At 32.7% G+C, this 144,179-nt stretch overlaps 3 protein-coding genes across 3 annotated transcripts in view; all 3 read left to right on the forward strand.

Moving 5' to 3' along the window:
* Nucleotides 1-15,711: 15,711 nt before the first annotated feature.
* On the forward strand, nt 15,712-46,199 carry LOC129217522 (short-chain dehydrogenase/reductase family 9C member 7-like). Its single transcript, XM_054851838.1, has 5 exons — nt 15,712-15,937; nt 36,314-36,526; nt 41,322-41,504; nt 42,076-42,208; nt 45,737-46,199. Exons 1-5 carry the CDS (start codon nt 15,727-15,729, stop codon nt 46,110-46,112), a joined length of 1,116 nt encoding a protein of 371 aa, XP_054707813.1. The 5' UTR covers nt 15,712-15,726; the 3' UTR covers nt 46,113-46,199.
* A 7,586-nt stretch (nt 46,200-53,785) lies between these two features.
* Nucleotides 53,786-79,890, forward strand: LOC129216681 (retinol dehydrogenase 16-like). Its single transcript, XM_054850897.1, has 5 exons — nt 53,786-53,992; nt 61,136-61,348; nt 64,180-64,362; nt 78,365-78,497; nt 79,479-79,890. Exons 1-5 carry the CDS (start codon nt 53,902-53,904, stop codon nt 79,888-79,890), a joined length of 1,032 nt encoding a protein of 343 aa, XP_054706872.1. The 5' UTR covers nt 53,786-53,901.
* A 52,483-nt stretch (nt 79,891-132,373) lies between these two features.
* LOC129216682 (poly(A) RNA polymerase, mitochondrial-like) overlaps nt 132,374-144,179 on the forward strand; it is a 48,968-nt gene continuing 37,162 nt past the window's right edge. Inside the window, exons 1-2 of the mRNA XM_054850898.1 lie at nt 132,374-132,704; nt 143,731-143,927. Coding sequence (XP_054706873.1) covers nt 132,467-132,704; nt 143,731-143,927 — 435 coding nt within the window. The 5' untranslated portion in view covers nt 132,374-132,466. The remainder of the gene's footprint in view (nt 132,705-143,730; nt 143,928-144,179) is intronic.

A 144,179-nucleotide genomic window follows, 5' to 3' on the forward strand; every position in this document is an offset into this window, starting at 1 on the left:
GTATCATAATCTACAGCAGGGGTACCCCAACCTTCAACCCACAAAAAACTTACAAACTGGGGGGGGGGGACTTGATAATACCTTTTATTTTTCATTTGAAGTTTTTTTTTACAAAAACCACCACTCACTGAGTACTTAATTGAAAACATTACATAGGTGTATATCATACACTATATGATAAAAAGTATTAGGATGCTTTCAAAAATTCACATTTTTACGGATTTCTCGAGAAATAAGTGACCAATTGCTCTGTAATTTTTTTCACATAGTACGTATACTTCAGCTGTGATTATCCAATAAGAATCGAGTCTACTGTTTTAGGGGACCAGCAGCAAATTGATAAAACACAAAAAGGTTTTTGATCATCCTTCATTGTAAATAGCTGGAAAAAAAGCTATAAACTTCAGAAATAAGTTATCAAATCATGTAGAATTTATTTGTATACTTTTGTGAAAGTATCTCTTATACACACGGAGATATAAGCATCTTTTTCAAAAATAAAAATTTTATTTGAAGGTTTTCGGCTCATAACATGTAACGTTTTCCGTCAAACGTTTCTAAATTTGCAGAATATTTGACAGCATACAAGAGAAACATAATAACAAAGTTTAAAGTTAAAATATTGAAAATTTAATGAAATATGGACGTTTAATGCAATTGAATTTTCACTGCGCATGCACGAAAGAAAGCACTTTATAACCTTCATAATCCAAAGCCCGGATAGATCCTGCAACTCGGACTAAAATTCCATCTGGATATCTTTAAAATTTATAAAGTTATCAGCGATCTAATGAGCTGAATTTCAATAGTTCTTGGATAGGCGACTAATCGTAAGGAGTCTTTCGCAAACTTGCAACACTTTCATGTTATCGTGCAGAGTAATTCATAATAAAAACGGATTATTTGCGAACAATCCAAGAATTATTGAAATTCGGCTCATTAGATACCTCACTTTTTACATTTTAAAGATATCCTGCAAGAATTTTACTATGAGTTGAAGGATCTATCTGGGCCTTGATTATGAAGGTTTTAAATTGCTATCTTTCGCCCATGCGTAGTGAAAATTTAATTGCTTTAAACGTTCATATTTCATTATATTTTCAATTTTTAAATCAAATTTCATTATTATGTTTCTCTTGTACGCTGTCAAAAATTGTAAAAATTTAGTTACATTTTACGGAAAACTCTGCCTTTTTTTGAGCCGAAAACTGCCAAATAAAATTTGTATTTTTGAAACAAATATTTATGGGTCATTCTCCAGAAAACGTAATTTTTGAACGCAAATATTTTTCAATTTCGAAACCTTTTGTTTTTTTTTTTTAAATTCTTACATGAAAGTGTTACTTACTAGAAGTAGCCGTAAACAATGGCTCAACTAAGTTTCAATTACTTTACTTATAAACAAAAAAGAAAAAAAAAACTTTTCACAACAAACAGCAAGCGTAAGCATTCAACGTGCCAGCGGAGCAGCGCCAAAGTACATCACTTGTGACATTATAAAGACTACGCCTTGTTTGAAAAATCGGATATTAAAAAATAAAAAAATTAAAAAAAATAATAATAATAAATATTAAACGTTTTGAAAATAAAAGATTTTCCTCACTCCATTTTATTATTATTATTATTATTATTATTATTTTTTTTTTTTTTTTGTTTATTTTATCAACTTCAGTGACTAAAAGCAGTACATTTGACCGATGGAAACAACCCCATTACAAGTGCCGAATGAAGAGAATCGATTGTTTTGAAAGCTCACAAAATATGGTTTTCGAATCGTAATATTGAATATAATAACGGGCCACATTTGTCAGCTTCGCGAGCCTTGTGTGGTCTGCAGATCATGGTTTAGTAACCACGGAATAAACGGATTATTGTAAAATCCCTATTTTCGCGAGCCGAAATTTTCACGAAAATGAAGATATCGGTGATTTTGCAAGCTGAAAATTTCGCTGATTTTATATGAACAGAACCGAAAGTTGAAAAATACGCCCGTGAAAATAAACGCTTTTACTGTACCTGTTATTTAGAAATACTTGTGTGCAATATATTTCACACACACATGCGATTTGTGTTGTAAATACGTCAGTTTGCACATTAACTGTTTCCATATAACGCAGACGCTTTTTACTTTTAACAATTAACATTTTTCCTTTAAAAGACCATTATGTATTCTTTTATATTCTTTTGATGTTTTCTGAAACTGCACTTGTCTTTTCAGAGTTCTTGAACACGTTTTTATCAAGCACATTAACTGATGGTTAATAAGTTTTTCCTTTAGCTCCTGTTGATAGCCCTGTCAATTTTGTTTAGTTGTCCAAAAACTATGTTTGCAGTGAAAACTTCCTTTGAAAATTATCAAGTAATACACGGTAGAAGTACCGATACTTTATCGGTACTTCGTATAATATAAACTCATTTTTAGTCAATATTTACAGAGCATTTGCTCCTGTTTATTCAGGATTTCAGCTAATTTGTTTCCTATTATTGGCTTGGGAAATTAAATAAGTAGATTAGTTCTTAAATCAGTTTCTATAAGCATAAGAAAAGGACATTCTGAATGTTTGTCATTACATGACGCATGTATTTGCGTAGATACAGTTAAAAATTCCAAGTATTTTTTAATTCTCTTTATGGGCCGGATTTGATGCAGGTAAATCATGAGAATAGTTTGCATTATAATTTTCCATTAAACATTTCGCTCAAATACGTTAGCTCGGTCGCAGACTTGATTTCATGAAATTCTGAGAAGCATTCCACTTGTAAGATGCTAAAAAAGATACTTATAACTAAATGATTGCGAAACTTTTCAAACCTGTAACTATTTATGCATTTAAAAAAAGTTTTGAAGTACAAGCCGGAATTCAAACGTTTGCGATCAACAAATTGAATAAAAAATTTTTTTCTTAAATTATGCGTCACAAGCATGATCTTATAAAACTGAAAAAGAGCAAACCTTTCTACTTGGAATCATTAAATAAGATACTTGAACGTAATAAAGTAATTGAGAAAATTTTCAGACGCGAAGTCCAGAAAATAAACTTTGACACAAATGCTCGTGATCATGTAACGGGTTATTAATTTAAAAACAACTACAAAATATAGTTAATTAAGTTTCAAAGTTGTAGTTTCCATTGCCAAGCGATTGATCAAGAAAGTCTTCGATTAGACTACCATTCACTTTCAATTGGATGTATTACATTTTTCTACACTTAAAAAAAATATAATAGTGTTTTATAATGAATCTTTTGTTACCTTTCAAAAACCTAAAAATCATGCTGTTCTTTTAGTGTTTTTTCAAAAATTAAACTTTCTAATCATTTTTTCAAATAAAAAAATGAAATAATGTTTACATTTTTGAATCATCTTAAGTGAAACTCTGCTAGCATCTAATGCATTAATAACTGTACATGAACTAATTATAATTGTACTAGCTGCATTGCCCGGCTTTGCCCGGTCTATTTTGAAAACAAAAATTGTGTCAAGTGACGTATATTCAACAATCAGGGATAAATAAAAGAAAAAAAAAATCATCATGCAAAATTTCCCCTCAAAACAATGACGACAGATATTAAAATACTTTTAAGAAATTAAAATAAAATGAGAAGGATTTAAAAAGCATAACCATGGAAACACAAAATAAAATAAGTTTCAGAATTGAAAATGAGAAAGATGTAAATGATGGATTCAAAAAGCATTACCGTGGAAACGCAAAATAAAATGGTTAAAAACTTGAATAGAGAACAGATTTTTGAACTTCATTTAATTCGCTTGTAACTTTTTTCTAATGGAGATAGAGGGTTAAACTTCCGATCATAGGTCGAGTTAGATCTGGAGTAAAAAAGGTAGCTTTTTTCAATGGTGTCAAAAAGAAAACTGTAGGACAATTCCTTTACTTTTTATTGATAAATTTAATGAAGAAAGTAGTGCCTAAATTTCAGCTAAGTCTAAACAAATTCGAGCTAAAAACGTAAATAACTCCCGCCGCAATTAAGTTAGAGCGTTGGAACAAATTGCGTAGAACGCGGAAAATTCTTCCCTTTCCAACGATATATAATATTACTAATTGCGAGTAATTTTTCACCCCCATATTCGGGCATTTATGTGAAAATTGGGCCTAAATTGGAATAAAAAAAGAACTATTCATCGAATTGTTTTCGAACTGGTCTGCAAACCTTCTCAGGACTTAAAGGAACAAATTGTGAAAATTTCAGCGAAATTGGCCGGGTAGTTCTCGAGTTTTGCGAGTTCAAACACACAGACGCTTTTTGGACACTTCATTTTATACTATGTAGAGATATACCTCTAACACATACTACTTTTTTTTCTCTCTCTCTGTATTACGAAAATCGCAAGGAAGATTTATTGTCCTTCTCGTGCTGTTTTAGCTGTGTCTATTTAAATGCGATTTTAAGTAGATCCATATAAAAACTATTAAAACTCGCACTTTATATGAGTCATTCTTCAAAAAGTGTAATTTTTCTGTCACACACCTTTTACAGTAAAGATTTTAAGGAACAATTCATTTAACAATGCATTTTAATTTAATTAAAAATATATCTATTTAAACCTGCCAACAATGTTTAAATGATAATTTTTAGTTTAGTATATTTTCGGTTCACAACATGTGAATTCTCACCTCCGTGGCTTGTCACACACCTTGTGTGACTGTTTATGTTGCTTTATAACCTGTTTAATTAAAATTATACATTTATTTATTTATTATTCCTTTCACAAGTCACTCAAATACTAATTGTTTAAGTATATTTAATTTTTTAATATTGTGTTTTAGTTCGTTTTAGAAGTACAAGGAGTCATGTCACACAATAAATTCTCACCTCCGTTACCTAAACACAAAATGCTATTCCTCATTAACATGTGGCAGTAATGACATCAATTTTATTTTCCATGATACAAGAGAGCCCCCTTGTTTATTTTCAGCCATAGTTGAAGTTATGAGATTTTTGTCGAAGAACAAGAAAATAGATTTTGCTTTAAAAACTTAGTGTGGTTATTCTGACTTCTCACCTCCGTGAACTTGAATTTCACGGATGTAAATTAATGTAAGAAAAGAAGTGAACATGTTTTCATATGCTTAACATGCGCAGATTGTAGAACAAAGAAAAAACATATTTCCCTGAAAAATGTATCCATTAGGCTATATTAATGGAAAATTCCTCACATCCGTGAATCTCATCTCCGGTGACAGACCTTATCAATGTCATTATTTCTGAGGTGAAAATAAATGATGGAGGGAAATACATCAATCTTAGGCGCTCTAATCAAAACATAAATTGCCAGTATATTCTCAAATTTATTAAGTACTATTTTTTAACACGCATTTGAACTAAAAGGACTACTACTTATTTAACCGTACTTCAATTACGAGAGCTTAATACTAGAGTTCCACTAATAACTAAATGAACTCATTGTTTGCATAATTAACAAAATTACCACTTTAATTCTAAATTGGCCTCGATTTTTAAACAGTTTTTTTTTCTTTTTATTTATTTCCGTAAACAAGGCATTTTTAAATTTTTTTATTTATGAGTAAAATAATTGGAACTTAACTGGGCCATTGTTTATGGTTATTTCTAGTAGGTAACACCTTCATGTAAGAATGAAAAAAAAAAAAAAAGAACTTAAGGTTTCGAAATTGAAAAATATTTGCGTTCAAAAATCCTAGAGAATGACCTATATCTCAAACGATTTTATAAAGATCTGTAAGAAAAGACATAAAAGTACATAGTTGAAGAAGTATATGAATATAATAAAAAATTTCCTTACTTTTTTTTAAAGAGAAGGTACTAAAAGTACATTCTGATGAATAGGATGAGTGCTTTTAAATTTTACACAAATCGGGAACTCAAAAAATCGAAATAAATTCCTTTTTGAAAAACAGTTTGAAAATGAAATTTAATTTTGAAATAACAAATGAAGACGTTTTATTAACTCAAAATAAACACGCGGAATCGTATTCAAAAATAACTAGGTATTGATCAATGCATTATTTGAAAAAAAAAAAAATCATTCTGGGACAGAGAGAGAAAAAAGTTGGAATTCACAATTTTAATATTACTACTTTCACTTTTACTAACTCACTATAATATATAATGTTCGAAATTTTAATTTCAAAGCTAAAAAAGAAAAGTATTCACATGACAGTCATCCAAGAATAAAATCAGTTTGTTTTTCTAACGTTAAAAATATCAACAAACAACAAACAACAAAAGCTTCCTATATCACAAGCGCGACAGTTCTTACACGCGTCAAAAATGGACCTAAAGGAAGAAAACAATCCCCCATCCCACTTTCAGGTCAGTGGCCTAAAAAATAAGCCTGCCATGATCAAGGAAAATATAAAATGAAAATGTCTCAACAGGTTTGCTGCAGAAGAATTGAAAAACCACCAACGGAGCCAAAATAATACCGCCAAAGACAGCGATTTTGATGAAGGCTCATAGTTTCTCTCTAATTACATTAATAATATTTAGAATACGTTTGAAAATTACTGTGCGTCAGAAAGGAAAAAGAAAAAAAGAGTTGAAACTGTTAATGGAATAGATAAATAGATTTTTGCACAGTAATGTGGGGCAAAGTAAAATAGTTAAGGTGATTGCGCGATTTAAGGTGATTAAAATGAGCAAATTCGTAATTTATTTTGAAAATTGAAATACATAAAGGAAGAATTGTGTTTTGTATCTTTTAAAACGTGTCTTACAACAGTATTCTCTATTTTTGGCAATAAATTTGTGTCTTAAAAAAGTGGAAAATATTCACTTTTTTTTTCACTAAGCAAAGTGAAAAATAAAATATTTTCTAATGCAATATTTTCTATTCAATGATAAAAAATATTTTTGATCAAATGAACCAGTAAATAAAAGGTTGAATGAATAAATGAAAAGATAATGAAACAATAAACGAGTAATTAACTAAATTAATTGATTAATTTATGAAAAAATAAATGAATGAATAAAAGAGTTAACGACTAATAAAATAAGTGAATTAATGAATAAATAAGTTAATTACTAAATGAAGAAATAAAAATGAGTTAATAAATGAATATATAAGTGATTTAGTAAATGATTGAGTGAGTAAACGAAACGAACCATTTTGCTTTGCTCCAGTCACTTTGCCTCACATGTACTTGATTAACAGTACAAAATATTTAACATACAAATAAATTTAACAGTAAAAAAAAAAAAATTGCGCCGAATCTTCAAAGCTCTCAATATTGAAAATGTAAAAAAAAAAAAACTTTTTATTTACTTACAAATATATCAACAAAAATAATTTTTGACTTACAACAAAATAGTAGTGCAATATGAGTATCAATTTTTGAAAATTGCCTGTGTTATCATATGCTTTTATTTTGGGTAGTATTGTTTTCCTGATAGGAATAGACTGCATGTGCTACTACATAGTTAAAATATTACCATACAGGTGGCGCTAAAAGCAGAGTAAATATTTCACTATTTCACTTTGCCCCGCTATTTCACTTTGCCTCACATTCGCCTACTTTCTGTAATTTCATACCAAAAAAAAAAAAAAAAAAAAATCACTTTTATGCAAATTTATGTGTATCTATACAGACTTTCTTTTGTTAATGTAATAACCTTAGATAATGCAGCGTAAAGTAAAATGTTTTGCTTTCAAATATATTTTGAAAAGACAGATTAACATATATTTGAGCATAAGATAATTTTAGATAATTATTAAAATAAGTAAATAGCAGAAAGTTTGTTGGAATGAAAAGGGAAAGCAATCAACTGATTATGTACAAATGAATGTAGCGCTACATGCAAGATGAAAATTGAATGTGCAACTTGTATGGAAAGGAAAATAATAATTCTTATTTTTATGAAATGAACGATGTTATCCTGATTTACACCTTTGTTAATATTTTTGAATAAATATATATTAAAATATTATAGTAAGTCGTTAATACAGAAGTGCACTATGAAAATTAAATTCTTTTGACTGAGAAAAAATTGCTGCATTAATTTTTTTACTCTAGAAAAAAATCAAGTAAATAAATAAATAAATGAGTAAAAATAAATAGAGAGAGAAAGACCGAGGCAGAGAGGAAAAATACGTTCAGGCACTATACTTCTCGTGTAGGAAAACCGAATATAAATATATGCTAATTAGTTTCATTGAGTAATGTATATAAAATATCACAATGCATTGTATTTTTGATTATCTCAATACACTTCCTGCGAAAAGAAAGTTAAATGCAGATTGAGTTAAGAGTTTTATTGGTATCTTTCGATTTATTATTTTTCATAAAGAAAATTGAAAGCAGCAAATAATCTTCCATAAAACCGTGTCTATTCATCGCTGATTTTAGAGCGCTTTCACATTCACATTTCTTATTATAACATATTGTAACGGATTCGGTGCGAACTTCCAACTTTCTTGAAAGGACGACACAGTTCTTGAGAAAAAGACAGGAAATTTATTTACACTATGTACAGGAAAGATCGTCAACAACTGCTAAATTAATCATCAGCAATTAAGCAAATATCACACAACACCGTAAACTCAACGGTTACACACGTATTTACTTCCAAATACGAAAAACAACACAGCGAAATGCCTCGCAATAAACAGAGCTAATACACTCTCAGTACAAATTCTCAATCGAAACTCAACTCTTTATCATGCGTAATGGCTTTTTATACACACCGAAAGAGAACTCTCAAATATTCCACAAGATTCTCGAAAATCGTAGACCGTTATTTTATTTCTTTTAAATTCACAAATTTTATCATTCAGAAATGAGGGGACGTATACTTTAGCCGAATGTACGGGGGCTGTATATTCATTACAAGAAACTATTTACAGGTTACGTTACTACAATTATTTTAGATGAAAGATAATTTAATAAACGCCAAATTTATACAAATTAATCACAAAAATAATTACTATCTACAGAATTTGTAACAATATACTTTTTGTGGTAAAATAGTCATTGAAGTGATGTTTCATTTCGGATGCATTAATTCTTAATCAATCAGCAAGTAACTTTTCAACAAAAGTGTATAAACGAGTGAATTTTCATTACAGAAAATACCGTTTCATGCAAGCAATTTATTAAAATATATATTCATGTTGCAAGTTTAATAAATAATCAGTATGGACCTTATTCCGATGACATTTGTATTATCGCATTTTTTACTCATTTTATAATTTGAAGAACTTTTATGTGAATTTTTTGGGCAATAACTTTTGCAATTTATATGATTTTTTAAAAACTTTTTGGTCAATCTTTTTACGAAATGTAAAAATCGTCTAATAAATTTGCGATTTATATTGTTACTAATCAAACGTTAAAATCGCGTTTTACTTAGAAAAACTGCAAGTTTTGACACTAAACAAAGTTGCCAGTTGAAAGCAAATCATTTTTTTTTTTCAAATGTGCAACCATCTACATCTACACACATGACAGATGTTAAAAAAAGCTTCCCCAAGCACGATATTTTTCTTTCCGACCAGAAATGATGTTTAACGTTTGAAAATAATAAAAATCATTTAGTTTTCCATTGTGATTATGACCCCTTTTGGTTTCATGAAAGAGACTTTTAAAATTTGTGAGAAAGATGTCAGCGTAACAATATATTTTCCTTTTCTTCTTCAGTTGCTTAAAATTTTAGAACCCCCCCCCCCCTTAACAATTATTTAAAAACTAGAAAGTCACCAGTCAAGATATGACGGGTGAAAATTGCTTCTGCATTTGAACGAAGCAATTGCCTGTTCGAAGATATTTTGATAGTTGAAATTTTAACTCCCAGTGGATTAACCCTCAACTCCAGTTGAAAGTGTTAATTCTTAACTACTTTTTCGTTTCTTCACTCTCCTAAAATGACCGTCTTACCAGTAAAACAGTTACATGACCGGATCCAGTTCAGCCTTGTCACAATAGAGCCTTTCAGTGCATGTCAAACATTACCAAAAAATATTATCACATTATCATGTCGGGGTGCGAGTTTCATTTTTGATGATGTCAGGCGCGTTACTCGATCATTGTCTATTATATATATGAGGATGTCAGGATTTAATGAAAATATCTTGTATCAATTTATTTAACTGTAAATACATTTCAATACAATTGCACCTTTAAGAAAGAGCTATTTTTTTCTATTGGTATCCTTATTTAATTAGAAGAACATTTCTTTAATTTTAAGGGTATGTTTTGCTGTTTATAAGACATTTGAAATAATTTTGGGGCATATTTGGGGACATTTTAGATCAACAAAATACGAACTCTTTTAGTACATATAGCCTTTATTTCGGTAAGTTGACAGCATTACCTTTCCGAAATTAGGAAAGAATTGCTTCAACAAGCCGATATATATATTTTTTAAAGACTTTTTGATAAATCATACAAGTTGAACAAAAATATATAATGTTCTCAGAACTTTTGATGAGATTTTTCAAACGGAACGTTACATTTTACACAGTAAATTTGCTTTCGTAATACTTATCCTTCTAAGAGTTGTTTCCAGGCTACTTTTCTGTAGAAAAGCACAGATAAATGGAAGAAATTAGAGCTAAAATTAATTTTCATCAATAAAAAACAAAATTAAAAAAAAAACACTTTTCAGTTAAATATCAGATAAAGCGAAACTAAAATAACGGATGAAATTGAAATAAGGATTTCAGTAAAACTAAACGAACGTACTTTCTCACAAGCAGTAACAGAATTCAAATTGTTTAAAATTTGCTTAATTGTTTAAAACTTGTCAATGGGAGATAAACTATAGTGAAACATATTAAAGTAAATAGATTCGTCGCTCAGGCACATTTCTTCAATACTAAATTAAGTTTTAAGTTCGGTCCTTGCAATCCTTCGACCTCATTTTTTTTATTTTTAACACGTACTTTTATTTTCTTTGTTTTTATTCAAAATAGTAAGCAATAATGAACCCCAAAATAATTTTTCAGAGAGAGAGAGAATAAACTAAAGATATACAAAAATACGAAAAAAAAATGTTTTTTCATTGCGCTCTGGATTGTGAGAATTTCTTGATATTACTAAAATTTTAAACACACTTTTTTTTGTGTATGTGTGTGTGTGGTCTCATATATCTTGCCGCTATTTCAGAGCCGTAACCAGACTTTGTTTTGGAGGGGGTTTTACCAAACACATTCTTTGAAACATTAATGCGTTCTATCAAATTTGGTTTCATGTGTATTTTCTACTGATTTTTTTACAATAGATTATCTAAATGGAAGGAGGGGATGTTCTTACAAAAAGCCATATTGTTACATAATAAATGAATTTCTCAATAACTACCATAAACACAAAATGAGTTTGTACAATTTTTCTGTCACACTAATTCCATTTCACAAATAAAGTTGAAATAATAATAACAACAATATTATTTTTGTCACAAAAAAATAATAAATAAAATAAATAAATAAGGGAAAGCATTCTTTTGGATGAAAAATTTCGGAGGGGGTTTGAACCCTATAAACCACCCCCTTGCATACGGCTCTGCGCTATTTCATATGATTTTTTTGATTTGATTAAGAGGCTCCATTTCAAACTAGTTCAGTCAGCTTATAAGAACTAAACAAGTTTTTTTTTTTTTTGTTCCCACGAATAATAAACAGTCGCTTTTTTTTTTGAGCAATCACGATTGCGTATTGTTCTCACTTGACTGTTTTGATGTGCTATCATTTTATTTTCCCCCCGCCATCGCCATCCTCTGCATCATCACCGTCGACCGTATACTCACGATGCTGCTCCTCTAGCGAAAATCGTCTCCAGGTTGCGTCCATATATTACGCACACACACATACGCATACATGCACACACCTACACACACACACATATATACATACATATACCTACACACATATATACATACATACACCTACACACATACACAAACACATACACACACGCGCATACAGACACCTACATAAACACACACACACACACACACACCTACACACAACTACCCACACACTCATGCCTGCACACAGACACAAACACATATGCCTACACACAAGCACCCCACACACAACACACACACGCCTACATACACACAAACACACACACACACACACTCGTGATTGCGAAAAACATAATTTGAATTCAAGATGACAAAATTCAAATTAATTTATTATTATTATTATTATTATTATTATTATTATTATTTTGTATTTTTCTCAGAGAATATTTAAGGATTTAAGGTAAACACACAAGTAGTGGCTAGTGCTTCAGTAGAGGCCACTTCAAGGTTTATATTTGAATCCAGGTTTCCCAACGGATTCAAACGTGCAGGAACTATAGTACCTCCTGCACGTTTGATGCACTTTTGAATCCATTGGGAGACCTTGAATCCTATGTTTTTAAATGTAAACCTTGAAATGTCACTACTTAAGCACTGGTCACTACTGGTGTTTTGCCTTATAAGTTTCAGAAACGATAACAGTTCATTCAATTGCATTTTCAAATATTCTTCTCTACATAGTATAAAATGAAGTCCCCAAAAAGCGTCTGTTTATGTGATTGCACAAAACTCGAGAACTACCCAGACGATTTTGCTGAAATTTTCACAGTATCTTTCTTTTAGCCCCGGAAAGGTTTGCAGACAAGTTCGGAAAAAGTGCGACGAGTAGTTCTTTTTTTATTCCAATTTAGGTCCAATTTTCACACTAAGTCCCGAATATGGGGATGAAAAATTACTTGCATACAATTATATTATATATCGTTGGAAAGGGTAGAATTTTCCACGTAGTACGCAATTTGTTTCAATGCTCTAACTTAATTACGGAGGGAATTATTTGCGTTTTTAGCTCGAATTTTTTTAGGCTTAGCCGAAATTTAGGCACTTCTTCCTTCATTAAACATATCAATAAAAAGTGAATGAATTGTCCCACAGTTTCCTTTTTGACATCATTGGATAGCGCGACATTTTTTACTCCAGATCTGACTCGACCTTTGGTCGAAGAACCAAGCTTTTACACATCTAGAAAAAAAGTTACAAACCTTTTTAATTGTAGTTTCAAAATCTCATCTCCATTCAAATTATTTGATGTATTATTTGGCGTTGTTAGAGTTATGTCTTTTAGATTCGTTATCTTCTTTTCCTCTTTCTCATTTTAAATTCTTAAACTTATTTTACTTTTTGTTTCATGGTTACGCTTTTTAAATCCACCTTTCCCATTTAAGTATTCTAATATCTGTAGTATTTGTTTGGAGGGGAAATTTTCCATGATGTTTTTTTTTCTTTCATTTAAGCGTGATTGTTGAATACATCACTTGACACAATGGTTATTTTCAAGGTAGACTGGGCAAAGCCGGGCAACGCAACTAGTCTACCATATTATAAAAGTAATTTTTGTAAAATGTAGAGGCAACTTAATTGCTCATTTAACTTTAAAATGAGTAAATGAATATATGTTTTCAATTTTTAGAGACACAAAACGTATGCAAATAAATTAATTCCTTTTTTTTGAATTTAATGACTAAGAACACGCGATGCTATCAAAACGAAGTATTCATAGAACAAAGTTGAGTGTAAATAGAAGAATGATAAGAGTATTTCTATAGAATTAAATAAGGTGATTAAAATTTCTGTCATAGATTTTTAATGATTAACAAATCCAGCGTTGATTTTGGTCAGCTCGAATTTGTTTGAGAATCGCATAAACATTCATTTCGGAGTGAAAGTTTTCGCAGCAAAACGATGGAACTATTCAAGAAAAATAGCAAAACTGTTTGGGAAATATGAATAGAAACTATCTGTTAACACCCATAGTAAAACTGCCAAACGTACAAGTGTTCAGTAAACCATATAAAAAATCCGGTCCTGGATTTACGTCCGGATGAACTTACCTCAGGTTTTATGGTTCATCATCGAGAACTAATTATTAAAACACTCCATGCTGTTACAACCGTTTTCCCCCGCATATATTTTGTGTATCTATACCTATCTATCTTCCACACACACACACACACATAAATGGCGGCTACGAACGAACTAAATCCCTGGGACACCACAAGAGGTGTTTTGCGGGAACCTTTGGCTTTAATTCTTTATTAATAATAAAGGTGAAAGTCTCTCTGTCTTGATCTCTCTCGTCCTGATCTCTGTCTGTCTGTCTGTCAGGATCTCTGTGACGCGCATAGCGCCCAGACCGTTCGGCCGATTTTCATGAAATTTAGCACAGAACTAGTTTATAGCATGGGGGTGTGCACCTCGAAGCGATTTTTCGAAAATTCGATTTTGTTCTTTTTCTATTCCAAATTTAAGAAATTTTTACCGAGCAAATTATCACAACGGGAACGTGTAAATTACCAAATCATCATAACGTGAAACCGTAACATGGGCAAGCAAATGAACATAGGAAATTGGCGAGTTATTTGTCTTCTATTATTTGTAAATATACAAGCGAACCAAATGACCTTTTAATTTTCACCTATGGGCAAAGCTGTGTGGGTACCACTTGTAAGAAATACTGCTGATTCTAACATGACATTTTACATCCATATAAAGAACTTATACCACCAAACACACACTCCGTGGTTGCTCTAGTAAGTGTCACTCTATATTTTGGCTGTGCTAGTGCCTGGCGCGAGATTAAAAGCCATCTAAATTTTATCAGAACTAAGGAAGGTGCACGTGTAGGGGCTGAACGTGTACTAATGTTGTGGGATTTTAACTTCCTTTTACAAAAAGAAAGTATTGTATTCGCAAAAAAATTTTCACTCAAAAATCGGCCTTAATTTCCATTTTTCTCACCCCCGAATGAATGTTGAGTTTTTTTTTTTTCGACCTGACCACACGTGGATATATGCCTAAGAACCTACAGATACCCAAAATATCCATTTTGACGACCCCCGAGTTAATTACAACGAATTTTCTCTTGACGTCCGTATGTACGCATGTATGTGCGTATGTGTGTATGTGTGTATGTATCTCGCATAACTCAAAAACAGTATGTCCTAGAAAGTTGAAATTTTGTACTTAGACTCCTGGTGGGGCCTAGTTGTGCACCTTCTCTTTTGGTTGCATTCGGATGTTCCTAAGGGGGTCTTTTGCCCCTTTTGGGGGGGGGGGGGGAATCATTGTTAATTTCGATGTAAACTCAAGTGGTGTTATAATTTGTCGGACGCTTGGTGATATATCGCCAGTATTTTGGTCGCCAAGTTTTGTCGCCAACTTGGCGACAAATTTGACGATTTTTTTTTTTAAATTTTAAATTTGGTTCCAATTTGGCCACTGCTGGTGGTATTTAGAGAGTAAACAATTGAATTACATTAAAATTGCCAATCATGAGGAAATGACATTAAATTTGAGTAAAAGGAAGTCATGTGATGCACACATCAGCTCGTTTTTTTTTGAGATAACTATCAAAATAAAAGAATTATGTAGAAATTTGAATTAGTTTTTTTAATGAATATTTGTTATCATTTCAAGGCTTAATAAACTCTCTGTATATGCTTAAAAAAATTGTTAGCTCACCTACCAACAAAGCTATCTGAGCGTTGTGAAGTAATCTCATTACGTATCTGTACTAATTAGCTTCCCCCCCCCCCAAAGTATAATTTCTCACTATTCTCCAAGACGTTCGCCAATAATATCTCTAAACAGCCAAATGCTGCAACCTGCGCACCTGACAAGAATGGCTGATTAGTTGTCTGGTCTTCACATCCCGAACCATGCTGGAGCGCTCATCCAACGGTGACGCTTCGGATTATTTGTTTCTAAAATGTTCAACACAATAGTAACACATGTGGTGAGTTTGACGTGTCTGACGGGCTTTGGATACTTCACTTATTACAGCTGTCTCGGATGTGTGTTTAAAATCCTTGCATCTATTTGCTGTTTTGTGTATATTTCTTATTTGTTGGCCAGTATCACGGACAATGCTTTGCCGAGGTTCAGGGTCAAATCAAAAAACAAAGCTGTCTTCATCACAGGTCAGTCAGTTCTTTGAAAGTAGTTCGGTAACTTTTCGTGTGATTTTTGTCTTGATCGTTCTTTATTTGTTATTTTTTTATATTACTTTAATTGAAAAGGTTGGATGTAATACTAAGTGAAATAATTAAAACGTTCAGTTTAATATGAATATACCAAAGTAAAATCTCGTTACAGCGAATGCCAATACAACGAAATATTCATTTTAACGAAATAAATTTTCAGTCTCATTTTAATTGCTTTTCATTGCTTCAATTTCATCACAATGAAATTCATGTTACAATGAACAAGATTTGCGGACCTTTTCAGTTCGTTGTAATTGGATTTCACTACATTTAATATATACTAAAGCACTCTTTAATGTGCGCGCATTAAACACATATAAAAATCAATAGCATATAAATACCTTTGTGCTAAAAAATAAAATTATGTAAGGAAAGTTATAAATGCACAAATTTATGAAACAAAATGTAAACATATATTTTGTGGTATGCACTAATTAGAGAGTACATAACCCGACTTTGCCTAGAGGTTCTTTTGGCTTAGAGGTAAAGCACTGGGTGACCGTCATAAAGGTCCGTGGATCAAATCCCGCCACGGGCACATCGCCCGCATTGTCATCCGCATCCGTAAGCAGCATGTTTCAATGTTTTTTTTCTTTCTCTTACAAAAAATGAAGTATTGTATTCGCGAAAAAAATTTCTCTCAAAAATCGACCTTAATTTCCATTTTGCTCACCCCTGAATGAATGTTGAGTTTTTTTTCGACTCGACCACACGTGAATAAGTGCCTAAGAACGTATAGACACGCGAAATATCCATTTTGAGATTCCTGAGTTAGTTACAACGAGTTTTCTCGTGACGTCTGTATGTACGTATGTATGTATGTGCGGATGTGCGGATGTATGTCGCATAACTCAAGAACGGTATGTCCTAGAAAGTTGAAATTTGGTACGTAGACTCCTAGTGGGGTCTCCTTGTGCACCTCCCCTTTTGGTTGCATTCGGTTGTTTCTAAGGAGATCTTTTGCTCCTTTTTTTGGGGAGGGGGGGAATCATTGTTAATTTCGATGTAAGCTCAAGTGGTGTTACAATTTGGCGGACACGGCGATATATCGCCAGTCTTTTGGTCGCCAAGTTTTGTCGCCAACTTGGCGACAAATTTGGCGTTTTTTTTAAAAAATCTGGTTACAATTTGGCCACTGTTGGTGATATTTAAAAAGTAAATTATTGAATCACATTAAAATTACCAATAATGGGAAAATGACATTAAATTGGAGTAAAAGGAAGTCATGTGAAGCACACATCAGCTCGTTTTTTTTTTTCGGATACTTTTTTAAGCATAAGTTCACATCTTTTGATTTGGAAAAGGAGTTCTTTTAACACGAAAAACGTGTCTGTGTTTTTTGAAAGGTGAGGTGGTGTGGTAGGATTTTTCACTCTTTAATGTTGAAGAAACAAACTACAATTTTTGACCATATTAGATGAACTATAATATTTATATTTTTCTTTGGAATTCGATGAATATTATACCATTGAATGATTAAGAAAGCATTCTGAAATAACTTTATAAGAAAGATTTCCCCTCCCCCATCAAGACCGGTCAAAAAATCAAATTACGTTACAGGATGTAAGTCATCCAATGGTCAAGTGAAAACAATAAGCAGTTCGTGATTGCTTACAAAATAGTAATAATAAAAATAATAATAAAAGTCCCTGCAGTATTACTAGAAAACTTATATAAAACTGGGATTCCATAAACTTTTCTAGTGACGATACAGCTTCTTTTTTAAGTAAAGATGACATTAAGAAGGTGTACTGTCACTAGTCAACTTTATTAAACCCGACTTTAGCTGTAGCTCCGCACTATGAATGCTGGAAATGCAAGGCAGATACACGAATTGTATTTTTGTGTATTAGTTATGACTGGTCATATTTTTACTTAAGGACGGACGCCGTGAGAAAATCATTTCTAAAAAGTTGCTTTTATTCAAAAAAATTTTGATCGCTGACTTTTCTTATGTTTACTCTTTTTGGTATGAGTTCCCGAAGTTTTCAAACGTTTGTAGTAACCGGCACAGTTTCTTCTTTAGTTATGTTATAACGGAACTTAAGAAAGAAGCTGTATGGGTTTTTAGAAGAGTTTGTGGAATCCTGGTTTCCTAGTAATTTTCTGGTATGTAGTAGTGCTCCCCCCCTTTTTTTTATAGTGTAGGTAACGATGGTTGTAATGTATTTACAAAACCTATAGCATATTTACAAAAATATTAGAATTAGTTAAATAAGAACAAATAATAGAAACGCATATTGCTCGGATTAAAAAAAAGTAATAATTAAGGGGAAGAAACACTTTTAAAGATACTTGAAAAAGAAAAAGAATGTGTTGTAGATAGAAAGAAAACACTGCGAGTGGTTTTTCTTAAATAAGAACAGAGGGAAAATACTTCACAATTTCCTATTTTCTGTGCATAGAAGCAGAAAGCAGTAAAAGTTTATTTTTAACTAAAAGTAATAATAGACAAGAAAGCACAGCACTAAATTTACCTAAAAATGAAAATAGATAGAAATTCTTCAAATAATATACTTTTAAGTTCAAAAACTTAAAATGGCTGGTTTCGGTGATCTTCTGTTATGAGATATACATTTTTCTGAATTCCGAAATGAAGAAAAATGAAATAAAATAAATAAAATCAACAATCGAGACGTTGATACAAGAAAAAAGGTTGCGTAAGTCTAGAGGAAAATTTATGTAGCTCAGGGGTTCTCAAACAGGGTGCCGTAGGAAGAGGCAAGGGGTGCCGCGAAATGTCCATGATAGGGTAGACCGACCAGTGAATGAAGAGTTAAGCACAATTTCATTTTTTAAAAATAATAGTAATTTTAAATTCTATACTCTACTGACCGCAATAGTTAAAACATTTTAATTGATTTATGTAAATATCCCTAAAAAATCGCGGAAACTTAAATGGTACCGCTTCCGACTTTTTTAGGTGTTTAAAGAAAAAATGGCACAACGACCCAGTGAATGAACACCTCCAACCAGTAAATGAACACAAATTGGTCCTGTAAATGAACATGATAAATTTTGATTCAAAAAGAAACTAAGTTTCTTTGAGATCTATCTATCTATATCTATTTATCTATCTATCTATTTATATAACTATCTATATCTATCTATCTATATCTATCTTTTTATATCTCTATCCATCTATCAATATACCTTTTTATCTATTTTTCTATCTACACATCGATCGGTCTATCTGTATGTCTATTTACCCATTTATTAATGTACTTATTTTTTTTTTCTATCTATCTATCTACTTATCTGTATCTAGCTATCCATATATTTTTCTGTCTATCTATATATCAGCCTTTCTATCTATCTATCTATCTATGTATATATGTACTTATCTATATATCAATCTATCTACTTATCTATCTATCGATCTATCTATCTACTTATCTATCTATCTATCTATATATATATATCTATCTACTTATCTATCCATCTATATATCAATCTATCTATCCATCTATCTACTTATCTATCTAGTTATCTATCTACTAATCTATATACTTATTTATCTATCTATCTATCTATATCTATCTACTTATCTATCTATCTATCTATCTATCTGTCTATGTACCTAACTATCTACCTATTTATCTGTCTGTACATCTAAATATCTGCCAATCTATTATCCTAATCAATCTATTTATCTATCTACTAGTGATGGGCATAATCGAGTTCTCATAATCGAATCACTCGATTATTCAAGATCATTCGAGAACTCGATTACCACGAGTTCTCGATTATCGTATCTCAAGTTCTCGAGCGATGAACTTCTCGAGTACTCGATTATCACTTTTCGAGTTCTCGAGCGATGAACTTCTCGAGTTCTCGAATATCACTTTTCGAGTTCTCGAGCGATGAACTTCTCGAGTTCTCGATTATAACTTTCTGAGAACTCGAGCGATCAACTGCTCGAGTTCTCGATTGTCACTTTCCGAGTGCTCGAGCGATCAACTGCTCGAGTTCTCGCTTTGAACTTCTCGAGATGTTGAGTTCTCGAGATATTGAGTTCTCGAGATCTTGAGTTTTCGAGATGTCAATCACTCGAGCAGTGTATTCTTCGATCGATTTCATAATCGAATGAAGCTCTCAATATAGTTGACTTCTGACAAGGGTGCCCACCTATGGAGGGGGGGGGGGGTCATGGCGCAGACATTGACATTTTTAGGGGAGTGTTTTAAGGGGTATTTTTCTCATTTGTTGGGGGGAGGTCTCTGCGATATTGAGGGTGGGGGGGGGGGGAGGCTTGACCTCAGGGCGGGTGGGCACCCTTGCTTCTGAAGTGTTTTAGTTGCAGGGGCGGATCCGTCATTTAGGCGGTCGAAGGGCTGGCTTTGAAAAGTTAATGATTTTACTTATGAATGAGCATGGTTTTTTTCTGTCTTCCGAAAAAATTTGCATTGAAACCTTTTAACCCTTCCCCCAGAAAGACGGGCTGCGCTGAGGAGCCCACAGGGGAGGTGGGTCATTGCGAAGACTGCGCCATTGAAATTCCTAATGGACGTTAGACTTTTTTAGGGAGTGTCCTTCTTGAGGGGGAGAGAGGATCCCTAATTTTAAAAAGTGTGCCAGCACACTTGAGGAATAGGTACCCTTGCGATCTAAATGGTATTACAATCAAATAATTGCCTTTCGAATGTTTCATTCGAATAGTGTTATAATTGAATGCATACTGTTGAATGCTTGATTATCAAATGATTCTTTGGGAATGCTTGGTAGTCTAATGATATGTTTTGAGCGAAAGGTGTTAATGAATGAACACATGGACGGGTCTGTGGGAGACATGTGTTGTGTGTCCCGGTGGTGGAAGTAAAGGTTGGAGGCGCTTATAAGGTTCTAACTTGAGAGACCTTAAAGTAAAGTCAAAGGCCTTAAAAGTAAAGTTCGGGTAAAAAGGGGGAATACTTAAGTTGAAAACCTGAGGGGATGTCTTCCCCCTTACGTTCACCTTCGACTATACGATTGGGTAATGATACAAGTGTCATTGGCAATAACAAACGTTTTAGAGCCCAAATATACACTGTAAAAAAATTCCGAAACGTTACTGGGTATTTCCGTGTCACGTTTCGGGATTTTAATGGTTTTTATGTACTTCCTGGAAAAATTAAGTATTCTTGACAAAAAGTTTCCTGAATTGCTACAAATCGCAAGAATGCAGACTTTTCACTGTTGTGAAAAATATTTTTAGCTCCCAGTTTAGAGATTAATTGAGCGTATTTATAAAGTGTATCGGCTTTGCTTCAAATACGGCCCGTCCCTGCTAATTAAACTCCCAAAGGGAGCGAAAAAGTGTGGACTGCATTGCTTTGCAAGATTTGCAGGCAAGTAAAATTCTCGTTACTTACTTGCAATTCTGGCATAGCTTTGTCCATGTTTGCAATAATGCTCTTTTAATTTTCTTGATAAATCAGAATGATGCCAAGATATTATTTTCACGGACACGACTGGCTTAAACGGGACGATTTCTGAATTTTTCAGTAGGCTTCCAGGATAATATTAGGAAGGTTACTAAATTTTAGCGGAAAAAGTTCATGGAATTTGCAAGATATGTTACTGGCAGATATTGGGCACATCAGCTGCCCATTATTTTCCAGGAACGTTTCTGAATCGTTTTTACAGTGTACAGATCACTGCAGACACATGTTTCGGGGTTTCAAGGAACCCTTTTTTCAACGCAAAATAGTGAGATTGTGGATGTAAGGACATTACTGGATGTCTTTACGGACCATTCATTAATTACGTAAGGGTCCCGAGGGGGTGGGGTTGGAAAAATGTCTACATACTTGGGGGGGGGGGGGGGGGAGAGGAGTTCAAACGCATTCTTACGCAGTATTTTCCAAGCCGATGTTTCTTTTGCGTCTGGAAAATAAAAACGTATTAGGATGACTGTTTTTTATTTGTTTTACGAAGAATTAATAATGTAAAACATAATAAAAGAATTGCACTATGTATGGCATGTTTTATTTTAACTACTATCGCATCATATACAAAAAAAAATGTCGGAAACACATTCAGTCTAGATTCCAACTTTTTAGTAAATATTTCTTCACACAAAAAGGTTTAATTTAATAATAGTGAATTAAATTTCGATTCCAGTGATATTAGATTAGTTATTTCATTATTTCGAAAAACGAAATGGAATCTTACGTAAGAATAGGGGGAGGGGTTTGAAAAACCTTACGTACCCTTACATGGGGGGAAGGGGTCAAAATGGCCAAATCATCTATATGTAACAAAGGAATGGCCCGTTATATGTAAAAGCTTACTATTTTGTTGAAAAAAGGGTACCTTAAAACTCCAAAACACGTTTCTGCAGTACTCCGTATATTTGGGATACAAAACGTTTGTTATTTCATGTTACTTCTCGGCACAAAGGTACTTAATTATTTCTTAATAAAACAAGTGGTTAACTTCTCGTGTAATTCATTCCTATGGGTGCAAATAAGAGGGGGTGAGGGGGGGGGGAGTTTTGACGTAAAATGCGGGATTGTAATTTTCAGGGGATTTTGTCTCTTTTGGGGGTTGTGCACTTGGGAGAAGAGCTTCATAGGTGGTGCCCTTTGCTCTTGGAATGGATAGATTTGGAATGATTTTTAAAATCGAATGATTGCTTTTCTCTTGCTTTATTCGAATGGGGTAATAGTTGAATGTTTGGCTTCAAATTTTCGATAATTGAGAGATTCCTTAATAATCGAACGAATTTTTAGAACGAAAATTGTTAATTATCATATGAGCGGATTAATGGAGGGGCATGTGTTGTGTGAGTGGCGGATACAATGGAGGGTCGTGGGGGTCATGACCCCCCCCCCTGAACTCTCGAGAATAGTATCCGTACACATTGTGTTCAAATAATTTATGCATAAAATGCAAACGATGAGAGTATCTTATCTTTTCAATACATCAATTATTTTTCAAAGAAAATATTTGAACTACTATTTTGTTTTATTGCTTATGAAATTAATTTGCAACGTTTATCCCCAATTATGTGCCTTATTCCTGACCGATTTGGGCCTTTTTATTGACCCCCAAAAAAGTTTCAGAATTTTTTCGTACTTAAAACGGGAATTTCGTTCATGGGGGAGGGCTTTCTTCAGCATGACCCCCACCCCCTTCAAGTGGTTTTCTGTATCCGCCCCTGGTGTGATCCGGTGGTGAAATCTTGAAACAAAGGATAGAGAAACGCTTTCCACACAGTTTTGAACTTGACAGTTATTAAGATTAAATACGTACGTATGTACAATTTTTATTGAAAAGTGAGGGATAATGTTAATATGGGCAAGTCGTTGGGCGACACTAGCAGGTTTAAACTTGAGAGTTGTTAAACTTAAAAATATATTAAACCGGTATCAAGGGCTTCCATATAGGGGGGAGCAAGTGGGGGCTCAAGCCCCCTCCCTCTTCTTTGAAATTAGGACATCCTTGCATTTAGTACTTTTTTTTTTTTTGCAAAAATGTAAAATCATTTCTTCTCCGGCAATTAATCAATAAGTTATTAAAAATGTCAAATTTTAATAACTCTAATCTGTACTGAAATCGGTTTCTATGGGGAAAATATCTGAGAACCTCCCCCCTTAAAATTTTGCATATGGGCGCCCTTGACCGGTATGGTACAAACCGTGTAATTAAAAATTTAATGTAGTCTTAGCCCTTTTTCGGATTATCGTTTCTTGGGGGAGGGGGGGGATTGTCATAGAAAGCTCGCCATTGCTCACAGGGACGGACGGACACCCCTGTCATTCTATAAGGTTTTAGAATCAAATCATTGCTTCTCAAATGTGTCACCCCTGTCATTCTATAAGGTTATTGAATAAAATAATTGCTTCTGCTTTTTTTCGAATGGGGTTACTCAGAGAGCACACTTCGTTGAGTAAACGTTTTAAAGCGATTGTTAACGCTGTGGCAGCCATGTTAAAACGTTTATGAAATGTTTAAACGCAAGGTGTTTATAATGCAATGGTGCCCCCCCCCCCATGGCGATGACACTCATCCCTCAAATGCGACGTTGAACCCCCTAAAATAAATTAAAGCCCGCTTAAGTTACCCTCTCCTCTTCAAAACTTCAATGGCGCGATCTGCGCCATTTACCCCCCTCCCCCGTGCTCTCTCTTGTATAATATATTGTTTGTTGTGGAATGCTCGGTTATCGAGCATCTCGGATGATTTGAAAACCGAATATGTAATCTGCTTTTCAGGGAAACTTGACAATCAATTTTAACCTTTTTGAGGACCAGCGCACGGAAAATGAAACGTAGCTACGGAACCTCAAGTTCCGAAATGGATCGTTGCGAGCCTAAGCATTTTCAGCAGTTTTGCCTCAACTTTACAAAAAAAAAAAAAAAAAACCCCATAAAATCAGCACATTAATTGACTGAAAATTTTTAAGTTGAGTAAATATACTAATCAACATTTACGAAACTATAAGGAATATGACATAAACAGAAGCGAGTAAAACAAGCAAAATACTTAAATTTAACTACCCACGCGAAAATAAATGCTACGCACACAAGAAGTCACAAATATCTTGCGTATGGAATTTCACACACAAAAAAAAAAAAATCTGTATAAAATGTAATTTTTATTTAAAAATTGGGCCGAAGAGTGGAAGCTAAAATTAATCCCACGCGACAAACTTCAATATTTCTTTTTAATGCACTCAGAAACATTTCAACTTCACTTCCAACACTTTTACTGTTATTGCATATTCCTAAAGTCGACGAATGAAAAAGAAAAATAAAAAAGAGCGGATCAAGAAAGAAAAAAAATAATCATGAACTTCAATGCACTTCAAGCCACACTTGTACACTTTTCAATGCGTCGGGAATCCCAATCCTCTGGAAAACGCAATCAGAAATATTTTACCCTCCCTCCTCATGTATTAGTCAGATAAATATACTTAACTACTCTTAACAAAAACAGCAAAAAAAAAAAAAAGCAAAGCTATAAACTAGGAAAGAATGAGTACTTTTGCGCAGAGCAACTATTCCCCTACTTGTTTACATTATTAACTTCGTGTTTGAGAGCCTGAAACCATTCGAAATAATCACGTGATAACTGAAAATCATTAGTTCAAATGCATAACCGATCGAATAAATCACTCAGTCGTCCAAATGCCGAGCTCCTAGTTTTTGACAAGCTAACAGGGAATTTAGTCGAACCTGCATCCCCCAAGGATTGCGACCCCAAAATGAAGACTAAAATCTAGCGAATCGACCCCCTAAAACAAGCTTGCATTTCGAACTTTACCGGAGGGTAAGGGGACAAAAGGTGTATCTGCTCATTTTATCGGAAAACAACAAAAAACTAGACCCACTTAAATGTAAAAACTAGAATTTTTCATGGAATTTGGGGGCAGTGGTACTGATCTCTCTTCTAAAAGGGGGGTGTCAATACCCCCCAATGTAGCCTAAAACTTCTAAAAGCCAGGAGGGTTCACCCCTTATTATACCCCTAAATGGTAGGCTAAATGTCACATTCCTATTTCGAGCGCACCCCTGCCAAAACAACTCGGGAATTCAACTGAAGTCAAGGGAGTCCACTCCCCCCTTTCGCAGGGCGATGGCGCACCCTCTCAAATGTTACGGAGCATCCGTCTAGAAAAAGCTCTCCCCCCCCTCCCGAAATGAGATTAAAAAAACAAATCTCAAAAAACCGCTTCTAAAAATTTCGGTTTCGCAGGCTGCGCCATGGACCCCCTCCCCCACTTCCGAAAATGAGATTTAAAAAACCCTCTCAAAAAACCGGCTCTAAAAATTTTAGTTGCACAGGCTGCGCCATGCCCCACCCCCTTTTAGTGGGCACCCCCGTAGCAGTCAACTCAATTTTGGAAAGGCTCAGAAAATGAACTACTCGAGTACTCGATTCAAACGTCTCGAGATTTCGATTAGAAGCATCTCGAGATCTCGATTTAAAACATCTCGAGATCTCGATTCAAAAGATCTCGAGAAGTCAATCGCTCGAGTACTCGATTCAAAAGATCTCGAAAAGTCAGTCGCTCGAGTACTCGATTCAAAAGATCTCGAGAAGTCAATCGCTCGAGAACTCGATTTCAAAGATCTCGAGAAGTCAATCGCTCGAGTACTCGATTCGGAAGATCTCGAGAAGTCAATCGCTCGAGTGATCGACTTAAGAAGATCTCGATTATCAATCACTCGATTATCAGAAGTACTCGATTCCCGAGATCTCGATTATCAAAAGATCTCGATTATGCCCATCACTACTATCTACCTGCTTTTTTACCTGTCTATCTATCTAACTATCTCCTTATCAATATATCTACCTATCTATATCTATCCACCTATGTATATCTATCGGTCTATCTACCTGTCTATATATCTACTATCTATCTCTATATCAGTCTCCCTACCTAGCTATCTATCTCGATATTAGTCTCTCTATCTACCTATCTATCTATTAACCCCTACCTATCTATTTATCTATCAATAAATATATCGATCTATCTATCTACCTATCTATTCTATCTCTATATTTATCTACCTATATATCTATTTACCTCTTATTTTTTATATATCTATATCTTCCTCTATTTATCTATCTATCTATATACAAACATACATACATACATACGTATCTACCTACCTATTCTCTCTCTTTGTATATATATTTCTATTTCTCTATTTCTCTATCTATCTATCAAGAGAGATAACGATATAGAAAGATAGATGTAGGTAGGTAGGTTAATATACAGATAGAGATATAGATAGATAAAAGATAAAACTCAGTATAAAGTGCATTGTTTGCAAAGACAAAAATAAAAAAATTATGAAGCATAATGAAATACATAAATAAATAAGCATATAAAACTCTGCATTACAAAAAAGTACGAAAATGAAAATATCTCAAAGAAGCTTCAAATTTCTTTTTAAATCAAAAGAAATTTTGCCATTGTTCATTCACTTGGTTTTTGCAATTTTTTGTACCCAGTGACTGAACACCCCTCTACCTGAAAATCTACGCATTCTGCATTGACTGAAACAATTTAAATCCATAGCCTAAATATGTATACTTAATTTTTCTTTCGTAGAGTTAAAAAATAAAATTTATCGATAAAAATAATATGTATCAAAATAATTGCTAGCATGAAACCAGCCTTATTATTTTGAAAGAGAGAAAGAACGATTCACGGCAGTGAAAATTTGAAGTTTTTTCCAGAAAAAAAATACGAATCCAAAGTAACCAATAAGGTGTCAGATAGCTTAGAATATCAATAAAGAACGCTTTTGTAGTGAATTTATTCAGAAAAAAATTTTGGAAGCTTAAAAAAAAAAAAAAATGACGCGCTGTTCATTCACTGGGTGGTGTTCACTAACTGGTCGGTGTACCCTATTCATTTATATGTTAGGTTGGTGTGCCAAATAAGGCCATGTAAATCAATAACGCCATCCCGCAATATTTTGGCGTAGCATAATAAAAGTTCGCTAAATCGTGTTTTCATTGTCATCATAAAGCCTGACTGATGATTAAGCCTTTTCAAGAAGCAATTTTTGATTACCAGGCAGCAACGTAGCAGAATTTATTACAGAAGAGAAGTGTTAAAAAAATTTTTGAAAAAAAAAATAAAAAAAAAAAATAGAACCGACTTCAAAATTGCTCTAAAAAGTGAAAAATAATTTTATTCTTTAAACACTATCGATAATACTTTTAAACATAATTTTTGAAGTTGGCGCAAAAACAAAAAGCAAAATCCAGTGTAACCATGCTCCGTTCATATTTTTTTCAGAAAATCATCCAAAGTTAGAAACGAAACATTTATATCGTTGCTCAAATATGCTGTCATCAATGCATAATGTATGTGGTAGTGAAGAAAAGGCATGGTTAAATTTATAGTTGTAGTTCAGTTATGACTGTGAATGATCTTATCTATCGTTTTTTCGCCAACTTCAAAAATTATGTTTAAAAGTATTATCGATAGTGTTTAAAGAATAAAATTATTTTTCACTTTTTAGAGCAATTTTGAAGTCGGTTCTATTTTTTTATTTGGGTCATTCCATGTGAAATGAGCAAATCAGCTGTGGCTGACATGTCACAGATTTCAATGAAAATTTTTATTTAGGTAAACCATGCATATCTATGTGAAAATGCAAAGTATGAAAGTTTAAAAACTGTTTGTTGCTTCGTTATTGAAATTAGAAATTGATGCTTACGCTAAGCCTAAATTTTCAGAGTTCATTGCTGCCAGTTTGTGACTCAATAACTAAAAAAGTTATAAACCTACACTTAAAAAATAAATATTTCCGCATTCTATAAACAAATCTCTATTGAGAAAGAGCAAATTAAAACTTACTCGGATCTTTTTTTGAATCTGAGATATTAACAAAGATTGAAATTTTGCCAATTTACTTCAGATTTTAAATCACTCTTCTAGCTCTTTTAATGAAAAAATAACAGTAAAAATGATTCAGATTGAAAAACTATCTATAAGTAAATGTCTGCTCTAATTTAGTAACTGTTTATGAATTTCTTAATGACGAAATTGTACTTAAAAAAATCGAAAATTTCCAAAAATTTCATTTTTTCCTCTATTTCAGATGTTTTTTTTGAAGATGAGGGAATGCTCTAAATTTACTCAATTTTTTTACATAATATATTGAAGTGTCTTTTAGATGCTACTAAATTTTAATCATTGGTATCAGCGTATTTTTGTTACTAGAGAAACTTGAACTGAGGTAAAATTTCATTAGTTACTTCTTTTTATTTTGTAAGTTTAGCAAAACTAACCATTTCTTTCGTGTTTCATTTTCTCAAAAGCATGTTTATGAAGTACATGCTGAAATGTACATTTTTTTTAAATTGAAATAAACGTCAGTTTTACTTGCTTTTGTATCATTTAGTCGTTTATCTAGTTCTTTGAATTCTCGTAATTTCACATTTTGGTCAATCCAATTCAGGTTCCATACAGTATAAACTACTCGTTCATGTCCAAATATTTCTAAGTTATCAAATTAAAATAATTATTTTGAAAATTACAATATGTTTCTTCAGTATAAAGTATTATATAGGGCACAATATACGTAATTTAAAAAGGTGCCTTGAAGTTTTCACACTTTTTATTTTTGTTTTAGTGTGTGAATTGATTAGCAAAATTGCTTAATTTCAAAGACCTGTATCTTTTTTATAAACCAAATACAAAAAAACAATATATATAACATGTATAGTACTTGAATGGAATATTCATTGGCCAAGAAATTTTATTTTTAATTCAATCCTCTTTTGGTTTATAGGGGTCTAAAAATGTCATTTTTGTCTTTGTTTCGATTTTCGAGGGACTGTAATCTATAAAGGGTACACAAACACACAGCAACAGTTACATATTCTTTTTAGCATGGTTCCATTGATTAGATATTTGCCGTATTTCATTTTGTGTTTCCGTCCCCTACGTGAGTTATCCCCCTTTGAAATGAGTAAAATTTTTACATTTGGCCTTGAATTTTAACCTGTTGCCATTATTTTAATTATTAACTTACAGCTACGTAACTCAGCATGTAAGACTATCAACTTATGCACTTTAACATCAAAGCGTTAAATTAACTGTCATAAATGTAATTCAAATAGATTTTGGCCAAAATGCAAAGGTCTAAAAGTGACATTTTTGACTACGAAGATCACTTTTGATGACTTCTAAAAAATCAAAGGTCCAGTTGAGAGAAAAAATAAAAGTGGTTTTAAACAACTTTCATATGCAGCTTTTAGGGATATGAATTTCAAAAAAATAAAAAATGGACCAGGGCAACCATCAGTCGAACCTGTATGGATTGACCTATAAAACAGAAGGAAAATGCCATTTTTCTGAATTTTATTTTACGTTTGGAAATCAAAAACCAATTTCTAGTTTCTTCAAGCAAATAGTAGAAACACAGCTCTATATTCTTGAAAAATTTTAAAGTTGTCTGAATTTTCTCTCATTTGAATTTTTGTATGTAAGTGAAGGGGAAAATCATCATTTTACAAAATGTCACTAAGTTTAAAACTGATTTTGAAGACAAAGGAGTTAAAATACAACTTCAAAAGTAAGGTATTTCTTTTATAATACTTAGCACATTATTGGGTATTAGTTTCATCAAAGCTAATGCATTCCTTAAAGATTGAAATTAAAAAATAAAATGCTTAATTATGAGAAAATTGAAATATTTTCAGTTTTTGAAACTCGGTTAAAACTTAACTATAATAACTTTGAAAATTTTACTGATATCAGATTGATTACCTTACTCCATAGATTGCAAAAACATATAACTTTTATGTTTTCATTAGATAGTTAATAAGATACAAGCCTTCAAAAGTGCAACATTTAGCATTTATGAGAAGGCTGTTCAATTTGACCAATTTTCAGCCGCATGTAACTATTTAAATAAAAATTTTTAAGCTAAAATATTTTAGATATTTTTATATAGGCATAAAAGGAACCTGTATACCAAATTTCATAAAAATCTGTTACCATGCGGCCATTAATTTTTTGCGAATTTTGCTCATTTCGCATGGAATGACCCATTTTCTAGTGTAAATGTAGGTATTTCAGTAAAAGTAAGAAATTACCATCACGAAACTTCACCGTATTTTTCATAAAAATGCTCCATACTAAAAAGAAGTAAGAAAACTATAAGCACACCTTAAACTTTAAGCGATTGGGTACTAAAAATTTATCTTTGTTACTCTCTGGAATTCATATTCTGTGTGCTAATTTAATGATAACCATTTAAATATTCCGTTTTCCCTAATTAATTTGCATTTCACAGCATACAAGTTGCTTGTGATACAATTCTGTACAGTTGAGGTAAAACTAATCTAGTAGTATAGTGGTGGTCCTGATTATTGCATCCCCTCGCTTCCAGGTTAGGTTTACCCCCACTATGGAGCAATGACACTGAAGAAACTTGATGCTTGCTTCAGAGAAGCCTTTATTCAAAATTATCATTACAATTACTATTAATGTTACTGTTATATGGCAACAAACTTTTATAACAATGAGTTTCATCTTACTAATATTATATATGCGAAAGTTTGTCTGTATGGATGTATGGATGTATGGATGGATGTTTGTTACTCTTTCACGCAAAAACTACTGAACGGATTTTGATGAAACTTTACAATAATATAGCTTATGCATCAGAATAACACATAGGGTAGTTTTCGTCCCGTTATGGGGGGCAAAACCCCCTTAGGGGGGCAATAAAACACAATTTTTGTATAAATTCTCTAATATTGGGATGAAAAAATTCTTGCACATATTTACATTATATGTCCATCGAAAGCTCTGATTTTTCTGCTGAAGATGGCACCTGTTCGAAATTTCTAAGTAGAATAAAAAACGAGTTATGAGCTTTTTAGATCCATGTTCGAAGGCTTTCCTCATTTCAATACAGTATTTAGTGTATCATCTCAACTCCCTGTTGATAGCGACAATTGTTGTATTGTTGACTTTCTATGCTTTTCGTGATTGTTCAAGGCTTTTCTCAAGTCAAATCTTGAAGTAAGATTTTTGCACAAAATTGGCAAATAATACATGATTTGGCTGATGATTTTCCATTTAAACGGAACTTTAATGTAATTAATGGTTTTTATTATTATTTATGCTGACTGAACACTTACTCATTATCCAAACAACCAGCAGATCGCCAAAATTTTTGCAGAAAGATTTCCGTAGCTGATGCATTTGGCAGTTTTTTCAACGTTGCTGTTTTTGATGCCGAAGACTACGTCATAATGTTTCTTAGCTTTCACCATGTAAACAAAATATCGCCAATCAAAGAATTTTCAAAAGACTTTTTTTACTGTGTCAAATAATCCAGCAACTAAATTAGGCAAATCCGTAAACAGCACAAAAACTTCCATTAATTTTCCTTTTTGCACAATTTCAAACAATCACCAAATTTTATTACTTATTTTGGTAACATTTCGGATGAAACTGTTTAGCGCCATTTCAGTGGCGTAGCTAGACCCGACTTTCGGGGGAGGGGGTTACTTCTTTTATATATATATATATATATATATATATATATATATATATATATATATATATATATATATATATATATATATATATATATATATATATATGTATAATCGCTTGGAATTTTTTCCTTTTCTTCTTTTTTTTTTCTTTCACTTCTCTCTTCTTTTTCTCTTTCTTTTGAGACTAACTTTTCGGGGGGGGGGGGGGGGGTTGTCCCCAACCCCCCCCCCCTTAGCTACGCCCCTGCGCCATTTTATGGTGACCAAAAATATTTCAGCATCTGGCGACGATATCTCTGTAACGAAAATTAATATCATATCGTTTTACAAAGTAAGGAAAGAATGGGGGAGCATCATCGAAGGTACCCCCGAAACGACTTTCGCAAATTCGGTAAAATCGCACCAAGAGCCACAATGATTGAAATTTCCCGAAATCACTAAAGCAAGTATAAGGGGATTACGAGCGCAGCTACTTTTTTTTTAATCACTTCGTACTTCATTAGCCATACAGAGAAAGTTTTAGACTCCATGTTAAAAAAAAAGTATCAACAGATTAATCTTTTTAACCATGAGAAGATTAATTTCATGTTTTGGAAATTTGTATATGCTTAAATATGGTGCTTTCGTTTCTAAATCAATACTACTTTGTTCTTTATACTTATTGCTGTTTTAGTTTTATGGGTAAGGAAGAAACTCGATTTTTAATCACGTCAAAAAGATGTGTTTTAAATTCTTTTACTTAAAACAGAAAACAAAAGCAAGTAACGATTTTTTTCTAATAATTATTACTGACCCAGGCAACGCCGGGTATTTTTGCTAGTATTTAATCATTTAATAGGGAAATTGCATGAAATTTACTGTTTTTTGCCCATAACTTTTTGTATAAGGAACAAATATGGTCAAACAAAGTAATGGGACCTAAGTTGAACCATCCCCTATCCATTAAAAAAATAATCATCAAAATCGGTTTACTAGGTGAGACACTGTGAGTGGGGGAAAAAAAAACATACGGTATGAACTGATAACCGCCTCCTTTTCGAAGTCGGTTAAAAACTATCTTACCGCATTTTACGGTATGTTTTGCTTCGACATAGTTAACTGTAATTTACTAGCAAAAATTTTTTTTATTGCTCTTGAAGCTTAATTTATGTAGTTGACTAATTAAAAGAGAAAAATGTGTTTGTGCACAGTTATTTTTTCCTATGATTTGATGTCCTGGCAAAGTAAATTTTAGCCCAATAAGTCCATCTGATGAATATGCAAAAGCTGGTGCCAATCCACTCATAAATGAGAGTGATATTTGGTTATGAACTTTAGGATGGCCTTATTTACCGCATTTACCTTATATAACAGATGGACTAGGGTGCCACGAGAAAAATCTATTTTGTCAAAGGGTGCCGTGAGTCGAAAAAGTTTGAAAACCCCTGATGTAGCTTATTAAATACACTAAAAATTGTTTTTACGAATGCGTTGTTACTGAAACGATTTTTTTTGTGTGTGTGCGGTACATGAAAATTTCAATCAGATTGGGACTCAATCACTCAATTGACGAAATTATTTATGAACGAGTACGAGGTAATATCTTCTAGTGACGTCAAGGGCACCCTGATGGGAGATCACTGTGACCTCCCAAAAATGTCCTTATTCAGGAAATTTTGTCCGATGATTCGGCAAAATTATCGTAATTTGTTTATTTTGATTATGTTTGAAGAAGCAATTCCTAGTCATTTCGTAACTTTTTGGGTATTTCTCTAAGTGAGACCTTTTTTATGCGATCCCTATCCATTGCATTAAAAAATTATTTTTTAGCTGTGTTGCGAAAACAACTTTTTATAGCTGCTCGTGAAGTTTCGAACGATTTTTTGCATGCAGTCCTTATCCACCGCATATAAACAGGTTTGGGTGCAGTTTAAATAAAATGGCATGGTCATTGAAGAATATACTTAAATCTAACTACGAGTAAGTTCATTAATGCTAGAATGTTTACTACCGATTGAAGGTAAAGCGCAGTTTCTGTAGAAATGAGTTTTTTTAAAGAAACAGTTTTCGACTCTTATCAGCATTAGGAAAATGTTGGAATTTCGCTTTTTTTTTTTAAATTTATTCGTGCTTTATTTTCAGCGAAAACCAAACATTGAAGCTTGTACAATAAAGGTAAAGTGCAGAAAAGAGGCGATGACAAAAATGCAAAAGAATGAAAAATTTTCAGATACTGCGTTTTATCCTATTATGTAAAAAGATGAAGATAAAATAAAGATGCATCTGCAATTCTGCTGCCTTCAATTCCTTTTATCATGGTTTATCTAAAATGCTTATGTTCGAGGGATACCTTAGTGATAATTTGAATATTTAATGAGAACGATCTTCTAGCGTCTCTCTAAACATCGAGTTCACTATCGACAATACAAACATAGCTCAAAAATAAATAAATAGAATAATAATAAACGAGAGCATCTAGGTTTTAAGTATTAATAGTTGATTTACACTTAATTATCGCAATACAGGTCTGCCAACCCCGTACTTTGTAAAATGCATAAGATGAAATTAAAAATTGCGGAAGAAATACCACAAAATACAGATTTCACGTAGCATCAAATTATATATTTTTTAAGCAATTAGAATTAAAAGTAATTAATTTTAAATTAGTAATTTTGAAGCATCTCATCAGAATGTCATACTACTTACAGCTTACAGTACTTTATTCTGACATTTTCATTACCAAACATATGGTTATAAATTTAGGGTTTACAAAAAAAAAAAAAAAAAGACATAATAATTAAAATCCCTATAGTTTTATGTAACACAAGTTAACAAAAAATAAATATTTCTTTATAAAGTAATTCTCATATATATATTTCTTGTTCAAAGATGCGGCAGTTGCACTCTTTGCTTTCTTCAAAAAAGCTTTTGAAAAATATACTGCATAACATGTTTCTTTCTGTATACTTTTATTTTACCCAAGTTTTATTTTATTTTACTATTTTTTCCAAAAGTTCGTCAGGCATAGGAGGAACAGAAAAGTGTTCGGTTCTTTTTGACGAGTTCACTCTCTCACACTCTATGTTTATATACGGAATAGAAGGAACAGTCGTAATATTTTTTTTAAACAAATTCTGAATTTTAATTTTTCTGTCGGCATCACGAATTAATGTCTGAGACATAAATCGTTTGATGATAAGAAAATGTGAAATCAATCGATTATCAGTCAGAAAAAGTGGTAAATAGGGATTAAAAAACGGAAAGTTTCCTCAAAATGCGGTAAGGTTGGTAGGTCTGCAATACATTCAAAATATTTACGTTATGTTGTGATTACTAATTGGTTTTCAATTCTGAATTAATAGTAGGAGGAGCTGGGCCAAAGTAAAATGGTAAAATATTTTACCAACTTGCCCCACACTCCCCTACGTAATATAGTTCAACGTTTTTTTCCTTCTAAATTGAGGAATCTTAAAGAATGCCACCATTGATTATTGTATCAGGTATTCTCAACCACTGATCTGCAAAAATTAGCAATGGTCCGCGGAAAATTTTGATTGGTCCTTGGAGATTTATACCTGTTCACATAAAAATATTTCTTCAGGCAAAAAACAGTAATAGTACCATCTTATACGATTAATAGTACCATCCATTTTTTTAAGTCAATTTTATGATATTTTTTGCAATATTCTGGGAGTTTCCTCAAAGGTTTATGTACTTTTGTACGATAATTATGTACCATAAATACTAAATTTAAAATTTTGTTTTAGTAGTTAAAGATTCACCGCTCTAGGAGGTGAGGAGATTTAGCTATTTACAAATTCTTTAATCTTAAAGTTCACGAATTTTTGAGAAACTGACTATATTGTTTTTATTACAGTGCGAAAGGTCTACAAATTACTTATTTTGAGAGTTTGAATCTGGATAAAAATCTATTGCAGTTAGGTTATCTAAAATTTTCAATTCAATTCAAGAAATAACTCTCAAGAGCGCCACGAAGGGGGATTTCGAGGGTAACCCCTCCCCCCGCCAGAGCTTTTTGTTTTTACACGTATTGCCAATCCTAAAAAGGCAATGAATACCCATATGAAGAATGTTATGACCAAACCCACACCTCCCAGAAAGAAAACTCTGGCTGTACAAGTGCCTGGCACGAAGTAGAATAGTGTCTGAATCTTCCAGGAACTGCAAAAAGTGCACCATTAAGGTTGGGATAAAACTTTTTGAAAAAAAGATCAAAATTGAAAAAAAAAAAAAAAAATGTTTTGATATCTAAATGAGGTTTTATTCAAGTTCTGAATTTTCTTTATCAGCGAAAGACTTCATAAAAACCCTGTATAATTGAACTATATATTTGATTCTTTATAGGTTGTGACACCGGTTTCGGTCAAATGCTGGCCCGTCGGCTGGATAGCATCGGTTTTAAAGTGTTCGCCGGATGTCTAGACCCTGATGGAGCAGGAGCACGGGCCCTGAAGGACACCACGACTCACCACCTGCGGATAGTTCGCTTGAATGTGACACAGGATGACAGCGTTCGGGAAGCACTCGAAACTGTGAAGAAGGAAATGGGCGATTGTTGTAAATATTTTTTCAATGGTTTCTCCAAATAATATTTCTGCGAATATCAATGAAGGTTGGGAAGAATAGTTATAGTGTGGGACTCATAAGTTGAGCTCCGATATTGACAATATCGGCACTGATTTCAGTTGGGTTATTTTCATGGTAGTGTTTCGAAAGTTATTCAAACTCAAATCAGGGCCAATAACGCGTTTTTTTTTTTTTTTTTTTTTTTTGCACTAAACTCCACAAAATGACATAAACATTGTTAAGGTCATAGCTTAATTAACCAAAGCCGCACTATACTATGTAGTATAATCCCGTTGCAACGAATATCAATATAACGAAACGTACTTTTCAACGAAATCAAGTTCCAGTCCCTATTTAGTTTCCAATACATTGCTTGAATGCAGTTAATCAAAATTTTTAAGAAAACGAACTAAATTTGCTGTTACATTGACGCTTGGTGATTTGCTTGCTTTATTCCTTGGAGAAAAAAATAAAAATATCATTTACTTCGTCATCATGCTTGTTCCTCATTTTCCATTTTAATGGAGCCTTTAATGTTTTTTAATGACTTAATATCTTTATTTAAGGGAATTTTTTACGTTTTGATTGAGTTGGTAATGTTTTCTAACTTGATTGGCGAATCATTTTGCATTTAAATTGAACATTTAATGCTTCTTAATCGTGTTTTTTAAAGATTATTTTTCAGTTCACTTTTTCTGTCATAATTCCTGCGTTTTGCTTCAGGTTTTTAATTGTTACCCAAAACTGCAAAAATAATAGCAATTATAAGTTATAATGCTTCCACTTTGTAATTGTTGCCAAAGAAACAATGAATAAATGAATTATTAATAAATTTAACAAATTAATTTCAAGGCTTAACTTAAGCAAGCATATACTTGTGGGCGTTTTTAAAAGCTTTTTTTTTTTTCACTATAAGGTAAACACACAAGTAGTGGCCACTTCAACGTTTATATATGAAAAAATAGGATTCTAGGTCTGCCAATGGATTTAAGCGTGCAGGAGATAATGCTTCATGTACGTTTGATGCACTCTTGAATTTATTGGCAGACCTGGAGTCCTATTTTTTCAAATATAAACCTTGAAACAGGCCACTACTGAAGCACTGGCCACTACTGGTGTGCTTACCTTATAGTGAAAAAAAAAAGGGAAGGGGCTTTTAAAAACGCCACAATATACCGGGCGAAATCGGCTGAGAGCACTCTATCAAGTCTCCTTTACAAAAAAAAAAAAAAAAAAAAAAAAAAAAAGAAGAGAAAATGAAGGAGAATTTATGAGCTACGATGTCACAGATACACACGTATGACACATAATACACATTAAAATTACTACTTCTTTTTTACGTCGGTAGTTTTGAAAGGCCTACTGGGATGGTGTAAAGTCAAGGGTCTCCAACCTTTTTTACTCAAGGGCCTTAAGAGTCATTATTTTGAAGTTCAGACAAGGTGTGGCAGTGACCATTTTTGATTTTTATAATTTTTTTATATGTCAAAGTAGGCCATGAGAAGTGAACATTCTGAAATTTTTACCCTTCCAAAAAAATTTTTTCGCTCGTTAAAAATTCCCAAAGTTTGACGTTTTGCAGCGCTTTTTAGAAAAATTCTAAAAGTCGCGTTTCAGTGCGCTTTAGCTCTTTACAGAAACACCACCCCACGGTTATGTTTATATTTATTGGTTGTACTGTATCTAGTGATGATGACTCTATAGTTATTTTGGTTGGGGGTTGTTGCTTTCTTCAGATAAGTGGTCGCAAAGTATGGATTTTATCTGTTTTCGCGCAAGTTGAACCTGCGTTATTTCCCCCAAAAAGCCACCCCCCGAAAAAAATGTAACATATACTGAAAGTTTATACTATGAAGAGAGTAAATAGCACAAAATTTGTTTGAGGTTTAATTTTTTTTTAGGAGAAAAATACTCTGATATTTTTCAAATTATCAAAAATTGTGCTTTTTTGATCGCAATTAACTCAAAACAGCATCACTAGGAAAAAAAATCTTTTATACATTATGGTACCTGGCTATGTGTAAAACATCATGAAAAAGAAAGCAGCATGGGATCTCTTCTTGTTTTCCAGAAAATAATTTTTTTTGTAGCTCATTTTATGCGTTTTCTCGTACGTAAAACATGTGTCCAGTATGCAGATTAGATCTTCTAAAACTTTAAGGATGTAGTAAGAATGTATATATGTGTGTATAGAGAAAGAAAAAGACTAGTAATAATTTATTTTTCTGATTTTTACAAATTGATGTATTTTAATTGCAGGTAATTCAGAAAACGATAAATCCATATCATATATATATATATATATATATATATATATATATATATATATATATTATATATATATATATATATATATATATATGTATTGATTTATCGTATCAATCCCAAAATAATTATTTTTTATTTATGTCCATAGCAGTGGAAGAAATTTCATGAATAATATCTGCTTCACTTTCCTCTAAATGTCTATTTTCTATGTCATCTTCAAATACCTCTAAAAGGCTGTCAGTTCTTGATAAATCAGTATTATTCGCTTTTTCTTGCTTGGGATATCAGCTAAAAACAGTTTGAATTTGACTTTTTGTCAGATATTCGTTCGGTTGGGATATTTTTATGTCTTCAATCATCTCTGTTCTCATTGCATGTTCTACTTGGTCGGACGTCTGTTTTCTGCCGGTTTTTTACCATAAAGGAACTTTTCATAAAGAAATTCTATTTGTTTCAATGAAAATTGTGTACTTTTACGAGTTGGGAGAGCCCACCCCTCACATGAGATTTCCAAAATGTTTTCTTCTTTGTTTTCTCTTTTGTTGCAGAACATGCAATGAGAATAGAGATGATTGAAGACATAAAAATATTCCAACCGAACGAATATCCGACAAAAAGTCAAATTGAAGCTGCTTTTAACCGATGTACAAAGGAAAAAAAAAGCAGATAATACTGATTTATCAAGAACCAACAGCCTTTTAGAGGTATTTGAAGATGACATAGAAAAAAGGCATTTAGAGGAAAGTGAAACAGATATTGTTCATGATATTTCTTCCATTGCTACGGACATAAATAAGAAAGAATTTTGGGATTGATATGATAAATCTATATATATATGTATATATATATATATGCATATATAAATATATATATATATATATATATATATATATATAAATATATATATATATATATATATATATATATATATATATATATATATATATATATATAAATATATATATATATATATATATATATATATATATATATATATATATATATATATATATATATATATATATATATATATATATATGATATGATATGGATTTATCGTTTTCTGAATTACCTGCAATTAAAATACATCAATTTGTAAAAATCAGAAAAAATAAATTATTCTAGTCTTTTTCTTTCTCTATACACACATATATACATTCTTACTACATCCTTAAAGTTTTAGAAGATCTAATCTGCATACTGGACACGCGTTTTACGTACAAGAGAACGCATAAAATGAGCTACAAAAAAAATTATTTTCTGGAAAACAAGAAGAGATCCCATGCTGCTTTCTTTTTCATGATGTTTTAAACATAGCCAGGTACCATAATATATAAAAGGTTTTTTTTCCCTAGTGATGCTGTTTTGAGTTAATTGTGATCAAAAAAGCACAATTTTTGATAATTTGAAAAATATCAGGGCATTTTTCTCCTAAAAAAAATTAAACCTCAAACAAATTTTGTGTCATTTACTCTCTTCATAGTATAAACTTTCAGTATATGTTACTACTTTTTGGGGGAAATAACGCAGGTTCAACTTGCGCGAAAACGGATAAAATCCATGCTTTGCGACCCCTTATCTGAAGAAAGCAACAACCCCCAACCAAAATAACTATGAAGTCGTCATCACTAGATACAGTACATCCAATAAATATAAACATAACCGTGGAGTGGTGTTTCTGTAAAGAGCTAAAGCGCACTGAAATGCGACTTTTAGAATTTTTCTAAAAAGCGCTGCAAAACGTCAAACTTTGGGAATTTTTAACGAGCGAAAAAAAATTTTTGGAAAGCTAAAAATTTCAGAATATATACTTCTTATGGCCTACTTTGAGACATAAAAAAATTAGGAAAATCAAAAATGGTCACTGCCAAAATTTCCGTTTTTTGTCTGAATTTCAAAATAATGGCTCTTAATGTACATTTTAGATGCAAGGCGGAGTAACAATCCAACAATATTTCAGCTCAAAGGTCTAGTTACCGAAAACCCATCCTCCCCCCATAACTCACAAATATTTTTTTTTACTTAATCGCTCAGTTGTGGAGTTTTGAGATTTTCTGGGCTTAGCTTCTTTAAAAAGAGCTTAAAAGTAAACATATTCACTTATTAAAAATATTTTTTAAATTTCTAACCTTCCCGCGGGCCATAGGTTGGAGACCACTGGTTTTAAGGTTTAGGGAATGTAGTTGCTAGCAGAGCTTTGTATTCTCTCTTGTGCAAATAAACCTATTAGTTGTGTAATGATAAGTTGAGGGAAAATTGGGAGTTTTCTAAAACTTCGAGAAAATAAATGACTTAGGAATGGGAAGCTCTCGCCTTGCTATTCTCCAACTAGGTCAAGACGGCTTTTAGCTCTTAAGCATTCAGAACTAGAACAGCCCTCCTCCCCTTTTTAACACGAAAGATATTGAATACGAAATAGTATTATTAAGCGGTACTACCCCTATCACAAACATACAATTATATAACCATTTCAGAAAAACAATAATTTTGAACTAACTTTTGCTATTCATTTTACTAGCATTGTGGGCACTGGTCAACAACGCTGGGATTATTGAACGAGGAGAACTGGAATGGACGCCTTTGGAAGTGTACAAAAAGCAATTCGAAGTCAACACATTTGGAGTGGTCAGAGTTACGCAAGCATTCTTACCTCTGTTACGAAGGTCTAAAGGAAGAGTCGTGACAACAACAAGTGTAGGAGGTAAGTGCCTTAAATGAATCCTTCAATGTATGGTTTAACCATCACTTTTCTGGTAAAAAAAAAAAACTATTTGTAAGTAGGGGATGCAGTACGTAAAGAAAGGACATTGTATTTTCAAAAAAACTTTCATTGAAACAGTATTTTTTATTTTTAGCAATAAATTTGAGCCTTCAAAAAAAAAAAAAAAGTGAAAAAATTTCTTTTTTTATTGGGCAAAGTGAAAAATAAAGTACTTTTCTAATATTTTCTATTCGATTAAAAAAAATTGTTTTTAATAAGCATTAATTGAAGAGCTAACGATAATAACTTGAGCAACTGACTAAAAGCTGAAAAAACTATATTGTTGTTATATAAGCAGAATTAAAAAATACTTCCAAAAAGCGTGACTGAAACATAATTTCCTCAAAAGTAATTACTGCACTAAATTATCATTTAAATAATTCTGTTCTTAATAACCTCTAGCTAAAGTGAAATGATGCCAATACATTTTAATTGCTCTTGCCATAAAGTTTCTAGTATGCGAGAGAGAGGGATGAGGAAAAGAAAAATATTTTTTTTTTTATGTTTTCAGGTATCTACAATTTTTCGGGATTCGGTGCTTATTGCATGAGTAAACACGCGACGGCTTCCTTTTGTGATGTTCTCCGGCTGGAGATGGCGAAATTTGGGATTAAAGTTGTCACAATAGAGCCATTCTCTTATCAGTGAGTATGATTCACAATATTTTCAAAAAGCTACTAACTTTCTCAGTGTTAAAAATATTGCTCAACTCCTTGTATTTTTTTTTTTTTTTTTTTGCTTCGCAATCGTACTGTACACCTTTTACGAGCCCCCCCCCCCCCAAAGAAAAAGAAAGTAAGGCAAAAGAAATCAAAAGAGAAAAGAAAAGAGAAGGACACGTACACATACACGCACACAGAACTGAAGAGGGTAAGAAAATCAAACTGCTATCGAAAAGTTGTAAAATGATTTGAGGAATAGAAAATAGTTTATTTTAAAATCTACACAGATGCTACTTTTTACAAAATTTTTGAAATCAACGCGAATTATGATAACTATTGTACTGATTTCAATTTCTTTTTTATTTTTACAATAAATAAATAAACATAAATTCTTTATAGTTTAACTATCTAATTTCTGAATTAGTACATTAAGCCCAATGCAAAATTCTCTTCGTCATTTCCCGACATTGACTCTATTTTTTTTAAAGAAAGTATTAAAGGGCCTCACACTTTCAGCCACAGGCTCTAAAAACTAATCAGTAGTATTATGAGTCCCTTTGCTTGAATCTATGATTTAGTTCTCCAAAATCCAAAAAATGCTGAAAGTTAAGAACTTTTGGTTGCATCGGATCTTTTGGAGTGATTTTCTCTAAAATGTAATGAGCAATTGTTCATACTTATTTGTTCACACATAGATGTCATGCGTACCGAGAATAACGTTTGGCTACGTGCCTTCTATTGGAGTGATCTGTGCCATTTCATTCCCCCTGAGCCCCCCTCCCGGTTACGCAAACTTACTAAGAAAAACATTCGATTAAGCCACTTTCCTTGGAGCATTTAGTGTGAAAACCCAACCAGCGAAATTTTTCATCGGCGCTCATCTGTACTACTTTTTTTTAAAACAGAAACAGAGCTAACTATAAGAGCTCTTAACTCGTTTTTATGACAAAACAATCTAAATTCAAGTCGCTTTTCATATAATTTCCTCCACTTCATCGCTTAACAGACCTCGATAGTTATAGTACAGTTATTAATATTTTGAGCTATTTGGCGAGTGTTCACAATTGTTTTGCACTCTTGGCTTCCTTAAGAGGTTTTCCATCTCCAGCTCAGTCACTTTCCTATGCCGGGCTGATGAGTGCTAATAAGCACGAAACTGCAGTCCTCGGCTGGAAATGACTGAGTTGGCGGTGTATTTCACGTATTTCTGCTTTAGCCCTGGCTAAAAGGCGGTAATTTACTGAATATACCTTGCCTCGCGTTCAATCTTCGAGTTGAACCGAACCATTGCTTCGGTCACTCGTCTGGTCTGCTAATTCTATATTAGCTACCAGTTTGTTTCGCACTCTTGGCTTCCTTAAGAGGTTTTCCATCTCCAGCTCAGTCACTTTCCTATGCCGGGCTGATGAGTGCTAATAAGCACGAAACTGCAGTCCTCGGCTGGAAATGACTGAGCTGGCGGTGTATTTCACGTATAACACAATTGTTCCGGTCGAATCAACGCAAGTCAATTTCACTAATTACGGCTTTTCAGTGATTAAAATAAATCTCAAACAAGAGATAACTCATACAAAACAAGTGTATATTTAATTCTTCATGAATTGTTCACACTTGACGGTTCATCGCTTTTAAGCTGCTCCAATATCCAGCATGGTTTCAGAATCTCTGGTGGAGTTTCTTATTTTCAATTGTAATTCACAAATGATGTACTTTGGCCCATCTGTCTACCCCGTTTCCACGTTATGATAGTTAAGAAGCGAATTAAATATTGTTACCAACCATATCGTTGCCAGTACACGTAAATAAAGAAGAGAGTTAAATATTGTGATCTGAGAATGGCATTTCATCATTTGTGATGTCAACGCAGAAGCGTAAACAATGAAAGTGCACCGATTAAAATATTTATTTAAAAATAAACTCAGTCGAATTATTTAAAAAAGGTCAGACTCTATGTTTTTAAGCGTGCTCTTTCAGAAAAAAATACTTTTAAAATTTCGGAAGCGATCCCATTGCAACAACAGACACCAAATGTTTGAAATTGTACATAATCTATGAGCTCGTTTTAAGGGGAAATAAGACCTTTTATAGTTGTAGAAGTGTGAGAAAAATACTCGTATTCGGCACACTAAAACTCTTAAAGAATAAATTTAAGATGCCTCTAGAAAGGTTTTCTTTTACTGCATTCTTTCTGTCACTGCATGTATTTTTTTAAACTCTAATCTTGGTAAGTACTCATTTAAATGAGTTGAGTAATAAATATGAGCATACATTTTGATATAAAATGATTTAGTCATCCTGGGCGCATGATTACAGAAAAAATATTAGTCAAACAGAAGACTTTTTTTATCTAAATAATCTGAACTGTCAGTTTAAGAAATTAAACTAAGTTTCTTTTTCTTTCTTTTTTTTAAAACATTTGAGTGTAATTTCAATTTTATTTAATAATTTAAATTAAAATGGCGAAAAATGGTTAAATTTTCATCTTTTTTACACTCTACATATTTTTTTTTTTTTTTTTGGTAATTGTATAAGTTGAGGTTTACTATGCAAAACAAGGAATGATACGCGAGCTCACTAAAAATTCGATGTAAAAATATATCTTGGTTTTTGAGATATCAAGCGTGTAATTAATATAAAAAAAAAAGAAGAAGAAGAAAAGAAACATTTTGAAATAAACTGCCTTGGTATTTTTTACGGTAGAGCATAACACAGCTGATGACAAAATTTTCTCTTTTAAACTTCCTAAACTATTGGAATTTTTCAAAGCAGTTTATTTTAAACTGTCGAGGAAAGATTGAAGAACAATATGCATATTTTTTGAAAAATTGCCCCTTAAACAAAACTAAACCAGCCTGGTATTTCTGCATTCTATGAACTTCAGAATCAATTATATAACACTGAGCGAAACAAACTCGTTAGTGATGTTATTGCTGTCCCCCTCCCCCCCCTGCTTAAGAGTGCCCATGGACGCAAAAATTTTTGCGCTATCTGAACGTGTTCAGAAAGAAAATAGGGGGAAGGGGTACATTAGTGTTTGCAAGTTGCATGCTATTATTTATGAGCATCATTGCGTCTTCCGTTTTAAGCGACCACCACGAGAGTGGAAGTCCAACTTTACCTCAGGCAACACACGATAAGTAGAAGCATTATGTTTACGATAATTTTAACTCAGATCTGAAGAAGACCTGACACCCTTGAGGTACTGATATGTGATTGGAACTTGAAGGATTTTGTGATCACTACAGATTAAACATGTACCGGGCACATTAGCGTACACAAAGGTTTTCTTAACGGATCGGGCATCCTCGACCAGCTGACGTGTTAAAGTGGCAAATACATTTTCTGAAACTTTGTAAGTTATGTCAGAAGTTACAAACGACACATCTATATAAAAAAAATCTCTTACTGTATGCTCGAACATCTAATTGTTGAGGTCCATTTTTGATTCTTCTCATAGTTGACTACTGTATGCTAACAATTGTCTGCAATTGTCTTGTTTTCGTTTTACAGAACATCAATGACCGAAATGTCTACAGTGCTTCAAAGTGTCCGGAACACGTGGTCCAGTTCACTAGCAGTCAGAAACGATCCTGAAGTCTACGACTCTGAGTATTTGCGCGCTTTCTCAGACTCGGTTCGAAAGTTCAACGAAAAGACAGCTCTGCCAAACACATCGGAAGTCGTAGATCGGCTTGTAGAAGGGGTGTGCGCTATCAGCCCTCACTACTCCTACGTGGTTGGCGATCTCATGTCTCTACTCAATCTATGGTTGTCCAGAAGAGTGCCCAAGACGGTCGCTGATTTCTTCGTAAGAAAGAATGTTACGTTCGATTGCGATATACAGTTGCATTTACAACAAAAAGAGCTTCAAAAGAAAAGGGCTTAAATACTTTTGTTTCTTTTGAGAAAAAGTATTTGTACACATTGTAAATAAATCTTTCAACCACTTCTTTACTTTTGTACTTCATAAAATGAAAACTGATAAACTTTGTTTTGGAAAAAAATATGTTTGTGTTTCATTGTGTTCTTAAATGTGATATTTTGAAGCAATAAATTAATCTATCTTGACTGCTTGATAACTCTGAATGAATGTATAGTTTGAGCAAACCTAACCTGGCAAGTGTCGTAATGCTATGATTAGGTTCCCAATGCTGCCAGGTTAGGTTTGCCCCTTCTATAGAAGAATCGACGTTATGATATCGCTAAATTATGAATTTTATAGACATGTTTCGAGATTACAAAGAACCCTAAAGTACGGATTTGCAAAGAATGTCTCAATAGGGCGTTTTCAAAACTTAATCTTCCTAAAAAATCATATTTGTGAGCAAATAAAATTGAAATATTTGCATAGTGTACGTTAAAAATTCAAAAACAGTCAGCTGTTGCAATTATTTGCAATTAATCAGCTACCTATTCAAACCTACTCCATTTTTGCTAAATATCTTACTCATCGCTAGTGTAAACGAGCTAGTTTAGTTGAAATTCTTAGGTATTTAATTTTCCTGAATGAAACAGGAGAACTGAAGATTTCGAAAAGAACTTAATGAAACATTTTGGACATTGTACTCGCAACAAAAATATATTACATGAAAATAATTGAACTGTTTTGATATTAGTATAGGATAATGAGTTTTAAATGCGCAATGCATTTTACAGCAATGAATATTTTACTTTACAATACTATTCTTTGTAGAAATATTTAATTCATATTCGCATGTAATGAATTATACGTACAAGTTAATATTAAAAAAATGTTTTAATTTTTCCTAAAACTTCAAGAAAAAAAATTGACGGGGAATCGAAAAAAATGCACTTCTACAACAACTTAACATTATTTTTTTCTTAAATTATAAAGTTTTCAAAAATAATTTCGAACTTAGAATAACTAAATTTACATACTTTCAAAACTTAATAATTTCGAAACTAAATTTATCTTATTTTTTAAAAAATTAGAATTGAGAAATACACTAGATCCGACAAATAACGGAAGGTTAAAAAAATGTCTTGGAGGCTAATTATTTCAGAACAAAAAGGTATGTTACATTTTGTTTTCCAATAAACTCTGAGAAAAAATTTATTCGAGTGCCTAAAAAATATTCCTGGCTCCTAAGCGTTAATGATTTATTTCGGTCTTTGGAAATAAAAATCACTGATGGATATTTTTGCCATTTAAAGATATCTGTATAAATTACTAGCAGCCCGTCCCGACCTTGTTCGGGTTAAAAAAAAACTATCTATCTTTAAAAAAAATATTATGCTGTAACTTTTTAATTTAAAATTTAACAGTCAGCAACGGTTTTATGAGATTTGAAACAAATTGATTTACCTCATTTCTGGATCAAGAGAGACCAACATATAATTACCACTGAACAATACGATCTTCCCGTATGCACTGTAGTAGTACTTTAGATTTTATGATGGTGATGGCATAAGAAATTTTTATTCGAAATTGCAATCACTTAAATTGGAAAAGCAAGTATGCAGGGACCATAGGGACGCAAGGAATATGAGCCAACTGATTTACTGCTGATGCTGTAAGAACAATACTTTAAATCATAATTTTCCTTAGTGATTTTAATTGGGGTTCAATTCCATTGCTTAGACTTGGCAAATTAAAGCTATGCAATAAAATTATAGGGATATCGCCATTAATTTTAAAAGCATGAAGAGAAGTCCTGAGGAAGGAAGGGGATCATCATATAGATGATGCACAGCGTTGTTGAAAAAATCTACTGTCCTCTCGCAAATCCACATGTTTTTTTTTTTTTTTTTGACAAAGAGTCTGGTTTTCAGGATAAACATTGAGGATTAAATCACTTGGAGAGAATTTTCTAACTCGTATATTTTGATGAGATATCCTTTTTCAGGTATTTTCCCGTAAGTTACTTGTAATAAAAAACTCTAGTAATGTAACACCTTAACACCATATCCTAAACAAACTATTATAGTTGTTCTTAAGATACGGAGATTGTAAAACGCTTCTAAAAGGAGACGATTTTAATCAGGATTGAAGTATATCTGCACGCGTTCCTCTAGGGCACCACAGGAAGAGTTTGATGAAAGTCACCGTCAAATACAATGGTGACACCTCTCATAATTTCTCTGAACCTTCTTATCCTTTTAAGGTTCTATCTACGCTTTCTATAAGCAAACGGTGGCTCATCGAATATTTTTCCTACATTATGAGACATTCTATTGAAGAAGTTCCACCAATTGCAAGTTTTTTCTTGTGGAACATACGGAGTCTTTCTGGAGGAGATATTCAAAGTAGTTTAAATGTGGTATAGTCAGTTTTTGAACCACTAAATAAAGTCTTGGAAGTTCCAAAAAAAAAAAAAAAAAATATCGCAAAAGTCAGTCTACCTGTTGATCTATTTTTGGCTGGTGTTGAATTCATTAAGTTTTCCAGTTCCACCGGTCATGCCAAAAAATATTAATTTACGTTCCTGGTTTTCATGAACTTATCTTGTTTTTATAGAACTGTTTTCTTCGATTCTCTGCGGCAGTAGCAAACTCAAGTCCCCTGCCGAGTTTCTTCTTCATTGACAAATTTTGCCTTTTTTTTTTTTTTTAATTAGATTTTGGTTTATATCGTTTGACATTGAACGACAATCTTAGTATTTCTGCTGACGCTCTCCTTGCAATATGTCGCCACAGAGATTTTTTTAAAAAATTTTGCCATAAAGCGATAAGATCTAAAATTTGTTATAAAAGTTTAAAAAGTTATGAACTATTCCTCGTTTTTCCTTTTCGTCAATATCTTTCCTATCGAACGTTCTTTGTTCGTCATTGTTTTAACTCTTAACTTTGAATCTACGGTATTTATGTGCAATTACTCTTTGAGTTGAGAGTTTTCTATACTAAATGTATAAATGTGGTTAAATGAATTCCTTAGCGGATGTTTTTCATTTCGATTTTAGTATAAATAAAAAAACCTTAAAGGATATCCCGAAAAGCTTGCAAAATTACAACTTTTAGAGACATAGATTTATATCGTCTATCTGCATTACTTGAATTTAAAAACTAATTTGCCCGAAGCGAATCTGAGTTATAATTCGTTTAAATAAATTTTGACGCATAAACATTCTGTAACTCTAAGTGGTTTTCAATGCTAATGACTATTATAATGCTACATACTCTATTCTCTTCAATCTCAAACACATGTAAAGCTTTTTGCGGCTCATATGCTGACAACGTGATTTTATTTTCATTCACGCAATTCTATCCCTCAGCATTCGGTTCGAGAACCTTCAAACATGCTGTCATTTCAAATCGGCGTTTCTTTTTAAGTTTATAAGAATAAAACAGTACGAAACATAAACTGGTAGCGTAGAAAAACTATCGGTTTAAAAAATTAGTATAAATACATATATGCATAATTTATAGCCTATATCACTCAGTAAGAGTGCACCTTTTATGTAAAGAAAGAATTTTTCAAATAGTTGCAATGGTTCCAGAGATTACCTCGATCATATAAACATACAAAAATCTGCTCTATCTCTCTTAAGAATATTCGTATAGATATGTATTATAGCATTCATTACGCTGAAAGTTGACTTTTCATTTTACAAACATTGCTTCAAATTAATGAACTGAATGTAAACGTGATAATTAATGAACTATATGAAGAAAAGCTTCAGAACATTTAAACCACAAACGAGTTTCAAATTAAAACTGGATGCTTGAATTCGAAACACTTAGGGATTTTTTCGAGTACGCGCATTATTGTTTTTTTTTTTTAAATTGATAAAAATGACGAAATACTGTGCTTTTTAGTGTACATTGATCACCAAAACTTGCTGTTCAGGAAATAACAGCTCAATTCTGGACAAAAAGTTTCTAAGAGTAGCTAAACTAAAGATTACTAGTCCATCAAAAATTTGTCAAATGACTATAAATTAGAGGTGGGCAATGTCGTTCTTTTTAATGATCCGTTCATCAGAGGACCGTTCATTCTTTTGATCCGTTCATTTAACTCGTTTATTTGAACGACTTCGTTCATTAAAAAAAGTTGCAAGTGATCTCTGCACGACATTCATGTACATTCGATATGTTTCATTGCATCAGCAATATTCTTCGAAGGAAATATAACTAAAATTATCTAAAACTGAGAAAATATACAAATGAAAAATGAATGAAAAAAACTTGATTCAGGTTTAGATGTATAAGGGAAAGATATGTTTTCCATTCCAAAAACCGCAGGCTCCATTTCAGCATGTCAAAAAAATAAGTTATTACATTTTTTCCAGCAAGAGAACTGTCCAAATAGAACATTATATATACATAAAGTATTACCAATAAAACATACATAACGAAAAAATTAACAACAAAGATATCGGTAGGTTAGACGGAGTACGGAATAACTTAATTAAAAAAAAAGACTTGCCTGAATTAAATGAATCAATTAAACAACGTTTTGATGCACAAAAATTACAATTTTTGTGCATCAAAACGTTGGTTAATTATTCATTTAATTTTCAATCACAAAGGTATTTATTCGATACTCGTTTAAATATTAGCGAGCATCAAAATTATTCCACAGACCCGATGAGAACAGAAAAAAAAAACCGCTTCACTTTTTTAAATGAGAGAAAAAAAAAATCATACAGTAATAATTCTTATTACAAATCTCTGGATATTGCAATGTAAAATAAGCGACTTAGAAGTCTCCAAGCAAGTTAAAAATACAGCGAAATCTATATAGATGGTAGTTGATAGGGTTGATAGGGAAAGGTCGAATGTAAAACTATTTCTAATTTTGAAATTAAAAAAAATAGTTAAAACTATTTCTAATTTTGAAATTAAAAAAATAAATTAAACTATTTTTAATTTTGAAATTAAAAAAAATAAAATTATTTCTAATTTTGAAATTTAAAAAAATAGTTAAAACTATTTCTAATTTTGAAAAAAAAAATAATTAAAACTATTTCTAATTTTATTACTTGAAATGAAGGGCCTGCGCACAGAGTTCTTCAATTTTTCGTATGCTTAAATGTCTTTCTTTAGTTTTTTTTGAACGAACACTATTTTATTCTTGATACTTATTGCCACTGTAGTTTCACTTGTAGGGGTAGAGCTCGATTCCTAATAATATCAGCGCAATATGATTTGAGTTTTTTCCATTGAGAAAGAAATCGTTTGTATTTTGTGTTATTGACCCAGGCATCGCCGGGTGTTTTTGCTAGTATAATATAATCTCCCAATAGTTATATTTAAAATATCCTACATTGAATACTTGATAGGGGATTTTATTTGGACTTCATGAAAGTGATGTTAATACATTCATTCACAAATTTCCCAAACTACACATTCTAGGTTCCATGTGATCAACTTACAGAACTTTGGTTGTCCGTCCAAACACACAGCCAAATTTACACTGCCACAACACCAAATATACAGGGTGTCCGAAAAGTTCTTGATATATTTTTAAAATTGAAAGAAAAGCAACAAACTAACGTATCAATCGCGCCATGATGCTTCACAGGTTAAAGATTTTTTTTATGACATCATAAAAAAAAGAGAAAAAAAGTGTAATCTTCATATAAATAATAGCCGATGATCGAGTTATCCGCGTATTTCAACAATGAAACTCACGCCTCGGCATAATAATTTGATGATATGTTTCGGTAATGTTTAACATGCAGGGAAAGGCTTTATTGTGACAAGGCTGAACTCGATCCGGCAACTTTACTGTTTTACTGGTAAGACTGTGTCATTTCAGGGGAATGAAGAACGAAAAAATTGTCAACAATGATTGATACCTACTGGAGTTTAAGGTTCATCACTGGAGTTGGGGTTACAATTTCAACCATCAAAATAGCACCAAACAGGCAATGGCTTCGTTCAAATGTAGAAGCAATTTTCACCCGTCATACCTTGACGGGTGACTTTCTAGTTATAAGAAATCGCTGTATCGTCGCAGTAAGAAAAACAACACGTGATGTGAAGTGTTTAATTATTTTATTAAACAGAAAGCAATACCTTTCACTGCCGGATTTGTTTTTTTTTACTGTGACAGTGCAGCAATTACTTATAGTTACTTCTTTATTTATTTGTTTTTTTTTCTTTTTTATTTTTTACGACGTCATAAAAAATTCTAGAATCTTTTGCGCAAACCGCAAATTCATATGACAACTTGTTGCTTTTTTGTGCGTCCTTGAGATGTGTCGCAAAAATTGTGTTACATAGTTTTGAATGAGAAACCAGTGCAGAAATTAATCTTGTGATAAAACAATCATTAGAAAATACTTAAAACAAAACTGTTTTGTATTTCTGACTGTCATATTTTTAAAAACATTTTCTAAGTTACTTTGAAATGATATTATTTTCAGAAAAACTGCGAATTTTATATTCAATGTTAGAATGAGAATTTGGGCAACTTTTTAGTGTCATAACTGCTTAACTAATAAAATTAATTAATTAACTGATAAAATTAATAATGTAGAAATATTTTATGCAGTTAAGTTGCTTATAATGAAACAAAACAATTACAATGCAAATCGTATTTGTACTAAATCATAATAAAATCGTAATAAAAAAAAAATACTTATCAATTATAAATAATAGATTCAAAAAATACATATCTAAACATACGTTATCAAAGAATAAGATTTCTGAAACTTTAAAAAAAAATGAGTTTCTGTAAAATAATTTTTTATTGTTCTTATGAAATCAAAAGCGCAAGTAGTTGATTTTTCTGGGGGGGAAAAAAACATCAAAATGAGATATTATTCATTTTTAGTTTTATTTTGGTCTTATAGACTAAATAAAATTTTAATTTCTTTATTCAAAAGTTGTACTTAGTATAATAAGGAATACTTTCACATTTATGCATTCAGAAACAAGTGCACAAAAATTTTTCTATTACAAAGATTATAAGTGCGGTTGGAGCTCAAAATTTTCAATATGCCCCATCTTTGAAATTCTCATATTAAAAATAAATTTATCACAATGGTTATAATTGAAATCATAAATTAAGTTTTTTTTTTTTTTTTGAACAAATAGGAAAATAATAGCTTCACTTTATACTCGTGTGTATAAAAATAGAGCAATAAATGAAAATAGAATAATTAAAAACACAGCTTAAATTCATTAAGAGGAACGACAACCTTGAAATGAATTCAATTTAATTAAAACATGTAAGGAAACCTACTAATTCAGTGCAACTTTTAATGACTGGATTTTTTTATGGCGGGATTTTTTCTCTAACTCACTAACCCTTAACATCTTTCTTAGACACTAAAAAAAAAAGAAAAAAAAACCCTTATCTTATAATTACCTGTTTACAGTTCCTCGACATGAAAGTCTCATAAGTTTAATTTCTTGAAATAGCTACTTGGGCATTTCACATCATATTTCTAAATAGGAAAAAACAATTCAAGTGGAAAACTGAGAAACGGGAGATTTCCTTAAAGGAAAACTAGGAATTCAGGTTTTTCGCTCACTCTCTACTAACACATCATTCCTGCATTGTTAATCTTCCGAAGGGAACTGTTTTCATTTGTTCAGTGATGTGCTTCAAGTCGGAATCTAACAGCTAGTTTTGAAAAAAAAAAAAGATGGGTTTTCGTAATTTTTCAAATTTTGTGCTCGCAGTGGCGATTATTTCGAGTTTTTTATTCGCAGCACCCGTTCTTTATCAGATATTTGCGAGTTTCTCAGTTTCCATTATAATAATGAGACTTGCAGAATGGTTGATGACTGTCACCAGGAGGTATTTCCTGTACAAGAAGATTTCTCCTAAAAACAAAGCGATTCTTATTACAGGTAAGGTTTTTGGTAATGTTTCATGTATAGCGATTTTATGTAGTTAAACTTCTTTACAGACCACCCCTAGAAAAAATTGACTTTATAAAAGGTGACCATTTCCAGATTTATGGTAATAATGAGCCCATTTCCTCAAGTCACAATACATTTGGGTCCTTAGCAAATGCGAACTTTGCGACCGCACATGCTCCAGCAATACTTTCTACAGAAGTAATACTCCAGTCATATCATAAAAATGGAGAGCTACGGCCATGCTAAGCACAAAAGTGGTATGTGCAGCTGAGCTTAAAATGAGAAATAACTTTTTAAAGTTTTTAAACTCCATTAGTTAGTTCTAATGCCACCTTTTCAGAGTTTTTTAAAAAAATATTTCCCATTCACAAATGACCGTAAGACAATGTATTTAGTTTTAAAAAAATGTTTCAAAAACTACCTACTGACAATAACTAAATTCTGAAAAAAATAAAATGCATATACGACTTTTGCGTTTAGCACGGCAAAGGAGACGTCAGCCGCAAATTACACTCGCCGGAATCCTTACACAAAATATCAAAAAATATATTAATGGGTCAAACTGAAGGATGAATATTATTTTCAACAAAGTCGTCTAATAATAGGGAAGATGCAAAATGTACGAATTGGAGGACGAAAAACATCGTGTGAAATAAAAACACGCACTAATATAAAGAACTTTAGACAACCGCCGAGCAACGTGAATTCTCGTTAGATGTGAAATCAAAGGATACATAGCGAAATTATGAAGTTGAAATTTCTGACATAGTGTGCGCAAAATGTACAAGTGTACATTTTCCGCACACTATGTCACTCATGCACTATGTAAGCTCAATATAATTTCCAGAAACTCATAACGTCTTTAAATACTGCAGTATTTAGTACAGGCCAATAAAAACATTTTAATTGGTTTGTGTGATTAGTAAGAAAAAAAGTGGGAGAACTTTCATCGTTCTAAAACGGGGGGTTCTTTTTTTTGGGGGGGGGGAGGTCGTTTGAAAGGGAAAAAAGAGGAAATAACTCAGTAAATGAACATGTGGACAAAGTCTTGTTGTTTTCATTTTGAAAATGTGTAGAAAAAATTTACTATTGCAAATTCATGTGAAAGAAAAAAACTGTTGTAACCATATTTTCAGAAAAAAATTGCGATATGTTCGTTCACTGAGAGGGGAAGGAGGAAACAGAAATTCTCATTCTTTGATCGAACTGCCTATGTTTTAGGCATCGTTGGATGATTCTACTCGAAGAAGAATCATCGGAAGCTTAGAAGAAGCTCTCTAAATTTCAGATTTTGCCCTTGAATTCAACATATCATTTTTAAGGTGTCAGCAGCATTCCAAAATAGTGCAGCAGTTTGTATCTTTAATCGAAACTGCTTTTGCTTGTTTTAAATAGGTTGAAATATGGTTTCATAAATTTTATATTTTGCTTGGGTCATTTTTTATTTCTAGAAAAGAAATCCATATATATATATATATATATATATATATATATATATATATATATATATATATATATATATATATATATATATATATATATATATATATATATATATATATATATATATATATATGTTTTGGAAAACTTCAAATAATGAGATGATTGAGTGTTGCATATTATTTTACTTATCTTCTCTTAAACCTAGATGCACAGCTAGAGTGGTTTGGAGGTGAGTCGAATCTAGAACCCGCATATTTAAGCCATATTTATAATCCTATTACAGTAATATATGTACATGTAAAAAATGTTATGACCCCCACTCGAGAAAATTCTGGTTGTGCTAATGATCAAACATATTTGATTCACAGAAACCTGATTTTTTTTTTGCTCAATTTGTTTAAAATATTTTTACAGGGAAAATAAAAACTCAATATTACATGTATTGGTCAGACCCCGGGGAGGGGTCAACTAATCCCCTCCAAATTTTAGAAGCATAATGAAGTTAGGCATTTTTGTACTCATTTCGTTGTTTTTCTAGATAAAAAGCATTGAACAGAGACCATTTATCCCCACCCCTCTGCCCTCGGAAAATTTTGAAATAACGAGCTTGGTATTTAGCCGCCGTAGCGGTTAGGGTGCCCAATGCTCATCCCTTACTTACATAAGGGAGGGATGGACTATGTATTTGGAAATTAAAACATAATTTTCAAAAGCATTATGTATAATGGCAAAAGCAATGTATCACTTACGTAATAAGGTTTATACAATATTGATACAATCTGTTTTATCTAACATTATACTTTAATAATATGTCCCCATCCAATAAGAAATATTGCTCTGCTTCAAACCATTTTTGACGGGGAAACTTTGTAACAATGTCTCTTTTGTCCAAAAATAGCATACAGTGAAACCTGTACATAACAATACTATCTATAACAATTAACCTGCCTATAACGATATTTTCCTTGGTCCCAGCAAAATTTTAGCATAAATAATCAAACTGTCTACAACGATAAACTGTCTATATCAATATTTTTTTCAGGTCCCAACAGTATCGTTGTAGACAGGTTTTACTGTATATATTCCTATATACAAGCATACGTATTCAGTTTCAGTCATTAAAGGGGTGATGGGACCACAATGAGCCATATCTCCCACACTTCCTTATACACAAAATTTCAATAAACTGGCTTAGGTTCCGTCCACAAATGATGTCACGCTTTGAGGGGAGAGAGGGGGGGGGGTCCATGATAGTGTGACAGTTTGCAACAAGGGGGAGAGAGGGGTTAACATGTAGTGTGACAGCACATTTTTTAATGAAAATATGTCAATGAAACATAACGTGACATGTGTAAGGGGGGGATAAGGTAACGAGGGAGGGGAAAGAGGGGGCAAGATAAAGTGTGACATCAAACTTTTTTTAATGAAAACATACTAATGATAAAGAGCATAACATGAGAAAAGTAGAGGGGATGAGAGGATAAGGTGACATTTTACGGCAGGTGGGACATTATTTATGAACAGCCGGTTATTACTAGTAGCTTCCTTTTACAGTAGTTACATTTCAGGTGAAACTTAACTATTTTATTAAAGTTCAATTGAGGAGTTTACTTTTAAAATGGATTGTATCCATTTTTGGGAAAAATGTTTTTTTTTTTCGTTTTCAGAATTTCTAATATAAGCCCTATCGACCCATGAATTTCTTTTTTCTCGAAATGGTTTACATCTCTTGCTAAAAAATGCGTAACATTGGTTTCACCACCTAAACGGTGTATATCCATCCCCTTATTTCTCACCAGGTCTTTTAAAGCAAAGTGGAACTTATCCCTTATTTACCGGTAAACACTTATTCATTTTCATATCAAAAGGGCACATATCCAATTTTGAATTTGCCACTTCTTTCTCAAAAGTAGTTAACAAATAATATAGCGGAGCGAAGCACTGGTTGAGCGTTTCCAATCAAGTGTGATACCCGTCGTGATTACTAAATTAATATTAAATAATTAATATTTCTATCAAGTTTTGATTAATTAATGAATAAATTGTGATTAGTTGTGATAAAAATTGTGATTAATATAAATATATATATATATATAGTTGTGATAAAAATTATGATCGATTAATATTAATTAAAACCTGCAACGTTGCTATTTGAATCGGCTTGGGTGGTTTCATAGTTCATAATTAAATTGGATCGAAAGTCTTTTTTTTTTTTTTTTTTGAAATGTTTAATGAAAGGAATAAAGTAAGTAAGAAAGAATAAAGCAGAGTTAAAAAAAATATATGCTAAAAAATGTTCAACATTTTTTTCCAATCTAATAGAGTTTATTTCTGAAGAAAATGCGAGATTTTTTTGCAAAAGGGATTATATCCACTGTTTTACACCAAAAGGGTATCCCAAAATGGTTTATCCAAAATAAAATTGGCAATTTAGGTCTGGTAAAATTGAGGAAGAATTCCTAGACGTATGCCAATAGTCACTTGTTATTCTACCAAAACATTGTGAGAAATTCGAAATTCTAAAAGTTAGTGTTTGTGAGTAAAACTTTTTTTCGTTTTACCAAAAAAATGTAAAATTGGATATAATCCGTTTTGAATGTAAACACCTCAATTATTAAATGTGTAAAACATTAAAAACAATAATGTTAACGTTAAAGAATGAGATTGAGTACTTACATTGAAAAAGATTTACTTCTGGTGATATGAAAAAATCATATTTCCTAACTCTGTAGCTAAAATTATATACTACAACCTATACTGCCATAGGCAGGTAAAGTTTTTCATCTTTTTTTTTTTTTTGCATTTTTGTCATCTATTGTGTGTTAGTTTTATTGTAGTAGAAGCTTGCTTATTTGGTTTCCACTGAAAAAAAAGTGCATAAGACACGTCTGATTCCAACATTTCCTTATTGTTAGTACTGAATCCAAAACGCGTTCTACAAATACTTCGAAAACTCATTTTTGCAGATACTGCTGTTTACCTCTCCACGGCGGTATTATGCTATGACTCTTCCATTTGTTGAAACAATGGCAGAAATTAAAAACAATGTTTATTTTACGTATTCTTTAGGTGTCCCATCCCTTCCTACTGTCCCCTATTTACCAGAGAGGCTTAGGGTCTCCCCTTGGTCACAAGAAGCAGTCACACTTCTCTTAAAAAAGGGGGGGAAAAAAGATTGAAAGGAAGAGAAAAAAATCAAGAAAAGGATTTTGTAAGTCACACACACACACGGCACGCAGCTTGTCAATAAATAGCCGTAACAAGAAGAGATTTTCCTTGATAGAGCGTGAGATACATATTCAAATGAACAAAAAAGAGACACGAGTTTTTTCGTTTTAATAAATTAGCAAAAGAAAAAAACAAATTTAAGTGCTGTTGCTATGTGTTTATCACTTTGTCAATGGACAATCACTACTTATGTTCAATAAAGAGAACAAATCTTTTTCGAGATTTTTACGAACAATAAAAGCAATTTTCTTCGGTTTTCTTCAACGGTGCATTTTAAATTGAGGGGTATTAAGTTAAGGAAATATTCAAATTCTATATTGAATAATTCTTTCTCTGGAAACTCATGTTAAATACTGTTGTTTTGAACGCTCACGCACACATTTAAATTGAATATTATAATATAATTATAAAAAAGAATCCCTTTGAAAGATAATTCAGGAAAGTTCGGAAAAAGAACGATTTAAATATTCGTGTGTATTGTCTGTTTTCAGTCAGGAAGCGCTTTCCTTCAAATTATGATAAAATATATGCATATGAGGGCAGTTAAAAGTAATTTTTACGAAGCACTATCAGTTTAATTGTAAGCAGTACAGACAAAAAAAAAAGGAAATTTTGAATGTTTGTCATCTTGAATTAAAATTATGTTTTTCGCTATCACGAGTGTGTGTGTGCAGGCATGTGTGTGTGTGTGTGTGTGTGTGTGTGTGTGCAAGCATGTGTGTGCAAGCACGTGTGTGCGCGTGGGCAGACGTGTGCATGGGGCGGGGGGAATATACGCTATCGCCCAAGAGTGATGCCACTGGTGAAGCCCGGTGGACAGTGGAGTTTTCAGAGTAAAGTTTTATGCTTAAGCTAAGCCTTGTATGAACGGAAACGATTTATAACTATCGCGACAAAAAGTTGTCCTCTTAATATATATTGAAAAACGAGCTGGATTTATTCTTGTTGTCATTGTAACTTGAAAAATCAAAGCAATATCAACTTTCATCAAGCGAGAATAATGAGCAGTTCGTGATTACACACACACACACACACAAAAAAAAAAAATTGAATTTTGACATCTGGAATTCTAATTATGTTTTTCGCAATCACGAGTGTGTGCGTGTATGTGTGTGTGTTTGTGTTTGTGCGCAGGCATGAATGTGTGTATATATGTGTGCGTGTGTGTTTGTGTGCAGGCATGAGTGTGTGTGTATGTGTGTGTATGTATGCGTGTGTATGTTGGATATGGGCGCAACCTGGAGACTTTGCTCGCTAGAGGAGCAGCATTGGGAGGGGCCGGTCGACGGTGGTGCTGCAGAGAGAGGCGGTTGGGGGGAAATAAAATCATAGGAATTCAAAACAGTCAAGCGAGAACAATAAGCAATGTGATTGTTCGGAAAAAGAAAGAAAGAAAGAAAGAAAACCAGTTACTAGAAAATTACTTAGTGAAAAGTGCATTCAAAACACTATTGTACAAAAATCCAATAACTGCTGTTTTGAAAAGATGGCACAAATCACATCATAATAAATCTTATATAAATTTGTCAAAAATAATGCAATCCAAAGGGAGAGAGAGTAATGTAAGGTGGCTTTGGCAAGAGGGGCTGTGCATAATGGAGTCGTTTCCAAAATTTTAAAAGTATTTTTCTGAAAGAACATGCTTAAAAACATAGGATCTAACTATTTTTAAATAATTTGTTTGTTTAATATTTAAAAAAAAATTACTTAAATCGGTGCGCTTTCATTGTTTACATTTCTTGCCGATGACATCACAAATGATGAAATGCAATTCTGCGTTGCCATTCATAGAGCAAAATATTTAATTCGCATCTTTACTCACGTGTATTGGCAACAATATGGTTAATAGCAAGCATAGAGCGCACTTTTAATTCGCTTCTTGATTATCATAACGTGGAAACGGGGTACAAAGATGCGCCAAAGAGCATTATTTGTGAAGTCATCAAGATCACGCCTTGTTTGAAAAATCGGACAGTTCAAAAAATTAATTAAAAAATAACTGTTGGAAAAATAAAAGTATTTTCTATGTCTATGTTATTTTTTTTTTGCTTATTCTATCAATTTCAGTGACTAAAAGTTCTACTTTTGACTGAAGGAAACAACCCCATTCTGTAACTCTTGCAAGGTTCAAGGACGAAACTGTAGTATCTGGATGTGACAACCAGGATATTGAATGCAATCATTGTAAATGATTTTGAGAAGCATAATTTCTTAGTTCTTAGCAACCATGCTACTCGAGGAAATTTTCTTTAGCTGTATGTCAACCGATGCAATAACATGATCCAATATGAGTGGAGCTGTTAAAATAGAAAAATAGATAATCAGTGTTAACCTGAATGATTGCAATATCATACGTACAATAAGGTTACATTTTTTTCATAATTTTTATTGATTTTCACATTGGCAGGTCCAATTTTTTAAAACTTATTTTCCTGTCTCCTCTCCACGTCATTTTTGCAGGGTGCGACTCTGGATTTGGACACATGCTTGCACAGCGAATGGACAAATTAGGCTATTTTGTCTTCGCTGGCTGCTTGCTGCCGGAATCTGATGGAGCCAAGAAATTGCTTGACAGCTGTTCGGAAAGATTGAAAGTAGTTCCTTTGAACGTGACGAGCGATGACAGCATCCAGAAAGCAAAAGCATTTGTTGAACAACATTTAAAACAAAATGGTAAACCGCAATTTTTACTTTTGTTTCTATTTTTTTCGCTTCTTATGATGACGAAAGTATTGCAAAAGAAAGAGTTTCATGTCAATTTAAAATTGCCTTGACATTTGCCATTCAGAAACCATTTAGTTCGGTTTTTAAATCTAATGCACCAAACTAGTTATGATAAACAGTTTGCGGTTACATTTGACGTGAAATCTGACGTTTCGATTTTCAAGTTGTGTGAGCAATAAAAAGGCCCTCAAAGTAGATATAACTGAAAGAAAGAGAGAAAAATTAACTGTAATTTGAATTCCGAAACTTTGAATTCAAATTATGTTTTTCGCAATCACGAGTTGCGACAAGATTCTACTGGTTAGAGTTATTGTTTCTAGAAATGGCTCCCCCGCCCAAGCATGTCCCTCCTCCTGGGTGCTTACGTGTATATAGTTGTGTGCGTGTGTGTGTAGGCTTACGAGTGTGCACGTAGGCGTGTGTATGTGTGTAAAGGCGTGCGCGCGTAGGCGAGTGTGTATGAGCATACGTGTGTAGGACATGGACGCCACCGCCCAGCAAAAGTGGATTCCGGGGGACAGTGCTCAGGACCAGCCGCGCCGCCGCCGGTGGACGGTGGTGCTGCAGGCCTGCTCCAAGCTGAAAAAGGAACTGGAACATCAAGGACTGTCAAGTGAGAACAATAAGCAATCGTGATTGCTCAATAAAGATAAAAAAATGTGTTTTACATTATTTTACAAAAATCCTGAACAAAACAATTCTAACAACTATTGAAAACAAGACAACTACTGAAACAAAATTCCACTTTCAATTACTATCAAATTAATGTAGGGCCGGAGCATACTTTGTGACTTGTATCAAGTTCTAGAATTAGTGAAAATGTGTTGCCAGATGAGGCCATATATCATTTTTCGTTCCCATTAGCAAGAACTAAGGATGAGGGTAGTCATGTTAAAGTAAAAAACAGAAAAACAAACACAAAGGTAAGCAACTCTTTGATATAAGACTTTAGAATAACAAGTTTTACCAACAAATTAATACTAATAAAAATAAAGTTAAAAATATATGAAATCATGTTTTGCACTACAATAATAGTTGTGCTTATAATAAAAAAATACTTCTTTTAAAAATGTTCAACGGACATCTTTTTAGACGAGAGCAAAAGTACGTATTTTTATCTTAAACATAGGTCAAAAATCACGAAATTAAGTAAGATAAAACAAAAAAGCACTTACAGAGTTAAAACAGTTTTGCTTTTAAATAGCAAATTTTTTAAATGTTTTTTTTTTTTTCTTAAAATTTGTCTCAGTAACTTATAAAATGTTTGGGATAAAATAAGTCGCATCAGCTTTTGTAGCTAAAATAACACCTAAAATGTGAAACAATTATTCCATAAGAAATTTCTGCAGGAAGTAAAATTAATTCTAACAAATTAAATTTCATAATATTTTTTCACCTGCAGCATTAATAAGTTTTGGTTACACTTAGTGAACAAGCTAAGCAAGTGTATATGAAAATCAGTCACTGGTTTATTTGTAAACAAAAGCTTGTCTAGAATTCATAGTTTGAAAGCCATATGCTCATATATATATATATATATATATATATATATATATATATATATATATATATATATATATATATATATATATATATATATATATATATATATATATATATATATATATATATATATATATATATATATATATATATATATATATATATATAATAGCCAATGATTGAGTAACCCAGGAGTTTCAACACTGAAACTCGCTCCACGGCATGATAATTTGATAATATGTTTTGGTAATATTTAACATGCAGGGAAAAGCTTTATTGTGAAAAGGCCGAACTCGATCCGGTAACTTAACTGTTTTACTGGTGAAACCGTCATTTCAGGGGAATGAAGAAACGAAAAAGGGGTCAACTATGAACGCTACCTACTGGAGTTTAGGGTTAATCCACTGGAGTTAGGGTTACAATTTCAACTATCAAAATATCATCAAACAGGCAATGACTTCGTTCAAATGTACAAGAGTAAAAGCAATTTTCACCCGTCATACCTTGACGGGCGACTTTCTAGTTAGCAATAATAACCTAATTGAAAAAAAGAAAAGAATTATGAATCAAAAATGTATCATACACGTTTGGATTCAAATTAGATAACTATTTTTAAACATTATTTAAAACCATTCTACGGCAAAAAAAAAAAAACTGAAGTTTATTTCATGAAGAGCCTGTAACATTCTTTCAAAATTTACTTTGATTTCTATCATTCTACGCAAAAGTTTATTTCGCATTTCATTTTTACTTTTGCCTCAAAAAAAAAAAAGCTTTATAGCTCAATTAAGTTATTACTTCAAAGTTTATTACAGATTTTGTCAGCTTCATTACATACGTTTTGAGGCTAGTTTAACTTTGTGAAATAGATTTGATTTTTTGTAATTTATGATGGAGCAACATATTTGTTTTGTTTATCGGTTCAAAAATGGGGCTGTTTTTTACGTTGAACAAACGTAATACGTACTTGCATGTAATACTTTCCACAAGTGTACCACTTATATTACTTTATTTATGCTGACATGGAATATTTTCTTCAAATATATAGTGCAGCTGTGATAAGTTGAGCTATGACCTTTTCAATGCTTACCTCTTTTTGCGGAGTTCAGTGAAAAAAGGATGTGTTAGGTTTGAGTAGTGAAAAACTACTACAAAAGCAACCCTTAAACTTCCCTTTTACGCCAAAGAGAGGTAAACACTGTCAAGGTCAAAGCTCAACTTATCAGAGCTACACTATATTATCTGTAATGCTTTATTTATGCTCACATTATTTCTAGATTTATGGGCAATAGTTAACAATGCCGGCATCAGTCAGAGCGGAGAAGTTGACTGGACGCCTGTTGACGAGTTTCGAAAAGTTTTTGAAGTGAACACTTTCGGAATGCTTCAAGTGACCAAGACATTCTTACCTTTTGTGAAGAGATGCAAAGGACGAATAGTCAATAATACCAGCATATGTGGTAATTAGTTTATTATCTTAAAATTTTCTAACATTTGTCGCAGTCATTATATTTTACAATGTATATGTTTCGTAAGCATGCGACATATACATATTATGTACTACGTGAATGTGAAGTAAAAACGAGGGAAGACCCGCACTCCAAGTCATTGACTTCAAAAGGTAGATTAAATTAAAACAAAAGTTTGAGAACAATAAAACAAAACAAAAGCAAATAAATTTAATTATACGCTGAAGCAACATGATGTCTCAGAAAAACAAGGACTTTGAGAAAAAGATTAAAAATTATAAAAATATCATAAATGATAACAAGGACTTTAAAAATATAATGTTCTTTTCTAAAGAGTAGGGTCTGGTGGGGTAAAGTGGTCATAAAATCGTAGGTTTTCCAGCGGCGTAGCGTAGGTTTCTGCCGCCCGGGGCAGGCACCAAATTTGCCGCCCCTCTTACATTGTCCTGCTGTATGCCCCCCCCCCCCACACATACACAACAAAAAAATGACATGATTAATATTTTACAGAATGAAAACAAGATTTTATTATTTGAAACATGTTTTACATTTTAATATAATCTTACTTCAACAGAAAATACTGTTGATCAAAATATTTTAATAAATATTTTTCAAAAATTATTGCATTATGAGAGACAATAATTTAACAAGATAAAAACATTTAAAACATGATCTAAAACTGTGTATACTGGTATAGTATTTCTTAAACCTTTTATTGAAAAGAAGAAGAAGAAAAAATATGATTATAAATTACCTGATTGATAAATTTTGTTTTTATACTTGAAAAAACTTTTTTTTTAACCTAAAATTTTAATTTTCTACTTTTTATCAACGGAAATTCTTTAATCAACACTATCAATATCGATTTTGTATGAGTCATTTCTGTGAAATGTTGCATAAAATGTCGTTTTTTAAAATAACCCCCAGAATCGAAATACGCAGGGACGGATTTGCGTACCCGCATTATCTGCAGTGCAGGGGGGGGTGGCACGGCCTTAAAGGGTCCGATGACCCAAGAAGCTGAAAAAAAAAATAAAATTAACGCTGCAAATATACACTGCTGGCCTCTGGGAAGAGACCCTGCAGATTTAGTTGCATTGGGTTCAAAATTTGCAAATATGACCACTATTTCCCCATATTACCCACCCCCGTTTTGGAGTTCTTTTGATCAACCTCCTCCCCCTCCAAATTTTTTCTAAGCCAAAATTTTATTTCGAGTGGGGGGGGGGGGACATTATATTAATCGTTAACATTCTTCTGGGGGAATAGAGAAAAGAAAAGTTTAAAAAGATGAGCATTTGTAGCAAGGAGGGACCCTCTCAGGGTGGTAAGACCCCCTAAAACATTTAAAAAATCATCATAATTTTTTTTTTCTTTTTTCCACAGTTTGTTTTCGATTGTACTTTTTGATGTACAATCATTTACTTTTCGATGTAAAATCCAAGTATCGGCTTCATTTCTATGAGCCCCATGTCCGGAAAAGGGTTCAGGTTGGAAAAAAAAATAATAACTAAAAATAAATATAAATAAATAAATAACTAAAATGAAATAAATATAAATTTAAAAAATAATTAATCTTAAAGCACCGTATGTTGCATATAAGTCGCATCACAGATCTTCACAAACCTTCACGGATTATATATATTTATTGAAGTTACGATCTTACTGAAGATTACGAATGAAATAAGTGTGCTTATAATTTAGCATCAGTATCTTCTTTACATAAATAAAACACAAAATCCAAATGTATATGTACGGGGTAAATTCAGAAACTGCCGGACCGATTTCGTTAAAATTTTCAGATTTGCTGGGAAGGTTTATAGACATTTTCGGGAAAATTTCGATGAATAGTTCTTTCTTTATTCGAAATTTACGTTTTGGACCCAAAAATGGATCTTTCTACAGGGACGGACTGGGTCCACTAAAAGGGCACCAAAAATGACCCTCAAAGGGCGCAAAAAAAAAAAAAAAGGTACAAAAGCGCACAAGTTCAAAGGGCCAAATGAAAATTTTAAAAAGACGCACAGGTTTGAGAGGGAGCAATAAGAAACATGCGCGCACATATTCGAGGGGAAGGCACAAAGAAAAGAAAACGAAGACACACACGTCCCAGAGCACAAAAAAAAAGAAAGAAAGAAAAAAAAAAGGACGCATAAGTAGTCATTCATCATTTACGTAAGGGTTCCCGAGGGGGAGGGGTTTGGAAAATCTCTGAATACCTTTACTGGGAGTGGGGGTCAGACCTATTCTTACGTAATATTTTCCAAGTCGATATTTTACATTAGAAATCGCGCGGTCAAGTGGTTTTGCAGGGATCATATTTCATTTAATCCTGGAAGGTAAAAAAGTATTAGAATGAGTTGTGTTTTACTTGCTTCTCAAGAATGAATAGTGTATAATATAATAGAAGAATCACACTGTGCATGGCATGTCTTAATTTTAATTAATATCGCACCATAAACAAAAGATATTTGTCGAAAAAACATGCAGTCTAGGTTCCTTTTAGTAAATATTTCTTTGCACAAAGTGGTTTTTAAAAAATAATTAATAATAGTGAATTTAATAACGATTCCAGTGATGTAAGATTAGTTATTTTATTATTTTGAAAAATGAAATGGAATCTTACGTAAGATGGGGGGGGGGGATCTTACTTACCCTCACATGGGGGGAGGGGTGTCAAAAATAGCCAAAATTAACCTTACATAATCAGTAAATGGCCCCTAAGTTTGAGAACGCAAGGAAAAAATAGATTAAAAAAACCGAAGGCACACGTGTTCAAGGACGCAAAAAAAGAGAGACCCCCCCCCCCCGGAAGGCGTACAGGTTTGAGGGCACACAAAGAAATAAGCGCACAGGTTCGAGGAAGGCGTGAAAAAAAAGAGGAAAAAAACCAAAGGTGCACACGTTTGATGGCACGAATACAATAAAATGAAAAAAAAAAAAAAAGTTTGAAGGCGCAAAAAAAAAAAAAAAATTAATGTTTCAGAGCGGAAAAAAAGGGGGGAGGGAGCTCAGGATCAAGGGCGCAAAAAAAAAAAAAACCGAAGGCGCACACGTTCGAAAGCACAAATAAAATTAAAAAAAAATAATAATAATTTGAATTTTGACATCTTGAATTAAAATTATGTTTTTCGCAATCACGAGTGTGTGCATGTAGGCGTGTTTGTGTGTGGGGGTATGTGTTTGTGTGTAGGCATGTGTGTTTGTGTTTGTGTGCTGGCATAAGTGTGTGGGTAGTTGTGTGTATGAATGTGTGTGTAGGCATATGTGTTTGTGTCTGTGTGCAGGTATGAATGTGTGGGTAGTTGTGTGTATGTGTGTGTGTATGTATTTGTGTGTGGATGTCTGTATGTATGCGTGTGTGTATGTGTTTGTATGTGTGTGTGCATGTGTTTGTGTAGGTGTATATATGTATATGTGTGTGTGTGTCTGTGCAGGTGTGTGTATGTATGCGTGTAAGTGTAGAATATTGATGCAACGTGGAGACGGCTTTCGCTAGAGGTGCAGCATTGTGAGGAGCCCGTCGACGGTGATGGTGCGGAGGGTGGCGGTGGGAAAAATCAAAGGAACGCCAAAAACAGTCAAGTAAGAACAATAAGCAATCGTGATTGCTCAACATAAAAACGGTTCGAGGGCGCAAAAAAAAAAAAAAAAAAAAAAAAAAAAACCCCGAGGGCGCATAAAGTTTTTACTTCCTTTTACAAAAAAGGAAGTATTGTATTCGCGAAAAAAATTTCACTCAAAAATCGCCCTTAATTTCCATTTTGCTCACCCCCAAATGAATGTTGAGTTTTTTTTTCGATTCGACCACATGCGGAAAAGTGCCTAAGAATGTATAGACACGCGAAATATCCATTTTGACCATCACCGAGGTAATTACAACGACTTTTCTCGTGACGTCTGTATGTATGTGCGTATGTGTGTATGTGCGTATGTGCGTATGTGCGTATGTGCGTATGTGCGTATGTATCTCGCATAACTCAAAAATGGTATGTCCTAGAAAGTTGAAATTTGGTACATAGACTCGTAGTGGGGTCTAGTTGTGCACCTCCCCTTTTGGTTGCTTTCGGATGTTCCTAAGGGGGTCTTTTGCACCTTTTTGGGGGGAAATCATTGTTAATATCAATGCAAACTTAAGTGGTGTTACAATTTGGCGGACACTTGGCGATATATCGCCAGTCTTTTGGTCGCCAAGTTTTGTCGCCAACTTGGCGGAAAATTTGGCGATTTTTTTTTATCTGGTTTTAATTTGGCCATCGTTTTTAATATTTAGAGATTAAACTATTGAATCACATTAAAATTGCCAATAATGGGAAAATGACATTAAAATGGAGTAAAAGGAAGTCATGTGAGGCACACATCAGCTCGTTTAGTCCCGTCAAGGGAAATACGTGGAGGCGCAGTCACGTTAGTTAAGGCAGTGACTGCTTGCAGAGGCGGACTGGCCTCTGCAAGCCGATGCGCCCTAGAACGTCCTCTGTGTGCCTTCGTTTTTTTTGGCTCCCTCAAAATTGTGCGCCTTCGTTTGCTTTATTTATTTATTTTTGGCGCCCTTGAACCTGTGCGCCTTCGTTTTTTCACGCCCTCAAACCTGTGCGCTTTCGTTTATTTTTGCACCTTTAAAACCTTTGCGCCCTTGAGCCTCAATTCTTTCGTGCCTTTTGGTAGTAAAGGTTGGCCCCCTATTGGGGGATCCAGTTCGTCCCTGCCTGCTTGTCGATCTTTGTGATTTATAATCCTCTCCAACGAGATTGTCCTCTCACTTCTCGTCTCTTTATGTCAGCGCCAGTGAGCCAGTGATAATAGTCCGCATGCATGTCAGCATCCAGTAATTTGTGCTCGTGCCTCAATGAGAAAAATTTCCTGACACAAGTTAGAACTGAAGAGTAAAAAAAACGTTTTTGATGTTAATTTAGTAATACATCCCAAGCAAAGTGCTGTCTTAATTTAAAAAAAAGCCTTTTCGATGTTAATGTAGTGTTACAGAATTTGCCACCCGGGGCTAGTGCCCCCTTTGCCCCCCCCCCTACGCTACGCCACTGAGGTTTTCAAATTAGGTGGATACTAAATGCAACAAATTCTTTAAACAGTTCAACTTTTTTTGTTGTTATTTTACATTGCATTATTAAAGAACACGGTACATTAAATTTTAGGAAGATAAATATTGATTTTACTTGTTTTATAGAACTTTCTTTTCCCTATGTTTTTATGACCACTTTACCCCATGGGGTGGGGGAAAGTGGTCATAGCATGGGGTAAAGTGGTCATAGTTAAAAATAGATGCAAAATCATTATAAAGAACCCTAATACTTGTATATTTCAGTTGTTTTTATAGTTACAAGTATAATCACGAGTACATGCGTGTATACACGAATATATACGTGTCGTGTTATACACGAGTAAACACGTTCCTATATGAGTAGATACATGTATACATCAGATACATGCATGCACGTGCCTACTCAAGTATATACGTGTATATACGAGTATATAAGTATGTATACGTGATTACCTGCAGGAGTGTATACGTGTCTACATGAGTACATACGTTTCACATGTATATACGTGTCACATATATGTACGTGTCACGTGTATATACGAGTATATACGGGTATAAACGAACATCATATGCGCGTATGCACTTGTATCTCGAGAAAATACGTGCATACTTGAGTATATATGTGTATAGTAGACGTATATGCGCATATATATAAGTGTACATATATACATATACGGGTATACACGAGTTAATTCGTGGATACATCCAGTGCGTGTTTGGGTACGTGTCTACTCGCGTATATATAATATGAAAGCACGAGTATATACGCATGTATACGTGTAAACACGATTATATACCTGTATAGATGTATATACGTACATTTACGTGTATAAACAAGTACGTGTATGTATACACGAGAATATACGCTTATATACATGTCGGCCTACAGAGTGAATCTAAGCTCTTGGGCAATAATCAAAGGGGTGTGAGAGGGGAGGATAAGAAGCAAAGAATCATAAGGAAGTTATAATCACTGACGCGCTACATGCGCACAAAGCCAGAAACTGATGGATGCAAAGCAGGGCACAAATTTGCTGCACAAAGATGATTTTACCTAACATTTTAGTTTTTAAGAAATATTTAGAGCAGTTGTTGAAAGTTACGGTCTCTAGTAGTTCTAATACACACATACAATAAAGGCGCAGTGGCTGATGAAAGTTTTTCAAAAGTCTCGTTATTGTAACAGAGAGAGATCTGTGAATGCGACGCATGTATTACAGCTGAAGACCGCAAATTTCATCAATCGCTTTAAAACTTTCTTAAGTCCTAAAATGTTGTATAAAATTGTATTATTACACACACACACACACACACACACACACACACATATATATATATATATATATATATATATATATATATATATATATATATATATATATATATATATATATATATATATATATATATATATATATATATATATATATATATATATATATATAGCATATGTAAATTTGTGACTTTCTTTGCATTCATCAATTTCTCACTTTGCGTGCATGTAGCGCGTCAGCATTGTGTGTGTGACCATATGTTCCTTATTGATTCTTACTTCTTATCCTCTCCTCTAACACCTTTTAATAATTTCCTCAAGAATGTAAACTCACCCTGTATACATTTATATCATATGCTTGTATGTAAGTGTCTACTCGAGTACGTACGCGTATATACGTATCTACCTGAGTATATAAGTGTTCTTATATATACGAGTAAAAGCGAGCATATACGTGTATAGTAGAATCTATAGCTGTATGGATAAAAATACTTGCAGATACCCATATACGTATTTATTGGTCCATTTATGTGAATACGTCTATGTACATGTCTACACGAGTATATATGCGTATATATACGCATATACTCGAATATTTAACCCCGTTTAGTGTAAAAGCAATACATATTAAGTAAAATTAATATTTAATTTGTATCTGCCTTACACCTAAAGATTAAGTGACATTAGAATAACAGTATTCGTTAAGCCTAATATTATGACCACTTTACCCCATCTTGCTTAAATTGTGCTAAAAAATTATCTAAAATAGATTCAGCTAACTGCTAATGAGTAAAAGTTCTTGAGACATGTAGGAAGCTTCCTGTACAGTCAATCTGTTCCTAATTCTAACAAACAAAATTTCCCAAGGATGTTAAAATAGGTGTTTAGATTTTTAAATTTTTCATGTTCACGCAAAATATTTTTTTTCACCGAATAAAATTTTGCCAGTTGTAAAATTTTGTATTCAAAATGTAGTTTCTATTTGCCTTACTCTAAAATAAAATTTTCACATTCATTCGAACATTTATTTTCAAGCTATAGCCATTTATTTGACGTATGACCACTTTATCCCATTGACCACTTTCCCCCACCAGACCCTAGTATTTTAAACAATGAAAACTTTTGTATGAAATAACAGTCGAGTCATTTCTAGGGGCAAATTTAGTTAAATGCCGCCCTTTGGCAGATATGAAATCTGCCGTCCTCTCCCCCTAAAAGAAGTAAAATTTCCTTAACTGAAAAACATGAAAAGAGGGGAAAAAAATTGAACTCAGTCATTCCCCAAAAATTCCTTATTCGATTAAATTTTGCTGACGATTCGGAAATTTTGGAGATAATATTGCAACATAAAAATTCTATTTCTTTTTAAAAAAATTTAAAATTGAATTTTCATTGACACCTAAATTTCCTTCTCATTATATGTTATATAGGGTCTGGTGAGGGAAAGTGGTCAATGGGGTAAAGTGTTCATTCGTCAAATAAATGACTATAGCTTGGAAATAATTGCTCAAATGAATGTGAAAATTTTATTGTAGAGTAGGGCAGTTAGAAACTACATTTTGAGTACAAAATTTTACAACGGGGAAAATTTTATTCGGTAAAAAAAATATATTTTGTGTGAATATGAAAAGTTTTTAAATCTAAACACCTCTTTTATCTTCCTTGGGAAATTTTGTTTGTTAGAATTATGAACAGATTGACTGCATAGGAAGCTTTCTACATGTCTCAAGAACTCTTACTCATTAGCAGTTAGCTGAATCTGTTTAAGATAATTTTTTAGAACAATTTAAGTAAGATGGGGTAAAGTGGTCATAATATTAGGCTTAACAAGTATTGTTCTTCTAATGTCACTTAACCATTAAGTATACGGCAGATATAAATTAAATATTAATTTCACTTAGTATGTATTGTTTTCACAGTAAATGGGGTTAAATATACGAGTATATGCGTATGCATACGCATATACTCGTGTAGGCACGTATATAGACGTATTCACATAAATGCACCAATAAATACGTATATGGGTATCTACAAGTATTTTTAATCTATACACATATACATTCGACTATACACGTATATGCTCGCTTATACTCGTATATATATATATAAATACTTTATATACTCAGGTAGACATGTATATACGCGTACGTACTCAAGTAGACACTTACATACAAGATGATATACAAGTGATATACAAGTATTGAGGGTGAGTTTAAACTTTTGGGCAAATTATTAAAAGGTGTTAGAGGGGAGGATAAGAAGCAGGAATCATAAGGAACATATGGTCACAAACACAATTCCGACGCGCTACATGCACGCAATGCCAGAAACTGATGGATGAAAAAAATACGTCAAAAATTTATTACACAAAGACAATTTTACGCAACATTTTAGGTCTCAAGAAAATTTTGAACGAATTGATGAAATTGGCGTCTTGCACCTGTGATACATGTGCGTCGCAATCACAATGCACGCTCAGTTGCAATAACGAGACTTTTGAAAAACTTTCATCAGCCGCTGCGCCTTTGTTGCGATGCTTGTATTAGAGCTACTACAGGCCGTAACTTTTAACAACTGCTCTAAATTTTTCTTAAAAACTAAAATCTTGGGTGAAATCATCTTTGTGTAACAAATTTATGAATTGTTTTGCTTTCATCAGGTTCTGGCTTTCTGTGCATGTAGTGCGTCAGCGAACGTAAGTTCCTTATAATTCTTTGCTTCTCATTGGATTCACTCTGTAGGCACACATGTATATAAGCTTGTATACTCGTGTATACATACATGTACTGGTGTATACACGTAAATGTACATATATACGTCTATACAGGTATATAATCGTGTTTGCACTTATACATACGTATACTCGTGCTTCACAATGTGAGTAGACATGCACAAACACGCACTGAATGTATCCACGAATTAACCTCGTGTATACCGGTATATGTGTGTATGTACACTTATATATACGTGTATACGTCTACTGTACACGTATATACTCGTGAATGCACGTATATACTCGAGGTACAAGTGCATACACTCATATGATGTTCGTTTACACGCGTATATACCCGTACATACACGTGACACGTGTTGACACGTGTAGACACTCGTGTAGACACGTATACACTCTTGTAGGTAATCACGTATACATGTTTATATACTCGAGTATACACGTACATACTTCAGTAGACACATGCATGCATGTATCTGATGCATACATGTATCTACTCACATATGAACATGTTTACTAATGTTTACACGACACGTATATACTCGTGTATACACACATATGCTTGTGCATATACTTGTAACTAGAAAAATAACCGAAATATACAAATATTAGGGGTTGTTTATAATAGTTTTGCATTTATTTTTAACTATGACCACTTTTCCCCATGCTATGACCACTTTCCCCCACCCCATGGGGTAAAGTGGTCATAAAAACAAAGGGAAAAGAAAGTGTTATAACGCTACTTAAATCAATATTTATTTTCCTAAAACTCAGTGTACCGTGTTCTCTAATAATGCAATGTAAAAATAAAAACAAAAATAGTTTAAGTGTTTAAAGAATTTATTGTATTTATTATTCACCACACACAAAGTTGAAAACCTACGATTTTATGACCACTTTACCCCACCAGACCCTACTCATATGCGTGTTTTGTCATTCGCTAAAATTAGACTTTTCCTCCTCCCAAAAATTTTAGCTTGATGCGCTTCTGCTTATATTATTTAATTTTATGTATCGGGGGGTTCTTGGCTCCAGTACTGTTCTTGGGCAAGTTATTCGCAACTTCAATGAACTATAGGGGCGCTGGAGCTACTGTCTAATGGCGGATGAAAAAGTTAAAACAAACAAATGCCGAAACTTATAACTTTCTTTGACGCTTTGTGAATGACAATAATTTTTCATCGTGTTTGTGGGAAGCTTTTTTTTTTCTTTTCTATTCTTCTGAAATTACACTACACCACAAACTGTCTGAAGCCTGTAATTTACCCCAAAGAAAACACGTGGAAGGGAATGTTTTACCTTTTTCGGTAGGATTGTTAATCACAGCTAGGTAGCGTATTCAAGCTCTGGAGTTGCGAATTAAACGATTCACATAAGACCAATTTAAATAATATTTACTATATGTATATTTATTTAGAATTATCAGTCAATAGAGCATGGTTATTATTTTTTTGTGGCCCTATAGATTCATAAAACATGTTCTGTATCATTCTTTGAAGTTTTAAAATATTTCCTCATAATGACAAAGCAGAAGAATCACTGGAAAATGATGTAGACATGAGTTAAGACTATAAGGGAAAATATAATGATAGAAAATGGGAAAATAAACAAATAAACAGTAACCGAGATTTTTCTCGAATGCTAAGTATGCTAGTATGTTTCACAGAAGACAGCATGTTTATTTTCAGAATGAATTAACTAACTTCTTTGTTGTTTCATTACTTGTCATCGTTTGCTTAAAAAATATTTTTATTTTAGAAAAAAAAAACGATTACTTTCCGAATTTATTCTGTTACTTAAAAAAAAAAAAAAAAAAAAAAAAAAAAAAAAAAAAAAAACATCGTATTAGTGCTCTTTTGATAAAACCGTGTTTTGAAATCGAAACTTTAGCTTTGTTATTTAACATCGATATAGCTGGATCTTTGATGAGTATTGAACTTTATGAACTTTAATGTCTTGTACGTTTACCATTTTATCAGTTGTCATCTTTATTTATAACAGCATCTTTATCCTGCTATTTTATTTTTTCGTCTAAAAATCAACGATTTGATTAATTTCCTCTTTTGTTACGTTCACTCACTTGTACTCTTTTCATTCTTCCCTGTTCGATAGTATATTATTAGTAATTGTAACTGAAGTGCGTTGCAAAATGTCAAAAGTTTCCGCATTTAAAAGTGTCCATTTGAAAAAATATATACATCACATTTAAAACATTTTTGAAGACTCTTTTTCGTTCTTCGGATTTTAATTTAGCATAAGTTTCCTTTAATTAAAATCATTCAGCCTTGGCCTACCCCTCGTTTTTATTTGCCTCCGAGACTCAATTAACGGAAAACAATTTTTGAATAATTATAATGTAAAAACGAATATAAACGTCAATAACCCAAGATACCAATAAATTGTACCGAATAAATTGTAGTAGAACACTAAAAATCTTAGTCAAATTCCAATCTTGTTGCGACTTCTGGACTAGATAAACGCAACGACACTTTCTAAAATCGACACCCGCTTTTCGTCTTCACTTATTGTTTTACGATGATCTATTGCCATGATTTAAAAAATTTCGATTTTCATGAGATGTGAGAAAGTAATCCTTATTAAATTACAAGAAAAAAATTGTCTCTGTTGGAGATGAAAGAATGCTAATATTTTACTGTCCAGAGTAAAAGATCATTTAAAAAATGTGTGGTTAAAGCAAAATTTGCCACTCCTGAAAATTTTGCCGCCCTAGGCAGCTGCCTATTTTGCCTATTGAGGAATAGGGCCTTGGTCATTTCAGAGTGTTCGGTGTTATGTACGGAACATTTTACAGTCAAATTTCAAAATATATATTTGCATTTTTTTTACTGTGAAAATACAAATAAGGGTTGAAAATAATTGAAAACATTATTTTTGCTTTCACAGTGAAAAAATATACAAATATTACGAAATTTGACAGCGAAATGTCCCGGACGTAATATTGAATTCTGGGTAATGGCCTAGTAATAAGTTTTTTCAGCTGATATTTAATGTTTTTGAGATATCAGAAAATTATCAAGCATGCTAAGTCTGGCGGGGATGGTAAGTAATTGTTCTAGAGCCTCCTTTTATTTTCTGGAGACATTCAGCTTTTATTGCCACATTTGCAGCTATTATGGAGTTAGCGATCTGTTTTTGTTGCCAACCCTCTTCCTGTTGTGCCATAATTCTCAACAGAATAAAAAATATTCATTAAGAGTCGTTTCTCCCGCTGAGCACTATCGATTCAGAAAAAATGGCCTGACCCTGCTACAAAATAAGCTGCATTAAATTGTCTGAGAGCTTATCTCTTGTATTTGTTTGTCTTTTCTGCTTTACTTATCGTCGACTGAAAACCGTTGACTCGCTACGATGATTCTCAATCAAAAGAAAAATATTCTGTAAAACTTATTTCTCCTCCGATGCAGTATCGATTCAATGAAAACAACCTGACCCTGCTACTATAATATAAAACTGCACTTGTTTAAAAACTTTTCCCTCGGAATCGACGGGCTTTCTTGCTTAGCCTATCGTGAGCTGAAAAGGACGTGCTACTTCAATTCTTAATAAAAATTAAAATATTTTGTAAAAGTTGAGGGGAGGGGGTGTTCCTTCCGTGCGGTATCGATTGCGAGAAAACTGCCTGACCCTGCTACAAAATAAACTGCACTAAATTGCTTGAGAGCTTTTCGATTGGAGGCGGCTTTACACTTGTCTGAAGAAGACGTGCTACGATAACTCTCAATAAATGGAAAAATACTCTGTAAAAGTGGCTTCTCCTCCGGTGCAATATTGATACAGAGAAAACAGCTTATGGTATAAGATAAGCCAATGATTCTCAACTGGTGGTCCGACGGATCGGTACCGTTCCTCAGAGAGTTTTTATCGCCCACGTTAAAATATTCCTTACGCAAAAAAGAAAGAAAGAAAGAAGGAAAGGGAAAAGAAAACACCATAATAATATTATTATTATTGTCTAATATGACATCTTTTACGCGCATTTTTTGATTAATTTTCATATTTTTCTATGATTTCTCAGCAATGTTCGTTATTTATCTATAAGTATTACAATAACTACTTATCTTATTCTTTGCATTTAAATGTCTCTTTTAACAGTTATTTAACACTAAGTAAAGTTTTTCGATATATTTATTAATTAATTTACTATTATTATTATTTTGTATAAACGGAAAAAAAAAAAGCCGAAGCTGTTCGCTTACTTTTTCACAAGTATTCAACAGTTCTCGAGTCAAAAGTATTTTTTCTTTTTAGCAAAAGAAAAGGGGGAAAATCTCACCAGCCCTTTAAAAATAAATAAATAAATAAATATAAAAAAAACTCATTTTAACGGTCAAATGCAAGGTTTTTTTTTTTTTTTTTGGAAAAAAAAAGAAGGGAACACATTATCGGTCTTTGAATTTTTCTCAAAAGCTGTTGCCGGTCCAAGGGTCAAAAAATTTTACGAAACTCTGATTTAAAACAACACTAAGTTATTTGAGAGCTTTTCCCTCGGAACCTGCTGGATAGCACTGGTTTGGATAGCTCGGAACCAGCTATATTGCATAGCCTATCGTCGACTGAGAGCTCCCTCCCCCCTCCCCCTCCTACGACCCTACAAAATTGCATTCCAAAGTCGATTTTCGAAGTGATATTTGTGCATTATTAGCTATAGACATCAATATTTTACAGCAAAAGAAATTTTGGTTATTTTTCGGTTCTAGTGAACAAGAACTGCGATTTAGGTTTTCAACACTATATTTCGATACTTCCTTTCGTTAAAAACGGAATATTTACCAACTTACTTATTCATTTTAATTTTAAATTATTAATAGGTTTTTTTAATTTTCTCATATGGGTTGGTTATGAATTAATTCCTTTTTAGTATTATCTTTCTTAACATTCGTAAAACTATATACAGAAAAATTCATTATAGGTCGCTTCATCTGTCCGGGTTACGTGGGATATTGCATGAGTAAAAGTGCTGCTGTATCTTTTACAACAGGACTTCGTGTAGAGATGATGAAATGGGGAGTCAAAGTTAGCAGCATAGAAGCGTTCTTCTATTCGTAAGTATTTTTCAAATTTAAGGCAATCATTTCTGAATTTTCAATGATTAAAACATTTGTTTCTTGCCTGTTTTCAACAATTTTGAGTATTTGAAGTACATAACAAACTATAATGTCTTACTAAATTTTGCTCACACTTATTTTCAGACTCTTCAAGAAGGAAAAAAATATCTTAATTTCTTTTAAATTTTCTCAACTAGTAACACAAAACATTATTACATTACTTCTAATACGAGGATGCTTGAGGGGTGACTCAAAAGGAGTTATGGATCCCTGCATAGGATAAAGCATAAGCTTTATAGGTTGGTGCGACATGCACTTTGTTTTAAAACCATGGTTACTTCGAAATAAGTACAGCTTGACCACAGAGAGATAGCGGGGTGAACTGGAAGCAAAAACGAACCAATTCATTCTGTAACAGCCAGGACCTGCGGAAACAAGCGACTTTACTGCTTTTACGCAATTTCGCTAATCCTACCCATAACAAAGTTAAGTGGTCCGTATGCGCTTCTAGTTCATCCACCATCTCTTCGTAATCAAGATATAATTTTTTTTAATATTATTTATTTGCCTTTTACGTTGTTTTGTATTCGTTTACTTTTCAAGCACAACGGTATTTATTCTGCTGAAGCAATTCCAAAATTATTTTGATTCTCTCTTTTTTTTTTTTAACCAAACAAGAAGTACGCACAAAATGTACATTCATTCTGTTAGTTAAAAATACTTACTTCATAACTGAACATCTCACTAAAAGAAATTAAATTCTTTTGGTTTCTTACGTTAAACGGGTGGGGGAGGCAGAAGGGAGGTCCATCCTGAAACTTTCCCAGACGTTTTCCTTAATGAAGTTCTAAATTTAAATAGCAAAGTGTTTTTGACTGTTTAAAAACACATTTACAATGAAAACCGAGCAAAAAAATTTTTTTGTAAATTATATTTTCCTTAATTCTTTCTTTCATTTGTTTATTTCCTTTTTCAAAGGACTCCACTTACTCAAGCACAGGCTACATTTGATTTGATGGAATCCACTTGGAACAAAGCTTCTCCAGATATTCGATCAGAGTATGGAGAAAGCTATAAAATGGCCTTCAAGGAAAGTTGTCGAAAGGTCTTGGCTCGCGCTAGTCACAAAGTATACGAAGTGTTGGATTGTTTTGAAGACGCCATTACCGCACATGAACCTCTTCCATCGTACTTTCCATGCTACCTTCCAGAAAAATTCGGTTTAAAATTTCTTTTTGCTCTACCTTCAGCTGTGACAGAAATGTACCAAGCAAGTCTGCTGGCAGAGGGTGCTAAACCAGAAGCTGTAAAGAAAGCAAAATGTGCCAACAAAGTAAGTGCAGCAACACCTGACTTTAATGAATGCAATGATGCCAACATATTTCCTTAAGATATTTTAATATAAAGGTATTATAGAAAGCATATATTAAGGAATAAAGTACAAGCATTATTGCTTTAATTTAAAAAAAAAAACCTTATTTTTACTGATACTCATAAAATTTACGATGACGCTTCATGTTATTCAAGAAAAGGGATGTTGTAGTGTAGATGCTTGAATATTGTAGCTTCCTTCACATAAACTTTATCAAGATTCCCTATTTTAAGACCAAAACTCATTATTAGTACTTTTCGAGGGTAAGCAAGCAGCTCTCATTCTATGCTGACATGTTATGCTGCCCCATAGTGAACTCGGTACTTTAAGGACAACATCATATATGTGAATGTAATTTATTATCCATGCAATACAGAACCGTCATTTCAAACTTTTCCATGAGGTGAGGGGGGCAAAGGGTACGTACTCAGTGCATTTTATAGGAAAAAGCATCAACAGACAACATCCCACAGACAAATAATGCGTAATTGAAAAGACTTTTCGACGTTTATATAATATTAGGAAAAAAAATCCAGAAAAAGCGAAATAATGCTTAAAAACTTAGCCGAACGTAAATACCATTGTAAAGCCACAAAACCGATGTTTTAGGGAAAAACTACCATTTTCTAAACGCATACCTGTTACTCAATTAAGCAGCAAATAATACTGCCAAACCAGGAACAGATTTTTTTTTTTAATTTTTTACAAGGTGTTATTTTTGTGGGTTCAGAAGAGCACATGTTTTTGCATTGAAAGATAGGTTATTTGGCTCGCTTTTTTTCCCAGTAATCAAAGTTTTCTTAACTTTGAACGTTATTCACTTTTCTGGAAACACTTATAAATATTCTAAAATCAGCAGCTTTTTTCCAAACAGAAGAATAATTTTTTCCTTTATTATCTTTACAGGTTGCTTAACCACTGCTTGAGGGCCAGTATACCGAAAACTCCTGCGACAAAGCATTAAAAGTAGTGTGCAGCTATAGCCATTGTATCATACATGTGAATCAAAACAAGGGCAGTCTAATCTATATTTTTCTGATATAGTGATTTTAGAAAACTTGATTTGAAAGATTTTTGGTCGAAGATTGGGTCAAATAACAGGATAATAAAAATGAATCATAATGAAAGTGAGGAAAATAGAGAATTTGGCGAGTATATTTTCCTTCTACATCAGCGAGACCCTAGCGGCAGGGTTTCATTTATTCATCTGTTTTCAACATTAATGCAAAGTAAAATTCCATATCTTTTTCCCAAAGCAAAAGAACAAAAAAGACAAACTTCCAGCAATGGTTCTTAGAAATAATATATATCTTTTCTTCTTACTTAGAAAGAATTTTCTTATGCATATGAAATAATGTGGAACGTATTTTCCACGTTTACTTGTGCAAAATAAACTGATGATGTTAGGCAAACGTTAGAATCGACAGGACATTTAGTCAGACATTGAAGTGAATCAGCAGCGTATATGATCTCACGAATATCTGCCCTCAATATTTGTAATTGCGCTGTTATTATTTAGATAATTATTTACTTATAGCATAGCACATACTAGCTGGTTTCTGGAAGTGCTGAGCTGGGAAATCAAACAAGCTTGCAGACCAAACAAAGAGGGGTGCTCTAAATTTTTTTTTTCTGGGGGGGGGGATTTTCAATTTATTGAATGGTACTCCGTATTTTACAAATGATTTAACATAAACATATACATTTATTAACAAAATAATAGGCATCATTAAAAATAAAAAAAATATATTGCAATAATAAGTTGAGATTTTCCGGATCGTCAGACAAAATAAGCCGAATAAATAATTTTTTGGGAGATCACAGTGACCTCTTGTGAATTCTGTTCGACTCCTATGCAAACAATTATGTTAATGTGATTGAACCATCCTCGTAGTATGTGACTGGATATTAGTCTGCTTTAAGTGACTTTAAGAAACTTTACATTTTCTAGATCTCTACCAAACGCATATGCGACAGTGTCATTAATTTCTTAACCGATTCCGTGAATCATCACAGCAAATGAAAGCGATGATAATTCGCTGCTTAAAAATTTATGGTATTGATGGGGGGGGGGGGAGACCCAGTTCGTGTTCAGATGGGTTTCTTGGTATGGTACGAGTGGTGAGTGGTAATCTGTAGGGAATGTATTACGTATGGTCAGGCCCGGTCGGGGCTATAAATTTTGGGCCCCTCTCCAGAGGCCAGGAGTGTATATGTTGTTGTTGCTGTCTTGTGCCAGCTAGGCTGGCAATTCGGGGTGCGCTGCTTCACTTTTCCAACTGTACTGTGATTTGGTGTGAAGTCGACTTCCACAGTACACACATGCGATAGGGACCCGTTTATAGGGTAGGCAACCATTCACAGCACAACAACACATTCGCACAAAGGATGGACAAGGACAGGAAAGAGAAAGTACATCCGTGCCCGAGCCGGGATTCGAACCCGGGACCACCAAATCGCAGTCAGACTCCTCTGACCACCAGACAAGGCGGGCAGCCAGCAGTGTATATTTCTAACGTTAATGAGTCTTTGTGCTAGTTTTTTTCTCTCAATTTCTTGGGCCGTTGGGCCCTTTAAGTATGCCCCCCACCTCCGCACTGCGCGGTCTGCGGATACGCTGATCCGGGCCTGTATATGGTATTTGATAACCGCAGAAGCCTTTCTGTTTGGTGTCTGCGTAAGACGATCTTCTCTGCTCTTTGTATATCGGCGATGTCTTCAAGAACATTGGCACCAATTAGAATAAAACAATCTTACACACTTATTCATTCAATCCAATGCATCTCCAACAGTCCGGTTTAAATGGCAAAAGCGGTACTCATTTCGATTTTGCTTCACGGTCTTTCTTCTCCAGGGCACATCAACGAACAAATTTTGTTCGGTGTTATGTCAAACTGTCGAAGGCATGACAAAAATTCATAGATGAAATAGTTACATGAAAACAAGTGCAGAATGGAAGATTAAAGAGGAGACAACTTCACTCGGACAACTACGACTGCTCTGACATATACATATATATCTTTTTGCTGAAAATGTGGCTGTATGATACACTGTAGTGTGTATAACTACCAAACACTTTTATGAGTGTAAGAAATCTATCATTATTTATATATTTTAGTTATTTATTGTATTTTAGATTTGTTTGACTTATATTGCCTCTGGGAGACAAGAACATTAAATTGAAAAATGTAATAAAATAAAAAATGTATATTTTTTTCTTTCTCAATATAAAATGTTATTTTATCATTCCAATTCGAAGCAACAAACACTACATGCATGTATACTAAGGTGCCTCGTCTTGCAACTTTTTTTTTCCCAAGCGAAATGTAGGCAAAAGTGGTCAATCACTATGGACATTACACATTTTTTTTTGTTTTTCAAATTTAATATCTTCGGTGAGAAGTATAGACTCAAAATTAAAGCAAAAATAACTAAAATGTTCAGTAACTTAAGTTAAAAAAAAAGCTCGTTTTTTGTGTCAGGAGAAGTCAGTGGTGAGAAAATTTGATCTTCAAACCTCAATGAATAGGGCAAAAATGCCTCATAGTGCGTTTTGTGCGGCGCAAATTCAGTATCACAAGCAAATTTTTTAGGCGTTCGGTGTCTCTCATTCGTTTTCTGGTTTGTATTATACGTGTAAGCGAATCGTACTTTATTGCAGCTTGATACCCCTTACTCCCCAATCTCTATACTGGAGCAACACACTCCTACCTTCTCCCCCCCCCCCCTTCCCACACGCGCAGAGTCTGGCAGAAAGAGACGAGACGGATATGTGTCAACTTGACATAGGTCCCAAGTTAGGACATTTGTCTAATATCTTTGGCTTTAAGATGCGTTTTAGGGGAAGGGAGGGGGTAGAGTTCCCTCGAGAGTTTCCGAGGGAGAGCCACCCTCTCCCTTCTTTACCGTTTTAATTACATCCCAAAGTTATATTTTAAAAAATTCAATGCATAAAAAAAAATCTGTAACAGAGCCCTGAACTCAGACCTTCTCTTAAAGTCATCAACCACAGCCTAAAATACGCTTTTAGGACTTCAATTTTGAAATATCCGGGGGATAGTCCAGGATTCCCGCTTTCCCCGAACAAAGATAGCCTAAAATTTATTCTTTAAGATTGCAATGTTGAAAAATTTCCAAGCGAGATCCTTAAATGCCCCTGCCCTTACCTAACCTCTCCAAAGTTCAAGTAAAATTGCGTTCTATGGTTTCGATTTCGAAATTCTTTTCTTCGGAGTTCCCGCATGACATCACTGAGAAGAGCAAGTGTAGAAATTTCCGCGAAAAGGCAACCAAACCCGAAGATAGCCTAAAATTGATTTCAGTTTCGAAAAGACTTCGGGATAGAAACCCCCTTTACTCCAATTGTTACCAAGCAAAGCATAAAGTCGCATTTTTAGGACGTGAATAACGAAAAATTTCTAAAAGAAAACCTTGTGGTTTCACTTTTCAACATCTACAACTGCGTTTTTCAGACTTCAATGTCGAAACATTTCCAGGGAGCGTCTTGGAACTTTCAAAGTTTGCTCAAGTCGACAAAAAAACCTTACATTGCATTTTTGAGACTTTAATGTCGAAAAATTTTCTGGGGATAGTCCCAAACCTTTATCTCAACATAGATAGCGTAACATTTCATTTGCTAAGGAATTTCCGTAGGAGCTAACACTTAAAAACACTAATTTAAATCTAACTTAAAAACAAAATGCTATTTAGTACATTATAGAGGTGGGTAATGTCGTTCTTTTTAATGATCTGTTCATCAGAGGATCGTTCATTCTTTTGATCTGTTCATTTGAACGACTTCGTTCATTTGAAAAAAGTTGCAGGTGATCTCACTGCACGACATACTCACGCAAGTTCGAAATATTTCATAGATCAGTACAGTAGAACTCGCTTATACCGAACCCTGTTTTTAACGAGAGTTCGGATTTAGCGAGGAAATCAAAAAGATTTGGTTGGTACATTGATAGTGTATGGGAACAAAACTCGCTTTTAATGAACAAACTTCGCTTAAAGTGAGCAATATTTTTATAATTTATAAAATGTCAATTGATTTCCTCCTCAGAAAAGATTATTCTGTTTTTGAAAAAATTCCATTAACATTTTGAATTCAGCCGAAAGTTACAGATAAGACATAAATCATGAGAGCAAGTGATATGACAACGCCTTTTTTTTTTTTAATTTGCCGAGTAGAGGAGTATTCAAATATTACATATTTGTAGAAGAGAATGATTTCATTTACGAGATATACTTCCGAGGATATTGTAGCTGGCTAAAATTCAAGAGAGAGAGAGAGATAACAAAAATGAAAGCCACCACCAAAACGATAAATTTAAATAAAATGAAGTTAAATAGCATTCGACATACTTCGCTTTTGAAGTGCAGAAAAACTTCTAACTATTTTGAAGCCACGGATTGCAAATGACTATATTTCTCGGACCCCACGTTCTTCGAAAACAATAACAAGAAAGATACAATAAGACAGTTTGAATCAAATAACCAACTTCTTTTGTACTGTATAAAAATAACAATGCAAGCATGTATACATTTTTATGATTTTTCTCCAGAACCCGTTTTCATAGCTGCCAACCTCAAGATAAAAAAAAATAGGAGCACTGAAGGGAAAAAATAGGAGCAACGAGGGTTAAAATAGGAGCAAGAAATTGTGGCCCGTGCTAAGCCCTTCCTTCTGTACCATAAGGTTCTTTAAGTTTTAAGCACCATTATAATGCTTTTTTGAATTTTCATGTTTGATTTTCAGCAAAACTACAACCAAGATTAAAATAAACTTATTTTACCCAAAAAAAAATAGCATCGTTACGTAGCTACATATTGAGAAGTAAAAAAAAACATAAATGTTTGATTTAATAAAACTGCAACCTCTTTTTAAGTATTTTTTAATGCATATACGTGTATTAAAAATGCATTGCATAAGAACATATTGAAGAATAAAACATACAATATACTTGTCATGCTTGGAAGTAAAGCTCTTATGTAACTTCATAGTAAAGGTCAATTCTCAGGAATTTTCGAAGTGGCCACTAGACCCCAAAGTTTTAGTGGCCAACACTATCGCTAAATTTTGAAATACAAACGGAGGGGGGGGGGAGTTTTTACAACTTTCACAAGTAAATAAATGAATAGGACTTTGCACATTCTAAAAGAGTATTATTCAATACTTTTTTTTACATACGGAAAATTTAAGTTAAAATAGGTTTCTGATCTTTTCGCAAAAAAAAAAAAAAAAAAAAGAATAAATAAATGAGAAGTCAACTGGAAACGGCAGTTCAAATAAAACAGTTTCAGTTTATAGCAAAACCTCCAAGATAATGAGGATCAAATACAGATAAAATTTCCCTTTAAAAAAAACATTTTTTTTTTTTTGCATTGTATGTTATTTTTAGTTTGTATTGAGATAAATATCCAATTCTGTTTTCGGAAATTTAGGCAATTAATAATCTCGTCTACTTACATCTTGCGGATGACCAAACATGGCGACAACGCAAAAAATTAAGGTAATAGATTTTTGAATTAGTTGTATAAAAGTAATTACAAATAATTAATAATCCTTAAAAACTATAATTTAGACAAAATATATAATCAGTATTTAGTAGTTAGCATCTAAAACAATGAGGATAAAATAATATTCTAGAGAAAAAAAATTTGCATATTTCAAGAAAATAATTAAGAATTTTCTGAAAAAAAAGGCCCATTTTCAATTACAGTAGAACCTCTATTAAGGGACACCTCCGAATAAGGGACACCTCTATTTAAGGGACATTTTTTCTGGTCCCAGTCCCTTTGAATAGGGACTTCCATGTATTTACCTCTAGTTAAGGGACACTCTGTTTAAGGGACAGTAACAAAGCCAAAAAAATGCAAAAAATAATTTATTAGCGCATAAGAAATAGTGAATTTACTAGAATTCAAGTTTCCCTTTTCCTCCAAAAATATATTTTGAGTTAAGTTTGACTTAAGTATATGTGAAGGAAACAAGCAATGTATTGTAAAAAAAAAAAAACTTGCTGAAATTAACATGCATGATTTGCCTTCTCAACAACTTATTCAAGTAGGTTCAGGTCCGACAGAGAGTGCACAGCAACTCATTAGCTTTGTATTTAAAACTTAAAATTTGAACATTAATTGTAATTCATACAGTATTACATTGTAATTTACATAACATATGCAATATATATAATGAATTACTTCAAAATTGTTTCTGTATGCTACAAAACTTAGCCATTACAAAATTTTTGGTTACATTTTAATTAATGAAATAATATCAACTTAGAAATTTGAATAGTTATGAATTTTATTTAGCACATAAGAAACATTTTCAGTATTTAATCATAAGTATTGATTGTTAGTGTTAGTGTTAATGTTTATTGTGATATTATGCTACTAAGTACATGGCATGCATCAATTCATCCACCTCCGAATAAGGGACACCTCTATTTAAGGGACAAAATGTCTGGTCCCCTTAGTGTCCCTTATTGAGAGGTTCTACTGTATTTTCTCTCCAGTTGGAGAGAGTGCAATTGAGTGCGGCTCGCATCATAACAGGCCTAAGAAACAGCTGCCCAAATGATATAGTACTTTATGAGGCTAATCTCCCTCCCCTTGGCCTCGTTAGAAACTCGAAACTGGTGAAATACTTCAACAAACTAAAAAGCTATGAAAATCAGAACCGTACATCTGAATATCTGTCCAGCTGGAGTAGCAACCAGAGACTCAAAAGGAATAGCCCACTTGGTCTGGCCGACAAACTGGATATTATATCCCATTCAGTGGAGTACTCATCTCTAACACCCTGTGTTAGTCCGACTGAGGGACTCCTTGGAGTTCACTTCCACTCTGAACTACCGTCTCAAACCAACAAAAACTCTGATGTCCCTGAATATCTACGACAACTGGCTCTGGAGGTCATAAATAGTATCCCGAGTTACGCTACTCTTATTTATACAGATGGGAGTAAAGACGAGTCAAATCATACTGGGAGTGGTATTTATATTGAGAATCCTTCTGTACGTCTCTCTCGACGCAACCCAGACCACTGCTCGGTCTTTAAGAGCGAATTAATAGCTATTAAGGAGGGTTTAAATCAAATTCTCCACTCCACAGACTGTAGTGACATCTGGATTCTTACAGACAGCCGTAGCTCAATTCAACATCTACAGGACTGGAACCAAGTAAATGACCTAGTAAGCATTCAAATCATCAATATGCTTAAAACTATTTCAAAGCGAAGAGATGTCCACCTTCAGTGGATCCCCTCCCACGTCAACATTCCGGGAAATGAAACCGCGGATGCTTTGGCAAAAAGAGGCTGCTCTGAGATGGCCACGACTGATTACGACCTAACCTTTGAAGAAATTTTCTCTGCTGCGAAAAATAGAGACCGGCATGTCTGGCTAGCTCCTCCAGCTCATTCTTGGTACAGTAGACCAAAACCAGGAGGTGCATTACGTTTCAAGGCCGACAGACAGGACCAAACGGCCATCTCAAGACTCTTCAGTGGGCACCTGAAATGCATGTCATTTGAATCCGGCCGTAAAGTCTTCCCAACGTGTCCCAAGTGCCATTTGCTGCCGGCCTCCCCGCAACACCTACTGGATTGCTTGGGGCTCACTCTTGAGGATGTCCGCGACAACCCACTCCTGGTGCTCGACTTTGCGAGGGTGCATGGAATTATGGATTTGATTTAGCTGTCGCTAGATCCTGAAGGATTGGACACAACACAACAACACTGTATTTTCAATAGTTTGCATTGCAATAAACATCTTATTCTGTTTTTGGAAACTAGGTCATTAAAAGAGACTTAAGTACTTAAATCTCACAAAATGACCAAATATGGCGACTAAGTCAAAAATTAGAATAGAAATGTTTGAACTTGTTGTTGCATACAAATAACTTAAAATCCTCATGAAACTACAATTTAATTGAAAATATTTAGCACAATAGCTTCCAAAGCAGTGAGGATACGATGAAATTAAATAGTATGATTTTTTTCATTTCTCAAGAAAATTATTTAAAATATTTTTAAAAAAAAAAATTGTAGCACATTTTACTTTACTTTAATGATTTTTCAATTAAGAAAAACACCCAAATCTGCTTCGTCTTTGAAAACTTAGGCACTTAGCATCGTCGACTTCCATTTTGTGAATGACCAAACATGGCGGCGATGTTTTACACGCGTGCAGCTTATATGCTCGATCAAAAACTGATGTTCTCCGATCGGCGCTCCCCTCAGTGTTTATCCTGACACTAATGCTTCCAAAGCATCAAATTGTCTTCTCTTTTGTTGAGTTTGTACATAATTCCTGCCTTTAAGGATAAGGAAATTTCTTTTGAAATCGATAAGGGAAGAAAAGTCGAAAAATCGGAGTTTATTGGAATAAATCGGATTTTCGGAGTACGCAATAAAAATCGGAGAAACTCCGGGAAAAACGGAGCACTTGGCAGCTATGCGTTTTGTACGAACAATCAGTTCAAAGATTCACTCAGGCAAATATCGCGGTCCCTTCGTGCTCGTTATAAGAGAGTTCAACTGCTAAAACAACTAAAATGATCTAAAAGTAAGAAAATATGAAGAAAAATGAATTAAAAAACTTGATTCGGGATATGATGCATAAAACAATTATAGTTCACTGTGTAAGATATTTCTCAGTTATCGAATAATAAGATACGTTTTCCATTCCAAAATCGCAGGTTCCATTTCAGCATGTCAAAAAAATAAGTTATTAAATTTTTCCAGCTACAGCACTGTAATAGATATTTATGGTATTACCAATAGACCATGTATAACGAAAAACGTAATAGCAAATATATCGGTAGCTCAGCCGGAGTACAAGACAATAAAAAAAAAAAAAAAAGCAAACAATTAGGGAGTTTCAAAATTATTCCACACTACCGATGAAAAGAGAGAGGGAGAAAAAAAAAACGCAATACTTTTTAAACGGGGAAAAAATAGTAATAATCAGTAAAAAATAAAGCCAAATCAATATAGATGGAAGTTGATAGGGATGTTATAGAACGAGCTGATGTGTGCATCACATGACTTCCTTTTACTCCAATTTAATGTCATTTCCCCATTATTCGCTATTTTAATGTGATTCAATATTTATTCTCTAAATATCACCAACAATGGCCAAATTGAAACCAAAAAAAAAAACTCCGCCAAATTTGTCGCCAAGTTGGCGACAAAACTTGGCGACCAAAAGACTGGCGATATATCGCCAAGTGTCCGACAAATTATAACGCCACTTGAGTTTACATCGAAATTAACAATGATTTCCCCCCAAAAAGGTGCAAAAGACCCCCTTAGGAACATCCGAAAGCAACCAAAAGGGGAGGTGCACAACTAGACCCCACTACGAGTCTATGTACCAAATTTCAACTTTCTAGGACATACCATTTTTGAGTTATGCGAGATACATACGCACATACGCACATACACACATACGCACATACATACAGACGTCACGAGAAAAGTCGTAATTACCTCGGTGATGGTCAAAATGGATATTTCGCGTGTCTATACATTCTTAGGCACTTTTCCGCATGTGGTCGAATCGAAAAAAAAAACTCAACATTCATTTGGGGGTGAGCAAAATGGAAATTAAGGGCGATTTTTGAGTGAAATTTTTTTCGCGAATACAATACTTCCTTTTTAGTAAAAGGAAGTAAAAAAGGTTAGCCAGAAAAGTGATAACAGGCAATTTTAGAAATAATTTTCGCGACAGAAAGCGTGAGAACTGTTTTCGCACGTGTGTAGGACAGGAGGTGGAATGTCCAACATTTTGTTAGTAGCCCAAACAAGCTGCACAAAACATAACCAATGTATAGATTGGAAAATTGCAAATGAACTGCAGCGACGAAAGAAAAATGATGAATAAGGCAGAAAGTAAAAAGGTTCGAATGATTACATTGTACTGCAACTGAGAAAACGGAAGTTTGAGATTGATTGAAAGTTAAAAATTTGAAGATGAACGTAATTAAAAAAAAAAAGCGATGTCATCACAAGTGCATCAATGCAATGTACCAAATTCCTCACGTTCAAAAGAAAGGTTGTTCATTTTTTAAGTGAACGAACGGATCCGTTCATTTTAAGGATTCGTTCTTTTTAACCCGTTCGTAACTGTAACTCGTCTTCGCAACAAAAAAAATATTGTTCCTCCAGAATCAAATTCTTGATATGAACAAATATTTCTTTCGATAGACACTTCCGACATGAATCAAAAAGCATATTAAGGGACCCAGAAAGTAATCCTTTTTTTTTACAAACAAATAAATCTTTACTATGCTTTTATTTTTTACCAGTGATAAAACTTTTCTTTATCATTTACCTCTTGTCATGTAGTGTAAAAATTGTCAACCCTGGATCGATGAAAATCAATTGGTTTGGTAGAAATATATCTGGAGATGACATTTTGGCTATCAGTCATTCATGTTTTTCGTCACCTAGCGATCAGAACAAAGGGAAATCAGATGATGTAATGTCGGGTGAGTACGATAGGTTAAAGCAACCCACTGAAATTTATTATTTTTTTCCAGGTTTGTCTTGAGCACTGTGATGTTGCATCATCTTGTTTCAGAATAAGGCTTTTTCAGTTGACAATCGCTGGAATACACTTTTCCGACATTGCAGCATCTGATTTCTCTTTGTTCCGATCACTATGGACCTTTCTAAGAGACAAAAACTTGAAAATATAGCTGTTACCAAAACTTTTATCTCGATATATTTTGCTCTAAACCAGTTGATTTTTATCTATCTGGGATAAGAAATTTCATCACTTCTTGGCAAACAGATTTGGATTACGAAGGTAATTATATCGACAATTAAAATTAAAAATTTGAAGAACAAAAAACTTGAGAGGAAAAAAACATCACTTGCCGGTCTCTTAAATGGAAGGGGAGCAAAATTTTAATCAATAAATAAAATCAATCTTTAAAAACATAAAACTTCTTTTATTGCAAAAGATAAATAAATCGTAATAAACAAGGAACTACTCAATAGAGAAGCATTTACTACAGCAGTTTTTGGTCACAAGTAAAATATACTTTGCTAAGACACAAATACACATTAAAATATATTTTAATCACAATACAACACAAGAAGTAATATTTCACAATAATCTAATACTTTATGGCACTACAGAAATGCAGTTGTGTTAGAATGTTTAAGCAGTTGATTGGCCTGTTAAGCTGTCATCAGGGAACACAATGCATGAGATCTAGATACACAAACTGTTTGAAAATACATGTTACAGATATGTATCTGGAATTGTTCGCAATTCGGAATAGAGTACATCGAAGACATCAGAAAACCTGCAGTCAAGTGGCTTTAGCTAATCCCACTCCCAAAAGTCATACATTCAGAGTTTTGTTATATTTGATCAAATTTTAAATTAATATACTTAAAAGCACATTTGTTTGAATCCGCTATTTATACATTTAAATCGATCCCTAGCATGGTTCATAAGAATATGAACCCACCTCTCCCATGCTATATAGCAACCTTAAGGTTTTGCTCTAAAAAAAAGGCAAGGAGTTTGTGGCTGTGGCGCACTCAGGATTTTTTCCTGGGAGGGGCTAGAATTTTTTAAAGGAACTGTGATACGTGAATAGAGAAGTAAACTTGGTGTTTTTTTAACCTTTGGCATATTTACGTAGATTTCTTTTAAATTTTGTATCAGTTAAGTTTTATTACAGTTTTTATTTTAACTATATACCAACTTTATAAAATTTCAAGGAATAATAAAATTGTGCCTCCTAATACGTTCTCTTTATCTATCAAACCACAAAATCAGTTCAAATTTGTAAATTATAAAAAACACACACCAACGAAATTATGCTCAAATTAAGAAAAAACATTGACTAAAGAAAGCTGCAACAAATATTTTCTTTATAAAGAAAGAGGCTGACTTCTTTGTGGAGGGAAAAGTCGATTGTTGGGAAAAGAGTTTTACAGCAGCAGTATTTTAAGAAGAGTAATTTTCAAATATTTTTTTAAATTCCCAAAATTAAAGGCTAAAAGACGCAATTTTAGGCCTTCTCTTCGATCTGGCTAAGGAGTTTATGGCCATTTCTGAATTTTATCTGATCTTTGGGAGGGGCTTAAGCCCCTTAGCCCCCCTCTGTGGATGCGCCACTGGTTGGTGGAGATAAGGTTTTGACTGAGCCACACAAAGTAGTAGTTTGGTGAACCAAATTTTTAGTGTAGAATGCAGTTTGAGCCAAAAAAAAAAAAAAAAAACACTCGAATTTTTCATGACGGAACTATATCTGTCTGTACACATATGTTTGGTTTATATTTTTACATTAAAGTTGTTAAAAATATAGAAATCATAATCAAAAGCCAGGCCTACAATGATATCTATCAGAAGAATTGCACCTTAACAATACACGCATTTAGATTTAGTTAAAATTTTCGTACCCTCTTTAATTCAGTAAAAACAAGCTGGTACACTATTGAAAAAAAGTTCTCAGGAACATAATAAAAAAGATGTCATTTGGAAGTCACTGTGACTTTCCAAAAATTCAGCAAGTGTTGTCTGATGGTTCGGCAAAATTATTGTTATTTGGCAAAATTTGGAGTTCTTTTCGGCAAAATTATCATCATTCTGCGAAATTTGGAGTTTAATTTCGCAAAATTTGTTTCACTTGGCAAATTGAGAATTTCCACCCTCCCAAAAATTTAAATTTGGAGCGCCCCTGAGTATGCATCTCCTTTCCCTGTCCTCTTCCACTGAATCTTTAGATAGTAAGTACAATTTCTTTCTTTCTGCCATTAAGGAATAAATCACTATTACGTCATGATCTTCACTGTTTTAGTATATTTCACTCCTCCAAAATGAATTCGCCAAAAAAAAAAAAAAAAAAGCCGAGGAGTATTTTTACGCTACAAAATAAAAAACCTAACACTATGTGTAACATGTATTTTGAAACAGAACTTGTGTGTTCCAATCACCAGGCTTACATTCAGAACATAAATTCATTCATGATTTCACTGGCTATAAATGCATGTTTGATATTACTGATTACTTGTACAACATTTTCAGTACTCTAAAATATTGATATCTACAGGTTGAATTTGTACTAGTATTTATACTTTCACACAAAGAAATAGTATTTCAAAAGGCATTTATTGCATATTATTACAGAATGCAAAAGGCTTTGCAAAGCATTTGTACTTAAGACTTTGTACTATCAAGTTAAACACTCTTTTCTCAACTAACCAAGTTTTCTAAAAACATGTTTTCAACATTTGACTCCTATTTATAATGAACCATTGAAAAGCTACAGAGACATCAATGCAAAAATCTCATTTCAAAGTATAGCTCATGGCAATTAGTTTTTCAGTTTCATTATAAAACGAATTATTCATATAAAACAATACTAATCAATAAGTTAATGATGTATATAAACCAGCTACCTCCATGAAAATTTTTTAAATTATTTAAGATATTTTTTAAAATACATATAGACATACATATTAACATAGAAAGTAAAATGTGTATACATTGCTAGAACAAAAAATCTGCCGATAAAATGTACATCACTAAATAAATAAAAATAAATATAGATAAAGCTATACATTTTCGGAAAATACAAAAAGTATTCAGCTTTTGGATATCTTTGTCTTTTATCTGAATAGAGGAATTACTTACAACGATACAAGTCCTTTTTAATTGTAACATTACAAAATTGCATCAAAGATCATTGTCAAAACTACCAACAAAAATATTCATAAACTTAGATACATAAAATGAATTCAACTCTTAATCTGATAAATAATTGTTCGATGACAATGATTAAATACAGAACATTCACAAAACAATACTGAACAATACTGTAATGATAAGTGAACGTGTTAATTTTTTTTTAAAATTGATAAATTATTCCACTCAGTTTAAAAAAATACAAAAGGCTCCACAAATAGCATTAAAAAATAACATGTGCAAATATTACGAAAAACATTTTGCTGATAAAATGTAAATCAGCAAATAAATATAAAATAATTATATAAATAAAGCTTTCCATATTTTCTTTTTTTATCTGACTAGACTTACTACTTAAAATGATATGAGTTATTTTTTAAATTTATTATTTTTATTTTAGCACTACAAAACTGCATGTCTATCGATCCCCCCCCACCTTCCAAAATGCATTTATACCAATTCTGTGAATTGGTTACAAACAAAAAACTTTCAAAGATATACTCTATATTGCAAATTTACAGAATAACATTTCTTTTGAAAATTCAAAAGATATGCAAGCAGGGCTAAATATTACCCTTTCTTCAATATATAGAAATGAAGTTGTGAAAAAAAGAATTGTCGCAATTTTCATGTACCTCCAATTCTGTATATCTAAGACAGGATTATAAGAAATGTCAAAACCCACATGATATTTTTATTGAAAACTCTGGTTTCTGTCTTAAAGTATGCAACACTTCAGTAAATACATGTAACAGGTTTATAAGACATTTAATTATGTTTTTCCCTCTATGTCATTACATGCATGCATGTATGTTAGTGTAAACTATTTTTTAAATATTCCTTTCAAGTTAAAGTACACATTTTACATCATTTAATTGATAAGAATTTTTCTTGTAAAGTTTGTAAGTGAGGTTTGTAAATCATTGCAAAATTATCAACATAAATTTATAAAAATGTTTTGAACAAAAGTCAATAATTTATGAAGTTTAAAAATAACAAATAAATTATATTTCTTATAATTGAAATAGATACAGAAATGATCTACCTGAAACTTTTTTTACTTTTAAGATTTAGAAGAAAATACAAAAGGTGCTCTTAAAAGCCTCAAAATTCACAAATCATCAAAATACACAATATACTATATGAAACAGGGAAAGGTCAAAAAAAAAAAAAAAATAAATAAATAAAATAAAATAAATTCCTAAAAATCTACACATTCATTTTGCATGTGTAGATTTTTAGGATTTTGCATGAAAATTGAAAAGGCGACCTTCTCTTTGCATTTATAGCAAATCTCATAAAAAATAAAATTCAACTCAAGTATAATTAGCTCCTGAAAATGTTTTAATATGCTTAAATAATTTTTTGATATTACAGTAAAATCCTTCCTAACGGACACACCTCAAAGGCGGACACCCATCTTACTTGGACAACTTTTGACTCCCTGATTCCAAGGCAATAACATTAATAAAACCCATGACCATTGGACACCCCTCTATTGCGGACAAAAAAAATTGTCCTGTTAGTGTCTGCATTAGAGGGATTTTACTGTTTAATGAACAAAAGTTTAAAAAACTTCGATGAAAAAAATATATATATCTATCATATAACGCCTAGTTTTAAATATGATGTATTCAGCATCAAGTTAAAAAGTTTATTGGCAAATATTTACTACAATACTGTGTCCTAAAACATGCTCAAACAATTCTTAGAAATATGTATGATATATTATTAAAGTTTCCATTATGCATGCATACCATTAGTTGCATATAAAATATTAGTCAAAAAGTATTGCATAACAATATACAGATTTTAAAATAAACTGTCTAACCTGATATGAATCTGATACCATTTTCAAAATATATTATCTGCTTAAAATAAAATGAAAAAGTACATAATATAAAATAATAACAAAAAAAGTGGACAGTAACATATATATATATGTGTGTGTGTGTGTGTGTGTTTTATAACCATTATTAGACTTTTTTACAAGAGGGGAAAATCTCAGACGAAGTAAAATAGTTAATATTGGCATTTACTTTTAATTGTCACATTAAGCACTTATCACTGTTAGTTAGCCAAAAATAATTTGGCACAAAAACCAACTATTTAAATCTATTATTTCACAAGAAATCTTTTTCTTCCTACACATCATAAACTTATTTACATTGCATAAAAACAAATTTTTTTTTTATTTGTCCAAAACCATTTAATAGTAAAATTAAATTTAAATAACTTACAATCAAAACAGCTCTAAAATATCTTGCCTAACGTGCTATTTATGAAAACATTTGAGCACTTCAAAAACAAAAGGAATTTATTTCTGCAGCTTTTTTAGGAAGCATTTTTTAATTTCAGTAAAAGAAATGTTAAGAAAAATATACACATAAAAAATAATGAAACATATCATAGCGTCATAAACACACAAAATCAGCGTATCTGAGGGGAGGGGGGGGGGAAATAAGGTTTATTGCTAGAAAGCAGAATGGAAGATAGAAGCAAACATACTTTTAGACAATTTACAAACCGCCTTTCTGAGAAAAAACATGAAAAATTCAAGATGGAATTATAAATAATTGACATGCCGATGAACATAGTTATATTTTTATACAATGGCATCTAGAGTTAGCCTTTGTGGGGCTAACAGACATTGCTGACTGTCTTTTGTCTTTGTACTTATAGTAGGAAGACTGATAGAATGAAAGATAATTAGAAGATATTATTTATTTTTTAAACTTAATTCCGAAATAAGTTTTTCAAACATATGATTCTAGCAACATTGGTGTTAAAAAATAAAATTCACATGAAAAAGAGTATGACTTAATTCTCATGGATAATTCTACTATCTAACAATAACTTGTTTTTAATCAAGTCATGAAAACTGAAATACACTGTGAAAGTTTATTATTGCTTTGCATTAAGACTAATACAAAAAACATAATTTATGTTTTTGTTTCGTAGCACACATAACAAAGACAGATCTAAAATGACAGTTAAAAATAAGAGTCAAAGTGCATAAAATTTTAACATGCTGTTTTATATTAGTTAAGTTATCATAGTATAAAGCAATGTTTATAAAATAAGAATATCAAAACCTAAACTGGATTTATTTTTAAGAGCCCTGTACAAATATTTCTACAGCTAAACATAAAACTTTTTAGTGACACTTATAATTTCAAATATTCAAATAAATAATGACTACAGTTTCAACTTCCAGTTTCTAACAAAATTCTTTAAAGTGGAAGCGTGAAGACACACAAGCAGACACACAAGCACACTATAGTTTCTTTGGCATTTTAAATCACAAAATCTTACAACTACATTTTTAATTAGCTGTAGGGGAAGAAAAGTTTATACATATTATATATGCATCAGTACATTCAAACACATTACCTGAATAAATCTAGTCCTTATTTACAATAAAAAATCATTTGTACTTATGATAAATAATATGAATATAATAATTTTGAAAAAAAAAATTGTGAATATGTATGGTTAAAAGAATATCATACTGCAAACTTGAAGATAATTTGAAAGCTTCTTTTGATGACATTACAGATCTGAGACAAATTGAAAGCTTATGTTTTTGAGAATATATTTCTACAAAATATTTAAAATTTAGTCAACAATTTAAAAAATAAAAATAAAATACAGAATTATTCCAATTGTCTGAACTCTAACTATCCAAATCACCTTCAGAATTTCATAAAAAATATTAAGGTGAAAACATACTTCAATTTGAAAATAATAATTGCATCTAAGTGCATTATTATATTTACTTTGTCTTAGATGTTCAGCAAGCAATGCCTTTCATTTATTTACAGTACCATTAGTACATATTCCACTAATGTACAGCACTTGTAAGAATGCTTAGCATGAAAAGAGTTACTTTTCTATTTGAATAATTAAGAGCTTTTTCTCTTTAAAAATAGTGTTTTCTCTCGTTTTCAACATAAATTAACCCCTTTTCAGACAAATCAAATTATTTGGCTTTTTGATAATCCGAATGGGGTTTGGTTTCAATTGATTTGGATAGTTGGAGTTCTACTGTAAAATAAAATAAAAAAATGTAAAAATATATTAGTCACAAAAATAGCTTCGCTATGCAAAAATTAATGTCTAAGTTTCCAAAATAAGACAGTTAAAAAAAATAATAATAATAATTAAAAACACTCAACTCTAAGCAGTGAACGAAAAGCAAAAAAAAATCAATTAACCTGCTGACATGTTCGTAAAAAATATTACCAGCACAGAAATGCATTTGTACTTATAGGTAGAGGTAGAGACACTATCTAGTTTATTGCAACAGATGTACTAATATCATCACAATTGGATTGATAACAATTAAAAGAGGAATACATGGATAAAAAAATGTCTTACAATCTTATGCTGTTTTTGTATAGAGCAACCGGTCTACCGCGGTTAACCAGTGACAAACCAGGAGTGTACTAATAGAGCTACCGGTAAACTGGTTGTTGCCGAAGTTGTTTTAATAGCTACTGGTCAACCAGAATTTAAGTTTGTTGATAGAGATACACGACTTTCTGACGAATTAAAGGTTGGTTACATGGACACTTACATGCAAGGCAGTACAGTGATTGAAGACAACTCAAAGAAGTATGAAGAGATGCATGCTCGGTATTACAAAAAGAGATAGGAAAAGAAATTCTTGGGTCAGAAGTCAGACAAAAGTTTTTGAAATAATAGAAAGAAGTAAGCGCATGAAATGGCGATGGGATGGACATATTGCTCAAAGACAAGATAACTGATGACCATTATTGTGTTAGACTGGTACGCACTTGATGTGAAAGGACCTAGATAACGTCCGCAAATTAGATGGAATGATGAAATTCAAAAATTGGCAGGCATCAGATGGAAATTCCAAGCAACAGACAGGAAAAAAATGGAAGCAGTTGGAAAAGATCTTCATCCAGCAGTGGATTGAAAATGGTTGAAAGTGATGATGATGAAAGGTCAGTAGAGAGAACCACGTGATATTTCTCACCAATTAAAATAAACTATTTCTCATCTGCACTTTATTTGTCTGCTCAAGTAACTGCAGATTAACCAAAAGCATTCAATAGAGCATTGGCTGGTAAACAACCAGTTAATAACCACTGACATCATTAGCTGTCATGTGATCAATCAACGGAGGTTGACTGGTTGCTTTAAACAAAAGTAAGCATAGCTATTAGAAACTTCAGGTTTGAGAGTTTGTTTTCTATAAATTGTATTTCACAATGGCTAAGAGGTATTACTTTGACAGTTGTGCTGAATAACAAAAACATGTGCTTATAAGTTACCTAATTTGAAAGCTGATGCACAATTTGCTTACCTTTATCCTCACAACACAACTCATGATTACGCAACAAATTCCGGTCATTAAACGGCTTATTACAATACCTGCATGCGTGTGTTCTCAAATGAACATTCAAAGTGTGCTTATGGCGAAACGCTTTTCCACAGATGTTACACACAAAAGGTTTCTCTCCCGTGTGCACTCGCATGTGTACGATGGCTTCATTCTTGGTGACAAATCCTTTCCTGCAATAGTCACAGCTGAATTTGTGCTGCCGAAGATGTCGAGCTTTATGTATGTCAAACTGCTGTTTCCCTGGAGTGGTATAGTTACATATGTCGCATTTCAGCAGCTCAACAGGTTCTTTATCTCTGGAACCTAAATTTTTGGCAAAATTACGAAATGATAATGTCATCATGGATTCTTGGAAAAACATTTTCTCTTTATCTATAAAACACAAAAAGAAATTAGTATCAAGGTCTAAAAAGTCAAAATACAAATAAACATCAAATTTTAATTCAAGAAATCAATCAAATCAATTTCTATACAATTGCTTAATTTTCAAAGCACGTTTTAACAAGTTAAGACATTTTTCGATGTATTTAACATTTTTAAAATATAAAAGTCGATTAATACTAATAATGCATGTATTAAATACAGAATCAAGCAAAAGATTAATTGCAGTAAATAATGTCAAGTTAGATTAATTAAAAAATATTTACACTAATTTAGGATCAGGCTTTTGAGAGTGAGAGCAAATGTGTTATTAAGTATACATATAAATTTAGAATTATTCTGACATATATTTATTGCTACAGGTTGGCTCTCTATTTTAACAACTTTCAAGGGACCACAAAAAAATGTCCTTAAGTAGAATGCGTCCTTAAATAGAATGCTTTTAAAACTACAGTGGACTATCCGGGACGTGAAAAGTCATTTTTAAATAGAGAAAGTCGTTAAACAGAGCGTCATTAAACAGAGAACCACAACTGTATATCTAAAAATACATAAAATTATATTTTAACTTAAAGACTGAAGATAACCTCTATTTCCCTAAATAATTTTTAAGTGTACTGAATTCTACTTACAATGAGACTAAAAAAAATAAAATAATAATAATAATTAAATGGTACATTGAAAAAAATGTAACTTAGCAAAAGAACTTATGTAAAAAGTTCCATACCAAAAATACCATTAATTCTAACTTTATTTATCTAATGGTTAAATATAAGTACATGGCTAGACTTTACACTTTAAAAATTGCATCTTTTTTTTAGTTATAAATTTTTTGAAACTACTTTTTCAGACTTATAAGCCCAAAAACCAAAACTTTTTCTCAAAACATATTGACACTTAATACATTTTGAGAAAACATTCTAAAAAAATATTAGTTTGAAATAAATTAAACTACACAGAAAATGAAGTATTTTCAGTAATTCAAAAATTAACAAATAATGTATGTAGCATAACAAGCATCGACTTAAAAAAAAAAAAAGAAACAGTAACGGTACAACTTGGTATCAATTACCGACTTTTTTTTTAAAATGTTTCAACCTTTTTAAATTTTTAGAATAAAGATATTCACAATAAACAAATAAATAAAATAATAATAATACATACATTTAAAACACATACATATATACATTTAAAAATATTTTTGTTTGATGTAGAACCTTCAAATACATTAAACTTTAAAATAATAAGACAGTTATGGTAGCTAATGACAGAAATGTTTTTTATATATCAATTCAAATGAGGTATAACATAACTGATCTATTAAAAAGAACTCTAATTTAAAATTTTCACACATTATCTTCCATAATGATTTAAGTATCAGATAAAAAAAAAATCTTTTTCCATCTCAGTATTAATTTAAATGGGGGGGGGAGGTAATATATAGCCCTTATTCAGTTAAAAGCTTTTGAAAATATTACATACCAAAAACACCTCTTGCAAATTAGTCCATTAGTTATGCTGTTTTTTCAATTCACTCATATTTTAGATGAAAATGTTTTTGATATATTTTGGTTACTTAAGGAAGCTGTTTGTGTCACAAAAGAAAAAAACTTCAGAAAGTTAACACTTATACTTTGTGTATTTTAAATTGCTGTCTGTGTGTTTTTCACATAATTTTCTCTCACTTTTTTTCCCATTTTTAAATGGCATAAACACATCTAATATGCTTGAAATACCAATCTGAAAAATTTATAAACATAATAGGTCTAATAAAAATTACAACAAGCACAAAGCAACAATTAACACACTTGTTGTTTACAATATTTATTTCCTTAGATTAAAGTAGTTAAATATGAATACAACAATTATCTATTGGTGAAAATACCTGTAACATACATAGAAAATATTAACAAATAATTTGACGCACAACATAATTTCAGTTACCAGAAAAAATATATAATGCAAAATATTAAATGCATAAATGCAAAATATTAAGCCATAATCTAATCAATTTATTCCAAGTATATATGAAATTAGATTACACTGTCGGCCCCACTAAAACAAATGCTCTCGGTTCCAACATAAAATATTTGATTAAGAGGGGTATTTTTTATGCAGGAAAATATTCTAATACCTTACCAAACCTTACCTCAACAAACACATACTAAATCAATAGTATTTAAAATAAGTAATTAATGTTAGTGGAAATCGTTTTTGAAAATGCTCAATAAACAAAGTAATATGATAAGAAATAAATTTTTTTTAATGTAATTAACTTAATAATTAAATTACAAAATATTTCTTTTGGCATTACTATTCTTATATTATTTTTTTGAAAACGTTCATAGCAGAGAATTGTTAACTTAAGGAGTTTTGGAAATATTTTTCTAAATGCCGGAAAAAAAAAAAAAAAAAAAAACTTAGATTTTCATAGTGCTTACTATTCCCTCGTCAAGGGACATTTTGACAGCTGTGTTTGCTCGCAAAAATATCCCCTTAGTATTCGAAACTCTAATGAAACTCTGCACTTAGTTCCAAAATTGTCCATTAAAATATAAAAAAAGGAATCTTATTGTTGTTTTTTGACGTTGTTTAATTCAATTTTTAATTCAGATTTTTTCTTAGCAAAAATATATTTACAAAAATAGATCCATGATCCGGGGAATATTTTGGATTAAATGGGGATGTTATATAATGTCCAAGGAGGAATATTTAGCTCCAGAAGATTTTAGTCTTATAAGTAAGATAACTAACAAGAAAAAAGTCAACGTTTTGTAGCACAAATATACAGATTATTGCAGACAGGTGTTTAGGGGTTTCAAGGAACCCCTTTTTCAATGAAAATTAAAGAATCTGGAATGAAAGTCATCCAGTAAAAGCCTTACCTTTTTCATCCAAAAGCTCACTATATTGCATTGAAAAAGGGGTTCCTTGAAACCCCAAAACACATGTCGCAGTAATCTGTATATTTGTGCTATAAAACCTTACATAAACGTCCTGTTACTTCTCAGCACAAAGGTAGTTATTTATTTCTTGCACTGCTTATGTATAACCCAACTAAGTGGGGCTGACAGTATAGGCACAAAAACAAGTACAGTGAAAAACATTTAACATGAAACTGAGGGTATACAAATATTTTTTTATGTTAAAAGATTTGTAACTAATTACAAAATATACAGTTTGGAACATGTCATTTCATGTTAAACCAATTTTTCATGCAGATTTTTTTCATGTTAAATGCACTTTACAGCCAGGGCCGGATTTAGGGGAGGGCAGGCGCGGCTATTGCCCCGGGGCCTCCACAATTAAATTTTTACAAAATATCCTAACTTTCACAGGTCGAAAATATCGGATATATACATATATATCAAAATATTCCGATATATATCAAAGTATCGGATATTTTCGAAAATATAATGATCTTTTCAAACCCTGATTAGGCGCCTCCACTCCTTCGTTGCCCCGGGGCCTCCACACTTCCAAATCCAGCCCTGTTTACAGTATTTCTGTGTAATATTTAATGGAAAATACAAAATGTAATACAACTAGCTTAAAACACATACAAACTTAATCTTGTAATGTAGCAGATTAATGATTATTTTTTACATGAAATTTCAGAGAAGCTCTATTATAAAAATGAGCATTACATGTTATACAACCATATGGTTTTTCTCCAGTATGTAAATGATAATGAGTTTGTAAGCTGTCTTTCCTAGTAAAAGTTTTACCACAAAAGAAACATAAAAAAGGTTTCTTTTTACTAGCCTTCCTACATTCTTCTGCATGATATTTCAAAAGCACTGATGAAGAAAATGCTCGATGACACAGCATGCAAACATGATTGAAAAGTTCTAGAAAAGTAAATAGTAAAGATCATGAAAACCGAAAGAGAAAATTCTATTGCTTATACACTCAAAAGTAATGAAATACCAAGTGTAAAAACATTTTAAAAAATTTTCAGGGTGGATTCAAAAACTTTTCAAGGGAGAGGGGCCATTAGTTGTTATTATTTACCCTTTACTCTTATTCTGGTTTGCACATCTTGGTCACTAATGTTTCAGACTTCATATTTAAAACATTTCCGGGCCAAATCATCAAAGATGGTCTGAAACTCTGATTTTGAAACTTTAGATTCAAAAAATTACTTAAAGTTGATGAACTCCATCTTTACTCCTAATATTACCAAAGATTGTTTACAATTATATTTTACTAAGACTTAAGTGTTGAAAATGTCTGGAGGAAGGCAATTGTATCCCTTCTCCCAGTAAAATAGCAAACAATAGCTTAAAATTACGTTTTTAGAATTTCAATTTCAAAAAATTTCAGGGAGAGTTTCTAATCTAATTTTTCCACCTAACCTTATCAAAAATTGTCTATTATTGTATTTCTTGAACTTAATTACGAAACATTTTCTTGGAAGAGCACCCCCTTACCCTTCCTCTAAAATAATTGATTTCTTAAATTGCATCTTTTGAAATCCAATATTGAAAACGTGCAGTTGAAAAGTCCCAAGGGAAGGGTGATCGTCACCATCTCTCCTCAGTGGCGCAGCCATGGGAGGGGTTTTGGGGTTAAAACCCCTCCCAGAACACAAGCACATTTATTTCCTCCGTTAAAATCAAGGGAAAAAAGCAGAGTATTTGAGCTTTTCCAAGCTGAATAGGTTTCAACAAAATATCTTACTGCTTTTAATGATCGGGAAGCAGTCAGAAATTACTTTTCAATTCTTAAATATAAAAGTTGTATTTCATGATGAGCAACCCACGTCCCCCCTGGCATAAGATAGCTAAAATGGTGCCAATAAAGCTCTACAGGGTATCATGGTCCCTCAGCACTTCCATCACTGCACAAATCCTTTTTTGGGAAATCTAGAGAGAGGAAGCCTACCGCACCAGATTTTCTGAGGCTCTTAACCAATTCTCATCAAAAGATCGAAACCGTTAATAGCTAGCATTTGACATTCATAAAGACATAAATGTATTTCAGGAGAAGGTTTTAAATGATCTCGCGAAAAACACACAAAAAATGAATATAAGATTAAAGTAAAGCTAATAATAAATGTTCTGTGCTTTTTTCCATTTTTTTTCGTTTCTTAGTGATATCAGTACAAACTATTAATTGTTTTTAAGAGCAGTTACTTTGAATGAACAATTACTAATCTGTAGAAATTCTTTGATATTGTATAATTATGCATTGTAAATGAATGGGAAAGAAAGCAACAATTTTCCATTTTGAAAACACCTTCCAGAAAATTTTTCTGGCTGCAACACTGCCTCTCCTTTCTTGTCTCCGCGTTTGGTAGTAGTGTTTAAGTATTATGGGGGTTGGAGGCTCGATGACCAAACTGACAAGCATTGGCTTTGGGTGGTCCTGAATGACTGAACCTCACAGATTTCTCTCTTTTTTCCCTCTCTCCCTCTTTCACTTTTCCCAAAAAAATAAATATACTTGTGGAATGAAAAAGCATTATAAATCGCAAAATTGCAAATAAGTGCAGACACATTGCATATGGATCAAGAGGAATATCTTTTACAAAGTAAAACAATGAGAACTTATGCATGATTAGACATCTAAACTTGAAATTATCTTTTGCCACATGCCTTTGATCACATCTTTCTGCATTTAAAAAGAGGTTCCTTGTAAAATGTCAAAACACACACCTGTAATTATTTAAAAGTTTGTAAGTATTTAATTTTTAATTAATATGCATATTTTAATTTTCATTATCCTAGACAGATATGAAAACCAATATAGAATGGGTATCAGTAAAATATTTATCAAGATGCTTCAAATCATGAAATGAAAGCAAAGGGTAAACTTTATTTCATTAATTTATTTACAAATTTAAAAGGTAACCAATGTTTAATTCTAATTAAAGTCTTTTGCAGCAAATGAATCCTCTACACGGCAGCAAAGGTATCAACATATAGCGTACACATATGTGTCTATACTGTTGAAAATATGATCACAACCGGGGCTGTGGAGTTGGAGGGAAAATAAGAGTTAATTAAAAGACCAAGAGCTTACATTTCCAAAATAGAATGATTACAGAACAAAAGTTGAAATTCCCAGTTATCGAAATATCAGTAATTCAATCAGCTCTGACAAATAAATCTTTAAAGAGCATAAAATAAAATGATAATTAGTAAACACACAAGCATAAGGGAATATAAAAAAAAAATAATTTAAATAATCATTTCGTTTATTTACTTTGATACCCAATGATGAAAACTAAGACTATTAAGAAGGACAAAAATACTTGCCTTCGACATCATTAAAAAAAAAATAAATAAATAAAAAAAGAAAGGTTAAATGAACATCTTGCGTACAGAAAAAGTGCTTTCTTCTGTCATTCTCAAATAAAGTATTATTCAGAAATTTGTTATTGTACATTAAAGAAAGCAATACATCGGATGCATTTTCAACTAAATAAGAAAAAATAAACAAAAGAGAAAAACACACACATACACACACAATTGGAAAATTAATTTAGCTTTTAAAGAGTAAAATAAGTTAAGAGCAGATAAACACCAATAAATATTCTATGTAACACTTCTCATGTTGTATTTCCTGACTCTGAAAAATTAGTAAGAAAGAGAAGCAAGCATGTGTGTGTGTGTAAAAACAATATCGGCAAAACTAAACCAGCTAAAGTTTTCTATCAATTGTAATATTTTTCATAAATACATTTCCATAGCACCTTGATTGAGCAGCGGAACCAAATTCGTAAATCTAAATTCGTTTGCTTTTTGACATATACTATCTAAAAAAAAAAAAAAGAATATTTGTGTACATTGTTCAAACAGTACAGTTACAGCGAAGATTCATTTGACAAAAAAATAATAATAATAAAGACGCGATCAATTAATACATATTAAATCATATTGATCTAACGGATAATTTATTGCATTGTTTTTTAATCAAAATCCAATTTTCTTCAATTTTATTGAGATGTAGCAGATGACATGATTATTTTTTTTTGAACATCTTTTCTTGTTTTCAGTTTTTTTCATAACAGCAGACTTTCTGCTACGAAAAAGTGATGTGTACGTGTTGCTTTCATTTTTAGTTTGTATCGAAACTTTTTTAAGTTTGAAGATACATTTATTTAAGATGCTTGTTGTTTGAACATGTATTTCTGCAATAAGTTCAAAGTTTTTAAGTCAGGAAAAATTCGGCTTGAATTCTTGAAAAAAAATCGAATTAAATGATATCAATTCTTGTTTCACTATTGAAGTTAAGTGATTTCTTGTTAATCCATAAAACTTCCAGTTTTCCTACTTTTATTAAAGCTGTTAATACGTATATATCGTTGTGTGTGTACACATGGCTCTGTGCTTTTTTCGTTGTTTTATTTCAAGTAGATTTTTAACATATTTGATCTTCAATTTTGCGATAAAATGAACACAATTGCACGTTTTTCTGTTATACCTATATAAAATTATTTGGTTTAATGATTTGAGTTTGTGTGAAAATATGATATCGTCTTTTTGAATGCACACGAAATTTGTTGTTCTTTTTCAGTTTAACGTCAGGTTGGCTGCAAGTATTTTAACGCTGTTGGTATAATTTCCAAGTCTCTAAAGAACATCAAAAGTAAAAACATAAATTGAACTGTTATAAAGAGGTTTCTAAATTATCTGAAAAGTTATAAAATACTCATTACTTTGGTGAGATTTTTACTGAAAGAAATGTTTTTAAATTAAAGGGAAGAATTACTATGTGCATATATTTTTATTTATTAATTTCTTTTTTTTTTGTTCATAGATGCAAATTTATGGTTAAAACTTTAGTTACCGCAATGTGGTTACCACGATTTGTGTTAAAATCATCAAAAATGGTATGTTGAAGACTATTTTCTATTTCAAGCATAATTATTTTCTAAATTATACACTTAGAATGCCTGTTTGATTTTTTTTTTCTGTGATGCTCTGCAATATTTCTATATGATTTGTCTTTTGTAACCTGGAGATTGCTTTTTAGTATTTTCTTTGAGTGAATTTTGTTAGTTAATATTTGTGACCTATTTCTTTTGTGCTAATTTTTAAAATTTTTTGACTGTTGATAAGTTTTAGTTAAATTTTACCTCCAATTTTAAATGCTAAATTCTGGAATCTAGGCAAAAGATATTACAATGGCTTGCTTAATTTTACTTTCTGACCCCCCCCCCCAGCTCTTTGGTTATTTACATCATTGTGTTGATCATTTTCATCAAAACCAAAATTTGGAAGAAATGACTAGAGTACTATTTTTCTAAACATGTTTCAATTTGGAGCCGCATAACAGTATGTACATGAATGTATATTGATGCGTTTTTAGTTTGAATTTTGTGTCATTCAACTTAAATTTTTTTATAACTTTAGAATTTTTTAGCTATGTATTTTAATTGTACTTGATAAGCTTGATTAACATTGTTATTCATGTTTTTTGTAGTTCAAGGCAAATTTTATGCTGTGTGTCACCCTTTGTTGCTTAAAATGATTTTATCTCAAATTCGGACTGGATATAAATGTCTTAAAAGAAGTGGAAAACTGATTTGCAGCCGTAGTATAAATATATGTGCTTCAATTTTGATTGTTATTGAAATTGATTAATATAAATATTTCCTTGAAATATGTAGCTTGTTTTTATTTTGTGTTTTCAATTGCAGCATTCAAAAAGAAAATTGTAGAAATATGGAATTTTCATTAGAGTGCCAGGTATTCATTATTTGGTGTCGTCAGATTAATGGTTCTTGCACTTAACTTCTCTATAAAACTGTACCTTAAAATTTGTTTATGCTTTCAGATTGCCTAAATTAGTTATTACATTGAAACATACATTATCATGGATTAGTTTTTGCTTATAAAAATTTTGGTTCATTGAATATTTTTGGAATATTAGTCAATGTCCTGAACGATTTGAAAATTGCTTGAACCGTATATTAAATAACTTTTTTCCTTGATTGTATACATTGTACATTATTTGTAATTTATTATGAAAAATTAAAATGCATACCTTTAAATTGTGTGGAAATGAACTCTGCAACAATTTTCTATTTGATCTTCTTTAATTTTATATAGTTTGCACTAATGAGGCTTTGATGAATGTGTTTAGCTATTTATTATTATTATTATTTAAGCGTGATTATTTCGTTGATAATAGCATGATATTTATAATATTAATTGAATTAGTGCTAGTTTATTAGTTTCAGTTTGAATTTTTTTGTTTCTAGATATCTTATTACATAGTGATTGCGTTTTGATTTCTTAAATTTTATTTTAAAAACTTGAACTTCATTAGTTTACTTTATTGATTTACATACATTGACTTTATTGCTATTTATTCCTTAAGTTTGTGGCGTTTTGTTACACTTTAATTTGTGCATTGAGAGTGTTCTGTATATATTATTGAACATACGCTTATTAATTAGAAATGCTGTACTGCAAAAGATTTGAAGTTTTCATTCTTCTTTAGTTAGCATTTTCAACCTGAAATTGAAATTGTGATTTTTTTTGATGACGTAAATAATTGGAGCTACTGCAAAGTGAACATCTCAAAATTTTCTAAATATGCTTTTACAAAAATTGTTAGTTGGATTTTTTTTTCTTATACCACTTGGAAACAAGTAAATGTTTTAAAAGCTGCCTTATAATTGTTTTAAATATAGTTTCATATGCTTGTTTAAATGTGATTTTGGCCAAAGCAGCAAAACATTTCCACCCTTTTGCGATCAGAAAAGTTTCTTAAGAGATGAACACTTAGGTAGCCACATAATTTAACTATGATTTTCTGTATTTTATTTTTTTAATGTTATTAGTTTTTGACTTTCATAAAGTTTTTGCTGTGTAAATTAAATGATTTTAATAATTAAATATGTTATTTTTGATTTTGAAAATCAATTGGTGCAAAGTTATTTAGCTTTTTTAAGTGTAAACAAAAATATAACTTTTAACTGGTCTTCATTGTTATTAATCAAAATAATGTTCTAGGTGTTATAGCCTTGTTCTCCTGCCCGAAATGCAGAAAAACTTTCACCTCCACATCTATGCTTCAAAAGCACGAGAAAACACATCGGAAGGATGGAATAAAACTCCGGCACACTTGCAGCCTCTGTCCTTATTCTACCAACACAATCACTCATCTGAAACGACATTTCCTAATTCACAGCGGAGAGCGTCCATTTTCATGTGTTGTTTGTGGAAAAGCTTTCACTACGAAATGGAACATGGAACAACATATTCGTACCCATACAGGTGAAAAACCATATGCATGTGGTATATGTTGGGTAAGATTTGCCGATCGATCTGATTGTTCTCGTCACCAAGGTGTTCATTATGATTTGAGGCCTTATGCATGTAGGCATTGTGGCCTAACTTTTAAACACACTAAAAGTTTACGAAGGCATGAAAACACTCATCTTCAAGATGAAACTGTATAATATTCTTCAAAGATTTAAATTATTTTTTTAATGTCCTAGTTTTTTATGTTTTGTTTTCTGGATGGTATTTATTTTAGAAAATGATAAAGATGCATGTCCATTCTCTGATCTCTTTCTTCCTGAATTTAAAGGAAGTAAATTTGATTTTAATCCCACATGATAATTGATAGCCTTTAAGTAAGCTTAGAGCATATCAGTGAATAAGTACATAAATAAAGTGATAATAATTAAAATGTTTTAAAAATGTAGTAGCAAACAGAATCGCTGTTGTCATAAGTTACTCTTTCAAAATGAATATATTTTATGTATAAAAATTTTATAAGCTGTTAGCTAAATTATATTGGATGCATAAAAAGAGGAATATTTAAATTTTAAAAAGGTATTTATTATTGAAAATTTGAGAACCTTCTGTATCAAACTTCAAAAAATAAGTCTTACAAACGCAACTGCTGGACATCTTTCAGAATAAGGGGTGGGGTTTAGAGAATCTCTCACGAAATTTTTTTGAAATTCAAGTTCCAAAAACGAAATTGTAGACTATTTTGGACGATGATAGAGGGAGTGAATTCGGAACTCTTTTCGTGGAAATTGTAGAGATAGAAGGCTTTAAACCAGAATGCAAGATAATCTTAGAGGACATTAGGGGATCATGTACTCTGGAATTAGAGGAGGGTGGAGTTGCTGTAGCCCCATAGCCAAGCTCCTGGATTTTCCAGTGCACTCAAGTATTGATATGCTACTCTAAAATGATACTAATTTTTTCTTATGTTTTCAATTTTTCAATTATGCAATGTTATGATAGGGATAATGTCGCGACCCCCTAAAAAATGCTTCTAAAAAACCCCCAAGGGGCTTGCGACTCGCAGGTTGGGAACCCCTGATCTATATAATATAAAGTTTGTTATGACTAACTTCCCCTACCCTCTCCAGGATAAAATTCTATCTTGTTATGACTGTGACCCATTTTTAAATTCTGGCTTCAGTAAATAAAGGATTGTTGTTACCCATTCCTACTTATTAGTCCTTACATTTTCCTCCGGTTTTCGTTGGAGGACTCATTTAAAAATAGTTGAGTTATGAGTTTCTAATCCTCCCTGATTTGAGAAATGATGATACGAAGGAATTGTAGCATGTGTATTGCTCATCAAGGAACCTGGTAAAAGTTTTCTTTGGTTTTCTTTTGGATTGAATTGTAGGTAGGGGGTAGAGGAGTTGCTCTCATAAATGTGCTCAAGAAGGTAATATCCTCTTTGGGAAAAATTAAAGTTGTATTCCACTTTGATGAAGATCATGGAAATTGCTTTCAATATTGTCCTTCATAGCCTTTATGGAATATGTTGAAGTTAAGATTTTATGGCACAAAAGCTAATCATGTTTGTTAGAGTAGAAAACTTCCCTTTGCAGATAAACTTACAACATGGTCTGCTGCAGGCAGAAGTCTTTGCACAAGGGCCTACCCAGCCAAAATCCAATGACTCATCAGGGGTGCCCCCCCCCCCCCCCAAGTTCAATGGCCCAGATCCCTCCAACCCTTAAATTTTACTCTACCTTTCCTTTTTTTATTTTAGCTCTTTTTTTAAATTTGTAAATTTTTTTTCAAATATTTTTAATTATTCTTTTATTTATTTTTAATTATTATTTTCATTTTATTAGAAAAGTTCTACGCTACGCCAATGACATACACGCACACACACACATACAAAAACTAAATAAATAAATGGAATAAAATATAAATTGAATAAAATAAAATAAATAGTTTAAATTAAAAATAAATCAATCAATTAAAAAAAAATTAAAATCCCCTTCCCTCCAGAAATTTAGATGGCGCAGCTTGCGCCATAATCCCTCCCTGTGGGCACCCCTGTGACTCATGGTGTGCAGGAACTCTTGCCACTCACTATAAAGGACAAAAATTTCGACATAATCAATTATAATGAGTATTTTTGCACCCTTCGGCCCATTGCATAGTGAAAGAGAGGGCCTGTCTTCAGAGCTTATGATGCCAATTAAACATAATAGTTAGTCTATCCTGCTGACTAATGTAAAATATTTAATATTGTGGGTTAAAAATGTAACAGTTTTTTTAGTGCACTTCCAACTGAAGTTGAATAATTACTTTTGCAACGTTAAAAATGAAAAGGGTTTTTCTATTTCCTATTTTTTATCCAATTCAACTCGATACTCATCTTTTAAGTGAAAAAAATAAATCTAATTTTAATTGAAAAATAAATTTGGCTTTTCTTGTCCTCATAAAAAAACTCTTCCATATGATTTGCCTGCAGTGTAGTTTATGATTTTACATCTTCATATTTCTCTGTAAGAAGTGATTTGCAATACAAAGCTGCATTCATATATATATATATATATATATATTATCCTCATATAATTTATTACTTTCATACTGTTGTCTCTTTTTTTTCAATCTAGTTTTTAATGGATTCTGTTTATGATGCATGACATGCCTTTTTTCTTTGGTGTTTCTTAATATTTTCATGTTAATATTTTTATGGAAGTTTTATAGTGTTAGGTTAGCTTTTGGAGAATTGTTATGTTGTATCTAAAATATATCTACTTAAATATTTGTCTGTTTAATATATAAGTTATTTTGTTTTCTATGTATATCTGAGTAATTTATCCAAAGTGTTACTACATTTTATTTACTTGAAAAGATTTAATAAAAGAATATTTTTACACATGTTCATTTTATTTCAAACCGCATGGTGCTGCCCTTGTAAAAATATTTATAATCAAAAACAGTGACAAATGTCATTGTTGTTTGGAAATCTTCTCATAAATCATTTAATAGACCAAAAAAAAAAAGTTCGCAAATAAGTTGTATGGTATATGTATTTGCAAATGAGACAGGAATTAAATTATAAAATTCCCACAAATTATGTTGCATTATTTAACAAATACCCCTTCAAAAAAGGAGACAAAATTCTGTAGCACCTTTAAATTGTAAGAAAGTAGTTGTTGCTTGTACCTCAGGCATGACTCCATCTAAACCATAATAAATTTAAAACCTCTACCTGTTGTAAAAAACTCTTTTTTTTTTGCTTGATCAAAAACTACCTATACTGACAATTCCATTTTTTCTTTCTTTCTTTCTTTTTTTGTTGAATATATTGATTGTTTTAAACCAAGTTTACTATTTTGCAGTAAGTTACCGACCTAAGCCAGGGCTTTGCGTTCAATCTTTGAGTTGAACCGCACCTTTGCTGCGGTCACTCGTCTGGTGTACTAATTCTACAATAGCTACTAATTTGTTTGGCTCTCTTGGCTCCTTTAAGGGGTTTTCCGCCTCCAGCTCAGTTACTTCCTATTCCGGGCTGATGAATGCTAAAAAGCACAAAACGGCAGTCCTCTGATGGAATAACTAAGCTGGCTGTGTATCTTATGCAAGCTTACTATGTTTAACTTATTGGGAAAATCATTGTGTTTGATTATTCAAAAAATTTCCTAACTCTTATTGTTGGTAAATTTGTCATTATGTGTGATTCTTTAATGTGTCTCCTTTGATTAAGTATACTGTGCATTTTGAAAATTTTCTCCTGTTTCAGTTTTTTGGCAGATTATTAAGTAACACAACTTTCTATATTGGAAGGTTCTTTCTTCATCATCCATTTTTTCCAATTTTAATGCATTATGCAAGTTTTGATTTTTTTTCTTTTTTAAAGTTTAGGTGCAGATTAAAAAGCTGCAAAATTAAACTACCCCTGCTATAGAAATGTCCCTATTTTTCTGTATCAATATCAATTTAAGTATTCATAATGGAAAATCCATTTTACTCAAACCAACTAGGTCTTTTAATCAGGTTTTATTTTCCTGTGTACTTAAAAATTTCCCTCATTTTATGATCAGTGAAAATCGATGGCAGGAATTTTATTTCTAAGCAATGTTTTATGTTCTGACGCTGTTTTATAATTCAAGCAAGCTGAGATAAAACCCAATAAAATTTTCCATTTCAGTGAAATTTAACGCATTTATTCATTTTCAAAATATATATTTTTGTGTTGTATTCTTTTCTCATTTTTAAAAAATTTTTACTTTACAATTTTCGGCTTCATTTTTTAAAAGGGTCGAAATTGAAGTGTCTTTAGTATTACAGCATATTTTATCATATTAAACAGTTTTGATTAATAGATTTTTTTTTTGAAAGAAAGGTTTCTGATTAAAACTGCATTTTTTCATTTTCAAAAGAAGTAATTTTTTGCACTCTTTGATCTCAGAATTCTTACTAAAGATTTCTGTTTTAATTGTCAATTTGTTCTGTAACTGTTATAGTCATTGAAATTTAAAGCATCCCAAAATCTTGTGTCAGATCTCATGAAAAATGTGCACCAAACAAGGTGCCCTTCAATAACAAGTAGACAACAATTTTGATACTTAGTTACTTTGCCCATTTCACACTCCCCCCCCCCCCTCTCCATCAGCAAATGAATCCTAAATGTTATGAAATTTTCACGTTCAAAAAGTAGTTTGAAGGATATTGAAGTTTTTTTTCTGAGTTAATTTGTATCTTGTTTTTCTAATTTAATTACACAAACTAATCTTTTCCTTTAGGTAATCGTTGGAAAAATGAGTTTTGAAGAAATTTTTATAAGCGAGGTCTGGATAAAGACATTTTCTCAAAAATCTTACAGAGTGGAAAATATATGTAAATAGACGTAAATGCTTAATTTTTATATCGTTGGTATGGTGAGTTAAAAAATTAAAAATGAATGTTTAAGACTTACATTTTTTGCCTTTTAAAAAGATCTTTTAAAGTTATAAGTGTTTCAGTAATGAATGATGAGTAACTGATACTTATAGTTTTGTTATGAAACAAGATAAAAATAAAATGAAACAAATTCTAAACCAATGTTGCTTTTCTTCTTCCCAGCCTTGCTGTAATAATAGTTTTACTTTTAAATTAAAAAGCTTTAAGCTATTTATGGTCAAGTTTTTACTTATCTTGCATGCGTTTAAGTTTTGAGGATTTTTTTTTATTTTGTGATACTTTTTGTATTTAATATGTTTTTCCTGTGGAATTAAAAAAAAAATGTGAATAATGCATATGGTGTAAAAATGTTTTCATTTTTATTGAATGGGAAAAAAATACTAAAAATTAAATGAAATGTTTATGCAAAGTAAAATAACATGATTCTGTTTATAGCATTTACATAATTTCAGTGCCTGTCCTTTATTATCTGCCTTAATCCCCCCTACTTTTTATGCAATTCATGTAGGTTTTTCAATATTAAAAGCTTTTCCCCTTTAAGTTAATTGCTGTTAATATTATTTTGAGTTAAAATTAATTAAAGTTCATAAGTCTTTAGAAAAGTTCTCTTTCAATCCAAACTAATCCCTAAATATGATTTCATATCATTTACTACCTGCAAAACATTGATGTGTGTAGTTTGTAAGTTGTCTTGTGAGTGAGCACTAAAAAGTTTCATTTTCAAAATTTATCTGCATTGTAGAAATATAAGAACTTTTTGCTACAATGATGGTGCTCGAAGTGGATCGCTTTTTTCTTTTTGTTTTTCTAATGTCTTAATGAAAGACATTTTGTCTTACAAAATTAACTTACAAATTTAATTGAGTAATGATGTAATAGTTATATCGACTTTAAATATGAAATAATTCAATAATATGGAAGGTTCTAATACAAATTTCAAAATGCTAAAATTTAGTCTTGGATCATATAAGTTTTACTAAGAGCAAGTAACATCTCCTAAACAAAACTTGCGACTTATGTTAATATTGTAATACTAATAATTCCACAACAAAAATACATTATGAAGCACATAGTGCAATGTAGAAAATAATTTTTGGCTATGAGTTACATTTTTTGTTATAACATGAAAGAGAATAATAATGCATTTCATTATTATTTAAGCTATTTTAATGTTTCGAATAATGATTGAATGATAAGTTTCCATTATTAAGTATTTTACTAGAATATATTTACGTAATTTCATTTCTCAAATATGCAACTATAAAAAGTTTTTTTTTTAATATTGAGTATTATTTTGTAAGATAATTTATGATTTTTGTTTACAAATAAATGTACACTCTAAGACAAAAAAAAAAGTTGCACCATGAAGGAAGTCTTAGAATACAATGACATTTGGAAGGTATGTTAAGTGTATATGGAAGAGTAAATGATTAGAAAATGAGAACGATATAAGCAAAATTTATTGAACAACATACACAAAATGGGTAACATTCAGTATGGGGTATGGCCGCCATTATTCCGAATACAACATGCTAATCGTCTTGGTAACGAACCGTACAGGTTCTTAATGAAGTCCTGTGGTAGTCTATCCCATGCTGCTTTAACTTTGTTACGGATTTCCGGGATATTTCGAGGTACGGGTGGAGTGTTGACATCTCGTCCCATGGCATCCCACACATTCTTCATTGGGGACAGGTCTGGTGAATATGCCGGCCACTCCATGCTGTCTAGGTCTTGAAGACAAGCTCTAGAGACGGCAGCAATATGGGGTCGAGCATTGTCTTGTTGGAATAGCGGCCGAACACGGGTGCTCAGGAATGGCAAAGCAACTGGCTGCAGGATCTCTGTAACGTTGGCCGGTCAAAGCACTGTTAATGAACACTAGAGGTGATTTTGCATCATATGCAATTGCGCCCCACACTATGACACCAGGTCTCGTGGACGTATGACGCTGTACAATAAACCGTAAATCTTGGTGCTGACCACGTTGCCTCCACACGCGGATTCTATTGTCGTCTCCACCAAGACAGAAGCGGGACTCGTCAGTGAAGACTACGCGATACCATTCGACGCTCCATGTCCGTCTCGTACGGCACCATTCCAATCTTTTCCGACAATGCAATGCTGTTAATGGCAGTCGTCGTAACGGTCTACGTGAGCTCAGTCCCACGTCGTGCAGCCGTCGGCAAATGGTGCGACCACTTATTGGCTGATTGATGGAAGGTCCCACCGCCCGTAGGATGTCTGCAACTGTGCTAGTTGGATCGTTACGAGCTTGCCTTACGAGCCTCCGGTCCTTCCTCGGTACGGTTTGTCTCGGCCTCCCTGAGCCTGGTTGACGCTGATATGTGCCTTGTTGAGTCCACTGCCGCCAAATGCGTGCAACAGTAACATCAGTGTAACCAACGTGCTGTGCTATCCGTCGAAATGACCATCCAACTTCTCGGAGGCCAATTATGCGACCCCTTTCAAACGCTCCTGGTTGCGTAAATTGCTTGCGAACTTTATTTCGAGGCATAATCCAATGTTAAACGACGTAACTAACAAATCAGATTGAGTTAAATTAAAATTGCTGCTCTACTGGACGCCCTTATATAGCTGGTCTTGCGCTGTGCTTAGGGCCACCCTGCGCGCGTTGCATGCACAACCCTAACCTGGAAATTTAATCATTTGCATATCTTAGGCAGAAGAACCATCCCTCCAAATTTCATTCACATCGGTCCACACCTTCCTGGTGCAACTTTTTTTTTTGTCTTAGAGTGTAATTGTTAATTGCTGTCATTTTTAAAGGCTAATTTTACTAAAATATATTTACCCAAAATCATTTATCGAATGTGTGCCACTAGAAAAAGTTTGTTTTCAAACAGTAAAGTATTATGTTAAAGAAAATCTTTGGATTTTTCTTTACTAAAGAGTCAATCCATGTGAAATCATACAAGAAAAGAAAAAAGTGTTGCTCACTATTTTGGATTTTGAAAATTTTCTGCCTGTTATTTAACTGTTATATTGGGAGTCTGAAACAGTGGTTTAAAATTTTTAAACCTTCAGAATCTTTTTTGGCAACCACTTTTTAATAGCTGCGGAGTCAACTTTTCATGAAAATAGCACTTTACAAAAACTCTTAGAACTTTTTTATTTATGAATTTATCAAAATTATTTAAAAACCTTTAGATAGAGCATAAAATGGCCTAAATTTTTATCTTAGTTATTTTTCTGAAAAGTTTTAACAAATCTGGGTAACATTGACTTAAAAATAAGATTTTCCGTGTAAAATTTCACATTTTAAGCATAAAAATATTAGTAGAAGGAAGTAAGACTCACTCTTTCTTTTTCCCCCTTGAATAGATATCTTATAGAACCGTTCTCAGAAGCAGTATAAAATGTCTGAAGCAAGTCAATTTTTTTTATATAGTTAGTCAAACTTGCCATTTTAGAGAAAAAATGCTAAATTTAAATTTCAATATTTGAAAAGGGACTGAATGAAAATCTATGAAAATTTAATTGTATAACCTTCATATAGTAGTAAATATGTGGCAAAAATTTTATATTTGAACCCTTAAATAGTTTTAGAAATATGAAGCCTCGAAGTTGTCTTAAAAATCACATTTGTTTTCACGCCAAGAAATCATCATATATTGCAAAATTTTTTCTAATCATTATATCAGATGCTGTTTTGTGATATAAACTAACCTTTTTATACATAATGTATGATATTTAAATTTACTCTCCTTTCACAAAAACAAATAATTCAAACATTTCATTGTGTAGTTTACAATATCAACTGCTAAGTACATGAGAGCAAATTTTCAAAAAAATTCCTGTGTTCTGATAGTAAGACAGTGCATAAAACATGTCTAAACTTGTAAACCTAATTTTTTTTAGAAGAATGAAACAAATATTTAAGTTCTATATTGTTTACATTTAATGAGCAGTGTACAAAGTGCGTACTTCTCATTTCCATAAACATACTCTTTGTTAATCTTGCAAATCGCACTAGAGTTTCTATTGAAGATCACGGTGTAACACAAAGCTAAAATAATTCTCATTAATGTATGTCTCCAGACTCAGATTCTACGTTTACTACAATCCGGTTTTGTTATTTTTAATTAGCCAGTGAATGATTATATCATGTTATAAACTGTAGCTTTAAATGATGCACATTTTGCTAGTAATGATTGAGTGCATTAACATGTTTTTACTTGCTCCTTATGCACTTATTTTACTTATTACTAAGAAAACTCATTAGATATTTTTGTAAAGGATTTATTTATGTGTTAATTTCAGTTTATTTATGTTTTACATTGTGATTGTCCAATATGAACTGTTATGTGGGTATTCTCAATGGTGAGCAATGTCATATAAAAGATTAACATAGAGTGGCTAAGGAAGTTTACTGAATTATCAGAAAATGATCAGAAGTTGCTTAAGTTTAGAATATCCATTGAAATGGATTGTTGTTTTGCAACACTTGTCTAAGCCTACAAATCTGCCTGTTGATTTAACTCCAGGAAAATCGCTCGGTCCCAAAAGTGCCACAAAATCATTTGTTCAAAAAACTGAAGAAAAAAACATAAAAAATGATAGCGATGATGACAATGAATTTAATACTAATTAAACACTGACAGTATCGGTGACAGTGTGGGAAATGCCGGACTGTCGAATGTTTCGTATAATTAATCATGCGGAAATTAGAGCTTGTTGAAAAGGAATGGCCACAATAAGGCTATGAAAAATTTCAAAGCAAAATCATATTGATATCAACGCAGAGTAAAATTTGTAAATAAGTGATTTTAAATATCATACATTAAGTGTAAAAAGATAATTTATACTACAAAACAGCATCTGAATGATTATAATAAATTTTGCATTCTATAATGATTTCTTGGTGTGAAAACAAATGTGATTTTTAAGACAACTTCGAGTCTCCATATTTCTAAAACTAATAAAGGATGAAATATAAAATTTTTGCCACATATTTACTACTATATGAAGGTTATACAGTTAAATTTTCATAGATTTTGTTCAGTCCCTTTTCAAATATTGAATCTTAAATTTAGCATTTTTTTCTTTAAGATAGTAAGTTTGACTAACTATATAAAAAAATTGACTTACTTCAGACGTTTCATACTGCTTCTGAGGATAGTTCTATAAAAAAGTAAGAGTGAGTATTACTTCCTTCTACTAATATTTTTATGCTAAAATGAAATTTTACACGGAAAATCTTATTTTTAAGTCAATGTTACCCAAATTTGTTTACACTTATCAGAAAGATAACTAATATAGAAATTTAGATCATTTTCTTCTTAATCTAATGGTTTTTAAATTATTTTGATAAATTCATAAATAAAAAAGTTCTAAGACTTTTTGCAAAGTACAGTGAAACCTCCATTAACGGACACTCCCGAATAACGGACACCTCTAATTAACGGACATTTTTGCAAGTCCCAGTCCCTCAATATAGGCCTTTCCATGTAATTCACTCTGAATAACGGACACTCCGAATAACGGACAGTTATTTCACAAAAAATTTCCCTTGCGATCGTAGCACTTCCGGTTTTTTTTTCTTTTCACAGAATATCTTAGTAACTGCTTGCCTTACTTAGAAAGCTTTTCATCCTCCACAACTGATATCCCCCCCTCCCCCCGTCATTTTCTTATTACTGTTTCTTGGAATTAAAAGAGTGGTAATGTGCAGAGGCAGCGATTGGGTCTTAAAAGTTGGGGACAGAAAAAAAAAAAAAAAAAAACTAAAAGGCATGGTACTTTTTGCGGGCAGCAAAAAATGAAAAAGGAAAAAAAAAAAGTCATAGTTTTGTAACGGCTAGTTTTGAGAGTATTGAAGCAGATAAGTGAAAACTGATGACAGTCTAACAATTAACGCACGTTTTTCTTAAGATTTTAATGAATTTTGTACACAATAACTATTTAAAAGTTAAGATAAAAAAGAGGAAACTGGGCGCTTTTTCTAACTGGGGCTCTCGGGAGATGCAATTGAGCAGACCGGCGCCGGTAGTAGTCGGCTTTATGGCGCCGTGGTTTCGTTGGGTTGTTTAATTTTTAGACATGAAAAAGATTTTCCCATATTCAAAGTCATATTGCCAACTGTCAATCATGCAATAGTGATACTCGAGATAAAATAAATAAATTAACCATAAAAAGTTTGTGGGGGGGGGGGGGGGTTGCTCCGCCGAATCGCCGCCGTTGGTAATGCAAAAAAGAGATGTCAAACTGTTTTAACTGATTACTTTAATTGATTAAATGCTTTTTAAGACAAGTGTGTGCTGTCAGTATACCTTTATTAAGAAAAAACAGATTAATTACACTTGACGTAAAATGTAGTAAACCTTTCGCAATTGTTTCGATTGTGTTCTACAAAGGGAACAACAGCCCATTTTGAAAAAGGTAAATTAAGCAGTTCCTCCTAATAGCGGACACCTCCCAATAACGGACAAAACTTCTAGTCCCTTGACTGTCCGCTATTCGGAGGTTTCACTGTACTATTTTTATGAAAAGTCGACTCCACATCTACTAAAAAGTGGTTGCCAAAAACAATTCTGAAGGTTCAAAAATTTTTAAACCACCGTTTCAGGTTTTCAGTAAAATAGTTAATTAACAGGCAAAAAATTTTTAAAATCAAAAATAGTGAGCAACATGTCCTGTATGATTTCACATGGATTGACCCTAATAAGATATTCTTAACTGCTGACATTTTCAAAAGACTAATTAGGGTAAAAATAAATATTGTCTCTAGCCACTTTCCTGAAAATAGTATTTAAACTTTCTTTTTAACAGTAGCAAAGATGTTAAAGAAAATATTTGACCTCAAACATGTTAATTAATCAAGATATAAGATTTGGCTGTGCAATATTTTAAAACTTTTGTGCTGTCTATCAAGATATAAAATGTTTTTTACTTCTACTGTATTATGTACACATACTGTCTTTCAGCATATATAAAATGTTCTATTTTTAATACTTTTTAAAAACTTTTATCCAAAAAAAAAAAGTGTTCATATCTTCTTACACACTTTCTTGGAGAACCCATTTTGTACCAACCAAGGATTTTAATGTAGAGTTAGAATTTACTGAATTTTAAAGTAATGTTTGCTTTTAATTTACTTCTATGAAAGAGTAAATATTATTCTAAATGCTCGTAATAAATATTTGATTTCTTAATTGTTTTATAATATCTTCTCTGTTAGTTAAATTTTAGGCTAAGTCTTTCATCTACTGCAGCTAATAGTATATTTTAAGAAACACACTCTCTGTTTTAATACCAATTCTAAAGTGATTCCTGCATGTTAAAATTAATTGACTTTTAATCAATCATACAAACAAAACGTTTTAAAAGAAAAAAATAATATTTTCAAACTATTGACTTTTTAATTTTTGAGTTCTTTTTCAGCTCAATTTTTTGTCACTTCTAGATTTGCATGGTTCAACCTGAGCCTATGAAAGCAAAAGATTTTATTGGCTATTTTGAAATTGATGAAAGTGAAATAAATGCTCAAATCTTTAAAAAAATGATGTCATTCATTTTATATGATTTTTCGTCTTATGTTTTCTGAATTCTAGTCTCAAAATTTGCATGTTGTCACCAGTTGATTTTGAGCTATGATTATCTTGTGAACTTATAGGAATCTTCTTGCTTTTGTGAAGCTAAAATGTTTTTCTGAAAAAAAAAAACTAAAGCTTTTCTTAAACTTTTAACTAGTGCGACATATTATGTATATATACACTCACACATGCACCGCATACAGAAAATACTAAGCATGTCAGTGAACTAGCAATCAAGGTATATAGAAAGGAGAGGTAGGTCAGACATCGCCGGCAACCCTGTCCCCTAACGAGTTCCGAGAACAGGACGTAGGTCGGTCCCCATCTGCTGATTCCTCGGGCCCGGATATGAGTGTTTTTAATTAAACTGCATCCTTTTTTCGTCGCACGAAGATAGAAAATCCTGCATTTCGAGCTTGTTCTTTCTGGTGAAAGCTCGTTATTTATCTGCTAGTTATTTCATGGTTTTAAAATTCCTTGTTCACTAAAAAAAATGGTATTTTGCGCTATAGCTGATTGCAAAAATGGAAATAAAAGTAAAGATGTGATGTTCCATCGGTTTCCAAAAAATGATGATATTCAAAAGCAATGGGTGAACATTTGCCGGCGTCAAGATAAATTTTTACTGGACAATGCAAGAATTTGTTCCAAACATTTTGAAGACGATGCTTACATTAGGGACCTAAAATCCGAGCTTTTGGGGACTAAACCGCAGAAAAGATTGAAGCCTGATGCACTACCAACCTTGCATCTGCCATCAAAACAAAACTCATGCAGTAATGACAGAAGTTCACGGACTCAGAAACAGGGTTGGGTTTTGGACTGTCCAAAACTGGTTTAGGACAGGACAGGTGGTTTTTACCATCCAAAACTGTCTAAAACCGCCCGAAACTGTCTTAAACTGCCCAAAACTAAAGGGGTGTAATATAATCAATTTGTTTTGATGTAATATTCGTAATACATAGATATAGATATTAATGAATTTTAATTAATGAGTATTCAATAATATTTTTCTCCAAATATTCATTTAAAAAATATTTTACTTAAAGAAATGCCAGTAACTAGTACATAAAAACTTCCTTATGTAACAGTTAGTACAACACTACCAAGACAACTAATTTCAGTTCCATTTATTTATAACTCAAAGGAATGCTATTAAATGTGCAATAAATATTGAGGTTAAAAAAAAAGTAATTTTTTTTAATGGTTTTGCAAATAATTTTTATGTAATGTTTTAACAAAAATTACATTTTTAATCATAGATTAAAGAACAAGAAATTTATGATTAAACACTTAATTATAAAACTCTTGTGCTATTTTTTTTAGTTCATATTTTTAATATAATACATTCTGTAACTACAAAAATTTGTAATTTATTGCATTTAAGTCAATTATTGAACTATATTTTGAACACTTTCTTTTGCACATATGCATAAATGTGGAAAAATTTGGTTAATGAAGAAAAAAACTCCTGCATACAAATTGAAATTTTTATTGAAGAATTTAATTTCTACATAACTAGATTAAAATCAGCTGCATAAATAAGTTATATATTTATACTTGAATATCCACATGGAATAAATGTATTAAATAGTCCAAAAAATAGTTTTGACACATTTTGTTCTTTTTTTTGATATTTTCTCACAAAATATAGTTTCTCAAAAAATAGTTTTGGACACTTTCGGACACAAGGGTTTTGAACAGGATGGTTAAAACCTTGCCAATCCTGCTTTCATTTGCACACATGCATAAACATAGGGAAATTTGGTTACTATTATCAAAAAAATAATAAATAAAAAATAACATAGACTCATGCATACAAATTGAAATTGTAATCAAGAATTCAACTTCTATGTAACTAGATTAAAATCAGCTGCACAAATAAGTTGAATGTTCTTATTGAATAAATGTTCAATCTAAAGCATTACTTTAATGCATTTTATTCTGTTTTTAATGTTTTTTCACAAAATACAATTTTTCTAAAAACATAGTTTTGGACACTTTTAGACAGTTTTGGACACAAGGGTTTTGGACAGGACGGTAAAAACCAGGGTTTTTACCGTGGTTTTTACCGTAGTGTCCAAAACCTTGCCAACCCTGCTCAGAAACGTTTATGGAAGAAGAATGTCGAGGAACTTTTGCAAAATAACGCCACAGTTTCTTCTCTTTCTGATGTTTTAGAGGAAATTCCAACTGTGCAAACGAACGATGACCCGAAACTAATTAATCAAAATTTGTATTTTGAAAATGAAAATTTGTGCAGCAAAATTTCCTTGATTGAAAACAAACTGAAGGATAAAGATGATTACATTTTACGTTTAGAAGAAGAAAAGAAGCAACTTAGAGAAGAAAATACGCGACTGAAGGAGTTGTTAAGAGAAGCTTCTAAAAAGGAAGAAGATATGAAAGCGAATATGGAGCAGAAAATTAATGAGTCAATCGATTCATTATTGTCTGTTATTCTGACTCCAGGGCAATTGCAACGATTGAAGAATGGGTACAAGAAAACACCTTGGTCGGCAGATGATATTGCACGTTCGCTGGTTTTAAGATCTATGTCTTCTAAAGCGTACGATTATTTGCGAAATGAAATTAAATTCCCCCTCCCAAGTATTAGTACTTTAAAATCTTGGGCAAAGGACTTTCATTGTTCACCAGGAATATTAAATCAAGTTATTGCAATGATGAAGGAGCAAGCTAAAAATCTTTCGCAACTCCAGAAATTAACTGTTCTTTCATTTGACGAAATGAATATCATGAGTGACATTTTTTTCAATCATGCAGCGGACAAAATTTTAGGTCCCCATAAAAATGCCCAAGTTGTTTTAGCGCGTGGACTGACGCATAATTTGAAGCAGCCTATTTTTTATGACTTTGATGAAAAAATGACCGTTGATTGTTTGAATAACATAATATTGATGCTACATGAAGTAGGATACACCATCGTTGCAATTGTATCGGATTTAGGTGCTGGAAATCAAAGCTTGTGGAAACAAATGGGCATAAGTATGGAGAAAACATATTTTGAAAATCCTGCTGACAACAAAAGAAAAGTTTGGGTATTCGCTGATGTACTACACTTAATAAAACTACTGCGCAATCACTTTCTTGACCAAGGATTTTATTTAGAAAATACCTTTATCAGTAAGGGAATTATTGAAGACATTTTGAAAAAAGACAATAATGAATTTCGACTCTGCCCAAAATTAAGTTCAAAGCATCTAGAAGTTAAAGGCTGTGAGAGACAAAGAGTATGTTATGCTGTGCAGTTATTTTCACACCATACAGCATGCGCAATTAAGACCATATGCCCCAATGAAAATGTTGCAGCAGACTTGTTTGAGATGGTTAATGACTCTTTTGATATTCTGAATTCTAGAACAAGAATAAATACAGTAAAAAACCGATCGGCTTTCAGAGGTGATGCAGAGCAATTATCCGTTCTAAACAAAATGGAAAACATGATTACTAATTTAAGAATTGGAAACAAAAAACATCTTCCATTTCAAAAAGGCTACATTGTATCAATTCGGAGTCTTAAAGGACTTTATGATGATTTGTCAAAAGAAGGAGTATCCTACGTGATGACTAGTCGTCTAAATCAAGATGCACTAGAAAATCTTTTTTCACAAATTGGTGGATTAGGATTGTTTCACTTACATCCATCTCCTGTCGACTTTAAAAACCGGTTGAAAATGCTCTTAATGGGGTCAAAACTTCCTTCTCCAGTAAATACAAATATCTCTGCGGAAAATGATGGTAAAATTTTAAGTGCTAAACTTTTTTTTGTCCCAAAATTTAGAGGAAAATAAGAAACAAAACATTGATGATGACAGTGATATTCCTGACGAAAGTTGTTCTGCAGTAAATTTTGAAAATGAAGAATCTTTGGAAGTTGTATGCTACTTTGCTGGATATTTAGCAGCACGTTACAAACATTTAAATTTAGCAGAATCTAATTCTTTAACGTCAAGTGGCTGGATTGAAACACTTTCTAGAGGTGGATTGTTAGTTCCAACAAAGAACTGGGAAGAAATGATTAAACAGTTTGAACTTTGCTTTGTCAACATTCACGGAAAAGAAAATATTTCAAAATCCAACCATGTAATTTTTAAAGTTCAAAATATGCTAGAAGATAAATTTCCCTCCTTGGATAAGAAACTCCTTCGGACTTATTCCAGAGCTAGAACATTTTTTCGCATCAAATATTTAAATAAAAAGCGCAATGCAGAAAAGAAAAATTCAACTCATTCCCGGGAGCAAAAAAAGTTAAAGCAATTTTTGAAGGCCTAATCCGAAGTATAAAGGTAAGAATCTTTTCTTTCTCCCCTTTTTTAAAAAATAAATTAATGGTACGGGTTTTCATTTTACATCTGAGAGGATGTTTGCACTTTGTTCTGACAATAACTGATTTCTTGCTCCGCATAAATTGCATCAATTCTTCAGAAAACTAAAAAATACATGCCTAAGAGAGAAACATACTGGCTACGCAATCACTAAGCAATGAGCTGCCTGGTCCCAGTCAAAAGGGGACCAGTCTACGTCACAGCTTTTACCACGCGGAGACCGCCCGCTGTTTGTTTACATTCTCTGACCTACCTCTCCTCTCTATATACCTTGCTAGCAATAATTGCTGGTTACTTTGAGGTTACAAATAACTATTTTTCAATGCCAGGTAAGCCTATGAATGGAAAGACCTATGCTAAATTTCAAAATTTTAAAAATAAGCTTCTTTTGGCAGATATCTTTGCATTCGTAAGCTCGCATATATTTGGGAATTATATCTTTGCTGTAGATCATACAATGGCAAAACCTTTCTCTTCTTCAGTTGTCAAGTCAAGAAGTCAATACTATACAGTCGAGTCCCGACTTATGCGAGGGATGCGTTCCAAGACTCCTCGCATAAGTCGAAATTTCGCGTTGTGGAAAAATATATGCATACAATTGTTTTTAGAAGCATACCAAACTCTTTTAAAACTCTTTTAGACACTTATAAACAACCCTCAAACTGCTTTATAGCATTCCTCAATTATACACTAGTTTCTTACATAAAGAACTGAACTTTTACTGTATTTGAAAAATAAAAAACTATTTATTCAATATAAAATACTCTAAGATGCACAAAATGAATGATCAATGAGAGGGAAAGACATAAAATAAAACAACACGGTACATATAGTATGTAGTAATAATAAAATGCTGCACTATAATAGCACTGTACAGTAGATACAATAACATATTTATGAGTTAAAATATGAAGATGATGTCGTAAAATGACTCTATGATCTGATCATTATTCTTACCTACTACATTTTAAAATATGGTTGCTTCGCCTTTTCTTTTATAATGTTTCAATTTGTGGCAACCGCCCCTCTACCTGATCTCTTTAATCTACAGTACAAGAGCAGCTTCCATTTTCATAATATTTACTTTGCTAGACTGCTCTGCAAGCTTAAATATTGTAAAACTAAGTTCTGAACTTTTACGCATCCCTTTTTGTTTTGACTTTTAATGGTACGCATGGAAGATTCACTCATATTTATTGTCATGCTACCGTCGACGTCTTGTAGCTGTTCAAGCATCTCGAGAATTTTTGCCTTTTTTTTTAAATCAGAAACTTTATTTTCCTTCCCATCTTCAAAATTTAGATAAAGGTGCCACTAAGGTACCATTATCTTTCATCAACTTTAATATTTAGAATGAAAAAAATAAATAAATGAAAAATGCTGAGTAGTTATTTGATGCATTAACAACTCGATGCGTATAGACTAGTTTGATGTTTGAACTTTCGCTGTCAGTGATGCTAAAAGAGATGTAATAACATTCACGAAATCAATATTTAGTAGCTAATAACGAAGCCGATACTTCTTCCTCAAAATGGTGTTGTGTACGAAAAATTCATGTTATCTCTAAAATTCGTAACTCGTGAAAAATTCTCATTATAGCCATTTCGTGTGTATGGAATCGTGTTGCAGCAGGAGTCAACTGTATACAAATTTCTGAGAATGTGGGAAAAAACTAGAAATTCTCTAGTAGCTGCTTCTTGGAAATGCTCTGTTTAAGGGGACAAAAATGCAATAAATCTAATGAGAAAAGTGTTATTTATGAAGAGGAGGGATAACACAAGGAGCAAGGAGAGTCCCCCATCTCCCTTGGAACCTTTAATAGCACAATGCACACAAGTACTCCACAACTATGTTGTATTTTCGGGCGTCAGCGCCGCGGTGCTTACAAGAAAAAAAAGTTTATAAATTGCCGATGTGGGGGGGGTACAACGGATGTGGCGCATACCATGTCCCCCCCCACCATAGTTTACAATATTTTACAGGGAAACTATTTTAAAAAGAAGGAAAACAAAATACAAGGAACTTTTTTTAGTAAGTTATCACCGTATAGCCAGGGCTAAGGCAGAAATACATGAAATACACAGCCAGCTCAGTCATTCCAGCCCAGGATTGCAGTTTCGTGCTTATTAGCACTCATCAGCCTGGCATAGGAAGTGATTTAGCTGGAGGTGGAAAACCCTTCTCAGTCTCCTATGCCGGGCTGATGAATGCTAATAAGCATGAAACTGCAATCCTCGGCTGAAATGACTGAGCTGGTGGTGTATTACAAGGAATTTGTTTCGGAAGGATGGGAAATTTTTCAATTTTGAATCTCCTTTTTTGAAAGGTTTTATTTTTGCAATACCGAATTTCGAAATAGACTATCCAGGATTTGTTCTTTTATTAATTTAATTTTTGCATTTAGTTGAACAAAAAAAAAAAATTTCCTTTTAAACTTTCATATGATCAACTATGCAAAAAATCGATGAATTGGCGTGCTTCTCCTCTTTTTTTAGTGAAGCTTCTACTACGAGCAAAGAATCTTTGGCGAGATTTCGCATGTCAGTTAAACCATTTTTTTTAAAATCATGAGTGGAATAAAATGGTAGAAAGAGTACAGAATTCGATGTTATTTCTTCAAATTGGGGGGGGGGGGGGGATTTTAATTTTCAGTTTCATATGTTTCTATTTCTCAACTAAATGATAAAATTTTGTCATGCTATGCTAATGCTGTGCGAATCACCTACAAAATGCTCACGGATATGTAGTGGCAGTTCCGTTTTAAATCGGGAAGCATTTAATTCATTCGTCATGGAAATGATTTAACTGATAAGCGAAATCTTGTCATGATACATTATTTTTCACGCAATACTAAAACCATTCGCAACTTCGGAGCTCGAATACGCTGTGGTGATTAATAATACTAAAGAAAAAGGTAAAACATTCCATTCCACGGGTTTTCTTTGGGGTAAATTACAGGCTTAGACAGTTTGTGGTGTAACGTAATTTCTGAAGAATGAAAAAGAAAGCTTCTCCCAAATACGATGAAAAAATACTGTCATTCACTAAGCGTCAAAGCAAGGTATAAGTTACGGCATGCGTTTGTTTTACCTTTTTCATCCGCATTAGACAGTGGCTGCAGCGTCCCCTATAGTTTATTGGAGTTACGAATAACCCTAAACAGATTTTTGGCTAAACTCTTCCATCGTTAATGACGGCTTTTGCAGAGCAATAAAGTAAAGTTGGCGCAGCACTATTTTAGCGATAAAAGTTCCTAGCTTTTATTGTTCAAATTCTTAACGTTCTTTCTGGATTTTTCAATCTGTTCTGCGATAAATATTTTCAAGTATATTTATTTGCACACAATCCATTTCAGTTAGATGCTGTAGTAACAAGGTTATTTTAATCAATTACGTGGAATTGGATGAAGGAAAAGCAGTAATTTTTCAGCATGGCCCTAGTGTCCAGCCATGTTATTAAGTCCGCTTTTTTCATTGAAATGAAAAACTATAATTCGTTCAAATTCACTCGGAACAAGATAAATAAAATGTGTACTACTAGCAGTTTTTAAGCAGATATTTTTGATGCTATGCTGTTGCGGATGACGATTCCAAACGATGATTTACGCAAAAAAATTTAAAAATTTTAATTTGAATTTTGTCATCTTGAATGATTATGATTTTTGCAATCACAGTGTGTGTGTGTGTGTGGGGGGGGCGGTATGTGTATGTGTGTGTAGGCATGTGTGTTTGTGTCTGTGTGCAGGCATGAGTGTTGGTAGTTGTGTGTATGAGTGTTTGTGTGCGTGGTGGCGGGTTATGTGTATGTGTGTGTCGGCATATGTGTTTGTGTCTGTGTGCAGGCATGAATGTGTGGTAGTTGTGTGTAGGTGTCTGTATGTATGCGTGTGTATAGGTGTGTGCGCGTATGTGTAGGATATGGATGCAGCCTGGTGACGGTTTTCTCTATAGGAGCAGCATCGTGATGAGCCGGTCGACGGTGATGCTGCAGAGGGTGCTGGCGGGAAAAGAAAATGATAGCACATCAAAACAGTCAAATGAAAGCAATAAGCAATCATGATTGCTCAAAAAACACATAACAAACTGCTTGTCTTGCCCAAAATGGAACACGTGGAACTCAATGTTTTACCCTTTTCGACAATTTTATTATTAATCACCGCAAGGTAGTGTATTCGAGCTCTGGAGTTGCGAATAGACGGACATAGTACATTCTCACATCTTAGATTTTGAAAATAAAGTTAAATATAAAATAAAAAGGGACCTAATAGGGAATACCTAATACCTCATAAACTACTTAATACACCACGGAAAGTTTTTCATATTGGGTGCATTCGGAAACGCGGATCGGTCGCCTCGGTGCAACCGCAAGCGTTCGGAAACGCTTGCGGTGGAACCGCTGACGTCACTTAACCGCGTTCGGAAACACTGCGGTTGTTTTCTGGCGGTCGACTTGGTAGCAACCTGTGGCACCGCTGTCTGGAAGCGGTTAGCGAGATCACAAACGTCACAAAGTCTGTGTTGGCCAATCCGGTCGTGTTTCATGTTTTGATCGTAACACACGTGACTTGCCTATTATGAAAGTTACGCGTTGATTGGAGTGTCGTTTGCTGCTGAACTAGAACTACCGCGGTTTAACCACGAGCGTTCGGAAACACAGCTGTTCTACCGGAATTCCTAGAGAAATTCCAAATACGTCATAACCACACCGGACTAACCACGCGGTGTAACCGGTGGATCGTTTCCGAACGCAGCCATTATGTTTGTGTCAACTAATTTGAGTTTGTGGGGACGTGGATCAGAGAGACTAAGTACATCACGTGATACTTCAACACTCTTCAATAGTAAAAACCATTCGAACATGCCTATATGCCGAAGCAGGATAGGTGAATTTTGCCCAATCAGGATAGAGAGTCAATGAAGACTTGCTCCTTGAATCGGAAGATTAGCCGGTGCCATAGACATTTGGTAGTTTGTTTTGAAATTTCTTATGTGCTTCGATTCTCGTGCTCGCTCATGTTAATACAACATTGTAAAAGAAACTGAATTTACATTTTTTTTAAATATTTAAACTTTGGGTCATTATGGCTATGTGTCGAATCCTCCGAAAGTATGGTATCTTTATTTCTAATTTTCAGTCGTCTTTCCTACAGGAAAATATTTTTTGTAGACGAATGCACATCATGCAGAAAAGTATTGCTTCTGCAAATTTTAGTTTCTTCTGGAATCGTGTAATATGTAGTTTAAACAATACTTCTCTGGATCATAACACATTTGGCAGTAAATATTCACGTGACTCGAGGCGTCGCTGTTCTACTGAAGGTGAGAAAATTCATTCAATTTTCCGGGTATTGATTGGAATAATTTTTATCCTGGTAATGGCAAAGAAGAGGAATTTTTAAAAGTAATTGGTGACTGTTTCTTAGATCAAGTTGTAACTCAGGGAACTCGAGAGGAGGCCATTTTGGATCTAGTTTTTTGTGACATAGGTAGTTTTGTTCAGGGGTTGAGTGTAGGGGAGCATATTGGAGATAGTGATCATAACAGCATTAGGTTCCGGGTTAAATTTGAAGTGTGCAAAGATGATAATTTTAGGTTTGTGCCCAATTTCAGAAACACCGATTTTGTTGCACTTAGGCAGAGGTTGAAAGAGGTTTTTTCGTCAGGGTTGGAAAATAGCGACGTAGATCAGCAGTGGACGGAATTTAAGGATAAACTTGCTAAAACCGTTGGGGACTATGTTCCATTTAGGAGAAAAGGTGTTAGTACCAAAATTTGGCCCATGTGGTTCTCCATGGAGACTAAAGAAGCTCTTAATTATAAGCAAGCCACTTTTCGTAAGTTTAAAGTAACTGGTCAGAGTGCGGAAAGGCTCCAGTATGGTAAGGCAAGGCGAAATTTTAAGTATTTGGTACGGATTCAGAAAAGGGAATTGGAGCAAAGGCTGGCAGATGACATTGATGGGAACCCTAAGAGGTTTTTTGCTTACGCTAATTCTGGGAAAGCTCGAAACAGTCAAATTGGGCCTTTGGTTGATGAGCATGGAAATTTAATCCAAAACGATAGGGATATTGCAAATGTTCTAAATAACTTTTTTTCCAGTGTGTTTAACGATAACTGTATCTCAACAGTTGACACTAACAAGACACAAGCTATTATACAGCTTGAGGATTTTGTATTTTCCAGGGAGGAGGTTTTATTTCATTTGAAAAAGATTAAAGCAACTAAAGCTCCGGGACCAGATAATATTTATCCAAAAATTTTAGTTGAATGTGCAGAGGAATTAGTGGATGTTATTTTGAATATTTTCAATGCTTCTTATAACTCGGGGACGGTGCCAGAGGACTGGAAGCTGGCTAACATAATGCCACTCTTCAAGAAGGGGTCTAAAGGTATTGCTGGGAATTATAGACCTGTAAGTTTGACTTCGGTGATTTGTAAGATTTTCGAAACTTTGATCAAAATTAAGATCATGATGTTCTTAGAGACTAATAGTCTGTTGACTAGTTTGCAGTATGGTTTCAGGAAAGGTAAATCCTGTACTACTAATTTATTGCATTTCTACGACAAGGTTACCTCAGCTTTAGATAACAAAAAATGTGTGGATGTTGTTTATATTGATTTTCAAAAAGCTTTTGACAAGGTACCGCATGTTGCTCTTCTCAGCAAGTTAGCTGACATTGGAATAGGAGGAAAAACTTTACTTTGGGTTAGAAATTGGCTTACTGGTAGGAAGCAAAGAGTAGTTGTGAGAGGAAATCATTCTAATTGGAGTGATGTTTTAAGTGGGGTTCCTCAGGGATCAGTTTTAGGGCCTCTTTTGTTTATTATATTTATGAATGACATCAATGATAATATTTCTGGATGCATGAATTGTTTTGCTGACGATGTAAAAGTTATGGGGATTGTCGAAAATGAAGAACAAGTAAAACAGCTGCAAGAGGATTTAGATCATATTACTAAGTGGGCAGATAAATGGGGTATGGCAGTTAATGTAGGGAAATGTCAAGTGCTACACTTAGGTCATGGAAATAAGCGTATGAGATATCGTTTACAGGGTTCAGTCATAAATCAGGCAGAAAATGTTATGGATCTGGGTGTCTTTATAAATCACGACTTCAAGTTTAGTCAACAGTGCAGTATTGCTAGTAACAAAGCCAACAAAATGCTTGGGTTCATCAATAGATCTATTTCAAACAAATCTAAGAAAGTTCTTCTGCCTTTATATAGGAGTTTAGTAAGACCTCATTTGGAGTATGCTGTTCAGTTTTGGTCGCCTTATCTGAAGAAAGATATTTTTGTATTGGAAAGGGTTCAAAGAAGGGTAACTAAATTAGTAAGGGGACTCTCAGATTTAGATTATGATACCAGACTTAATAGGCTTAACATGTATAGCCTGGAGCAAAGGAGAGTCAGAGGGGACATGATTCAGTTATTTAAATTTATCAAAATGAATGATGTAAATGGATTAAATTTTTGCGGGGAAAGCAGGACAAGGGGTCATTGTTTTAAGCTATTTAAATCTCAGGCTAACTTGGAAATCAGGAAAAACTACTACTTTAGCAGGGTCGTGGGCACTTGGAATAGCTTACCGGAAGAGGTGGTAATGAGCAAGGGAGTGGATAGCTTTAAGAGGGCCATTGATCTTCATTGGGGACTAATTAATTGACTAGGACCAGCCTAGCTGGGCCCAGTGCCTGTTGCTGGTCGTCACATTTGTATTTGTATTTGTATTTGTATTTGCATTGAAAACTCAAGATTATAAATAATGGAAAAAAAAAAAAAAAAAATCTTGAATTTGTGAGCATTTTTACGATGATCGTGTTAGTCGAATTTCGACTGTACCGTGTACAGATTTTTGCTGTACATTTTTCGTACTTAGATTCTTCTATCTTGGATAATATGTTTGTCATTAGTCTGTCTAAGATCACTTTAATTCTATTTTTTTTTCTTTTCACCTAAACAATTAGAAAATTTTCATTTATTCATCTCTTATACAAGTGAGTTATAGCTCTAACATGTTGTATATTGCTATTTTTAATTTAATTAATGTGGATCTTAATTTTGTATGTTATGTATTCATTCATGTGCTCATCTTGCAGGCTATCAATGCAGTGGATATAGGTTGCTGTAATTTCTATACCACTGAAGTAAGATTTGTATTCCACTGTGACGGAAATAACGTGGGGTAACGTTCCTCACAAGTAGTAAAGTCTTGGACAAAAACTATTTTGGGAAATTATCTAAGAAGTTTCACAGAGAGTTATCCTATTCTAAATTTTGGTCCTTTCCCGTGGTTCTTACAAAAAGAATAATTTACAAATTTTATTCTAAATTAACATGTATTTTTCATGTGAACCACGTTTATGTACTCATTGTTTATAGTTATATTCAGTTGAACTCCCTTAACGCTATTTATTTCAACACAACATTTCGCCTTACATGAAGTAATGCCACTCCCCATCAGATAAAGCTAAAATTTTGAGAAATCATATGTTTATGACAAAGATTATTTGGATGAAACTCAACTTAAGATAAATGGCAAATTTTCAAGGAGAAAAGAAAAAACTGGCAACGCTTATCCTTTTACATAGAATTTCCTGGCTAACTTGTCATTCTGAATATAAGTTTCTGACTTAGCCTCCAATTTTCTGTCACAAGAACAAAATCTTTTGTCTGTTTGCTCAAAATCCGATAAACCCAGAAGTTGATTGATTCAAAATTAGGGTGCAATAACTTTTTAGGTCTTTTTCGCAACAAAATTAATGTATGAGCATTAAACACACATGCAATACGAAAAATTTCGCTTTTCAGCCTTTAATTTTGAAAATAATTTATTTGCCCCCCCCCCCCCCCTGCTCAGAAATGGCAAGTAATCAAGTACAAGATAACTCGTAGTTAGCATCCTAAAAAAAAATGCAATTTACAAGTTATCTTGTAGTTGGCAGTCAACGTGTTAATGCCTTAATCACTTAGGAAGGAATGGTCTCCAACATTTTCTGTCTGTAGGGAACATCAGGAAAAAGGGACAGTGCTGCATTCATGCTGGAATAAAATGCGAAAATTTTTATGTAGTACATATAGCACACTTTAGAGTGTCATTGCTCTATTTACTGGACAAGCTGGGAAACTTTTTCACATTTTATTCTATAATAAATACAGCACCGTCCCATTCCTCTAGACTCTCCTTTTGTATTCTTTTCCTAATCAAGGTCTCATTATCCTTGATTTCTAATAAAATGCAGCACAAAAAAATATAATGAATTTTTAAATGAAATATTAAAGGGCAGATTCAATTCTGACAAAAATCAATAACATTGAATATAATCAATTGCAGGGGTCTGTCCAGGGTTTTTCACAGTCGGTTTTCTGTGAAAAATCAATTTTGTACAAAATCAAATAATTTGCAAAAAAAAAAAAAAAATTTTTTTTGTTAAAAATGAAAGTTTAGAATCTTGAGATGGTGGAAACTGCATCACTGACAGTTTTCCCTCTTTTCTGTTGAGAATCATTCTTGGGTGTTTTTCTAGTATTCGAGGAGAGTGGGGGGTGGAGGCATTGCTAACTGGGAGATGGGCACCCCTCAAGTATCAATATTTATCTACCATTCTACATCATGTTAAATTATACTAGAAATGTTATTTGTATAGTATTTAAAATAACTAAGAAAAATAATTCAGGCAGCATTTAACTTTTTATCCAAGACACTGTTTAAGAGCACAGAATTCCGTTTAAAACTTATAAACTCTGTGATTTTTACAAAAATTAAAGATTTTATTTGTTTACCTCTTTACAAAGCGTACTAAACATCGAAAATTCGAAAAATCCGATTCCCATAGTGGACGCGATCCTGAAGTCAAGGCATAAAAAGTATAAAAACGGCTTGTAAAAGAAATATTTTTGATAAAATATTTTAGAATTTTATTTTAGAGTCGATAAACATATCATTTATATCTGGATACAGTTGAAGAATGAAACATGATTCTCATATCAGATGTAAAACGATTGCGTCTTTCAAAATGTAGGCATCTAAAAAAAAAGTGGTAAATAAAAGAGTTTATTTAAAGTTAATTATTCTTTTTAGCATTGGAAAATCAAAACTTTCTCCCAAAATAACAGTTAAACATTGCAGCCCCAGACGCTAAAAGGTGATAAGTTTGAAGTTGGTAACTCTATCTGAAGTGATCACATCCCCCCCTCTACCCCACCTCTTCTATCATTTGCAGTTTTAAGTTTATTTCACTGTGTGTTACTGTTTATTTAATCATGAGCAGGGAGAAAATTGTTTACGACTTTTCAGAGAAGTTTTTATTACATCACTGTTGCCTAAAACAAACAAGAAAAATTATAAACCAAACTGACTTTCAGCTGTAGCTGTTAATTTCTTTCAAAGACACAAACAACCAGGGCCGCGCCGTCCCTATGTGCAAGGTCGTGTGGCGCACGACGGCGCCAGAGCCAAAAAGGCGCCGAGCTCTACGAATCAATGCTCCAAATGAAAGAAAAAATCCCCAACCAAAAAATAAAATTGAACTATTCATTTTTCTATTAAAGTACCTGTAAAATTATACTGCTCATTAAAACAAACAATCCTCCTTGCTGCCTATCTATAAGGGGGAAAAAATGCCTTGTTGTGTCTGAATATGCTAATCAGAAGCGCAACCTATTACACTGAAAACACGTGATGCTAATTAAGAGCCATTGTCTGTAAGAAGGATCAGGCAAGTTGTGATTGTTGGGATTTTTAATTTTTTTTATTTTCACATATGTTGTTCCTTATCATGAATGTAATGTAAATCCGTTGAAGTTGGTAACTCTATCTGAAGTGATCACATCCCCCCCTCTACCCCACCTCTTCTATCATTTGCAGTTTTAAGTTTATTTCACTGTGTATTACTGTTTATTTAATCATGAGCAGGGAGAAAATTGTTTACGACTTTTCAGAGAAGTTTTTATTACATCACTGTTGCCTAAAACAAACAAGAAAAATTATAAACCAAACTGACTTTCAGCTGTAGCTGTTAATTTCTTTCAAAGACACAAACAACCAGGGCCGCGCCGTCCCTATGTGCAAGGTCGTGTGGCGCACGACGGCGCCAGAGCCAAAAAGGCGCCGAGCTCTACGAATCAATGCTCCAAATGAAAGAAAAAATCCCCAACCAAAAAAATAAAATTGAACTATTCATTTTTCTATTAAAGTACCTGTAAAATTATACTGCTCATTAAAACAAACAATCCTCCTTGCTGCCTATCTATAAGGGGGAAAAAATGCCTTGTTGTGTCTGAATATGCTAATCAGAAGCGCAACCTATTACACTGAAAACACGTGATGCTAATTAAGAGCCATTGTCTGTAAGAAGGATCAGGCAAGTTGTGATTGTTGGGATTTTTAATTTTTTTTATTTTCACATATGTTGTTCCTTATCATGACATGTTATGCACAATAGATCCACCTGGTACCTATATCAAAACGGGCATTTTCTATTTAAGAAAAAAAAACTCTTGCTGCCCAAAGCTCTTTATGTTATAAGGTACACTTCTTTGTATTAAATAAAAAATAAATATGTTAAAAAAAATCTGGGTGCGAAAATATTAAATAAATATATATATAAAAAAAACGTCATAAGGTACTAACTTGGAACGATTATATTTCCAAAACTGATAGGAGTGACACCGATTTTTTTTTGTGCAAATGTTAGACAAGCATGTTGGTTATCAACCTAATGTAGTATCAGATATCTGCTATGAGGGCGACAGTTGAAATTAGATTCTAAATATTTGTGTTTTTGTGAAATTTATTGAATAAAAGTTCCAATATCTTCTGGCGCCTTTATAGTGACACCGATTTTGATACATATTTTTGATGTATGTAAGTGTGGCTAGAAAATGATCTAAAAATGTTGGTGTCATCATGAAGGCGCTTTGAAAAAATTGGCCTTGAATATAGAAAAAAATTCATTTTTGTTCATTTTTAAACGGAGTTTGTGGGCGTCGCCCTCGTAGTGTCACCGATTTGACAGCTGTAACAGTATCTAACAAGACCATATAGTAATATGGAATTGAAAAATCCATGTCATTATAAGGGCGCTTCAAGCAACAAGTACATTAAAATCTGCAAATTTGAAAAACCGGCAAAAATGTGCCATGCCCCCTAAACAAAAAAAAAATTGTTTTCTCAAAAACGGTGAGTCAGACAAAGCTCAAATTTCGGATTTACATTACATTTATGATAAGGAACAACATATGTGAAAATAAAAAAAATTAAAAATGTCAACAATCACAAATGCTTTAAACTGCCTGATTCTTACAGACAATGGCTCTTAATGCCATACATCGGCATTTTTCTTCATATGTGGAGCCATGAACGTTATTTCTTTATGTCTATAATTTCACTGGGTTGAGCATACGAAGCAGCGCAAAAAATTTGCTATTCCCCATCCCCATTTTTGTTCTTGCGGTGAATATGTTATAATTCGTGCAATATGTCTTTTTGTGATTTTTAACTAGTCTTTGGTAATTTCACTGCATCATGTTATCATACATTAAAAAATACGGTAAGCACATTTGCATATTATTTACTTGTGAGTAAAATGCATTTTTTGTAGACAATAATTTAGATTAACTTTTAGTTCCGAAAAGTAACGACTTGACCATGACTCAATTCCTTCATCCCCATTTTCTTTAACTATTAGTGCATTTAATTTAAGAAAGAGCTTTGGACAATGTGTTTGTTTTAGACATTAAATTCAATGCCTTTTTAACGACTTCGTAAGTTGGAAGTATTCGTTTTAACGGCAAGTTTCAGTATCAGATTTTAAAGCGGAATATACTCTGCAATATACACTCTGCAATATTATCCATTAATTCAGTAATATAATCAGTCACCTCCTGTTTCGTGGCGCAACCAGAGTTGTCCAGAGGACACCCCTTTGGTTGCATCACCCCATGCCCCCTCCCCTTCAGAATGCTTAGTTAAATGTTTTTCAAAAGTATTTACTTCTAAAGGGGGTGGGGGGACGCGTTTAACAAAGTGATTTTAATAAGGAAAAAAAATTAATGATGTTCGGTTAAAACTTTAATATCCACAAATTGGTCAGCTACTCCCCCTCCGTCCTATTTCTTTTCTTTTTTCTAGTTCGCCTGAAAATAAGAAATTTTTCAAAATGCTACTCTGCGGAATCACTCCCCCCCCCTTCTCCCCCCCTTCCGCTAAAAGCATTTAGGAGCATCTCAAATTTTGTTTTCAGAAATTAAATTTACCGAATTAAATTTTCCGCTTCTCACCCCCCCCCCTTCCGCTAAAAGCATTTAGGAGCATCTCAAATTTTGTTTTCAGATCTTCAATTTTACAAAATTTCAAGAAAGCTCTTGAATCCGAAACAACATCACTTGGAAACTCCGTTCGAAAATCACTTAAATTGCGTTTTTAGAGCTTCAATTTCGAAAGAATGCCGGCCCTAATGTCACCAAATATGGTCTTACAATCACGTTTTTAAGACTTCATTTTCAGAAAATATTCTTCGGGCAAAGGCCTCCGAACCTCCTTTCTTAAATATCATATTAAATTTTTCATAAGTCTTTTGAAAAACCTAAGTTAGAATAGTCTCTGAACCACTTCTCCTAATATCATAGAATATTGCTTAGGTTTTTAGGACTTTAATTTTGAAAAACAATTCGGAGGGGGGGGGGGGAGCTCCATAATTCCCTTCTTATAAAAATCTTCAAAGTGTCTTTAATTGCGTTTTTGTTCAATTTCGAAAAATTAGTGGGGAGAAAAGGGGAATTGATTTCTGTCTAATTTTCAAAGAAAAAAAAGCGATCGGGTAATCTCAGAGTTCCATTCCTTATTCTAACGTCTATAGATATGAACTATACAATCATGTTTTAAGGCTTCAACTTCTATAAATTTCCGCAGATCGCCTTGTACCCTCCCCCCCCCCCCCCGTAAAAAATTGCGTTTTTCAAACATTTTTGAGGAGAATCCTCGGACCCCTCTTATTAAAAGCGTTTTTTTTTTTCAATTTGTGCCCTCTAAACCTATTTTTTAGTTGCGTCACTGCTCTTGTTGTCATGTTTTGACAGACATATAAAAGTTTTATTAATTTTTCATCACTTAGAGATTATAGATATTCAAATTGGCTTTAACTTGGATATTAATATATTTTCTTCTTCCAAAACGCATTAGAATATCAGAGGAGCTGCTAAACTCAAAATAATTTCGAGATATGAAGTAAAAACGTACACCATATTGCGAAATTAAATATTAACTTTTTTTTGTATAAACTAAATGCTAAACGTATTTTTTTCCGTTTTATATTTGTCTACAAAACCTACCACCAGGTGTTAACTATATTTTCCTCGAACGCCAGAGCATAAAGGCGCTCAAAAGACATTTGCACGACGGCGCCGATCAGGCTTGGCGCGGCCCTGCAAACAACAAGCATTTATTTGGCCTTAGTAGTTATTTATCAGTTATTTATCATAGGTGGTTATTTGTCGCTTACAAGAGTGCCGATTTAAAAAAAAAAAAAAATTAGCAGATTTTGTATGAGCTGATACCTCTAATTTAACTTTAAAAATGGTTCCAAAAATGATGGTTTTTATGCACGGAAATATATGTTACTTTGATTTGTTATTTGCTCTTTCAATAAACAATTTGTGAAAGATCTGTTTTTGTTTATCAGAATTTATGAAGGGTCCGTTTTGGTTGATCAGGATTTTGTGAAAGGTCCGGTTTGGTTGATCGGAGTTTTGTGAAGGGTTCGTTAATGGACCCAAATTTCCTCTGGCCAGACCCCTGATTTGCATCTACCAATAGCACAGTCCGAATTATCCTTTACCCCATTTAGAAGTAAATTTCTAGCGACGCTACTGGTAGATATACAATTCTAGTGGAAGGAGCACAATCTAGTAGAATAATGCCCTTTAGATAGAATTCAAGAACTGAACTACATGATGGTATTAAACATTTAAACCTAATTGCATTTTTTGAAAATAGAAACTCACAAAATATAAATACATAAGAAATTTTAACAGTGTAATTAAACATTATGACTTTGTTGTTTTATTGAGCTGAGAAGCAGCGGGCTAGATTTTATAAGCTATACTAGTAGACTGTAGTTTGCTGATCTCCTTCATTTAGTCGTATTGAAATTAGAATTCACACAATTAAAACAGGTTCTTATAGTTGTTTTGGAGAAAGTATTAAAAACAAAAAATATATAAATCAATGCTTGGCCTACCACCTGCAAATGTGTGGAGGGCCATTTTTTCTCTCATCTTTTGTCTTTCTTGGAGTACTCATTCACTGCAAAATGAGAATATATTATTATTTTGATTACTATATAAATTGTATTTAACGTACATTTTGAGCTAGTTTAGACTTTTTGAAGCATTCACATCCTTTAAAAAAAATTCTATTAGTTTATTTAATTTGTTCTTGTTTTGAAAGTTTAACTGTTTCTTTATATTTTGAATGGTATGACAATTTCGATACAATTCCTTTGTCTCCCCTGCCTAACATTTTCTTGAGAATATTTTTCTAATTTCTATGATATTATAAATTGTATTTAAAAGTATTAGAACTACATCTTTATACATAAATGGCTACTTCTGTGTGTATGTATGTCTGGGGTAATCTTCAAAACTATTGGACAGATATCAACCATTTTTTCACCATAGATAGCTGCATTATCAGGGAGCAACTTAGGCTATAATTTATTCCTAAAAAACTTAGTTTAAAAATGTTGTGATGGAAAACGGTAAATGTCATTTAATTTCCCCATTAAATAATTAAATATAAAACCCATTGTTAAGAAAATTCGTTGCCTTACAACAGCAATATTAAAAGTAATTATGATGAAAATTTTGAATCAAGGCTTTTCCGGAGCAAACATGAGTTTAAAGTCATTTAAACATTCGGAATTTCTACTTTTTTCACACTTAGGGAAACATAGTAGAGAGCCTTTTTTTCTTTCTTTTTTTGTGTGTGTACTATTTAATTAAATAAAGCGCACATTTTTTTTTAGTGATCTTTGTTTTTGTTAGTTCATATTTTGGAAATTCTTCAAATTTTTGTATGCTTCAATTTGTGCTTTCGTTCTAAATGAATACTCGTTCGTTGTTTATACTTATTGCTATTTTACTTTTATGGGTAAGGAAGAAGCTCGATTTTTAATCACGTCAAAGCAGTGTGTTTTGAGTTCTTTCAGTTAAAACAGAAAACAAAACAAAGTAGCGATTGTTTCTCACAATTATTACTGACCCGGGCAACGCCGGGTATTTTTGCTAGTACTTTCATATTACAATATTAAATGTTAATGCTCAATTATTTGAACATTCATTGCAGTAAAATCAGATGTAAAAGAGAAAGAAATTGATATGGAGTTTACCTTTCAAAACGAATTACATTTACGACAACGACAAGCCCAACATTCAGTATTAATAGAACTACCAAGCAAAGCAGATGCTCTACCTGCATGTGCACTCTGTCAAGACTTCGGTGATATTGAAAAAGTTTTCAGTTACTCTGGTGAATCTAATAATGTAAGTATATTATTACCTTTCAAAGCTGTTCGTGTGTTTTTTTTTTTTTGCAACATTGTTGTTAGCTTCCAATTTAAAAGTAAATCAATTAAAGTAAGAAATAACAACGCCCAAATTGAGTGGATAGTTTGTCACATGATGATGTATTTATTTAAATTTCTATTTTCTGTTATTCAAATTAAACTTATTTTTTGATGTTTGTAAATATAACTTTGTTTTCTAGTTCACTGGTTTGTACTTGTCTTCATGCTT

The sequence above is a fragment of the Uloborus diversus genome, chromosome 2, assembly GCF_026930045.1.
Source record: "Uloborus diversus isolate 005 chromosome 2, Udiv.v.3.1, whole genome shotgun sequence".
NCBI lineage: Eukaryota > Metazoa > Arthropoda > Arachnida > Araneae > Uloboridae > Uloborus > Uloborus diversus.

Coding starts and splice junctions, on each gene's coding strand:
- LOC129217522 (XM_054851838.1), top strand. CDS start 15,727: ATGTTCAACACAATAGTAACACATGTGGTGAGTTTGACGTGTCTGACG. Junction 41,505..42,075: donor GACAACAACAAGTGTAGGAG/GTAAGTGCCTTA, acceptor TTATGTTTTCAG/GTATCTACAATTTTTCGGGA. Junction 42,209..45,736: donor ATAGAGCCATTCTCTTATCA/GTGAGTATGATT, acceptor TTCGTTTTACAG/AACATCAATGACCGAAATGT.
- LOC129216681 (XM_054850897.1), top strand. CDS start 53,902: ATGAGACTTGCAGAATGGTTGATGACTGTCACCAGGAGGTATTTCCTG. Junction 53,993..61,135: donor CAAAGCGATTCTTATTACAG/GTAAGGTTTTTG, acceptor TCATTTTTGCAG/GGTGCGACTCTGGATTTGGA. Junction 64,363..78,364: donor CAATAATACCAGCATATGTG/GTAATTAGTTTA, acceptor AATTCATTATAG/GTCGCTTCATCTGTCCGGGT.